General features: G+C 37.2%; 2 protein-coding genes across 13 annotated transcripts; both read left to right on the top strand.

The window, feature by feature from the left end:
• Positions 1 to 25,846: 25,846 nt before the first annotated feature.
• On the top strand, positions 25,847 to 54,460 carry LOC126824051 (tektin-3). Its single transcript, XM_050553211.2, has 10 exons — positions 25,847 to 25,897; positions 42,756 to 42,929; positions 43,672 to 43,850; positions 44,628 to 44,713; positions 47,670 to 47,807; positions 49,725 to 49,795; positions 50,471 to 50,614; positions 51,099 to 51,321; positions 51,795 to 51,949; positions 53,090 to 54,460. The coding sequence occupies exons 1-10, from the start codon at positions 25,890 to 25,892 to the stop codon at positions 53,319 to 53,321; spliced, it is 1,410 nt and encodes a 469-aa protein (XP_050409168.1). The 5' UTR covers positions 25,847 to 25,889; the 3' UTR covers positions 53,322 to 54,460.
• A 5,806-nt stretch (positions 54,461 to 60,266) lies between these two features.
• Positions 60,267 to 142,657, top strand: LOC126824069 (troponin I). Of its 12 annotated transcripts, none has more exons than XM_050553240.1 (17): positions 60,270 to 60,353; positions 76,887 to 76,955; positions 87,934 to 88,044; positions 88,754 to 88,783; positions 104,202 to 104,282; positions 113,744 to 113,822; positions 114,578 to 114,622; positions 115,936 to 115,995; positions 119,308 to 119,469; positions 130,583 to 130,642; positions 134,111 to 134,200; positions 135,374 to 135,494; positions 136,540 to 136,640; positions 138,561 to 138,604; positions 139,319 to 139,360; positions 139,854 to 139,947; positions 140,601 to 142,657. In XM_050553240.1, exons 3-17 carry the CDS (start codon positions 87,983 to 87,985, stop codon positions 140,673 to 140,675), a joined length of 1,146 nt encoding a protein of 381 aa, XP_050409197.1. In that variant the 5' UTR covers positions 60,270 to 60,353; positions 76,887 to 76,955; positions 87,934 to 87,982; the 3' UTR covers positions 140,676 to 142,657. The 12 variants fall into 12 exon arrangements, 7 of the variants coding, with proteins under 7 accessions (XP_050409197.1, XP_050409199.1, XP_050409201.1 ...); XM_050553241.2 differs by lacking the exon at positions 60,270 to 60,353 and adding an exon at positions 69,951 to 70,029; XR_008788458.1 differs by lacking the exon at positions 104,202 to 104,282 and having other exon boundaries at positions 60,267 to 60,353.
• The last annotated feature ends 1,522 nt before the right edge of the window (positions 142,658 to 144,179 follow it).

The raw sequence follows: 144,179 nt of genomic DNA, 5'->3' as shown, positions 1-144,179 counted from the left end.
GCAGATAAAGTTCATCTGGATTTTCCGGCGTGGTGCCTCAGGTGTCATTGATGTAGGGCGAAGTGCATGGCAACGGTCAATATACAATTCTTCGGATGGGACGCAAAACCGAGCCTCCCGTACCATTCTGAACACGAAGTTAGTGTACTATTTTGTTTTCGTTTTAAACAAACAAGTGGCAGACCATCACCACCAGACTTGTTTTTCTCCCCGGTCCTCGGGACAATCCTAGTGTAGCCGCCAACCCCAAACAGACAAACGACAGTCACAAATATCTCTATTGATAAAGTCCGCACTTCACCATGCTTTCAGTTTTGTATGAATCTTCCAAAGTCGCTGTTCATTAATTGAAGGATTTTGGACCCCTGGCAAGCTATAATATTGTAGAAGTCGAATCCCCTAAAAGGAATATCAGTTCAAAAGTGGTCTTATTCCATTCAGATTTACAAAGATAATAATGATGAATTATAAATTCCCCATCTGGTAGAGACGATAAATAAACCAGTCCCATTTATAATTTGTTTGACATAAAGAGCATGGTTATTGTCCATTTCCCTTCTAAAATGGGTAGGCCTAAAAATAGTCTTATTTATCACGTCATATTCTGATAGTATTTCATGAAATTATCTGAACATAGATAAACTATTTACATCTGTGAATTTATAAAACTGAGATTTTGTAGTAATGTTTACATGGGGTGAGCATGTCGTGTACATGTTTATATTAATTACGCTGCCTAGAGCTATATGAATAAATTATATAGGTTGACATAAACACGGTGATACACCTTGACTCTATGTTACATGGGTAACAGAAAGGGAGAGAGAAATGGGGTTTAACGTCCACTCGACACAAACTAGGTCATTTCGGGATTAACATATGGTTTTAATTTTATTTCAATAATTTGCTTGTGCGTAGGGGTCTTTAGCAGTGGGAGGAAACCGGAGGACCCGGAGAAAACCCACGAGGTTGGGCAGGCGACCCCACTCCTTGTCACGTACAACTGGGGATAAACATGGTGATACACCTTGACTCCATATAACATAGGTAACATGATGCAGATTATATCTGGAGCCACGATGGCCAAGCGAAGATGATGCTAGCTCATGAACCAGTAAGTCCGATTCTGGTGTTGGTTGAGAAAGTTCGCCTTGTCAGTAATGCAGGACGAAGGGTCTGTCAAGGAAAAGGGTATAGGGTGAAAACCGGGATCCCGTGTACGCATTGACGTGCACGTAAAAGAACCCTTGACAGTTGGGATTCTTAACAAGAGTAAGCCATTGAACTCCACTTCATTTCATTTCATTTCTTTTCTGTATTGAAAGCCACGGTGGCTCAGTGGGGAAGGCGCAAGCCCACTTACCGGATTTCCCCATGTCAACGATGCAGGACGAGGGCCTGGCAAGGAAAACTGTCTAGTCGTTCGGATGGTACGAAAACCGGGGTCCCATGTACACATTGGCGTGCTCGTGAAATAACCCAATTAAAATTCAATTGCTGTTCGGGCAAAATTTCCCTCATAGAACGCTATATGGCGTATGATCCTGTTCATTATCCCAGTCGATGCTGAAAGTTTAAATGATTTGAATCCAAGTTCCATTAACCGAAAATTGTTGTGAATGTCCCTTTAAAGTAGAATCGCAGTATACCATTCAGACACAATAAACTAGATAATGATTATTCTAACTCTAATTACATACATGTTACACTATAGCCCCTGATCATTTTACCTGGAGGCGGAACCCAGCTTATACAAGCAAGTAATTAATACTTACATAATAGTCTATCTTGAGGATTAAATCACTTCAACTGGTTACAAGTAATCATTTAATTATATAATATTTCATGTTAAACTTAATTACGTTGCACCTTTACAATAAAATCCTACTCGATATATCTAATTATTGATTACATAATATCAGGTAATTGACATTGATATTGTACAGGTCTAGTGTGAAAGTTATATCAAATTTTGTCTATGTTGTGTTACACTGTAGCGTATAATAAGCTGACGAATAATTAAACATTAGATTAGACGGGTTGAGGGAGAGAGAGAGAGAGAAATGGGGTTTAACGTCCACTCGACACAACTAGGTCATTTCGGGACTAAGACATGTTGCCGACAGCCCCGCGTGCTTCTGCGGTCATATATTTGAAGATCCCGGCCATTACCTTCTGCGATGTTCCTTACATTCAAATGCACGAACAGAAACCATAGACAAATTACAACATGATTTTAAAAATATAAACTGTCTTTTATTCGGTCCCACAAACTACAGTCTTGACGTTAACACTAATATTTTTAACCAGGTCCATAAGTTTATAGATATGTCAAACAGATTTTAAACTCGATCAATTAATATTTTATCGTCTATTTTATGTATAATATTAGCTAGTCTCTCTAATGTTGCCTATTATTAATAAATTCTTACTATGGTTGTATATGTATAATTATTAATTACTATATATACTGTACATTTTCACCCATTATATTTTATTTTGCTTATATAATAGGTATGTGTTTGCCATTATAACTATGTATATACACACATTTTTGTATTAATGATATATATATATATATATATATATATACAAATTATTTAGGGAGCGGGGTTTTACATAGGCTAAGCCTGTTCCCCAATCCCATTCAGACATCCTGAATAAAAATATTGTTTAAAAAAAAAAAACACATGGTTTAATTTTATTTCCATAATTCGCCTGCGCATAGGGGTCTTTAACTGTGGGAGGAAACCGGAGGACCCGGAGAAAACCCACGAGGTTGGAAAGGCGACCCTACTCCTTGTCACGTACAACCGGGGATTCGAAACCACGCCAGTCGACTCAATGACAGACTTTATGATACAGCGCGCGCACACTAACCATTCAGCCATCCACCCCCACCCCCCTAGACGCCCCCCCCCCCCCCAGACGGGTTGAGAGACAGAGAGAGAGAGTGGGGGGGGGGGTCATTTTTAAACCGAATTATATTGTCGTTCTTGGACGGAAACACCATTGTTAAGGTATCTGTCTCTGAAATCGGCAATCGATGTATTTGAGAAATAGTGTGGGTTTGTAAGATTCGAGAGAGAGAGACAGAGAGAGAGAGAGAGAGAGAGATGGGGTTTAAAGGCCACTTGACACAAACTAGGTCATTTCAGGACTAATATATGGTTCAATTTTATTTCAATAAATCGTAGGGGCCTTTAGCAGTGGGAGGAAACCAGAGAAAAAAAACCACCAGGTTGGAAAGGCGACCCCATTACTTGTCATGTACAAGCGTGGAATCGAAACCACGCCAATTGACTCAATGACAGACTTTAAACCATCTGATAACCTGGAGGTCTCGTATTCCATCCTGGTGTAGGTCGAGAAGGCCCTCCTCGGGTTTGTCCAACGTGGTTTCTCCTAGTCAGTGGTACACGTCACGCAAACAAACGCTTGGCAGGTGGAATTCGATATACGAGTAGGCCATTGCGCAGCTGTCCGGGCATAATTTCCCTCATGGCACACTGAATGGCGTCACTCGGCAAACCTCGGCAGATTCCGGTACCCTACATCTAACCTCGGCTGTATGATAGTAATTGATATGTACCTACGCCCATACATTTGCGTTGCGGCTACCGGTTTACTTTAACAGGAAAACGTGCCGCTTTTACAAAAAAAGTCCCAAAAAGGCGTCTTTTGTCGAGTGTATATAACTAAACAAGCAGAGATATTGTCTCAAGGCTGCTGGTTTAATATAATTCCCTGGTAATTCCCCAAACCCAATGCCAAACTTGACGTTTGTTGATATAATACACTCTCCACAGAAATCTCCATGGGCGCAGCCATTTTCATCCGGGACCTTTAAAAAAGTTTCAATATGGATGGCGGAATTCGTCATACAGCCGAGATTGGATGCGTAGAATCTGTCGAGGTTTGCCGAATGTGTATGGCTTATGTCCGTCTTCATTAGCCCAGTCGGAGCACACAGTAGGACGCTAAACCCCATTTCATTTCATTTTCCAGTCGGACGTTATACCCCATTTCATTTCATTTAATATATGAGCTTTAATACAATAAATATTGAATACTATATGTTAAAGGGACTATCCCGATTTGAACAGAGTCTTAAAAATAAAAGTCCGCTTACGTATGAAATTTAAGTACCAAAATATAGAGGAGTGGTGTATCTACCTTGTCTCAAAATTTCAGCTCAAAATATTGAGTCGTTTGGACGTGAATGTCAAAACTGCTTATCCGGACACGTAACCCTTTTAAGATTTCGGGACAATTTTTTCGTTGGGTGATCTGATAATCGATCCCCGTTCCTTTAGCGGTCTGTACAGTGAATGGCACATGTGCTGTACTTGATAACGAAAGGTAAATTCCACCTACACATTATTCTTATAAAGTAAAAGTCTGGTTTTATCCAGACACCGTATAATACAGCTTGGGACACCGGTCTCCATTTCCAGATGAAGACCGGATTTAAGTTGTTTGAAAACATATCACATATATTGAGTTAGTTGCTCGGCCCTAAGGTAGATGATTTTAAGACAAATTTATCTCCAAAATATTATCGGGATTGGCCCTTTAATATATGAGCTTTAATACAATGAAACTAAACACTATAATACGAGCTTTAATACAGTGATACAATAAAGTATCGGATATCTATAAAATAACAAAATATCTATATGAATATATTAAACAGGGGCTTTGATCTACTATGGTATATTAACACGTGCAACGACTTGAATATATATAATATGATATATTAACACGTGTGATGACATGAATATATATAAGTTAAAGGATATATCATATATAGAAAATATTGATAGAGCTCCTATGATGTTAGTATACTTGCTATTAAAGTTAGTTATAGTAACACATGTAAGGGATTGAATATATATACTATTCAAAAAAAGTAGGGGATATTTGATTTTGGGGGCATAATACTAAAATATGCAAATGACTACGAAAAAAGTCACTATAGAACCTAACAGAAGAAACATTTCCAGTTACATGTGACGCCCAAACGCACCAATAGCTACCGCATGGAATGCAGGTGATGCTTGGGATCATCATGGGGGGCCAACCCAAGATTTGCACGACTCTGACTTTGAATGTTACAGTCATTGTGGCATTGAATTCCAGGGTGGAAACATCAGTTTAATTGTTTTAGTGACCAGAAAACAAATTTTGATATGCGTCGGCTTACCCAAAATGAAAGGTTACGTGCCCTTGGCATGCTACAGATCGGCACAACACAGGCGGTTGTGGCGCGGACGATGAATGTTTCTCAGTCTGTCATAAGCAGGCTATGGTCCAGATACCGTGATACACAATCTGTACAGGACAGACCACGCTCAGGTCGACCAAGGGCGACAACTCAAGCCCAGGATCGATGTATCCGTACCTTGGCCTTGAGAAATCGTGTCATCACAGCAAATCAGATCAGCGCTCGTCTTCAAACAGACACTGGTGTGAGAGTGAGTGGCCAGACGATTGGGAATCGACTGCATAGGGGTCACCTTCGCGCCCGACGTCCTCGCGTGATCCCTTGTTTGAGAGATCATCACATTCAGGCAAGACGTCGTTGGTGTAGGGATCGTCAACACTGGGATAATCGACGCTGGAGCAATGTGATGTTTTCAGATGAGTCAAGGTTCACTGTTGATTTTTTGGACAGACGTAGGAGGGTGTGGCGTCGTCGAAACGAGCGCTTCCAAGACGTTAACGTCATCAGACATGATCGATTAGGGGGTGGTTCTGTTATGGTGTGGGGAGGCATCACAGTTGCTGGAAGAACGGCTTTACATGTTGTTGCAGGGCGTGTTACAGGCCAGTACTACCGGGACAACATCTTGGCAGTCCATGTTGTGCCGTTCGCACGACGTCATGGCCGCCGTTTCATCTTCCAGGATGACAACGCAAGATGTCACAGGGCCAAGATCGTTACAGGTTACCTCCAACAACAGAACATCACCACATTACCTTGGCCAGCACTGAGTCCCGACCTCTCCCCCATCGAGCATGTCTGGGACATGCTTGGACAGAGGTTACGTCAACGTCAACAACGTCCTGCCAATGTCCAAGAACTTGCTGCTGCGTTGCAACAGGAATGGGACAATCTGGACCAAAATGACCTTAGACGTCTCATTAGGAGTATGCCACGTCGGATCAATGCTTGTTTGGCAAACAGAGGAGGATTTACCCGTTACTGACTTGGTTGTGATGCTGTGGTAACTTTGCTGTTTGACCCCCGGGTATCATTTTACCCTTATAATGGTCAGTCTGTGCCTTACTTAGTCTAACGATCATTTGGAATAAATCGATGAATGTGAACTTCATTTCATTTTGTCATTTGTTTCTTCGTCAGTTTCATTAGGTGACTTTAATAACACTTAAAAATCAAATATCCCCTACTTTTTTTGAATAGTATATAATATGTATACCCAATAGAATATATTAATACAGTTACTAGACTTTGGTTTGCTATTAAAGTTAGTTGTGTTACAGTAACACATATGTGTAAATCTTAATATATATATATATATATATATATATATAGAAAGAGAAATGGGTTTAACGTCCACTCGACACAAACTAGGTCATTTCAGGACTAACATATGGTTTAATTTTATTTCAATAATTCGCTGGTGCGTAGGGGTCTTTAGCAGTAGGGTGAAACCGGGGGACCTGGAGAAAACCCACGAGGTTGGACAGGTGACCCTACTGTTTGTCACCTACAACCGGGGAATGGAAACCACGCCAGTTGACTCAATGACAGACCTTATGATACAGCGTGTACGTGCTAAGCATTCGGTCATCCAACCCCCCATATTTTAATATAAATGAAATGACGTTTAATGTCCTACTGTTCTGCTCCGAACCGGGCTAATGAAGACGGGCATATGCCATATAGTGTGCCATGAGGGAAATTGTTCCCGGTCAGCGGCACTACGGCCTACGGCCCACTGTATATCGAATTCCAACTGTCAAGGTTCATTTACGTGGACGCTAATGTGTACAGGGGAGCTCGGCTTTTGGTCCCATCCGAACGACTAGACAGCTGTCCTTGCCAGGCCCTCAGTACATGCATCACTGCCAAGGGGGGGGGGGGGGGGCACGCCGGAAAATCTGGATGAACTTGCTCGGCCAATGCAGGGATCGAACACCCGACCTCCAGGCTAGCCAGCCAGCGTCTTACCCACTTAGCCACCATGACCCACCATATTTTAGTTTATAAACAAAGATGAAGATGGTGAGACAATATTTTTACACTCGCCCAATCCCCGATAAACAAACAAACGATGTTTATTATGGAACTGAAATGACACAAGGGGGTTTTACTCACAATAAATGTATGGGACATTATTTCATTAGATAGAGTAGCCGGGCAGAAAGTTTTATTGGAGATCGAGAGATGAAACGACTTGATTCAGCTTTCATAAAAAATATATAATATAATATGTCTATATAAATTTGAATGACGACTATTCATGTCTGACGGGCGTACATGTTTTCATAAACAAGCTAGGTGTTGTCTGTTAGTTTTAATTGAAGTTCAGACATAATAGTCAGAAAATTCGTTGTGGCTTGGTCGAAGAAAGAAATCAGAGCAGCTTGATATACAAGTGCATATATTATAATTATCAGTGTGGTGTCAATCCTATAGTGCCCTCGGTGTACCCGCTCATACCAGGGGCGGATCCAGAGGGGGGGGGGCACAAGCTCAGCTACATAAAAAAATTGTAAAACAACACTTTTATAAGAAAAGTGTCACTGTCGTGTGCTTTATCATTTATCGTCAGATGGTGCGATAGGGTGGACATTTAAAGCGAGATGATGATATACACATAGGTGATATTACAATTAATGCTTTGCATCAATGAAATTGAATCAAAATGTGATCGTATTATTTTATAACAAAAGTTGACGTCAAACGGGGTGTTGGATTTCTCTCTTTAAACAACTGTTGTTATTGCGTATCAGTAAAACTAAAACGTAGCGTATGACGTAGTAGGTATATTTATTTAGTATGTTTCTATGTAAAATCCTAGTTACTGTGTTTTGTCAAAGCGACCTCTGGTTGCCCCAGATATACTCCAAAATGACGATAGAGACCATGTATTTCTCGAAAATCGACATGGTCGCGGGGATAGCACCTACTTCCCCCCTCCACCGACCCCCCCCCCCCCAAAAAAAAAGATACATTGTCTCGGGAACCTGGCAAACCCCCTCAAGCAAAAATTAGTATATCCGCCCCTTCATACAGTCATTCTGTCCTTGATCAAGGTTGTCTTATAATAGCTCATTTCCCGGCCATAAAACATTTTAATTTCATTGTCAATACAGCCCAACCAACCAGTCAATATTATATAAATATATTATAAGAATTACTCATGTTTAGTAAACGCTCCAAACCAACATCTTACTAACCGGGTACACGAAGACGGATTCACGACATGTTTACAGCCTGATCTTAGGGAAATTATTTCGATAATTCGCTTGAGCGTAGGGGTCTTTAACAGAGGAAGGAAACCGGAGGACCCGGAGAAAGCCCACGAGGTTGGACAGGCGACCCCACTCCTTGTCGCGTACAACCGGGAAATCGAAACCACGCCAGTTGACTCTGTGACAGACCTTATGATAAAGTGCGCACGCGCTAACCATTCGCCCCCCCCCCCTGTTTTTCGACCTAGCTGAACGACTAAATGATGACTAGACGGTCTTCGTTGCTAGGGCCACCATCTTGCGCCAATGACAGGGAAACCAAGCTGGAGGATAGAAAATACATATGCCATACAGTGTGCTATGGAAGAACTTTTGCCGGAACAGTGGCGCTACGGTCTACTCTTATATCGAATCCCATCTGCCAAGGGTTCTTTTGCGCGCATGCCAATATGTCCACGGGACCTCGATTTTTCGATCCATCCGGACCACTATACGTTCTCCCTTGAACCTTGAAAGGCCCACCTGGAAATCCCGATGAACGTTCTCGGTCAAGACAGTGATCGCCCCACAGACCTCCAGATTAGCAAGCCAAGATCTTACTCACTGATTCAACGTGGCTCTCATAGGAAATCTTGGTTATCGAGAAATCCCCAAGCCACGGAAGCTTCGTTCTGAAAGAAGAAGTGACATCACGTGTTTTACTACAAGTTAGCACACTCTGTCTTATGCACGACAGACATGACATATATAATTCCTACAATCTGATTAAAACACAGATCCTATTTCGTTTTGTATTTTTATAGTTCAAAATTTCGTTTTACTTGTCTTTAATACACTAGGATTTGGAAGAGTTGTTATATAACCCGCGTTCTGGATGATGTGAGGGATTAGCCAATAAAACGGTCAGTTACGGCGAGTTTTTGGCGTGAGGTACACGGAACTGTGGGTAACCCACTTCAAACATCAACGATGATTGGTTAATTAAATATCTGACGTCATAGGGTCAAAAACTGCTCGTATGACCTCTGACGCTACCTTCAACTACAACCGGTCAGATCTTCATGTAGTAAAGGCCACCGAAAGTATAAAAAGAACGAAACGAAATATACGTAGATTTGTATTATAATCAGATTGATAATTCTTACAAATATATTACTTCCGAAATCTCTACAGTTATGGAATGACAGAGAGCATGATAACATATCTTTTAGCAAACTTCAGCTTTCTTTTTGAAGACTCGTGTGTTGTACGTCCGGATAATGCAGGACGTTTAAAGCTGCATTTCCTTTAGTACAGATCCGGTCCGGGAGCAGACATGGCACACGACAGGTTGTGTATCCTTATATGCGGTTATTCAAGCGGAAGGGCTCTCTTTTCAACATGGCACCGGTATTGTCAAGGTTCGCAGAAGAAGAAAAAACATTGATAATATTGGCTACAGCATATACATACTGATAAAGAAAAGGAAAAACAAAAGGAAACACCGATGGTGGGTGCACCCTATTTACAGCAATGAAATATGTGCGATACAGTTGATTGATGTGATGATAGAATACAATCTGCTTATCAGTCACTATACATCGATAGTTTGATCACTCTCCTTTGATTGAATCATATCCCATAGCCTGGGAAATCGATTCCCAGACATTGTGCACCAGTTGTGCGTCCTTATATTCTGCACAGCTTGCATCATACAGGCATCGATGGCCACGTACAAGTTCAATCAGTTTATCTGTGTCCTTTCTTTCTATTTTCTTTTTCTGATTCCATGAACACCTCTCCAAGAAAACGCGAAAATTGGAATTTCCCTACCTATTTTTAGCTTTTTTCCGTGCGGGCTACCCAAACTGTGTTTCCTTATGTGCATTTACATACACGGTTCCGCATGCGTTTCCGTACCGATCGCGACATGGTCCGTTTCTAAAAACCGTACCGGACGACGCATAGAGAACCGTATCCGCACCCGCACATAAGGAAACACTCTTACTAAATTTCTATGAAAGTGATTTTTTCCGTATCCGCAAAGGACCGGAGCCGGAGCGGATCCGTACTAAAAGAAATGCGGCTTTAGTGGGGACGTCATTTTGGTGAAGGTTGACCCAAACAGCTTTTTTCTAGGAATATTTTGAGGGATCACGTAGCTAAGTGGGTAAGACGCTGGCTCCCTAGCCTGGAGGTCGGGTATTCGATCCCTGCATTGGCCGAGAAAGTTCATCCAGATTTTCCGGTGTGGTTTCCTCTTGTCAGTGATGCAGGATGGAGGGCCTGACACGGAAAGCTGTCTAGTCGTTCGGACGGGACGAAAAACCGAGGTCCCGTGTACATATTGGCATGCACGTAAAAGATCCCTTGGCAGTTGGAATTCGATAAAAGAGTAGGCCGTAGCGCCGCTGCCCGGGCAAAATTTCCCTCATAGCACACTGTATGGCGTATTCCCGTCTTCATTAGCCCAGTGTAGGAGCAGAACAGTAGGACGTTAAACCCCATTTCATTTCATTTGGTTGTATTTGATTTTAAAATGCTTGAAGACACGTGTTTAGTATGTGGTAAGAATGTCATCAGTTCACATAATGAACAGGTAAGTTAGCAGGTAGATAAACGAGTTAACATCAACCTGGTTTTAATATTGACATAGTGTGGTTAAATAAACACACATGTATTTCACTCTCTAACATGACATTCTGTTTCTTTACTCAAATTCAAGAAGAAATTAATGATGAGCCAATAATATTTTAACTTTCGATCCCTGCATTGACCGAGAAAGTTCATCCAGATTTTCCGGCGTGGTTCCCCCTTGTCAGTGATGCAGGACGGATGGTCTGACAGGGACAGCTGTCTAGTCCTTCGGATGAGACGAAAAACCGAGGTCCCGTGTATACATTGGAATGCACGTAAAAGTTGGAATTCGATATAAGAGTAGGCGATAGTGTCGCTGCCCGGGCAAAATTCAAGAAGAAATTAAAGATGAGCCATTAATATTTTAACTTTCGATCCCTGCATTGGCCGAGAAAGTTCATCGGGATTTTCCGACGTGGTTTCCCCTTATCAGTGATGCAGGATGGAGGGGCTATCTAGTCGTTCGGATGGGATGAAAAACCGAGGTACCTGTACACATTGGCGTGTACGTAAAAGATCCCTTGTCAGTTGGAATTCGATATAAGAGTAGGCCATGGTGCCGCTCCCCGGGCAAAATTTCCAACATAGCACACTGTATGGCGTATGCCCGGTTGGAGCAGAACAGTAGGACGTTAAACTCCATTTCATTTCATTTCATTTCACTTAACTTCATACAGGATGCAATACGAGCTAGATTATTTATCTACCATATTAAAACACACCCTGAGCACAGACATCGTAACATTGTATATGGCTATAGAAAATGAAATGGATTATACCCCCGTCAAACCGGGGTGGGTCGCAGAGCGCGTCAAGATCGCCATAAGCGTGGTAAAAGCCTGGTGGAAACGGCAGATATCGTGCTGTGGTCTGCATCCCTGCCCCTTGTCATTACCTCGGTCCTAAACCGCCGGAAAGTCCCGATAGCTGCAGTCCGCTACGCGCAAGCGAATTATTGAACTAAAATTAAACCATGTGTTAGTGCCGATATGACCTAGTTTGTGTCGAGTGGACGTTAAACCCCACCTCTCTCTCTTCGTGGGTTTTCTCCGGGTCCTCCGGTTTCCTCCCACTGCTAAAGACCCCTACGCGCAAGCGAATTATTGAAATAAAATTGAACCATATGTTAGTCCCGAAATCACTCTCCCTCTCCCTCTCTGTCAACATCATTTAAAGATTAACATGTGGGTTTTTTCTTTTGTTTCTTCTATAGTTACGTGTGCAGTGTGACGGGCAAAATTTTGCCCGGACAGCGGTGTTTCGGCCTACTTTTTTCCAAATTCCATCTACCACTGTAAACACTACAATTGCCTCCTAGCACACTGCATGGCGCATGCCCGTCTTTATTAGCCCAGTTGTAGGACGTTAAACCCCATTGCATTTCATAGACTATTCATTGTTAAAAGACATTTTTTAAACGTATAAATATTTTGCAACCATCCCATATATTTAAGTAAGCTTTAGGCGACCTGTAGGGCGTGAGCATGTCACGTGAATATATGTGCACTGAATAACAGCATGTACAGAGATATACAAATATGCACTCCTCTGTTTAAAGAGACAACGTTTTGTGAAATTATTCTTTCTTGAATAGCGGAGTTGGATGGCCGAATGGTTAGCACGTGCGCGCTGTATAATAAAGACTGTCATCGAGTCAAATGGCGGGGTTTTGATTCCCCGGTTGTACGTGGCTAGGAGTAGGGTCGCCTGTCCAACCTTGTGGGTTTTCTCCGGGTCCTCCGGCTGCTAAAGACCCCTACGCACAAGTGGATTATGTAAATAAAATTAAACCATATGTTAGTCCCGAAATGACCTAATTTGTGTCGAGTGGACGTTAAACCCTATCTCTCTCTCTCTTTCTTTAATAGGTCGGTTCGCATAATGACAGGCTCCATGGGTAGCGAGTAAAGCACTGGCTAACACACCAATAGGTCTCAGCTTGGATCCCGTTGTTGGGCAAGAAAGCCCTTCAGGATGTTGAGGTCTGGGTTCCAATTGTCAGATTGGCAGGACGAAGTATTTGACAAGAAAAGGTGTTTAGTTTTTACGAATGGTACAAAAAAACTGTAGTTTAAATTGTTAGAATTTCTAAATGAATATACAACCATTAGTAGGATTAAAAGTAGATTAGTGATGACAAATTATTCTGACTTGCTAATTAATACACCATTGAATAAAGGTCATTAATTACAATACTGCTGTATGTACACAATAAGACGCGTGTCGTTAAATTAGATTATTATGTAAGAGCTAAATCTGACTTTTGCGGGATTTTTTTCTGGCTTAAAATGTTATATGAATTATTACTTAGTCATTTATTCATATGCTAGGCCTATAATCAACTCTCTAGATCATCAGATGGCTGAGATTTAAATGGATTAAAACACCCGCGAGATTTAACAATATAACGATAAAATGGAATATCGAGACTCAGTCTCGGTTGTCAAGCACCGTTGCTAAGACACTACACTACATCTTCAAACTCTCATAACCTCGCCCCGAATAAAGTAAATTGAATGAAATTTTCAATATATTCATTTTGTATTATCTATTTTCAAACTATTATAGCAAGAATGGACAGCTCTTTACCTAAATCTTACATAATGTATCTTTAATATAACTATCATAGCAAGAAAGTCCAGCTCTTTATCTAAATCTTACATAATGTATCTTTAAATAATATCATGACATAAGAATAATTTTGTTTAAATAGCAACAGATAAATTTAGATCTATTATAAATATTAGCATACATAATATCTATAGAATATCCAAATATTATTTTTAGTACAGGGTTAGATTTAGTATATCAAAATGTTTAGTCTACAATAGAAAAAAAGTTTTACGTTATTAATATTGTGTTGATATATCCACCTCACCCACCCTTCCGCAAAGTAAACAAACAAAACAAAATAAAACAAAAAACAAAACGCTCGGATCTTTTATGCCCGGAGTTGGAGTCAATGGTCTAAGAAAGATGAACCAAGTTTGTAAATTAGTGTTCAGGGATACCACCCTTAGAATTTCTCAACATGTTAATGATTTAGCGGAATTCATAGAAATACAAAGATAATGGTTCTACCAAATCCCTCTCTATCCATTTGCAGTCAAATTCTTAGCCACCACTTCTGAAAAAAAAGCGATTTTGCTAACCATTCTTGTCTTTTTTTTCTTTTACAAAGTGTCAGAACATTTTTTGTTCTATTATCTTTTTGTGTTCTGCCCATACCGACCTATACCGTTTTGTTTTTAAAAACGCGTACAAAGAAAACGGCTTGAGTCTTTGCAAAGTAATATAAGGGAGACTACTCTGATTAGTTGTCTGGGTGTAGACCACAACTATTTTTCAGTTGACGTCATGTCCACCAATTTCAGGTAATATTATCTGATAATGATATAATTTGAAAATAGAGATCTTTGCTACGGTTAATCCGTTACAAAGGTTTGGAGAAAGATTTAATCACGTAATGTAATTAGAAGATGTGCTTAAACATGCATTATGCAAGAGCTAAATCTGATTATTGCAAGTCTTAATTTAGGCTTCAGATGTTATAGAAATTATAAATTAGATCTTTATTTAAACAACAAGACCAAAATCAACTCTGTAGACCCACGGATGGCTCGGCTTCAGCTCGGATTTAAATAGGATTTCACTAATTGATTAAATCAGATAAGGGGTAACCTGATGAAAATACGTCAGTTAGATCGAGGCTAAATGATAGGGTGTACTTAGCGAGGCCATTGAAAACTTTACTTGATAATTGAGATAAGTAGGTGGAGTTAACGCCTGTCAATCAAACGTTCGGCGAAGGTGAATACACATTTCGCTACCATTTCTAGGCAAATATTACAACGATGATAACTATGTTCAGAATAAAGTAATTTGACTGAATTTTTCAATATATTCTTCTTTCATCATCTACTTTTGAACTGTTGTAGCAAGAATGGCCAACTCTCTATAAAAATATCCCATAATGTATCTTTAAAATTTAGTTCTGTTGCAATCTGATTAAAATACAGATCTATATTTCGTTTCGTTTTTTTATACTTTCGATGATCTGACTGGTTTACCCACAGTTCCGTGCATCGCACGCAAAGAACTCGCCGTAACAGGCCGTTTCATTGGCTAATCCCTCACTTCAACCAGAACGCCGGTAATATAACAACCGTTCCAGATGCTGGTGTAGTAAAGACGAGTAAAACGAAATTTTGAACTATAAAAAAACGAAACGAAATAGGATCTGTGTTTCAATCAGATTGGTTCAGTTGCTGTATCATAAAAATATTTGAAATATCAGCGTTTCGGCCAATCAAACACAAAACCACAGAGAGATTTTAAATTATGACCTTATATATTCTAATCAGACCTTATATATTCAAAAATAAACTGTCTGCTACAAAAGATTAAAGATATGAGACCAATTTGAAAATTGGTTTGATGGGTTATTATCATTTAGAGCTACATTTATATTAATATTCTAAACTAAACTCTTCAATTCCAAGTCCTTAGCTCATTTAGGGGTCAAATGATGACTTTTTATTCAGTTCCAAATGTAAAAGGAGGCAAAACTTGTACTTGAAAATGTTTCTTGTTATGTTTCCATTCAATCTGGGAACCACGGTGGTTAAGTGGGTAAGACGCTGGCTCGCTAGCCTGGGAGGTGGGTGTTCGCTCCCTGCACTGACCGAGAAAGTTCATCGGACTTTTCCGACGTGGTTTCCCCTTACCAGTGGTACAGTACCAGGGAGGAGGGCCTGACAAGGACAGCCGTCTAGTCGTTCAGTGGAGACGAAAAACGAGGTTCCGTGTATACATTAGCGTACACGTAAAATATCCCTTGGCAGTTGGAATTCGACGGAGATAACGAAGACGGGAATACGTCATACAGTGTGCTATGAGGAATAGTTTGCCTGGACAGCGGCGCTACGGCCTACTCTTATATCGAAGTCCAACCTGCACCACTGATAAGGGGAAACCGCTCACTAAGATTCTCTCTTTAATGAGACATGTAGCTTCTTACTGACGTATAGTAAAATAGATATTTACAAGTGTAAAAATTCTAATTTATATGACATATTTCTTATATTGCATTTGCAGGTTGAATGTGTATTTTGTTCTATTTCCAATTCTACTTTCAATTTATGTTCTGAATTCCGCTCCATACTATTTATAGAGGGGGGGGGGGGGGGTAACGTCCACTCAACACAAACTAGGTCATTTCGGGACTAACATATGGTTCAATTTTATATCAATAATTCGCTTGTGCGTTATGGGTCTTTAGCAGTAGGAGGAAACCGGAGGACCCGGAGAAAACCCACGAGGTTGGACAGGCGACCCTACTCCTTGTCACGTACAACCAGGGATTTCGAAACCACACCAGTCGACTCAATGACAGACCTTATGATACAACTCGCACGCGCTAACCATTCGGCCACCCCCCACCCCCAACCCCATACTATTTATATCTGTTGTACTTTGTCGTACGGAGATTAGATAAAAATATAATCGTCTCTTGACAACGAATTTATTTAAAGATAGAATAAAGATGTTGTCAATCTTATCATTTCAAATTATTTAACAAAATATATTTGTTGAGGAGAACGGACTTGCTTAATATAGATATCCCACAATAATCTGCCATGAGTGTTAAAAAGTAAACTTTAGAACGGTTTAGTATAACGGTGATCTGTGGAGTATATTCCAGTAGGAAACCACAGTGTATTCTATATATGGATCTATTTATTATTGAATAAACAACATGGTCTATTTACAGAACTGTTGTCTGTTGCTGAATCTCGTATATTTGAGTCTTATAACAGGTAACTCTATGGAGTATTCTTCAATTTATTTTGTATTTTCACAATTTCATCTCATAACAGAGAGAGAGAGAGAGAGAGAGAGAGAGAGAGAGTTAGAGAGTTTAACGTCCACTCGACACAAACTAGGTCATTTCGGGACTAACACATGGTTCAGTTTTACTTCAATAATTCGCTTACGTCGTTAGCAGTGGGAGGAAACCGCAGCACCCGGAGAAAACCTACGAGAATGGACAGGCGACCCTACTCCTTGTCACGGACAACCGGGGAATCGAAACCACGCCAGTTGACTCAACAGACCTTAAGATACAGCGCGCACGTGCTAACTACGTACCAAATGCTGGCTCATGTACCAACAGATTGATAACCGAAAACGTCTTTCGGGTTTTCCAACCTGGTTTTCCCCATGTATGTAGTGCTTGACCCGGGATCTGATATCCAAAAAGTGTCTATTTGTGCAGTTGGTGCCCAATAGTGGGACTTTAAACAGCTCCCATAAAATATGAGTCGAAGATTGGGATTTTGAAAGTCCAGGGCCCTGTTTCTCGAAATCGTAACTAAAGATAAAATCCAAATTTTAGTATATACTTTAATTTTGATTGGTTAAGCGCTAAAATCAATCTAATATTATCCAATCAAATTACTAAACTTTGGATTTATCTTAGTTAAATTTTCGTGAAACAGGCCCCTGGAAATTAGCATGTCAACTGCTTAATGAAATGAATGCGAATTCACAGGCATTGAACCACCTATTAAAACGATCTTTAATATTTCAGGTGAACAGTTTGGTGATAATAACACCTTTACTTGTCATTGTAATGGCGGTGATTGTAATCAGCTAACAGGTGCTTGTTCTAATGGTTGTTTACCTGGATGGTCTGGACAATCTTGTCAAAAAGGTTTGTTTTATAGAATTATTATACGCGTACATTGGATAATAAATTTAAACTACCGTCCGATCGACAAATGTAAAGCGTGGAATTAGCAGACCTTTAAGAGACTTGGCGATCCTGACACTAACCTTAGAACTTTATTACGATTATCAAGTCATTAGTGCAGAAAGATTTCAACCAATTCTATCGATTAATACAGTTTGGTTTTTCTTCTTTGAGCGGCATTGGTTTGTTCAGCAGAAAATGTAGTTTTCAATAAACGTATTGTTGGACAGCGTGTTCTTGAAACGGATTAAGGCCTTAAGAGATCGCTAGGTTAATAAGAGACATGACAATCCTGACCATAACCCTTGATCTTCATTGGACAATCGCAATGACTTACAATTATCAAGTCATTTATGTAGCAGGTTTCGAACAACCCAGTCGAATATCATGTTTGGTTTGTCTTACAGGGAATGTATCTTAGTTCGTATGTTCTGGCCAGCGTGGAATAGATTTTACTTGAAACATAAAAACTTGGAATAAGCATACTGAATCGCCGGAGCCAGATTGAAACCTTTCGAGGCCTATGACTGTGTCAATTAGAGACTTGACGATCATGAGAATAGGCCCGGGAACTACTTCACGATTCTACTCACATTACCTCTATTATCAGGACTGTCAGAACTGTGATGGAATTGAATTCAGCGTCACCCGATTGGAATTCTGTCAATTCGGAAAGTTCCGGTCCAACAATCGAGCCATCTGATTAAAACACAGATCCTATTTCGTTTCGTTTTTATAGTTCAAAATTTCGTTTTACTTGTCTTTACTACACTAGGATCTGGAAAAGTTGTTATCATTGACGTGTTCTGGATGGTGTGAATGATTAGCCAATGAAACGGTCTGTTACGGCGAGTTCTTGGCCTTTTTACGCACGGAACTGTAGGTAAACCACTAGAAACGTCAACGCTGAATGATTAATCAACGTCTGACGCCATAGACTCAAAAACTGTTCATATGACCTCTGACGCGACATCCCACTACAACTGGTCAGATCTTCATGTAGTGTAAGCCATCGAAAATATATAAAAAACGAAACGAAATATAGATCTGTATTTTAATCTGATTGACAATCGAGTAAATATATCGATTACTTGTAGAGTGCCCTGATGGAAGTTATGGCTACAACTGTTCTGGTATTTGTGATAATAGACATTGTGTAGCCTCTTCATCTTGTGATAAAATAACTGGTGCTTGTGATAATGGCTGTCAACCTGGGTGGAGATTACACAACTGTTCTCAAGGTAGGGTTTATTTTTAACCAGCCCTTATAACGAAGGGACTGGTTGTTCGAGTGATCTAACACGTGTGATTTAGATCGTGAGGTCTGAAGTTGGGTTAAGGCGCCTGCTCAACCTCGTAGTTTTTCTCTGCACCCCTCCCCCCACACTTCAAAAGACCTCAATGCACAAGCGAATTATTGAAATAAGAGTAGGCCATAGTGCCGCTATCCGGGCAAAAATGCCCTCATAGCGCACTGTATGGCGTTTACCCGTCTTCCCTAGCCTAGTAGCAGCAGAACAGTAGGACGTTAAACCCACCTCATGTTTGACACCGCGGTGGCTCGACGGGTATGCCGATGGCTCACTAATCAGAAGATCCGGTTTCAATCCCGATGAAGGCCAAGTCGGGATTTTTCAGCTTGGTTTCCGGTCTTGCCAGTCGTGTAGGACACGGCAAAGAGTGTATAGTCGTTCATAAGGGACGAAAACGAGACCCATCCATGTACTTGTCGAAGTGCACGTAAAGGAACCCTTGACAGCTGGAATTCGATAAAGAGTTGGCGGAAACGACACTATCCGGGCAAAATGTCCCTCATAGAACACTGTCTGGCGTATGTTTATCTTCATTAGCCTGGTTTGTGCACAAAAATAGGAAATGAAATGAAATGGGGTTTAACGTCCTACTGTTCTGCCTCGACTGGGCTAATGAAGACGGGCATACACACTACGGCCTACTCTTATATCGAATTCCAACTGCTAAGGGGTTTTTTTTATGCGCGCCACCCTGACCTCCTACAGTCTTTGAAATGGAATGAAATCGGGTTCCCGCACGACAATAGTACGTAAAACCCCATTTTGTATATTTTATAGAGTGTATTAGTGGGTTTTATGGAGAGAGGTGTAGTTTAAGATGTGACGATAGAAACTGTAGAAATTATCGTAAATGTGAAGTTATTCATGGTTCTTGTAATGGGTCTTGTTTACCGGGATATATTGGTATAGACTGTAAACACAGGCAGTATTATAACGGTGAGTATCAGGGCTACTAATACCAGTCGGTGTAGAACAGCAGGATGTTAAACCTTGATTAACCCAGTCGGTGTAGAGCAGTAGGGTGTTAAACCTTGATTAACCCAGTCGCTGTAGGATGTTAAACCTTGATTAACCCAGTCGTTGTACAACAGTAGGAAGTTAAACCTTGATTAACCCAGTCGGTATAGAACAGAAGGAAGTTAAACCTTGATTAACCCAGTCGGTGTATAACAGTAGGATGTTAAACCTTGATAAACCCAGTCGGTGTAGAGCAGTAGGACGTTAAACATTGATTAACCCAGTCGGTGTACAACAGTAGGAAGTTAAACCGTGTAGAACAGTAGGATGTTAAACCCCGTTTCATTTCATTTCAACTTTTATATTAATTAATACAGAAGACGATGATGGTGGTGAAGGTACTACAACACCTCGACCAACATGGTGGATGACTTCAACTGATGCTACCAAGATTGGTATATTCTGTGGTGTTATGTTAATAGTTGTTATTTGTGGACTTGCGCTAGAAATACACGCTAAAGGTAATAAAATTTACTTCATTGAGCAGGTAAATTGGCTAGAAAACTCGCCGATACAATCTGATTAAAACACAGGGGCTTGTTTCACGAAATTTTAACTAAGATAAAATCCAAATTTTAGTAATTTGATTGGATAATATTAGATTGATTTTAGTGCTAAGCCAATCAAAATTTAACTATCTACTAAAATTTGGATCTTATCTTTAGTTAAGATTTCGAGAAACAGGGTCCAGATCCTATTTCGTTTCGTTTTCATAGTTCAAAATTTCGTTTTACTTATCTTTACTACACTAGGATCTGGAAGAGTTGTTATCATTGACGTGTTCTGAAGGATGTGAGGGGGAATAGCTGTAGGCGTGTTTTGCACGGAATTGTGGGTAATGCACTAGTAACATCAATGCTGATTGGTTAATCAAATGTTTGACGTTATAGGGTCAAAAGCTGCTCGTATGACCTCTGACGCGACCTATTGCTACAACCGGTCAGATCTTCATGTAGTGTAGATCATCGAAAGTATAAAAGAACGAAACGAAATATAGATCTGTATTTTAATCAGATTGATCACACCGGGTCTGCTTGGTTCGGATCATAAGGTCAAATGTGTTTCTGTATTGCCAGTTTAAGCCTCGCGAAATTGAAGCACCAGACCTGCTTGTTCGGACCATAAGTGCAAACTATTTATTAGGTGTTTTAATTGTGTTTATGTTGTCCTACTTGCAATAAAAAACAACAAACGATCAAGTAATAAACAGGTGTACTTAATAAACCATTAATGAATTCGTTTCATGTTTGTTTCAGGTATATGGTGTATTCAACCTTCAGAAAATAAAGCATAACGGACAAAACATTTAGATATAACTGACAAATCAACCAGACATAGAAACAATCTGTTCCCTAGAAAAAACAACCAGATTGAACGACGGCATGTTCCTTCAACAAATCATCCATATTTAACGACCAGACTATACGACGGTGTGGTCAATCAACAAATCAAGCAGGGTATATCTGAGGCACCTGTTCGGCCCTCTTGTGATCGGATGGTATATTTGGAATGATCAGGAAACATCAAATCATATACTTTCTAATACATTATAAACAAGTTAAGTTTCACAGAGCGTCGGTCACTGAGTAATTGTTAACTACAGAACCAGGGTTTAAGGTCATACTCTTCTGCAGCAACGTCATACTTTTATGCACCAACGTCATACTTTTCTGCGCCAACGTCATACATTTTGAATTTTCTATTTTTGAACCATTATAGCTAGAATGGCCAGTTCTTTATCTAAATGTATCTTTATATAATGTATCTTTAATTAGTGGTACATGTCCCTGATTGGTCGTAGTTACGTTGTTATTTTTGTTATTTGTATGTATATAAATGTATTATAGTTTGTTAAAAGGGTAGATAACCCTAGTAGACACATACCTCAGTAATAAACAGTAGTTTTATTCTATATAGAATATTTGTGTCGTGTATTAACATTGAATCCCGGACCAGGAACTGACTATGACGTCATCGCATCCTTATTGGCGCTGTGACGTCATATCAAAATCGGAATCAATGCCCAATGGCCACAGGACCAAGCATACGAAATTTCATGTCGATGGCAATTGATTTGCCGGAGCCTTAGGCTTTCTTCGAAGAGCGTCGCCCCGAACAACAAGAACAAATGATATGTTATATATATATTGCTTTTTTTACAAGCTCCTAATCCAAAAATTACAAGAGACGAACAACATGAAATCATAAGAAACAAGTCTGAATCCAGATAGCACAATACTGCTATCACTGTGAGCCGGTTAATTGGGGACAGAACACCAGTAATTCTAGCCTCTGCGCGGCCCCAACTTTTTACCAAAGTTTCGTTGGGCTAAACGTTTTTCACTACAGACAGAGCAACAACTTGTTATGTCTTTGCTCCTATGAATGTGGTTGACCTCTAAAAATTTAAGAGAGGCAGGGGGAGAAAATTGGATTTAACGTCCACTGCCACAAACTAGCTCATTTCGGATTGACAAATGGTTCAATTTTATTTCAATAATGCGCCTACGCTTAGGGGTCTTCAGCAGTAGGAGAAAACCGGGGGATCCAGAAAAAACCCACGATGTTGGACAGCCGACTGAAAATTTAAGATACACTAACTTGAAGTAGCATATTATTACTATAAACGTTATCTTCTGTTCTCCTGTCGCCTCTAAATCATGAATATTCACCAAAAGCTGTCAGAAAATAAATGTAAATCCAAAGAGAGGGAGGGCACGGGGGGTGGGGGGGCATTTCGGGACTAACATATGGTTCAATTATATTTCAATAAATCGCTTGCGCATAACGGGGCTTTAGCAGTGGGGGGACCCGGGGAGAGGAGAGAGAGAGACTACAAATTGGGGAGGAGGAGGGGGTACCTAGACGGTAAAAAATAATGGTATGCTACCAATTTGTGCTTGTCACCGGAATTTAACGTTGTTAAAGGAGCTAAATCGCTAATATTTGGGATCTAGAAATTGACAAAAATGGGTCGCAACGCATATAATAATGTAATATGAATGTATATAAACTGATTTACATTCAATCGTTTCTGTATTTTCTGTAATTTCTAATCAGTTATGTTCGGCGAAATACGTCAGAAGTCTCATGTGAATGGCAATCTTTAGCGTCCGGTTTTTCCAGTCTACACCGATGGTATTTATTGCGCATGCTCTCCAGATAAGAATATAGCGTCACCATTTGACATGACTTGTGGAATATGTCTAGCCCTGTTCTTTGAGTCCCTTGTTCCAAATGGCGCTGAAACGCATTGTGGTACTTGATTCGTGTACCAATGGTAAAATGTTTATTTTATCTTGAATATTGGATATCAGAAGCCCATATTTTCCCTGTAAGATCACAAGACCAATGTTGATTTGAATTGACAAATAATTCGTGTTTTCAATGTCAAAGATTTTTGATGATATTGAGTTAGAGACTTAGCTACTTTAACATCATGTTGATGGAGCTCGCTGGAAACCACATGGTTGTTCCAGGCAGAGCCTAACTTGTTCTTGTCTCATCCATATATCTATAACTGACTACCATTATACCTCCGGGAGGTGGAGGGCGAATGGTTAGCGCGTGCGCGTTGAATCATAAGGTCTGTCATGGAGTCAACTGGCGTGGTTTCGATTCCCCGGTTCTACGCGACAAGGGGTAGGATCGCCTGTCCAATCTCATGGGTTTTCTCGGGGCCCTTCGCGGTTTCCTCCCACTGCTAAAGACCCATAAGCTAGTATGTTAGTCCCGGAATTACCTAGTTTGTGTCGAGTGGACTTTAAACTCCACCCTCTCTCTCTCTCTCTCTCTCTCTCTCTCTCCTTTATACCTGTATAAGTCAGCCACTTTATTCGGTCTAATAAATATATATGATTTTTAAAAGGATTGATCTATGACGGTGGTGTGGGATATCACAATAACACTTTATGTCTACTCACAGTCGTCGTTCAGACGTCATTCATTAAGTCAGCCATTTTATTCGGTGTAAAAAATATGTGTGACGTTTAAATGGATTGATCTATGTGACGGTCTCACTGGAAGCAGCAGTCCAAGATATATATATGTTAGTGAATCAAAATATTTTTAAAGCAGCTTTCCCAGATATATATTTTAGTGAATCAAAATGATACAGTCTTGGAAATGAAATGAAATGGAGTTTAACGTCCTACTGTTCTGCTCCGAACTGGGATAATGAAGATGGACATACGCCATACAGTGTGCTAAGAGGTAAATTTTTCCCGGACAGCGGCACTACGGCCTACTCTTATATCAAATTCCAACTGTCAAGGGATTTTTTACGTGCACGCCAATGTGTACACGGGACCTCGGGTTTTTGTCCCATCCGAACGACTAGACAGCTGTCCTTGACAGGCCCTCCGTCCTGCATCACTGACAAGGGGGAACCACACTGGAAAATCTGGATGAACATGCTCGGCCTATGCTGAGATCGAACACCCAACCTCCAGACTGGCGAGCCAGCGTCTTACCCACTTAGCCTTTCATTTGAGAGATGGGGTTTAACGTCCACTCGACACAAACTAGGTCATTTCGGGAATAACCGATGGTTCAATTTTATTTCAATAATTCGCTTGCGCCGGAGAAAACAGACGAAGTTGGACAGGCGATCCTACTCCTTGCCACGTACAACCGGGGAATCGAGACCACGTCGGATGACTCAATGACAGACCTTACGATACAACGCGCACGCGCTAACCATTCGCCCCCCCCCTCCCTTGACTCAATAGGTGCGATGGGTTGTTTATTTCAGTTGCAGAGGATATCAATACTGAACTATATATATTAATGTTTAAAAGAAAGTATACACTGTCACTGTGCATTTTGACAGATTTCCTATTAGAGATTCAATGTGTAGTTTGCTCCTTTAAATTGTCTACGGCTGTTTAAAGATACATTCCCACAAAAGTATTTATCAGGTAGTTATTTCCAATAAAAGTATGGCATATTGGTATATATAGAACGTATAGACACCCAATCTTACTGGGAAAATTTGTTTGATTCGGTATTTATGGTAAGTGTGGTGGGATTAACTGCAAATATGGGCTAAAAATGACCCCCTCATTCAAGTCACGTGACAAACAAGGCCACTTCAAATAGTCTTCTTACGGCTTTGGGTAGTTACTGAAGATTAAAAGATAAAAAGTTTTGACGGAGATTTGATGTCAACTTTTGATAGAAAAATTAGTTTGGATATGATTTAAGTGGAAATTTGTCATTAAATCACCCAGTTTGTACGGACTAAATCTATTTGTTAAGGCCAGCTCAATTTTTGTCATGGTCGCTGAGATGTAAATAAGGTTAGAGAACGTGATTATTGGCGAGATTCTGGGTTAAGGTTAGGGTAAGCATTGGGGGCTAGGTCCAGGGTTAGGGTTAGGGTTGGGATTAGCGCTGTCCCTGTTTACATCTCGTGACCTATGACGAAAAATTGAGCTGGCCTTATCATTTAGCACTAACCAGTTTGCACGTGGGAAGCCATCTTTAAGTTATTTAATAATTGATAGGTTCACAACACGTCAAAAAGCCTAATCTTGTCAGTCATCGTGTCAGACGTGGCCTACTCTTATCATTCACGTATCCATAGATCACATCGATACAACCAGTTGGCATAGAGAGTATAAAGCCTCTAATCTAAAACTCGTTCGACGAGTAATACGAACTAACATTATATAGCTTTTTAAACCGGAGGTAACCACGAATACACACATACACACGTACATTACGCGTTGCAAAACTTCAAGATGTCCAGGTAAGAAGCTTATCATTTCCTACAATTAATTCAATAAGTTTTTTGTCGCACAAGACATTAACTGTTTTAATTTCGTTTAGTGTTTTTTTGTGTGGTTTCGTATGAATTTTATTCGTTAGCAACGGGACGCTATGTGGTTAGTTACTATCAGTCGACGTGTGTTTGCTTGGGCATTAAATCAAATTATGAGCACTATTTACGCTATATAATATATTGAAATAGAATAGGGAACCAATAGACTATTATATGTGTAAATTTATGGGGCGTGTATATGTTGATTTAGTAAGTCGATAATATGATAATATGATAATACTAATAGTTTATGATTTAAATAACCATCACTTCTCACTCGTAAAGGTTTTTAAATACGACTTAGCAAACATTGTCTTGTTTTATGGCGAACAATTAGGGTCAAAACAGTTAAAAAGCAAATATACCGACAAGACGCTTTTTGTTGAGTAGACAAATTTCATAATATCCCTTTGTTAGAATATAGCCTATACCTTTATCTCTATAAATCGTCATTATTATTATTATTATTTCGTCTCGGAGGGTTGGGTGGCGCGTTGGACCATAAGATCTGTTATTGGGTAAAGTGGTGTGGTTTCGATTCCCCGGTTGTACGTGACAAGGAGTAGGGTCACCTGTCTAACCTCGTGGGTTTTGTCCGGGACTGTAATATAAGGTCTGTCATTGAGTCAACTGGGGTGGTTTTGATTCCCCTGTTGTACGTGACAAGGGGTAGGGTCACCTGTCCAACCTCGTGGGTTTTCTCAGAGTCCTCCGGTTTCCTCCCACTGCTAAAGACCCCTACGCACAAGCGAATTAGTGAAATAAAATTGAATCAAATGTCCCGAAATGACCCAATTTGTGTCAAGTGGACGTCAGCCCCCCCCCCTCTCTCTCTCTCTCTCAGTCCAGTATATCAATTAGTCGACTGTTTCGCCTGAGCGCAATAAATGGACTACGTGATATATGGTTAGAGACTATTATAAAGCGATATACCTTTTTACATGTATAACAGAGTATATTGTTATACACGTATATACTAGTCTACAGGTAGGATAATAGGTTATTGTATTCTATAGTCCCCACATACTTACTTATAGGTGTATTAAAAACACATAACCCGACAAATGGCATGGCCTTCTAGGCTAAAAATAGAGAGAGAGAAATGGGGTTTAACCTCCACTCGACACAGACTAGGCAATTTCGGGACTAACATATGGTTTAATTTTATTTAAATAATTCTCTTGCGCGGAGGGGTTTTTAGCAGTGGAAGGAAACCGGAAGACCCGGAGAAAACCCACGAGGCTGGACAGGCAACCTTACTCCTTGTAACGTACAACCGGGATTCGAAACCACGACAGTTGATTCAATGACAACAGGCCTTATGATACAGCGAGCACGTGCTAACTATTCGGCCATCCACACCCCGGCTAAAAATAGGTGAGATAGTACTTGTATACAAAATGGACGATCCCGGTGTTGACCGAGAAAGATCCTCGAGGAATGAATTTAAATGAAATGGGGTTTAACGTCCTTCTTTTCTGCACCGACTGGGCTAATGAAGACAGGCTATCCTCGGGATTTATCAGTGTGGTTCCCCTTGTCAGTGGACTAGTCGTTCGGATAGGACGAAAACTCGAGGCCCCCTTTGCCTTTACTCGTTGGCTTGCACGTAAAAGAACGTTTGATCGTTGGAATTCGGTGAGGAGAAGGCAGAATCGCCACTGTCCGGACAAAATGTCCCTCGTCGCACAATGCATGGCATTGGTCCGTCTTCACGGTTCCGTTGGTCCTTAAGCCCAATTGTTTCCACTTGTCGTGTGTTTATTCCCAAATTTGCTGGGATTGAGAGAGACTTTTCCTGAGAGAATCGTGCATTTATTGTTATGAATATTTTAATTACATAGTAACTACAGTATATTGTGAGATATTTCTCCTTATTAGCCAGCTTTTTTCCATTTTAGTTTGTCGTGTGTTTATTCCCAAATTTGCTGGAATTTTTATGAGAGAATCGTGCCCTTATGAATATTTTAATTGCATAGTAACTACAGTATTTCTCGGAACTCCTTATTAGCCTGCTATACATTGAAGATAAACGTACGTGGGCCTTTTGAAGTATACGCCGACATGACTGTGTTTTTTGTGTATTCATAGGGATTAAATCTAAACTGGATATAGATTACAGGTGAATGCTAATAACGTCATTGTACCTGTTCAAATTATTTCTATGCACAGGTAGATTACCTTGAACGTACATTGTTAAAATATATACATTGTACTCATGTCATTGTGAAATATTGTAAAGTCATTTATAACTCACAGGTCCTCCTCTGGTGAACGTTGCGTAACGAAGAGGAACTCATAAAGACATAAAAACCGATGACATCAACTTTGTGGGAAGAAAAAAATGGCGGGACCGTCAGACGATAAGTTGTTCGTTTCGTCAACAACGTCTCTTATGCCGAAGATCACTAAGTATATCGTCAAAATTTGACGAAACGAACAACTTATCGTCTGACGATCCCGCCATTTTTTTCTTCCCACAAAGTTGATTATGTCATCGGTTTTTGTGGTCACGTGCTCTTGAAGGGTCACGTGCTCGTGATATATGATTTTTTTTTCTTTTTTCGTCTTGACATGTGAATTTTTCTATCTTGACATGTGCATTTTTTAGTGTTGACATATGAATTTTTTCGCCTTGACATGTGTATTTTTTTTGTCTTGACATGTGAAAAATAATTTTGTTGAATTGTTTATAAAAACCGAATATAGTGATAAAATATTTCTGTGAACAGTATAATTGACTTGACTATAACAAAATACAAAAGCAGCAGTGGAAAAAAATAATCTTTATTGATATACGTCGTTTTGTACAGAAAAAAATGCTTGGAAGGTGATGAAAAAATTGTTATATACTCGATTTTTTCTCTTTCCATACAGAAAAACGGTATTGCAATTAATTCCGCTTTGGTTTGCCATAGACTGGGTTAATGAAGACGGGCATACGTCATACAGTGTTCTATGAGGAAAATGTCCTGACAGCGGAGCTACGTCTACTCTTATATCGAATTCCACCTGCCAAGAGATCTTGTACGTGCACGCCAATGTGTACACGGGACCTCCGATTTCCGTCCCTTCTCGATGACTGTACACTGTCCCTTGCCAGGCCATCTGTCCTGTACCCCCAGGACTAACACAGGCATCAAACACGTAGGTAAGCGAGCCAACGTCTTACTTACTGAGCCACCGTGACTCATCGTTTTTTGGTTTTGTTGAAGTGAGAGAGAAATAGGGTTTAACGTCCACTCGACACAAACTAGGTCATTTCGCGACTAATATATGATTCAATTTTATTTCAATAAATCAGTTGCGCGTAGAGGTCTTTAGCAGTGGGAGGAAACCGGAGGACCCGGAAAAAACCCACAAGCTTGGACAGGCGACCCAACTTCTTGTCACGTACAACCGGGGAATCAAAACCACGCCAGTTGACTCAATGACAGACCTTATGATACAGCACACACGTGCTAACCATTCGGCCACCCCCCCCCCCCTTATAAACATATAGTGTGTCACTGTATTATAATGTATTATAGTGTGTCATTGTAGCTTTAATCTAGTTATTATAGTATTATAATAAATATATATTTGATACAGTCTATATATCACGACAGTTTTAAGGAGGCTATCACAGTTATTTATTACCATCATAATACTCTATTATACAACTCATTATAAAGCGCATTCAACTCTGGACAACTCATTGCAAGATGTTTAACACGCACTCGTTCAAAATCAGTTTTTAAAATACTTTAAAGTAGCTAAGTCTCCAGCTCAATATCATTCAAACTCTTCGACATTGAACACACGAATTATTTATCAATTTAAATCAACATTGATGTTGTTATCTTACCGGGAAAAGATGGGCTTCTGATATCCAATATTTAAGACAAAATAAACATTTTATTATACCATTGGTACACGAATCGTGTACCATAATGCGCTTCACGAGGCTAGACATATTCCACGAGTTCTTTCAAACGGTAACGCCATATTCTTATCTGGAGAGCATGCGCGATAAATACTATCAGAGTAGACTGGAATAACCAGACGCTAGAGACTGCCAGTCCACTGAATATAACTGATTTGAAATTATAGTAAAATCGGAAACGATTGAATGTAAATCAGTTTATATACATTCATATTACATTACATAATTGTCAATTTCTAGGTCCCAAATATTAGCGATTTAGCTCCTTTAAATATGACTGAACAAATTACATTGAATTTAGACTGGACAATCAGGTATCTTTTACAGAAACACGCGCAAAATATTGGTTTCGTACAAATTTCGCACTTAAAAATAATGCGAATGAAATACGAATTTGTGTCTTACAAGATGGGATAGACTATAATAACGGTCATTTATACCAACCATATTATTAAATAATTCATTCATAACAGAAATGCTAGCGAGGAGAATTTCACCTTGACAGCGGCGTTTTCTCTTACGCTTCATTGAATTTCAACTGTCAAGATTCTTATACGTGCGTGCAATTAATAATTTTCGCCGAAGTCTTTTGATGGGCCTCTTTTTAATCCGATTAAATCAACGTCTGTAGATTATTTATTTATTTATCTTTCTATTCATTTAAAAACAAAAACAGAATTTGCGGTTCACAAAATAAATATGAATTGCTTTTAGTAAACTGAACGCTATGACGTCACAGTAGAAACGACGTCATTAGACTTATTTCTAAGCAGGAGGCATCGCCCCGTTTTTCAGTGCATAGAATAAGTCTAAATACGTTAATATTTTTTTTATATAATTTGAAGAATTAGTTTTTAAATGCCCAACCAAAGATATGCCTTGTGTTGTGGAAATGATGACGACATTGGTGCAAGGGCTGAAATTGGTTGTCCTATGTGGTTCCATATACTCTTAAAAGGCAAATGTATTCTGTGTAACAAAAAGTACGTCTTTTTCTTTCTTTTCATTCATTCATTTATTCTTTCTTTCATTCGTTCAGTCATGCTTTCGTCCTTACGGGCCGTGGGTTACTGTGTGATATACGAGCGGTCAGGACCCTGTTCTCTCGGGTAGAATGTCCCGGGTTCGATCCCCGGCGTGGACAGAGAATAAATTTTCCTAGCTCACCCATAACTAGCCAGGGGTGGCGCCCGTGGGGCTGGCAAATAAAGTGTGCCAGTGCCAAGTCGTTGGGATGGAATGACAAATCGAGGTGATTATGGTCTTAGAAAACACCCACCACACTCTGCCTACTCACACTAGGCCCACCCTTTGTCCATGCGTAAGTCCATAATCGTTAGCAAAAGACAATGATTAGTCGGAAACGCCGCTTCTATCGGATCGATTATCTGGATTTGATAGTACTGATGGCTAAATCTATTTGTTAAGGCCAGTTCAATTACGTGCTTATTAGCGAGATTGTGAGGTCAGGGTTAGGGTAAGCATTGGGGCTAGGTCCAGGGTTAGGTTTAGGGTTGGGATTAGCGCTAGCCCTGTTTACATCTCGTGACCTATGACGAAAAATTGAGCTGGCCTTATCATTTAGCACTAACATTTAGCATTGTGTATAGGCCCTATTACTTGCAATGTCCATGTATGACGCGTCTTGTGGATTTTTGTTGGTTTAGGAAGCGGTTCTCCTGCTCATGCTTACTTGTTACATGGCCTAACAAAATGACCACCCACCCCTTGCTCCGTCACACCCGAAACCAAATCTCTGTCCTTACGGGGAGGGTGGGGTAGAGGGTGGATGGCCGAATAGTTAGCGCGTGCGCGTTGTATCATAAGGTCTGTCATTGAGTCAACTGGCGTGGTTTCGATTCCCCGGTTGTACGTGACAAGGAGTAGGTTCGCCTGTCCAACCTCGTAGGTTTTCTCCGCGTCCTCCGGTTTCCTCCCACTGCTAAAGACCCCTACGCGCAAGCGAATTATTGAAGTCAAATTGAACCATATGTTAGTCCCGAAATGACCTAGTTTGTGTCGAGTGGAAGTTGAACTCTCTCTCTCTCTCTCTCTCTCTCTCTCTCTCCTTATGTCATAGATTAACGGTTAAAAAAGCGAACACCAGGCCCACCCGTTGGCCTTACGTCATAGATTAACCCCTAAGGAAAACAAAATCCTAATCCCTGAATTGATAGTGATATTTATGGTTGATCGTTATAGATATTGTTTAGAAAGGTTTTGAGTAGATCGTTATAGATATTTAGGTAGATAAATATATAGGTATTACATACAATATATATACCCCCCTTTACTGATTACACGTAGGTATGTGTATCGATCTTCAGGTTTAAAGAGACATGCATGAGAGAAATGAAATGGAGTTTAACGTCCTACTGTTTTGCTCCGAACTGGGCTAATGAAGACGGGCATACGCCATACAGTGTGCTATGAGGAAAATTTTGCCCGGACAGCGGCACTACGGCCTACTTATATCGAATTCCAACTGTCAAGGGATCTTTTACGTGTACACGGGACCTCGGTTTATCGTCCCATCCGAACGACTAGACAGCTGTCCTTTTCAATTTGCCATAGCTTTGTAAATACAGGGGAGCTGCGGTGGCTCATTGGGTAAGACGTTGGCTCGCTAACCTGAAGGTACCGTGTTCGGTCCCTACGTTGGCAAAGAAAGTTCATCAGGATTTTCTGCGTGCATGACAGAGGGTCTGGCAAGGGACAACTTATAGTCGTTCGGATGGGACGAAAAAACGTTAAAGATTCATTGGATGTTGGAATTTGATATAAGAATAGGCAGTAGCGCCGCTGTCCGGGCAACATTTCCCTCATAGCACATACTAAACTGTATTAAACCATTTTTGGAGATTCAACTTTTACGATATTATAGTTCGTAATGCATTACGATAGGATTGTCCCTGTTGAGTCCACGATCTGGTACGTGCAGATACGTTTGGATACATTTCGATACGGTCAAAGCGATTGCGATGACTACAATATGATAAGATCTGATATTGATCACCACGATTACTCTACGATTAAAACCACAATTCAGTCGTACAGCGAATCGTGATGATGGGAACCTAGCGTAAGAGATTAACAATTCCTTAATGATGATCAAACACGTGAAATATTTAATGTAGCTAAGTCTCTAACTCAGTATCATCCAAATTCTTCCACATTAAAAACACGAATTATTTTTCAATTTAAATCAACATTGATGTTGTGATCTTACCGGGAAAAGGTGGGCTTCTGATATCCAATATCTAAGACAAAATAAACATTTTTACCATTGGTACAGGAATCGTGTACCATAATGTGTTTCGGCGCCATTTGTAACACGGGATTCGAAGAACAAGGACATATTCCACGAGTCATTTCAAACGGCGACGTCATATTCTTATCTGGAGAGCATGCGCAATAAATACACTGGGTGTAGACTGGAATAACCAGACGCTAGAGGTTGCCATTCGATTGAGATTTCTGACGTATTTCGTCGAACATAACTGATTTATATTAGAGTAAAAAAGGAAACGACTAAATGTAAATTAGTTTATATGCATTCATATTACATTATAATTATATGCGCTGCGACCCATTTGTGTCAATGTCTAGGTCTCAAATTTTGAATATGGATACTCTTTATGATCGATGCTAACCTACTTTTGTTAACAGGGGAAAATAAGGTGTTAGTATGCTTTTAAAGGCTGGAACATATCTAATTATATGGGGGAGGGGGGGCTGTTTTAGTTTAATTATGAATGGGATAAAAATGGCAAAGTTGAACATACCGAAAATATTTTTGCTTAGCATGGCGAAAAGCAAAAACAGCACTGAAATTTTCAGCAAATTGCCTTAACATTATCTAGCTTTTAACTATTAAAGTGAGTACGGCCAGCTCTTTATCTAATCTCTCATAATGTATCTTTAATCGATTTACGAAAAATATGATTACTATTTGGGACTTGTAAAAAGCTGAATGTCTCTTTAATGAAACTCCCCCGTGAAATATTGCTATATATCACAGTATATAATAACGGCCGGTAATTGGGCGATATAACAGTTGTTTTTACGTAACAATTATTGTCCACTTCAGCCCGATTTTTGGCACATGGGAAGATCATTCAATAGATCGGAATAAACACACGAATATTTGACGTTTGATAGTCTAGTAACGAGACATGCACGTGACTGGTTGCTAAGCATGTTAATATGCAAACAAACGAATCTAGTAGCCCTGTGTGTGTGTAATTGGGGTATATATTATTGTATCGATGACTATTCAATAGTCATTTTATTGTTTCATTTGAATAACAAACCAGACGACCGGTCAGAGTAGCAGACGACATTTTAGTAGAATCAGTGATTTGTGGGAAGGTTTTATAACAAAATGCTTAGTTCAAGGTAGGTAATAATGGATGTCTTGTGGGTTTTTTTAGATTTCACTAGGGTGTTTTAATACACGATGCCTAGCTCACTGACTTATACTTTATTTAACCCGTTCACAGAATGTGTTCACATGTATATGGAAAGTTCTCATAGTTGACAAAATGTGCTGTATTTGTGTTTTTAGATTTCACTAGGGTGTTTCAATACAAGACCCTAGCTCATTGACTTATACTTTATCTAACCCGTTCACAGGGTGTGTTTGCGCCTTCGTTAACATCTAATACCACTTCTCATGTATATGGGAAGTCCTCATAGTTGACAATATGTGCTGTATTTGTGTTTTAGAGATTTCACTAGGGTGTTTTAATACAAGATCCTAGCTCACTGACTTCTACTTTATCTAATCCGTTCACAGGGTGTGTTTGCGCCTCCTTTAACACCTCGTACCACTTCTCACGTTAAGTCATTTATATTGGAAGTTCTTGTGCTTCACAAGTTTTTATGATCTTACCGGGAAACGATGGGCTTCTGATATCCAACATTAAGACAAAATAAACTTTTTACCATTGGTACACGAATCGTGTACCATAATGCGTTTCAGCGCCATTTGTAACAAGGGGCTAGATATATTCTAAAAGTAACGTCAAACGGTGACGCCATATTCTTATCTGGAGAGCATGCGCAATAAATACTATCGGTGTAGACTGGAATAACCAGACGCTAGAGATTGCTATTCCATTGAGACTTCTGGTGTATTTCGCCGCACATAACTGATTAGAAATTACAGTAAAAATAGAAACGATTGAATGTAAATCAGTTTATATAAATTTCAAATTACATTATTATATGCGTTGCTACCCATTTATGTAAATTTCTAGGTCCCCAATATTAGCGATTTAGCTCCTAAATATTTACAGTCTGGTTTCTCCCTGTCTGGCGGAAATGAAATGAAATGGGATTTTACTGTTCTGCTCCGACTGGGCTAATGAAGACGGGCATGCGCCATACAGTGTGCTGTGGGGGACATTTTGCCCTGACAGTGGCGCAACGGCCGACTCTTATATCGAATTCCAACTGCCAATGGATCTTTTACGTGCTCCTAAATGTGTACACGGGACCATCGAAGCGACTATACGTTGTTCATTGCCAGGCCCTCAAGCGTCTAGTCGTTCAGATGGGATGAAAAACCGGGGCCCAATCGTGAACTCGTTTCTGTGTATGTAAGTACCATCGAGAAGTAGGACGTTAAACCCCATTCCATTACATTTCTTGTATTTAAACAAGCTGGTTAGCCAATTGGCTGATGGCCATTCTCGAGAGGCTATTTTCTGTCCAGTGGCTTCAGATTCTATAACAAAAAAATACCCCCCCCCCCCCCCCGTTGATATTAATAGGAGTTGTAGCATTTATACTTGATGAGGTCCTAAGTTAAACAAGGCTTGTAGGCCCCGTGTAAACCCGTCTTCATTATCCCGGTTGGTGCAGAAAAGTAGGACGTTAAACTCCTTTTCATTTCATTTTATTCCCTCGTAAACCTGTTTTCATTAGGATGTTAAGGCCCATTTCATTTGCCCTGTAAACCTAAAAATTCAGAAAATTCCAGCTTAAAATACTACTTCTTTAATTAAAAAGCCATTTTAAAACTTCACATACAAATGTGTTACACAGGGCATTTTAAAAACAAAACTATAGTAGGCATCCACATCCACGTTACATGTTAAAGACAAACACAAAACTTTAAAAGCAAGAATAAAATCTGAAATCTTTGTAAGACTCCAGCTGATTGTGGGGCCTTACCTAATCTCCAACCGTCTTCATTAGCCCAGACGGTGCAGAAAAGTAGGACGTTATTATACTTCATTTCATTTCATTTTCCTAAGCTGTAACGTGTTTAGTTTACTAAATCCGAAGCTAGGATAATCAACGAACTTCCTTGGGTTAAAGATTTTGTCAGGTAAAATGTTAAAACAATTTGGCACAGGCTCTGGTGTGATTAAGCTGATTCTGGTGTCTGTTGTGGGCTAAATCTATTTGTTACGGCCAGCTCACGTTTTGTCAAGGTCGCTGAGATGTAAATAAGGTTAGGGCACGTGGTTATTGGCGAGATTGTAGGTTAGTTAAGAATTTGGGGGAGAATTAAGTCTCCACATAAGCACTTGCCTAGGATGATGAAAATTTGGTCTAGATTGGGGCTAGGTCCAGGGTTAAGGTTAGGGTTGAGATTAGCGCTAGCTCTGTTTACATCTCGTGACCTATGACGAAAATTTGAGCTGGCCTTATCATTTAGCACTAACCGTCTATTATATTCATATTCAGGGGCAAATAACTCGTCGGAATAAGTCGCTTCAATGAAACGTAGGAACCGGTTGGGTGGGGGGAGGGGGGTATTTTTGGACAGTCCGTCGCCTTGCTCAGCTACATAAGAAAAATTGTAAAACAACGCATTTTGAATGAGAAAAGTGTAACGGTCGTGTGCTTTATCCTTTATCATCAGATGGTGGAGTGGGTCGGGCACACTATAATGATATAGATATATTTGATATCAAAATTAATGCTTTGTATCAATGAAATTGAATTACAATGTGATCCTATTAATTCATAGTAAAAATTGAGGTCAAACGGGATATTGGATTTTTCTCATTAAAAATCTCAATGTATATGTATGCCTACGTAATTTGGAGACGATGATGGCATCATGCATTGTCAGCAGTCACTGGCAAACCCCCTCCTGCAAAAATTCCTGGATCCGCCCGTGAAAATCTAGACGTGTAACTTGTATAATTCACGGGATTACCCACCTGGTTTATTAATTACAGGTGAATTCTCATGTGTAAGATTTACAAACACGTGTGAAAATGAAGCAAAATAATATTGTTGTGTTGAAAATTGGTTGCTTCGATATAATCCACCAATGGCTATCCATGTGGAACACTAAATTTTGATTGTTAGCAACTAGAAGTTGTGGACAGAATATTTATGTCATTTGTTCATGATTTTGTATTGAAATATCAAATTAATGAAGAATCGCAGTTTTTATTATACCAAGACTGTACACAGTTCTTACTTCATTAATTCTTCGTTTCGTTATGGGGGGGGGGGGGGCTGAATGGTTAGCTGGTTAGCGTGCGCGCTGTATCATAAAGTCTGTCATTGAGTCGACTAGCGTGGTTTCGAATCCCCGGTTGTACGTGGCAAGGAGTAGGGTCGCCTGTCCAACCTCGTGGGTTTTCTCCGGGTCCTCTGGTTTCCTCCCACTGCTAAAGACCCCTACGCGCAAGCGAATTATGTAAATAAAATTAAACCATATGTTAGTCCCGAAATGACCTAGTTTGAGTCGAGTGGACGTTAAACCCCATTTCTCCCCCCCTCTCTCTCTCTCTCTCTCTCTCTCTCTCTCTCTCTCGATGATCTTAATATATACAACCACAAAGAGCTGAAAAAAATATGAAAGAGAGTTGAACGTCTCGAATTTGTTACGCCTCGTCTCTCTCTCTCTCTCGTTTCGTTATATTTTGTGCTGTTAGGTTTTCTCGCCTTACAGTACGAGGGTAAGGGCGGTACCTCTTGCGCAGTGTCGGGTTCTACCGCCTTATTATGTGTAGGATAAAGCACGAGACTGAGGTTATGCTGGGGAAGGAAAGACTGAAGAAAATAACCCGAGAAAAAGAAAAACCGAGGCCGGCAGTCCGAGGTTTTTCTTTCGTGTTTTTTTTTCTGAAGTCCTTCTTCCCCAGCATAACCGAAATCACGGACTTTATCTAGCTTATAAACCGTCTAGCTGGGGAAAGAAAGACTAAAAAAAATAATCCGGTTTTTTTCCTGAAGCCTTTCTTCCCCAGCATAACCGAAGTTGAAGACTTTATCTAGCTTATAAATCGTCTATGTTTACATGTACGCAAAATGAGAATATCCCAGAATTTCAGTAAGAAAAACCTTATATCATGTTTTCTTATGGAAAAAAACAACCTACCCTGGAAGAATAACCCGTTACAGGTTTAAAGAAAAACTTTTAGAAGAATAACCCCAAATTCCCCTGTAATTAATCAAAGCCACCCCGACTTTCAGACCGCACGTTATTCCGGGCATAGAATATACCCCAAAGATCAAAGAGATTTACCGTTATAGGTTTATAAACGATGGTAAAGACTACCTTTTAGCGCCGTGTTGGGTTTTCTCGCCTTATTGTCCGAGTATAAAGACTGTACCTTTTCCGTAGTGTTGGGTTTTCTCGCCTTATTATACGAGTATAAAGACTGTACCTTTTCCGTAGTATTGAGTTTTACCGACGAGTTCTGGTAGATATTACCGATATGTTCCTTATATATTGTTGTGGGTTCGAACAGCAGAAATTTATACTGATTGCGCATGTCGGTCTCGAACAGGAAGCGATGGTGTTTACTATCTTGTGGAGGCATAATTTGAACGTATTAACCACACTACTAAAACGATACAGCATCTTCAAAGCTCCACCCGGGTAAAAAGCCCCTCCCCCGTCCGCTCCCTTCCCCCTCACAGCCGGCAAGTCCACTTTTCCCTCGCGGTCCCGACTTTACACTCGTTGTTTGACAAAAACCTTAAGTCCCCCACTGACTTGAACGTTCATTTGTTTGTCCTGGAGAGAGAGAGAGGACGTAATTGGTGGTCTGATACCCCAGGATTGGCTCAGCTGTGTTATGCTAGGTTCACACTAACACGATTCGTGCTACGATTGAAATCGTGGTTTTAATCGTGGAGTAATCGTGGTGATCCTGTCAGGTCTTATCATATATTGAGGTCAGTCCGAACAATCGTGTTGACCGTAGTGAAACGTAACCGAACGTATCTGCACGTAGCAGATCATGGACCCAATAGGGACAATCCTATGACGTAACGCATCCTATCAACAGTGGGAACCTGGCCTTAGTGTCTATACTGTCGTATTGGGTAGCTTGTTATATCGTGAAGTAAGTTGATATATGCAGAAGTATCTACTGGTGTTTGATCAATATAAATATTTAATTATTTGCATGTAGAATCAATGTCATTATATAAGCCAATAAATTATTACTTACAGAATAAACTGTTAGGTGTCTAATTTAATTAAACAAACAATAATTCTAACTTGTATACACAGAGGAATCCCCGGTTGTACGTGACAAGGAGTAGGTTCGCCTGTCCAACCTCGTGGTTTTTCTCCGGGTCCTCCGGTTTCCTCCCACTGCTAAAGACCCCTATGCGCAAGCGAATTATTGAAATAAAATTAAACCATATGTTAGTTCCGAAATGACCTAGTTTGTGTCGGGTGGACGTTAAACCCCATTTCTCTCTCTCTCTCTCTCTCTCTCTCTCTCTCTCTCTCTCTCTCTCTCTCTGTATACACAGATAGTTTGTTTACACCCTGCCCTGCCCTGCCCTACCCTACCCTACCCTTACTATCCTTACATACACTATATGTATACTATCCTTACATACACTTATGTTACTATGCTATGCTAGCATACAATTGAGTTACTGTGCTATCATTCACCATATATCGAGGTCCCATCGTGCACATATAAGAACCCTTGTTTGTGTTGTTCTTTGGTTTAGTTGGGAAGTTAATAATTCACTGTCTAGTAGAATATCTTGATACGAGATGTCTTTAAAAGAGCAGTATGACCCATAATGTCGACCGTGTAACGTGGGTTACTGTGACCGTGTAGTTAATATGAGATCATTGCTCGGTGTTCGAACATAAAATCACTGTATTGTCAATAGCAATAACTGTTATCAAGATTAAAATAAACAGTAATATGTGATTATGACACACGGTTATTAATTATTGGGCTGTTAGTAAAAACTGCAAGACACGCATTGCTAATAATCCTCCTATTATAAACTCGTTTAAATATTAGCCACCCGAACATACCAGTAGCTCAGTGGGGTATTCAACTTCCACTCGGCAAACCTCGGCAGATTCCGTTACTCTACATCTAGCCTCGGCTGTATGACGGTAAGTGATATGTACCTACGCCTATACAATTGCGATGCGGCACCGGTTTACATATTAGGAAAACTTGCCGCTTTTAAAAAGAAGTTACCGAAATTGCATCGTTCGAAGCGTGTGTAGACATTTTAGTGCAAAGATGTCCTTGTTTGAAAAAAATCGAATAAACTTGAAAAAAAAAACAGCGTCAGACTTTGAAATATTTGTATGATAAAATATTCTTCAAAGGCGTTGTCATGGGCAACGCCGTTGGTAATCCGGGAACTTGAAAGTGGTTCCATTGGCGGACTTCGTCATACAGCCTAGGCTAGAAGTAGGGCACTGCTGAGGTTTGCCGAGTGATTCAACCTCAAATGGGGTTTAATCTTATCACTTTGTTTATGTACCAATGAAATGGGGTTTAACGTCCTACTGTTCTGCTCCTATACTGGGCTAATGAAGACGGGCATACGCCATACAGTGTGCTATGAGGGAAATTTTGCCCGGGCAGCGGCACTATTGCCTACTCTTATATCGAATTCCAACTGTCAAGGGATCTTTTACGTGCATTCCAATGTATACACGGGACCTCGGTTTTTCGTCTCATCCGAATGACTAGACAGCTGTCCTTGTCAGGCCCTCGGTTCTGCACCACTGACAAGGGGAAACCCCGTCATGTACCAATGAAGACAGACATACGCCACACTGTGTGATATTGGGGTAGTTTTGGCCGGGCAGTTTCAAATTGTCAATGGATATTTAACGTCATGTTAATGAGGTGGCCTTGGTTTTTTTATATCTCATCTGAACGACTGCACCAGTGCCAATGGGACACCACCCTGGAAAATCTCAACGAACCATTGTTCGTGATAATCTGTGTATTCGTATTTGTGTTGGATTGTGATTGTTTGTGTTGCTCTTGTTGTCATGTCTTGTATTGTGCTGCTCTGTGTTGTTCTGTGAATGTTTGTGTTGTTCCGTGCTACTCTGTGTTAGTTTGTAAATGTGTGTGTTGTTCTGTGATTGTTTGTGTTGTTCTGTGCTGCTCGGCGTTGTTCTGTGATTGTTTGTGTTCTGTGCTACTCTGTGTTAATCTGTGCTTGTTTGTGTTGTTCTGTGTTACTCTGTGTCGGTTTGTGATTATCTGTGTTTTTATGATTGTGTTGTTTTGTGATTGTGTTACCCAGTAAAGGAATAAAATAATCCACCCGTCTATATAATATTAACATTAAGACCATGTTGTGATTGTATGTGACCGTGTGTGTTCTATCAATATTATGACAATGTTTTGTACAGACCCAAGTACCTGTCAGTGTGTTATTGATATCAAAATCATAGATACGAGAATGGCTGTTGACTAGATGATTTAAACTTAACAAACAATATCACAAATAGTTTCGTACTCGGTTACCAGCTCGGTTTTATACAGTAATGGGGGCGGTAATATTGAGCCGTGTGGAATATTCTAGAGTCGATTTGTAGCATATCTGACCCACGGTATATGTTTGACACTGGTTGAGTATTATGATTATGATTATAATGTTGAAAACCACATTGTAACTGCGCGATTTTTTGCCATTTGCGAGGAGACACAAAAACTCAAGGGGGCACAAAAACTTAAAACCATGACGCAAATTTCGTCATTGCGTCCCTGTCACTTAGCCCCTGTTATTGACTCACTAACCAGGTGGTTCTGGATTCTTTACTTGTGGGGGGGTGGGATGGCTGAATGGTTAGCGTCCGCGCGCTGTATCATAAAGCCTGTCATTGAGTTAACTGGTGTGGTTTCGAATCCCCGGTTGTACGTGGCAAGGAGTAGGGTCGTCTGTCCAACCTCGTGGGTTTTCTCCGGGTCCTCCGGTTTCCTCCCACTGCTAAAGACGAATTATTGAAATAAAATTAAACCATATGTTAGTCCCGAAATGACCTAGTTTGTGTCGAGTGGACGTTAAACCCCATTTCTCTCTCTCTCTCTTTACTTGTGATTGTCCTGTCTCTGTCAGTAGTGGGAGCACACAGTCTTGCACGGAAAAGTGTCTTGTCGTTCGGATGGGACAAAAAACCAGAAAATTTTAAAGATGAGGGCAAGATTTCTTTCATAGCACATTCATGAGATTGTTGGGGCATGTCTGTGACAATCTGATTAAAATACAGATCTATATTTCGTTTCGTTTTTTATACTTTCGATGACCTACACTGCATGAAGATCTGTCCGGTTGTAGCTATAGATCGCGTCAGAGGTCATACCAGCGTCTTTTGACCCTATAACGTCAGACATTTGATTAACCAATCAGCATTGATTACCCACAGTTCCGTGCCAAACACGCATAAAGCTCGCCGTAACAGACCGTTTCATTGGCTAATCCCTCACACCATCCAGAACACGTCAATGATAACAACTCTTCCAGATCCTAGTGTAGTAAAGACAAGTAAAGCGAAATTTTGAACTATAAAACGAAACGAAATAGGATCTGTGTTTTAATCAGATTGTGTCCGAGAATAATATTATTATTTCTATGACGTGTGTTTTTCAGGATGGCGTATTACGACTCACCTGTTGTAACCAGAACCAGAAGTGTTACACCTCTAACACCGGAAATGTCCAAAATTCTTCCTTATGTCTCCAATAGAACAGTGTCCAGACATTTTAGCAGTAATGGCCGCTCTATAGATGTGGGACATGCCAAAAACTATTTTAACCCAGCCAGGTAGGTCAGATCGAATAAGTTTGGTATTTTTTTTTTTGTTTTTTTTTTACAATTTACCACTTTGCCAACTGATATTTAGAGTCGACTTTAGGTCAGCCAGGTAGGTCAGTTGGAATAAGGTGGGTTTTTGGGGAGGGGTCCAATTTAGCACACTTTGCCCACTGATATTTTAGGATCGACTTTAGAATCTGTTCATTTCTACGACTTGCTTACACTATAAGCTAACCTGATCTATCATTCATTCATTCATTCATTCATTCTACTCTTATTTATTGGGAAATAAATGAAATGTAATAGGGTTTAACATCCTACTGTTCTGCTCCGAACTGGGCTAATGGAGACGGGCATATGACGTACAGTGTGCTAAGAGGGAGGTTTTGCCCGGACAGCGGCACTACGGCCTACTCTTATATCGAATTCCAACTGTCAAGGGATCTTTTACGTGCACGCCAATGTGTACACTGGACCTCGGTTTTTCGTCCCATCCGAACGACTAGACAGCTGTCCTTGTCAGGCCCTCCGTCCTGCATCACTGACAAGGGGGAACCACGCCGGAAAATCTGGATTAACTTCTCTGTGATCGAAACCTCTGTGGCTTTAACCTCTGTAGTGCTGAACATATGTCCTATTCTCAATAATTAGGTGAGACAGAGATACGAAAATATGAATTTTAAATAGGACAATTTAGGGTGAAGATGTATCTAGTTATAATATAAGCATCAAGTATTTTGATTTATTTCAGTAAAACGGTGTATAGTCGATATTCTACTAATGACTGGGGAGTCTCCAATAATATGAATTTTGGTTTGTCGGATCGTGAACGATCTCACGCGGAACGTCTGAGAGCAGATGCCTGGAGAGCCGTGAAGGAGACGGATGCCAGGACCAGAAATCGTCAAAATGAAGTCACAAGAAGACTGGGTAAATAAAAAAACGTTTCTGTATATTTACAGCATTACTTCTGGCCCTCTATTTGATGATAAACTTGCAAAATAAACATTTAATCCCCACATGTTCTACAAGTTAGATTTACAGGCGCTTGTACGATAACTGATTACTTATATCGCGGCCATTTTGCCCAATTGAACGAACTGAGTACTGTTTTTTTTTTAAAGCGAGCCTACCTGTTTAAATAAATTATATAATCGCAATCCTGACTCACACAGTAGGGTTTGAATTTCTTGCTTCTGTACGTTTCGCCAAATTCACCATCTTCAGATTTACATATTTAGTTAACAATCTGATTAAAATACAGATCTATATTTCGTTTCGTTTTTTTTTTTATACTTTCGATGGCATACACTGCATGAAGATCCGACCGGTTGTAGTGGAAGGTCGCGTCAGGGGTCATACGCGGCTTTTGATCCTATGACGTCAGACATTTGATTAACCAATCAGCGTTGATGTTTCTAGTGGGTTACCCACAGTTCCGTGCACCTCACGCCAAAAACTCGCCGTAACAGACCGTTTCATTGGCTAAACCCTCACTTCATCCAGAAATTTTGAAGTATAAAAAACCGAAATAGAATCTGTCTTTTAATTAGATTGTACAGTAGCAGATACAGGATACTTAGTTAGGATTGGGGGAAGGGGGGGGGGCAGTGTTGGGAAGCTTCGCACCTCCCACCCAACCCCCAACCATCTATGTGTTAATCAGATTGTTTAGTTAACAAATTTTGATATTTTATTTTTCCACAGGTGAACGAGTTTGTGATATAGCACACTGGAAGAGTGAAATAAATAACGAAATAAACGCCATGCAGCACGAGACCGAAAATCTTAAGGTGCCCGGCTGTAACACCCTCGCTTTCAATATGGCTAACCTCACTCTCGTATTAACTTGTCTCCATATCGTATAATCTTTACGTCTTGCTTTGTTTTAATATTTTTTACTCACAGCTTTTGTTTGTTTTATATTTATTTTCATTTTGCTTGTAGATAGCTGAATAATCAACGCCATGTGTGTCTTTGCTTTAGAAACGTCTTTAAAGTGGAATGAATTATGTATTTTTATCCGTGATAGACGTTATACATGAAGCGTGGTTTGGAGGGGGGGGGGGGGGTATTAAAAGCCCCAAAAAAGTAAAAACATTTCGAATCCTAATACAATTCTGTTGTATTTTTTTGTATGCGTCGGCCAATGAGATGGCTCTTGAAATTCTTGAAATGAGATAATTGCGTCATTCCACATTAATGACGTCATCATTTATTTTTTCTCTTTCTAATAGACTCAACCAGGACTTTCTTTCACGTCAATATTTTGTCAGTCGGCTAATGTTTGATGTACTTCGCTTATCTTGAATTTTTTCTAAAATATATTGCAATTGTTAATAACTATAAATGGAACTATTGTAAAGTTAAATTCTTATTTGTAGTGTCATATATTGACCGACGTGTAAGTTATTTTACGGGTCAGTCGACCAAGGCGGGCAAATGTGACTGAAACCAAAGTCCTCGATTCATCCTTACCCCAAACCTAATACCAGTTAAAGGACAATATTGGTGTCAACCCGTACATTCCATTGTTTTTATTCATTTTATACTTAATAAAAACATGGTAATGCACGGACTTTTTCTATTTTTTCTCTTTCTCTTATTTAGTGACAGTCAATTCTTTTATAAATTGTCAGATCACAGTTTCATATAACAACTTTTGGACTTCGAAGGAATTATTAGTTAGCAGAAATTCGCCCGTGTATCTGTTATCACTCGTCATTTCGGTCAGTTATATAGAAGGATAACTCGTGTTTTCCTTTTGTGTTCATCACTTCCTTTTGTTGAAACCTTGATTCCGCATCTATCGTAGCAATGATCTCTGTGTTTAAATTATATCTGGAACGTGTTTAACCAATTCTATCACATATTATGTAATAATGGCTGACACCAATATTGTCCTTTAAGGCTTTTCTCTTTAGCCTGTTTTAGTTGTTTAATCTGTTTTGTGTGTGTGTGTTATGCTCATGTACGTGTTCACGCTATTTTATTCTCATCACATAGAACAAAGAGTTGAGGATCTTAATTCCATGAAAACGGAAGTGAACAATGAACTTCGCGCCATGTGTACAGAAACCTCAAATGTAAAGGTAGTCATTTTAAAATACTCTCAAACCATGCCACACCCAAGGAAGACATTGCACACAAATAAGTTAAAAAAAACCCATATATATTAAACATTTTTCACTCCCTCTTGGTACTAAATATGCAAATGGCACGCTGGCACTGTTATACGCTAACAGTTATTGTGTAGACCTACTTATATTGTCGTCATCGTCTTCCGTCGGTCCGTCGTCGATTCAATATTTCTTGTGACCATTGTACAAGATATTATTTGCAGCTTCGCTGTGATTACTTTGGCTGCACATTTCCCAATTTACTTATAAATTTATGTAAACGCGATAAAATGGCACCGGACAAATATGCAAAGGTCTCAGTGGAATGTTTCAAAACGTCTTGAATTTCGAAATTTTAGGATTGTAAATGTTGAACGCATTTCTTTTGCGTTTTTACAGTCCGTTTGATCTGCTGGCACTTATTCTTGATGGACGTGTTTGCGGTTGCACAGAGGGTCAGAGATTATTATGTACGGTATACGTTTTGGAAATTAGATCCAGAAGTCTTAATAGGATATTAACAATAAACGTGCTTGTGTCTTTCAACTGTATCTATTTGACTCATTGTCACAGTCACTTCTAATCTCCATTCCTCCAACCGACTAAATCTATTTGTTAAGGCCAACTCAATTTTTGTCAAGGTCGTTAAGATGTAAATAAGGTTAGGGCACGTGATTTTTGGCGAGATTGCATGTTAGGGTTAAGGTAAACATTTGGGACTAGGTTCAGGGTGATTAGCGCTAGCCCTGTTTACATCTCATGACCGATGACGAAAAAATTGAGCTGGCCTTATCATTAAATAGCACTAACCATTCACAAACCACCGTTCCATTAATAAAAGGGACGTAACACCCTATTGAAATAATTATTTTCGTTTAACCCTTAACCCATTTATTAAGCGTGTGCTATATATGACGAAATATTTTCTTTCATTTTCTATCTCTGTTTTAACAAATTTCATCTAATTTCCCAACAGACGTATGTAACAGAATTTTGTAGTGCTTCTTAAAGGGAAATAACTCTATCTAATGTACAAAGTTTCCGAAATATTTTCCTTTGGATTTGCATACTAAAACATATCTAACTTTGAAAATATAAGATATATTGATATGGTATAATTAAAAACAGGTCTGTGTATGTATTTATGCAATATACTGTAATGTAGGCATATAGTTAGATTCTGTCACATTATTAGCAACGTTTTCGGCGATTTGGCCTATAGATATTAAATTTGATATATATTATCATTCTTAAACTAATTGATTAAAGAATTGTAACAAAGTTTGATACTTTTAACCACATATTGTCATGGGATCCACCGAAATCAAACAAGTACGCTAAATATTTGGTAACTAACTTAGATTTCCGTGTCAACCAAGCGCGGTTAATATTTGGAGTAAGTTCCCCTTAAGCGTTAAATGAAATAGTGTTTGGCGTCCTACTGTTCTGCTCCGACTGGGCTAATGAGAACGGGCTTACGCCATACAGTGTGCTGTGACGGAAATTTTGCCCAGGCAGCGGCACTGACAAGGGGAAACCACGTCGGTAAAAAAAATAATAAATAAAACAAATAATAACTACCCGCAAGTTAATAGGTTGCTAACATGAACTGTTGTGTGTATTATGGTAGGAGTATCGTCGAATGTTAGAGAAGGCTTACAATGATACAACAAGTCCTCTACATATAGCAGAAGAATGTTTATTACACAGAGAGAAGAGAAATGGTATCGACCTGGTTAACGATGATGTGGAAAAATCACTTAGTAAGGTAAGAAATGAAATGAAATGGGGTTTAACATCCTATTGTGCTTTGAGGGAAATTTTTCCCGGGCGAATTCCAACTGCCAAGGGATGTTTTATGTGCACGCCAATGTATACACGAACAACTAGACAGCTGTCTTTTTCAGGCAATCTGTCCTGTATAACTGACTAGGGAAAACCAGGACGGAAAAACCCGATAAACTTTCACGGCCAATGCCGGGATCGAACTGCAAAGGGATCTTTTACCTACACGCCAATGTGTACTCGGTATCTCGGTTTTCGTCCCATCCGAACAACTAGACAGCTGTCATTGTCCTGAACCACTGACTAGGGAAAACCAAGACGGAAAATCCCGATAAACTTTCTCGGCCAATGCCGGGATCGAACACGCGACCTCCAGACTAGCGAGCCAGCGTCTTGCTCACTTAGCCAACGTGGCTCCCAGTAAGGTAAGAGGACGACTCTCATCGTTAAATAAAGGTAATCTCTAGTTTTAACGTCAAGTGTTACAGGCCGTAACAACAGGGCCCTGTTAACCAAGGGTGTCCTTAGAAGCCGGCAGTCGGCAAATTTCGCCGTTTTAATTAGGCCCATTTCCGGCTAATTTTCAGTTAAAAAAATCAGTATTTTAATTTTGATAAAATAATTTTGCGTGTTAACCCATGTCCGGATCCCCTACGACACTACAGTCATGTCTTGTCGGAATACTGTTGTGGAGGTTTGAACTGGTACCCTGATTATCTTGGTACATTATACTTTTTGAACCAGGATAATAAGCCTGGTAATATTGTTGTTGATGATTTTATTCTCTTGGGGCGATGCTCTTAAAAAAATTGCCCGCCAATTCGAAAACTTGGCCTGCTTAGTCATTGGACAATTGCGCATAGTTATGACGTTACAAATTCGGGATGGTTGAGGTGGCGTCATGATCGGTTCCTGGTTGATATAGTACGCCTATACTATGCGACCTTAGCCGTAATAATTGTGCAAGTATCACGGTAGATACACACTGCAAGTGTTACATTAGAAGTGAAATTCCCGAGAGCATAACATAGTGATTCTCAACCATATCTTCCTGAGTGTGCCGCGAAATTTTGAACTGTGTATTTCTTTATTTAGTTTGAGTCATTCTATGTGTCTATGACTGAAATAAAATGGGGTTTAACGTCCTACTGTTCTGCTCCTATACTGGGCTAATGAAGACGGGCATACGCCATACAGTGTACTATGAGGGAAATTTTGCCCGGGCAGCGGCACTATCGCCTACTCTTATATCGAATTCCAACTGCCAAGGGATCTTTTACGTGCATTCCAATATATACACGGGACCTCGGTTTTTCGTCTCATCCGAAGGACTAGACAGCTGTCCTTGTCAGGCCCTCTATCCTGCATCACTGACAAGGGGAAACCACGTCGGAAAATCAAGATGAACTTTCTCGGCCAATGCAGGGATCGAACAGCCAGCGCCTCACCCACCTTGCCATTTTTTTTTTTTTTTTTTTTTTTTTGCAAGATTCAAATATTTTTCATATATATTTAGCCAGGTGTGCCGCTATTTTTTCATGTGTTAGAAGGTGTGCCGTTAACAAAAAAAGGTTGAGAACCACTGCCGTAACGGCTCACTAATCGGAACCAATGAGCACACAATCGTTGAAAGATGTTTAGGAGACAGCATGTCGGCACTCATAAAAACTGCTATGCATTTTTCAAAATAACTAACGAGTGGGTTTTAAGTCCTTCCCGATCTTCGTTCTGTGGAAACTAACCTAGTGACGTAAAACAAAAGTCATGGAAGTTGAAAATGTTGAACTTTGTCGGCGACAGCTGTGGGCTTTTGTCGTGAGCTGCGATGTAAGCTGTGGGCGTGGCTAGAGTTCGGGTCTTGGGTGTGCCGATTGGTCGACTTATACATAATATTTTTCAGGAAGTAACCATTATTAAACGATGCCAAGGTCGTATGAAGAAAATGTTGGAAAAGGCTTATGTACAACTGAAGTAAGTTGATTTAATTAGTGTCTGGAATTTTATTTCTGCACACTGGAACTTGGGATGCCAGCCAATCTGATTAAAACACAGATCCTATTTCGTTTCGGTTTTTTAATAGTTCAAAATTTAGTTTCACTTTTCTATACTACACTAGGATCTGGAAGAGTTGTTATACCTGCATTTTGGTTATGCGAAGGTTACTTAGGTTAGCCAATAAAACGGTCTGTTACGGCAAATTTTGGGGGGAATCCAATGTCTGACGTCATAGAATCAAAAGCCGCCCGTATGAACTCTGACGCGACCTTACACTACAACTGGCCAGATCTTGATGTAATAGACCCCATCGAAAGTATATAAAAAACCGAAACGAATTATAAATCTGTATTTTAATCAGATTGAATGCCAGCAGGGCTCTTGTTTGGACAAGGACTGTCGTTTCAGTCATATTTAAAACTTGTCACATTATTTTTAAAAATATACCTTGCTTATTCCAAGCTAAACAGAATACGTCACAAAGTTTAAATTGATAGCAGTAAAAGTTTATAATTTGGAGACGACTTGCATTCAAAACTGGATCTCGAACACGACTAATGAATAGAACCACATTTTACGTCTTGAATAAAGTAAGAAAATATTGTGGATTATTATATTAAATGATATTAATTCATCAACATTTATTTTCAGGATGAATCGCGCGGCCCAACATAATCTAGAAATAGATTCCAAAGATAAACACCACGCCCAGGGTCTAGATGATAGAATGCAGCAGTTAAGGAATTCGTCAGCTGGTATTGGTTATTATCCTGGTATAGAGAATGTTGATAATACGTAAGCTCATTTATTGATGACGTATATTGTTGATAATAACAAAGTTCATTTATTGATGACGTATATTGTTGATAATACCATAGTTCGTTTATTGATGACGTATATTATTGATAATACCAACGTTCGTTTATTGATGACGTATATTGTTGATAATACCAAAGTTCGTTTATTGATGACGTATATTGTTGATAATACCAAAGTTCATTTATTGATGATGAATATTGTTGATTATACGAAAGCATTCAGTAGAAAGCGGGGGGGGGGGCGTGAATGCTTCATCTGTTTTGACATATTTAAAATGGTTTCCTATCACATATTTTGGAGTAATAGGCCTTGTACTTGAGTCTTGGGGCATCCAATCAAGGATTTGTTGTCGGACACTGTCAAACCCCTGCACGCCCTGTGATGAAATAGTCTTATTAAAATAAGTACTTCTTTTCTCTTTATTTTAAAACAGTTTAAAAGCATGTATCTTTGTTAACAGGATCACAATTCCCTATTCGTGGGCCAGATACTCTGAAGAGAACATCATGAGGTCTCAGAAAGAGAGAGCGGCGTCTGAAAGACTTAGAGGTGAAATAGACGGCTGTTTACGAGCATGCGCAAGCGAGATGTGGAATATATTTAATGGTGTAAATAATGCTTTTAACACGAGAGTGCGCGAGACTACAGATGCCAGAAATAAACTACAGGCGCATCTGCAAAGAGTAAGTATAGTAAATTGCTAGTGGGGTTCCATTTTGATGGGCCATCATCAAAATGAAGTGGGCTAATGAAGGCGGGCATACACCATTCAGTGTGCTATGAGGGAAATTTTACCCGGGCAGCGGCGCTATGGCCTACTCTTATATCGAATTCCAACTGCCAAGGGATCTTTTAGGTTTTTTGCCCCATCCGAACGACTAGACAGCTGTCCTTGTCAGGCCCTCCGTCCTGCATCACTGACAAGGGGAAACCACGCCGGAAAATCTGGATGAACTTTCTCGGCCAATGCAGGGATCGAACACCCGACCTCCAGGCTAGCGAGCCAGCGTCTTACCCACTAATCCACCGTGATCCCCGCAGAGAGAAGAGAATTAACGTTAAACATTAAGGGTCAATGGGAGATGGGGAAGGGGGTCTATTGAGATTTTGGACCAAACTAGTACCACTAGTTGCAATCGTTATTTTATTATTTCAGACAATGCAAGAAATATTTGACATGGAAAGAAACATTAACCTACTACGTAAAGCTATACAAGACAAAGAGAACCCAATGAAAGTCGCCCAAACTCGTCTTGATGAAAGAACCAGAAGAATTAATGTTGAAATTTGTCACGATCCTGTCATGAAATCGTAAGTTTGTTGCCTCAACTGTGTATGTATGATATAGCTTTATTTAACGTCCCCTTTCACCGAAGTGATATCGCAGACAATTTCCACTTTGGACTGGACATTTAATACGGGGGTCATAACAATTTAACGTAGGCACAAGGGGTAAAAAATCAAGAAATATTAACGGCGTTCTGTTAGAAATGGTCCAGCGTTCAGTTGTTAGACACGCAGCCAGGGGCGCCGGAACGGAGCAAGGGCCAGGGTACCAAAAGAGGGGGGAGGGGTCTCCCCCCCCCCCCGGTCAATTCCGAGAACGCTGTTTAGAGCGCCTCTAGCATTCCAAATTCCAAAATAAAGCCCTTAAAATACATGATAATGAAAGAGACAAAATCATGCACTGATAGCTGATAATGAGAGTTCGAGAGCCGATTCGCGACCGACCAGAGAACAATTACATATCTATCATTTAAAAATGAATAGACTAGTAAAAAGGTTGAAAACTTTCATCATTAGGGCATGGGTATACATGTATACCCCAGAAAGTTGGTCTTTTCTGTTGGCGTGACAATGAGATCAGAAATGTGATGACGAAAAATTGAGCTGGTCTTATCATTTAGCACTAACCATGCAGGAGTCCTCGGGTTTCCAACAATCATTAGGTGGGTGAATTTGAAATCGCGGCATTATGGCAAATATTTAGGGTCGGCTTTCAGTATACTGTCTGTATAATTATATTTCAAACTGACTTTTACTATAGTTCAAACTGATTAAAACACAGATCTATATTTCGTTTCGTTTTTTTATACTTTCGATGGCCTACACTACATGAAGATCTGACCCGTTGTTTTGGGAGGTCGCGTTAGGGGTTATACGAGCGGGTATTGAACCTATGATGTCAGACATTTGATTAACCAACCAGCATTGATGTTTTTAGTGGATTACCCACAGTTCCGTGCACCTCACGCCAAAAGCTCGCCGTAACAGACCGTTTCATTGGCTAATCCCTCACACCATCCAGAACACGTCAATGATAACAACTCTTCCAGATCCTAGTGTAGTAAAGACAAGTAAAACGAAATTTTGAACTATAAAAAACGAAACGAAATATGATCTGTGTTTTATTCAGATTGACTATAGTTTTACTGGTATTTTATATTTCAGTTTGACACGTGAGGTGAATGAAATCCGGGAATCGGTGAGAATATTGAAAGAGAAACTCAAGTCGTGTGAACTGAGTTTAGCCAGGCTTGTAAAAACTAAAGCCACTTTAGATCACGATATTGGCGTCAAGGAAAATTCCATTCGTATCGATAGCCAATACTGTTTAGGCATGCGTAAAGGATTCCCAATGGACCCTAAAGTCGGTCCAATATTCCAAATGCCTACATGTTAACTTGTTTAATTTATTTTTTATTTTCTTTGATTTTATGAAATATTCTTTGTTTTATTTTTCTTAGCTTTCTTTTATATTTAAAAAAGCTTTTTTCTGTGATACATTTCCATGTTTGGTTAACACCCTAAATCCAGTGTGAAAGAAGGGGGCGCAACTATTTTTTAAACGATTATATTCCTATGTAAAATTGTGTATTTATTTATTAATAATGACGTCATTGTATTAATCATATTAAACATACATTATGCAAGAGCAAAATCTGCTTATTACAAGTCGTTCTCTAGGCCTGAAATGTTATCTAAATTATCAATTAGACATTAATTAACTTTTCCAGACCATAATAAACTCTCGATGTCAAGGCTAGCCTTCGATGTTGGCTGGATTAGATTCCTATATGCCGCTTAACGGCCATTGATAATTAAATAAAAACAGTGGATAATCGAGACTATGCTGTTTATATTAATGATTTTAGTAATGATGACCGAGACTATGCGAAAATTTCACCCGCTTCGTTCTCGGCTCACAGTGGATCAATTAGACTGACATTTTCAGCAAATTACCTTTACACTATCTAGTTTTTAACTATTATAACGAGAACTGGCATCTCTTTATCTTATCTCCCATAATGTATCTTTAATGTGAATAATTACTGTAAATAATTTGCTTGGATCGCGATAATTTTGTTAATTGGCTTTCTTTTGAAAATCCGAAATTTCCCGATTTGTTAATAAAAGGGGGAGGTAACTCATTATGTAGTTTGAAAGCTTTTCATTTCTAATCTGGACTGCACTATGTCAGCTTGATTCGAATGTAGTTTGAAAGTTTTTCATCTATAAACTGGACCGCAATATATCAGCATGAAGAAATAGGACAATTTCCCTTTCTGTTACATAATTTCGAATATTTGAAATTGTCATGGTTTGTCATGCATTTAAGATACTACAGAGTTATCTGTGATAACAATCCAGTTTTAATGTGCTCTGTGTAGTTGCGTGTGCCGCAATTTTATATTATATAATTATATGTGTTTTTGTGTCATTTTAAAACACCAATAATTATGTGCATGTTTTTTTTTGTAATTTTCGATTTGTGTTTTTTGTGTAATTTTAAAACACCGATAATTCAGTGTGTTTTTGTCTACTTTTAAAGCACCGATAAGTATGTGTGTTTTTTGTGTAATTTTAAGACACTTATAATTATGTGTATGTATTTTGTGTCAAGTTAAAAAACCCAATAATTACATGTGTATGATCTGTAATTTTAAAACATCCATAGTTTTGTGGGTGTTTTTTTGTGTAATTGTAAGACACCAATAATTATGTGTGTTTTTTGCGTAGTTTAAAAACACCGATAGCTTTGTGTGTTTTGTTGTGTAATTGTAAGACACCAATAATTATGTGTGGCTTTTTGCGTAGTTTTAAGACACCGATAGCTTTGTGTGCCTTTTTGTGTAATTTTAAAACACATATAGTTTATTGTGTTTTTGTGTAATTTTAAAACACCAATAATTATGTCTGTTTTTGTGTAATTTTAAGACACGGATAATTATGTGTTTGGGTTTTTTTGTGTAATTTTAAAACACCAATAATTATGTGTTTTTGTGTAATTTTAAAACACAGATAATTATGTGTGTTTTTGTGTAATTTTAAAACACCAATAAAAATAATGTGTGTCCTTTTTTTATAATTTGATTACAATACACTCCAGTTTGATTAAGCTTACTCGTCTAAAATAAAGTTTTCTTTTCTTTTATTAATCTTTGAAACTAATTTTAATTTATGTATCCCTTTTGTGTCAGATTTAACTAATTTAATTCTTTGATGTTAAACTTTTTGTGGTCCTACAATTTAATCTAATAAACTAACGCCTAAAACTCTTATTACTTCTGCCTAATTTTCAACATATTCATTTTGCATTAATCTATTTTAAACTATTATAGCAAGAACGACCTGGGCCCTGTTTCAGGAAATTTTAACTAACGATAAAATCCAAATTTTAGTAGATACTTCTATTTTGATTGGCTAAGCACTAAAATCAATCTAATATTATCCAATCAAATTACTAAAATCTGGATTTTATCTTAGTTAAAATTTCGTGAAACAGGCCCCAGGTCTTTATCTAAATCTTACATAATGTATCTTTAATACTTTCACTGTTTTGTCTTTGAGTCGAAGTGCTGTTAAAATAGTTAAAACTGTACTGTACAAGTGTCCAAAACAGGCTAACAGTCACAATAACGAGATAGGTATCGCTAGGGCGAGCCGATCACCAGACTAAAGTTACAGTAGAATATAGAATATATATACAAGCTTAGGATTAAAATAAATATATAATAATATTTGAAAAGATGTTAAATTGTACATAGGAACCGGATGTTTAGATGCAGAAGATGATATGGACATAGCAAGAACGCGTGTTAACTATAATTAAGTAATAATATAAAGATTAGTGAAATATCAATATACAAAGATACACCATAACAACACCCTTCGACTTCGACAAGCTTTTGACCCTAAAAGCAAATAAATGAATTAATATGGATTTTAAAAAATCGTCAAAAAATGGAAGCATAGTGTGGACATAGAAATGCAAGAAAAATATTTAACACATTATAAAAGATAAGATTTATACAAATTGTCTATTAAATTACGGATAAGTCCGATCATTATGCCACACCAACAGTCATATTCGTGCCTGGTGATGTTGCAGATATGCAACATGCTGGTCATATTGAGCGATAGACGGGTCACGTAACTTAGGTCCATCTATTGTTGTCGCATGGTCCTTTATGTATACTTTAGCAAAGTGATCCAAGTCATCCTCGGACGCCCACGAATTCGTCGTTGTTGAGAGACGCCGCCAACAAATTAAATATGCCTGTTTGGTTGCTGTGTCCCGTTTCCTGCTCCATAAACCTTAAGTATTGCATGTAATTTTTGTGTACATGTTCCTACTCCATAAACCTTATGTCATATTGCACCCTTTAAACCTAATGCCTCGAATACAACCAAAACCCTTATCAGTATTATAGGGGATATTAACTGCTGTAACAATCAATCGCTGCATTCGACATTACTCGAATATTCAGGCTGGACTTTTTTTTTCTCCTTGTCACCAAAATGCGACTTTCATGGGTTTTTTTTAGAAGATATGGATATTGAGATGGTTCTTTAAGCTATAGATTAGAATATCTGTCTTGGAGACACTGGTTTGAGTTTTCACTGGAATAAATATAGAAATGCTATGGCTGCCCAAATATATGTGACCGCCTTGCCCGAATATTCAGACCGAATAGGATTCGGTTCCAAGTTCAGTCAAGAGAAATTGAAATTATTTCAAAATTATTTAGGTTTTTTATTATAACTTTCTGAAAGCAGGTGCTTCTTTTAAATCGAATTTAGTTCTCTTTTCTACCGCTGTAATCCGATGGTAGAAAATGTTCATTCTTTATTATGAAGTACATTACGGGCGATTTTTTGTCCGATTTCATTCTGCATTTCTCCGTGGTTGGTTGTTTGGCAGTTAAACCCCATTTTATGTTTTTGTATTTAAATAGGTTAGTCTCGTACAAACCAGACATCTTTAAATGTTACAGTATTGATTGAGAATATATAAATATGTAAATTACTGGATAACCAAGTGTATGATTATATATATTTAAAATTATTGACGCGTGAATTAGCTTTATTTGTGTTATTTTTTTTATTTTTTTTTTTATTGTTATTTTTCTTTTTATCATCTTGGTTCATTAAAGTCATACGTATGTGTCTTTGCTTATTATTTTGTTATTCAAATTCTTATGTAATCGAAATTAAATGAATTGGAATGGGGTTTAACGTCCTACTGATCTGCTCTGACTGGGCGAATGAAGATTAACATACGCCATACAGTGTGCTATGAGAGCAATTTTGCCCGGGCAGCGGCACTACGGTCTACTATTATATCGAATTCCAACTGCCAAGGATTATTTTACGTTTTGCACTGGACCTCGGATTTACGCTCTATCCAAACGACTATACGTTGTCCCTTACCGGGGGGGGGGGGCAAATGGTTAGCGCGTGCGCGTTGTATCATAAGATCTTTCATTGAGTCAGCTGGCGTGGTTTCGATTCCCCGGTTGTACGTGACAAGGAGTAGGGTCGCCTGTTCAACCTCGTGGGTTTTCTCAGGGTCCTCCGGTTTCCTCCAACTGCTAAAGACCCCTACGCGCAAGTGAATTATTGAAATAAAATTGAACCATATGCTAGTCCCGAAATGACCTAGTTTGTGTCGAGTAGATGTTAAACCCCACTTCCCTCTCTCTTTCGCCCTTTCCCTTGCCAGACCCTCTATCCTTCAACACTGACAAGGGTGAACCACGCTGGAAAATGAAATGAAATGAAATAAAATGGGGTTTAACGTCCTACTGTTCTGCTCCTATACTGGGCTAATGAAGACGGGCATACGCCATACAGTGTGCTATGAGGGAAATTTTGCCCGGACAGCGGCACTACGGTCTACTATTATATCGAATTCCAACTGTCAAGGGATCTTTTACGTGCATTCCAATGTATACAGAGGACCTCAGTTTTTCTGTAACTATGAGAGAATTTTTTTCCTTATGTAATAAAAAATGAATGACGTGCATTTGTAACTATGAGGGACGTTTTATCTTTTGCTATTAAAAATGCAGAACTCTAAGAGATGAGAATTATAAATAAATGTACGGTAGATTTCCACCCTCAAAAATAAATATAAATTAAGATCCTTTAAAACTGCCAAGGATTATTTTACGTTTTGCACTGGACCTCGGATTTACGCTCTATCCAAACGATTATACGTTGTCCCTTACCGGGGGGGGGGGGGGTTGGCCGAATGGTTAGCGCGTGCGCGTTGTATCATAAGATCTTTCATTGAGTCAGCTGGCGTGGTTTCGATTCCCCGGTTGTACGTGACAAGGAGTAGGGTCGCCTGTTCAACCTCGTGGGTTTTCTCAGGGTCCTCCGGTTTCCTCCCACTGCTAAAGACCCCTACGCGCAAGTGAATTATTGAAATAAAATTGAACCATATGCTAGTCCCGAAATGACCTAGTTTGTGTCGAGTAGACGTTAAACCCCACTTCCCTCTCTCTTTCGCCCCTTTCACTTGCCAGACCCTCTATCCTGCAACACCGACAAGGGTGAACCACGCTGGAAAATGAAATGAAATGAAATAAAATGGGGTTTAACGTCCTACTATTCTGCTCCGAACTGGGCTAAAGAATAGGCTATTGTTTACAGCATAATAACGCAGTTGGCCATCATTAGACCTGGCGTTCGATCCCTGCATTAGCCGAGAAAGTTCACCAGATTTTCCGGCGTGGTTCCCCCTTGTCAGTGATGCAGGACTGATGGCCTGACAAGGACAGTTGTTTAGTCATTCGGATAAGACGAAAAACCGAGGTCCCGTGTATACATTGGGATGCACGTAAAAGATCCCTTGGCAGTTGGAAATCGATATAAGAGTAGGCGATATTGCCGCTACCCGGGCAAAATTTCCCTCATGGCACACTGTATGCCCGTCTTCATTAGCCCAGCATAGGAGCAGAACAGTAGGACGTTAAACCCCATTTCATTTCATTTCATTAGACCTGGCGAGCTACAGGCGCTCAGTATGGGTGAGGTGCTGGCTCACTTTTCAGTGCGGGAGTGGTGGGGGGGAGTGGCATAGGAAGTGTCTAGTTCTTCGGAAGGTATAAAAAAGTTGACGGTTAGAAACCGAAGAGTACCGTATGAGAAAATGCAGCTGTTCGAGCAAAATTCTCCGAGTAAGACGTTTGCTCGCTAACCAAGAGGTCCCGAGTTCGATCCCTGTGCTGACCGAGAAAGTTCATCGGGATTTTTCGGCTTGGTTCCCCCTTTTCAGTGGTGCAGGAAGGGGTGCTACAGCCGTTCAGATGGAACGAAAAATTACGTAAAAGACCCTTGGCAGTTGGAATTCGAAATAAGAGCAGTCCGTGGCGCCGCTGTACGGGCAGAATTACCGTCATATAGCACACTGCCCATTCGATGCAGAAGAGTTGGCCATTAAACCCCATTTCATTTCACTTCATTTTATTCTATGGGTGGGTCGAAGCCTAGAAGCTGGTAGGTTATCTAGAGTGTCGATTTCCGCCATCATAAATATAACTCAACATCTGTTACATCTAAACCAGTTGGTAAAATATCTTAGAGCAGTTGTAATTCAAGATGTCGACTGTATCGGCTGCTTCCGTAATTTACAACATGGGATTGTTCCACTTGTCGCGTGCTTCTTACGTATTTTATTTATATACTGACTTGAACGAGCTGGCCACGTGCTTGTGCAGACTTAGGAATAATGGCTTCCAGATGTCAGTTTAATAGATCAAACAATTTATCGCATTCTTTAATGAATCGGGATAAAATTTATCGATGTTACTTAATAGTTCGTTTAAAATGATACGTAATTTGTTATTGAATAGTAGGCCTAACGCTATCACTCGACATTCTGCCTTAATGAATACATGATTTATGTCTGGTTGGCTGAGAATCGTGTTAACTCTAAACAGGTTACCTATTACGCGCGTGCGTTGCTAGGCGCTTCTCAGATATCCACCATTACCTCTTTACCATATAAGAGCATCGGTGGCGCGCGCTATGACCAAAACACTCCGACACGTGGCCCACTTATGGTCACACTCACCGGCCGTAAAACCAAATATCAAAAATAATTCTGTGATATTTGAAGGCCGGCATTATCACTAAACATACAGTTTTCAACTTTGCCCATCATTTAGAAACTTCTCACCCAGATTTCCAAAATGTATCCCCGCTCAACATAAAGCCAGGAACTGTTCTTATGAATGAATAACGGTAAAACTATTCTAAAGTATATTCCTTGATTGGCACGCTTAATCAACCAATGTAATCGATCCTTTTGGCCACGTGAGAACTTTAACCCCTCCTCTAGCGCGTGAAAGAGGGTGAGATTGAAAAGACTGTCAGAATTTAGTGTCTTTTATAAACTTTTAACCGTGTGGAACAAGCCTCCTTGGTAAGTCGAATTATATCTACCTCTTTAAGTCTATTTTTAGAACCCGTCATCACCCTTGCACTATTCTTCTAGGGTACCTAATGAAAGTTATCTTCACGCTCTGCCAACATTTCGGGAGACTTTTTTTTTCGATCGGTGCCAAAATAAACTAATACCATAGATCTACCGGTAAATATCGTCGAGTCAGCTTCACAATTCGGTCGCCATTTTGTTCTGTCAATGTCAAACTTTTGCCCCGTAAATATGTTCCTGATAATGCACGTGCCGTAATTAATTTACAAGAAATCTAAATTACCCGCACAATAGCGTGCCATTTTCAGGAATGTCTTAAATTCTTTCAAACAATAGAACCCCTACTGATATTCAGAAACAATTTTGTAATCCCAAAATATTATTTTGACAGACTTTTTACCGGTGAGCTTGACATTGGTAACCTTCGACATTTTAACTCGAGTGGGTTTTTTTTAATCTTTACAACAGAAAACACTCGTCTTTGTGGAACCATATGTGTCGATATTTTTATAACAGGGCAAATATAAATGTTGAATTTGTTAGAATATAATGCCCAGATGAACTTTGTTTTGATCTTTTATTGACATGGGCGTTGTGTGTCGTGTTCGTAGTTTCGGGTGACCGAATTTCTCAATTATTGTCCGAATATCCCCCGACTCAGATATCTAAAAGCATTTTTTTTCCAGAGCACATTAATACATTATGCACACAAAGAAATGAAAGGGTTTAACGTCCTACTGTTCTGCTCCGAACTGGGCTAAAGAGGATGGACATAGCCATACATTGTGCTATGAGAGAAATTTTGCCCGGACAGCGGCACTTCGGCCTACTCTTATATCGAATTCCAACTGTCAAGGGATCTTTTACGTACACGGGACCTCGTTTTTTGCACACAGAGAACTATCTACTACCAGAATAGAACTCTGTCTTGAATGGCCACCATATCAAAACATTAATACATACTATGTATACATAATGTATACTATTTTTTTAATGCAGTTAGTTGACATCTGTCATACACACAAAGACTACATAAACCTCTTCTATTTTATTAAATGGAAACCCAATAAATATTTACCAAAATTCACAAAGTATACTTTGTGGGTTTGAATAAAATTGTTGATTTAGGAATTAAAATGTCCGTCAACTACATGTAGCTTTGTCTACTCTTAAGCAGACCTATTATAGACAGACAGCATAAGTTTTGTATGGAGGTGAATTCTGATAGTATTAGTTAGATTCATGGTATTATAGATTGAAATATTAATCTTGAAGATTCTTGTTGGAATTTAACCCTTTTTAAACAGTTCACAAAGTGTTCATTGGAGTTCCAATGTATCACCTGAATAAAGTTGAGGGTGGAGGGGTCACTTTACCCAATCGGAGGGATTAAATATAACTGGTGAGGATGTGTATGCATATGCCCCTTTTTTTTCTAGAAGCGATAAATATGTTATAAAGGTGTAGTTTATTACAATAAAATTCTCCCATGAACTATGATATATATTGAATATATATTGGCAAGGATTTGGTTCTGATGTGAGATGTGGGAACTTATATCTGGTATGAATGCTCTGGTTTCACCTTTAGGAAAGGAAAGGTTATTTTTGAAACCAGACAAGACTGCCAATATATATAGAGATATATCTCTTGATATTATAGATCTATTAATATTTGAAGAGCCCAGAGGAAGAATGATCTAAGTCACTTTTTCAACTAACCCCAGTTAATGGCGCCATCTGGTAGCAAATTGTATAAGCTTTCTGTGGAACAATCAATTTCAGGTAAAAACGATCAGAGTCACATCGAACCAAGGCCCTTCTGAAATGGCCTCCCGGACAAATACGTCCATCATACCCTTTATTTAACCTTAATTTGCCTGAAAAGTTGAAGTCAGTTGTACTGGTAATTATGATTCGTATTAAACATCATTTTGAAGTTGTAATTAAACCCAGTCGTTGTTCTGTTCGCGTCAAGCATTCTCGTCCAAAGTCTGTTTTGCCTTTTATGCGAAAAGACAAAAATGTGATTAGATCGTTCTTCCCCTGGACTCGTCATTTATTATCCAGTTGCTGATCTATTTGTGGGCCCTAGTGCATATCGACCCTCTTCCCCTTCCCCCTCCCCACCCTTCTCTTAATATTATAGATCTATTAATATTTATTATCCAGTGACGGATCTTTGTGTGGGTCCTAGTTCGACCCCCCCCCCCCCCATTATAGATCCATTGATATTTATTATCCAGTGACGGATCTTTGTGTGGGTCCTAGTTCGACCCCCCCCCCCCCATTATAGATCCATTAATATTTATTATCCAGTGGCTGATCTATGTGTGGGCCCTTGTGCATATCGACCCTCTCCCACCCCCAAACACCCCCTCCCCACCCACACCCTTATAAATAACAGTATTAAAATTTCACTTAACATTCTGTTTCTATGAAACATGTAAATTTGAGATTTTTGATTGTGGAGGGTCAGGTGGAAGGTGGGAAGCCTTCCACCACGGGCCTCCCTCTTCCCCCTGATCCTAACTAAGTAACCTGTGTAAGTAAGTGGATTATTATCTGTGTAGATGGTAAAGGTGTATCCATAGAGATAGTCTTTGAACTTGTCAGCCACTGCCCACTTCAACACTAAAAATTCCAACTTGTGTGCAGGATAATTAAAATTACAATCTGGTTAAAACACAGATCCTATTTCGTTTCTTTTTCAAAATTTCCTTTTACTTGTCTTTACTACACAAGGATCTCGAAGAGTTGTTATATAACAGGCATTCTGGATGATGCGAGGGATTAGCCAATAAAACGGTTTGTTGCGGCAAGTTCTTTGAACTGTCGATATTCCACTGGAAACATCAACGCTGATTGGTTAATCAAATGTCTGACATCATAGCTTCAAAAGTCGCTCGTATGATCCCTGACGCTACATTTCACTACATCTTCATGTAGTAGAGGCCATCGAAAGTATAAAAAAAAACGAAACGAAATATAGATTTGTATTTTAATCAGATTGGCTACTGTACCACCTTTCATATACATGTATTCAGTGTAGAATTATTTCTATTTATAAACCTATAACTGTAAATCTCTTTGATCTTTGGGTTATATTCTATGCCCGGAATAACTTGAGGTCTGAAAGTCGGGGGGCAGCTTTGGGTATATACAGGGGAATTTGGGGATATTCTTCTGAAAATTTTTCTTTAAACCTGTAAAAGATTATTCTTCCAGGGTAGGTTTTTTTCCATAAGAAAACATGATCTAAGGTTTTTCTTATAGGAATTTTGGGATATTCTCATTTTACATACATGTAAACATAGACAGTTTATAAGCAAGATAAAATCCTCGATTTCGGTTATGCTGGGGAAGAAAGACTGAAGAAAAAGCCCTCAGGTTATTTTCTTCAGTCTTTCTTTCCCCAACATAACCTCCGTATCTTGCTTTATCCTACACAGATATGCCTCTTAGTGTCATATTATTTGGAATGGCAAGGTATAAATCCTATATGTACCATACATAAGGCACAGAATAACGTGAATGTTATACTGAAATAACTTTTCACCCTGCAGAGTCAAAATATTGTATCTTAGTTTTGTGAAATTGTTTAAGAGAGCAGTTAAAAATCATGATATCGTATTAACAACATGATGTACAAAATATATGTCTAGCCATTTAGACAAAATTCCTTTAGGCTTAGTTGATGTTGATGTTTTTGTATTCTCAGTTTTAGCAATTACATGCTAAAATCTCTAATATGGTAATAAATGGTCAATTTCTTTATGATTTTTGGCAATTACTAGCTTATGGTTTTAAAAAATCGCCATTTTTCTAACACATGTATTAAACATACATTATGCAAGAGGTAAATCTGCCTATTGCAGGTCGTTCTTTAGGCCTGAAATATTATCTAAACTATTAATTAGACATTAATTAACTTGAAAAGACCATAATCAATTCTCGACCATTATCTGTCCAATTTTCAATGGATTTGAATCCGATCTGCTGTTCAACGTCTGTTGATGATTAAACGCAAAAATGGATAATAGAAACTTTGTTTCTTATATCGTGACAGTGCTAACAATGACAATTGAGGCTACAGAGATTTTAAAAGAAGGTTGAAATTTTCAACATATTCCATTTACATTATCTAGTTTTTTAGTGAGAACTGCCAGCTCTTTATCTAAACTTCCATAATGTATCTTTAACTAAATTTCGTCAATAAATGCTGCACCAAATACTTAATAAATACATGTTGTACCATTATATTACTTGTAATAAATATGTGTTGTACCATTAAAGATACATTATGGGAGATTTGATAACGAGTTGGCAGTTCTCACTATAATAGTTAAAAACTAGATAATGTATAAAGGCAATTTGCTGACAATTTCATTCAAATTGATCCACTATGAACCGAGAACTAAGCGGTTGAAATTTCCAACTAGCCTTGATCATCATTACTAAAGTCAGTACGATAAACGGCATAGTCTCGATTATTCATTTAATCATTAAATTGTGAAGGAAAGTTATGCAGTAAATCGGCTCATAATCCACTAAATATCGCAGGCTAGTGATGCCATCTAGAGTTGATAATGGTCTGGATAGGTTAATTAATGTCTAATTAATAATTTAGATAACATTTCAGGCCTAAAGAAAGACCTGCAATAGACAGATTTAGCTCTTGCATAATGCATGTTTAAATAACTTGTAATAAATATAATTTAAAAGTTTCTGCAGTGAACAAACCCACAAAATTTATCTTTTATATACCGTACATGTATACTTGTGGTTGTTTTTTTGTTAAAAATTCTTTACCCTTTTGATAATTTTTGTTACTGTTTTTTAATCTATGTAAATGGTTTCACTATGAATTTCATATTGACCTCAAGTTTGCTACTACATGGTTTTCTGCGATATCACCTCGGTGGAAGCGGACTAAAATACAACTAACTCACACACACACTACATGTATATGTCATTGTGCATGATAACGATAGGAGGATACTTGTCGAAAGGTTGTGTTTTTAGAATAAAACTAGTGATTGTATCCCATAAAAACTGTGTTCTATTAATGTATATATACTGCTATATATCGTACATGTGTATATATGCTGCTATAGATTCTGTGCATGTACAATAAGATCTGGTTAGTTTCAAATTTTTTTGAAAGAAATATTTGTGCTTTGAAGATATTCTGGTAAAGAATGTTGGCGAGTTTTATTACGGGAAGTTCAGTTTATTTTAGAAGAGTGATGAAAGATCATTTCCTATTAGCTTCATTACAAAAAAAATAACAATTAAATTAATGTGTTTTAACGTCCTACTGTTCTAATCTGTCTGGGCTAATAAAAACGGGAATATGCCATGCAGTGTGCTATGAGGGAAATATTGCCAACTTTTATTTCATTTCCTATTAGCTTCATTACAAAAAAATCCCGAACAATTAAATTAATGAGTTTAACGTCCTACTGTTCTGCTCCGGGGCTAATCAAATGAAATGAAATGTGATTTAACGTCCTGCTTTTCTGCTCCGACTGGGTTAATGAAAACGGGCATACGCCATGCATTGTGGTATGAGGGAAATTTTGCCCGGACAGCGAAACTATGGCCTACTTTTGTTATGAATTCCAACTGTCAAGGTGTACATTAGACCCCTAGTTTTCCCTTCCAAATGACTATATGTTGTCCCTTGCCAGGCCGTCTGTCCTGCACACCAACATCTTACTCACTGAGCCACCGCAATTCATTAAACATACATTATGCAAGAGCTAAATCTGCCTATTGCAGGTCTTTCTTTTCTTCTGGTCCTCCGGTTTCCCATGCCAAGGAGTAGGGTCGCCTGTCCAACCTCGTGGGTTTTCTCCGGTTCCTCCAGTTTCCTCCCACTGCTAAAGACCCCTACACGCAAGCGAATTATTGAAATAAAATTAAACCATATATTAGTCCCGAAATGACCTAGTTTGTGTCGAGTGGATGTTAAACCCCATTTCTCTCTCTCTCCCTCCGGTTTCCTCCCACTGCTAAAGACCCCTGCGCCCAAGCGAATTATTGAAATAAAATTGAACCATATATTAGTCCCGAAATGACCTAGTTTGTGTCAAGTGGACTGTAAACCCTATTTCTCTCTCTGTCCCTTGACTATATGAAAATGATGGTATCTAATGATTATAATAAACAATTAATAAATTATGATAAACACAGGTAAACAACTTACCTGTAATTAAATTAATTAAACAATTCAAACAAAACAAAATTATTTATTATGCTTTTAGACAAAACTACTGGACATATTTATTAAAACTATTAAAGTCTAATCAGATTAATTAATGAGACAGGTGTGCTATTATTACCTGTGATTACCTGTGATAACAATAGATCCATAGGTAGTAATATTTAACAATGCGTTGGTATAATGAGTAGTATTAAATCTCTGGCTATTGTTTGGTTAAAATGATTTTTTATTATGTGAGGAAACAGGACTAAAAACCACCTCTACACCGTAAAAAAAATTGTTATTTAAATAGAAAACAAAGATACATGAGTTGAAATACTAAAGTTAAAATACAAAGTGGTCTGATCCCTACAAATTTATAATGTCCTGTCCTTCCGACCATTGTTATTTAAATAGAAAACAAAAATATGAGTTGAAATATTGACGGCATAATAGGCCTACAAATAAGAATTATATAGTCATATTGGGATTAGTATCCACTAGGTCATTTTTGAACTAACATATGGTATGTATATCCATTTTTGAATAATGGGGGCTATATGGCTGAATGGTTTAACAACATGCATTATATTATAATGACAAGGAGTAGGGTCCCCCACCAACCTCGTGGTTTTTTCTCCTGGTCCTCCAGTTTCCTCCCACAACTCAATACCCCTGGATTATTATCCCTTTTAATACTATGATCTTGTTAGGTGTGGGCACAGACTTGAAATAATCCCCATGGATTAAGTTTTTGATTTGGAGATTAAGTGAGATTATCCCTTAGTTCATTGGTTAACTGTGATATTAGGGTGAGAGTGACATTATTTGAGTGTTGGTTGTGTAAGTGATAAGACTAGGGCTGTTTAAAGAGATGTGTAACCTGGATATAACTCAACAGTTTTTATGAAATTGGATTTTATTTTGTGATTATGTAGACAGAAACGTAAGTTTATATTTTTTGTCAGATTTAAATTCCCAGTACATGTATCTCTTAGGTATTAAATAATGGATATATAACTCTATTCTAGATATGTTGCTTATTATACAGTGCAACCCCAGTAGCTACAGCACATTGAATAATGGATATATAACTCTATTCTAGATATGTTTCACACAATCTCAGTACATGTATCTCTAGTGCGTAAGTTTATATATTTGACAGATTTAAATTCCCAGTACATGTAGCTCTAAGGTATTGAATAATGGATATATAACTCTATTCTAGATATGTTGCTTATCATACAGTGCAACCCCAGTAGCTACAGCACATTGAATAATGGATATATAACTCTATTCTAGATATGTTTCTTATCACACAATCTCAGTACATGTATCTCTAGTGCGTAAGTTTATATATTTGACAGATTTAAATTCCCAGTACATGTAGCTCTAAGGTATTTAATAATATAACTCTATTCTAGATATGTTGCTTATCATACAGTGCAACCCCCCAGTAGCTACAGCACATTGAATAATGGATATATAACTCTATTCTAGATATGTTGCTTATCACACAATCTCAGTTCATGTGGTAGGGCCTACCATATAGCTCCCAATGTACTGGGGCGATTTGATGTCCCAATGGTTAGCACCTGCACTCTGTAGCATAAGATCTGTCATTGAGTCAACTGGGGTGGTTTTGATTCCCCTGTTGTACATGACAAGGAGTTGGGTCACTTGTCCAACTTCGTGGGTTTTCTCAGAGTCCTCCAGTTTCCTCCCACTACTAAAGACCCCTATGTTAGTCCCGAAATGACCAAGTTTGTGTCGAGTGGACGTTAGTGGCCCCCCTGCTCATGCAGAAAATCAACAGGAGAGACCTAGGAAAGAGCCTTTACGTTTAAAAGAGTGAATTTCTTTCAGGTGCAAATAAAGTAATTTGGATGGAATTTTCAATATATTTATTTTGCATTATCTACAATAGTTAGAACTATTATAGCTAGCTCTTTATCTAAATCTTACATAATGTATCTTTAATAATTATTCAACAATTACTATAATTAAAGACTGGTTTATGACGACAAAATTATTCTGGTTTGCATCTAGACTTATTGTCGCTTTAAAGATACCTTCCCTCGTACAAACTGACAATACCGATTTCTTCCGATAGGCCACTTATCGCCCAATTACCGATTTTTTAAGTTATTATGAGACCATCACTAGTAACATTTATTAGAAGCACAAAATCCTGTTACATTGGCTACCAAAATAAAGTTGGTTTGCGATAAGTGACGTTACAGATCAGAGAGATAAACGATGGACATTATTCACAAATATATTGAAAGTATCTGAGCTTAAACTGTTAGAATTTATACATTAAAGATACATTATGGGAGTTCTCACTATAATAGTTAAAAACTAGATACAGTAAAGGGAATTTGCTGAAAATTTCAGTCAAATTGATCCACTATGAACCAAGATTTTAGCGATTGAATTTTCCGCCTAGCCTCGATCATTATTACTAAGGTCGGTAGGATATAAAACATAGTCTTGATTATCCATTTAATAATAATTAAATTATGAATGGAAGTCGAACAGCAAATCGGAACCTAATCCAATAAACATACCAATGCCATCGAGAGTTGATTATGGTCTGGATAAGTTATAATTAATGTCTAATTAATAATTTAGATAACATTTCAGGCCTAAAGAAAGACCTGCAATAGGCAGATTTAGATCTTGCATAATGTATGTTTAATAAACATATCCATTAATTAGTAGGATTAATGAGGACACATATTTCTAGTTTGCATTTAGAGTTATTGTTGCTTTAAAGGGACAATAACACTCTTGCTGGCTTGACAGCTCCAGAAAATAAATAATAGCCTTATTCTAAGTACTAGATGTGTTAGTGTCCTACCTGTTGTGTAAATTATCCATTAAATCCTATTTTACTTGTCCAGAGGGTTCAAAAATATTTTTAAATCCAAGTCACATTTGTAAAGCTTTACGTCAGGCTTTTCAAATCATTTAGTTGCATTTTTACAATTTTTTAAATTAGGTGTGTTAAGATGAAATTTGTATCATCAATTAATTGGAATATTGTAAAATAGTACAATTTGTTGACCAGAATAAAGATTGGGACATATTATTCAGTTACAACAAGAGTGGTATTGAGCCTTTAATTGTTTGCGATGGTGTGGGTGCTACATGTATGTACATGTACATGTACGTATGTAATTGTTAGACTTGGTTTAGTTTGAAAGATAATTCTAGAAATAACTTTAGCTTCAACTAAAAATATCCTCAACTCTCTAACACTCTAGCTATAGTCTACCAAACAATCTTTTCTTGTGACTAATCATTCTGGTCTACAGGTGGTCGCAACCTTTATTCTTCAGTTTAGACATTTCTTCAGTGATTGAGTGTTCAGTTTCAGTTGGATTTCATTTCGGTTATCCCTTTCTCTAAATTTGATTATTAATTTTGTGATTTATTTTTTTATAAAAAAAAGGTAAGAATTATGATTTCTTAGGGTTTTTTTCTTTTATTTTTTTTTAAATATTTTCAAAATAAGGGTGATTTTCATAAGGTGTTCAGTTTGAGTGAATTTCGTTCCGTTCATTTCATTGCCCTAACTTTGATTATTTAATTTGGTGATTTATCTTTTTTATAAAAACGATAAGAATTATGATTTCTTTGTGTTTTTTGGGTTTGCCTTTTTTTAAAAATATTTTCTTCAGTCTAACAAAAGGAGTTATATTTATAAGGTTAAATTTGATAGTAAGAGTTATATTTTGTTTGTTTTATTTTTTTTTAATTCGTTAAAATCTGGATGCATCAGTCATTCGGATGGGATGAAAAACCGAGGTGTCGTGTTCACATTGGCATGCACGTTAAAGATCCCTTGGCAGTTGGAATTCGATATAAGAGTAGGCCGTAGTGTCGCTGTCCGGGCAAAATTTCCCTCATAGCACACTGTATGGTGTATGCCCGTCTTCATTAGCCCAGGTTAGGAGCAGAACAGTAAGACGTTAAACCCCATTTCATTTCATTTCAGATGCAGGGAAATCGACTTCAAACTTTCAAAATTTTCTGGGGTACAACCCGCGCCATACCCCCCTCGATTTTCCACAGAAAGTCACACTGAAATAGGGACCCAACTGATCATTTCTTGCCCCTGGTTGGGTACACACCTTACTGTGTGCTATGAGGGAAATTTGTCCTGGACAGCAACTGAATTCCAACTGTCTAGAGTTCTTTTATGTGGACATCAACATGTACACGAGAACTTGGTTTTTCATACCAGGGGGGTTGGATAGCCGAATGGTTAGCGTGTGTGTGTTGTATCATAAGGTCTGCCATTGAGTCAGCTGGCGTGGTTTCATTTCCCCGGTTATATGTGGCAAGGAGTAGGAGGGTCGCCTGTCCAACCTCGTGGGTTTTCTCTGCGTCCTCCGGTTTCCTCCTACTGCTGGTCCCACTGCTAAAGATCCTGACATGCAAGCTAATTATTGAAATAAAATTGAACCATGTGTTAGTCCTGAAATGACCTAGTTTGTGTCGAGTGGATGTTTTAACTCTCTCTCTCTCTCTGCCATGCAGTGTGCTATGAAGGAAACTTTGTCCTGAGTTTCTGCTTAGTGTGATTCCAACTACAGTCTACCAAGGGTTCTTTAATGCACATAACACTGTTCCCTCTGTTGTGCAGTACTGGCACTCTCTCTCTCTCATACGAATGAAGATGGTAGTTTAACAGGAATTTTGAGAGTGAATACTGGAACACTGTTTGTTGGCATTGAAGCAAAATAAATTGTAATTTAATCGCAGGTGTAGAACGACCTTTCTACTGTTTGAAGGATTCATTTCAATTGTCTGATTTTTTTACTCCAACTTTCGTCTAGTTTGTCTCTTTGAAGTGCCATCGATTACTGTTGAACTGTATAAACTATTGTGATAGAGAGAAATGGGGATTAACATCCACTCGACACGATCTAGGTCATTTCGGGACTGACGTATGGTTCAATATTATTTCAATAATTCACTTGCGCGTAGGGGTCTTTAGCAGTGGGAGGAACACAGGGAACCTGGAGAAAACCCACGAGGTTGGACAGGCGACCCCCACGTACAACCGGGGAATCGAAACCATGACAGTTGACTCAATGACAGACCTTCTGATCCAACGTGCACACACTAACCATCCAAGCCCTATGGACTATTGTAGATTGATGTTAAACTGTAAGTGGGGTTGGGTGGACGCATTGTTTAATGTTGGGTTGGGTGGACGCATTGTTTAATGTGGGGTTGGGTGGATGCATTGTTTAATGTGGGGTTGGGTGGACGCATGGTTTAATGTGGGGTTAGGTGGCCGAATGGGTAAATGCGGGGTTGGGTGGCGGAATTTTTTAATATGGGGTTGGGTGACTTGAATGGTTTCATGTGGTGTTGGTTGACTGAATTGTTTCATGTGGTGTTGGTTGGCCGAATGGTTCAATGTGGGGTTGGGTGGTCGAATGGTTTAATGTGGGATTGAGTGGCCGAATGGTTTAATGTGGGGTTGGGTGGCTGAATGGTTTAATGTGGGGTAGGGTGGCCGAATGATAAAATGTGGGGTTGGGTGGCCGAATTGTTCAATGTGGGGTAGGGTGGCGGAATGGTTTAATGTGGGGTAGGGTGGCCGAATGATAAAATGTGGGGTTGGGTGGCCGAATTGTTCAATGTGGGGTAGGGTGGCCGAATGGTTTAATGTGGGGTTGAGTGGCCGAATGGTTTAATGTGGGGTAGGGTGGCTGAATGGTTTAATGTGGGGTAGGGTGGCCGAATGATAAAATGTGGGGTTGGGTGGCCGAATGGTTTAATTGGGAGTTCAGCGGTAGAATGATTTAATGTGGGGTTGGGCGCCTATTAGTTTAAGGTGTGTCATTGAGTCAAGTGGCATGGTTTCGATTCCCCGCTTGTACGTGGCAAGAAGTAGGATTGCCTGTCCAACTGAATAATATGTTAGTCCCGAAATGACCTAGTTAGTGTCAAGTGGATGTTAAACCCCATTTCTCTCTCTCTCTCTCTGTAAATCATTTTACCGCTAGAATTGTAACATCATTCAATGTTGGATGTCGCTAGACTGGTCTGCAATTCCCGAACTTATAACTACAGTTATCTACCTTAAACGCAGACATGTGAACAGTTGCATCCAATCAGAGGTTGTGTCACAAACAGTTGCATCCAATCAGAGGTTGTGTCACAAACACACTCAAATCAAATATGGCAGCTTGTATGGAAATCTTGCCATTGAACAAACCTTGAACGTTGAAACTTGATTATCACAGGTAGACATTTTAGTTGCAAAGCGCAAGACTTGGTATTCGCGATGATCGAGGAATCTTACATAAGGGCGTGACAACCTGGAAGGAGTTAAAGCGAGATCAAGCATTTTATTGAAAATGGGTATAGGAGGCACCTATGGTATAATGGGGTATCTAGGTCATAAAAGGTTTCGCATATGTATGGTATAGGAAGGGACCTAGGGTGTAGGAGGGCACCTAGGGTGTTTGAGTACACCCAGGGTGTTTGAGGGAACCTAGGGTACTAGGGTATAGGAGGACACCTAGGGTCTTTGAGGACATCTAGGGGGTAGGGGAGTATCTAGGTCATAAAAGGGGTTCATATATGTATGGTATAGGAAGGGACCTAGGGTATAGGAGGACACCTAGGGTGTAGGGGGGTATCTAGGTCATAAAAGGGGTTCATATATGTATGGTATAGGAAGGGACCTAGGGTGTAGGAGAACATCTAGGGTGTTTGAGGACACCTAGGGTATAGGAGGGAACCTAGGGTGTTTGAAGGCAAGATTATCTGAAGATTACCACAAGATTCCACTAGTTTCCATTAATTTCTCATTGTTTAAGACAAATGTTTAACAATATTAAGGTATACAAAAACAAATTACTTTGCACCAAAGAAATTCTACGAAAATGTAAAAAAACAAAAAACAAGAGAGAGTTAGTTTCCATAGCAACATCTGTCTTCATGGTATTTTTTCTACAATTTTTACATTCTGCACCAAAAATCCAAAAATACATGTTGATGAGAAGAGCAAAAAATAGAAAGTAAGTAGATAGGTTTACCATTGTCTGGTGTAATAATGGGGTTCACTATGAACAGTTGGTTTTACCATGAACTGGTCTAACAGTTGGTTTTACTATGAACTGGTTCAACAGTTGGTTATAACATGGACTGATCTAACAGATGGTTTTACTATGAACTGGGCTAACAGATGGTTTTACTATGGACTGGTCTAATAGTTGGTTATAACATGGACTGGTCTAACACTTGGTTTTACTATGGACTGGTCTAACAGATGGTTTTACTATGGACTGATCTAACAGTTGGTTTTACTATGGACTGGTCTAACACTTGGTTTTACTATGAACTGGTCTAACAGTTGGTTATAACATGGACTGGTCTAACAGTTGGTTATACCATGGTATGGTCCAACAGTTGGTTTTACTATGAACTGGGCTAACAGATGGTTTTACTATGGACTGGTCTAACAGTTGGTTTTACTATGGACTGGTCTAACAGATGGTTTTACTATGAACTGGTCTAACAGTTGGTTATAACATGGACTGGTCTAACAGTTGGTTATAACATGGACTGGTCTAACAGTTGGTTATAACATGGACTGGTCTAACAGTTGGTTTTAACATGGACTGATCTAACAGTTGTATGTGACAACTTCGTGGATTTTCTCTGGGTCCTCTGTTTTCCTCCCACTGCTAAAGACCCCTACACTCAAGTGAATTATTGAAATAATATTGAACCATATGTTAATCTTGAAATGACCTGGTTTGTATCAAGTGTAGGTTAAACCATTTGTTTTTTTAACAGGATATTTGTCGGTTTTAGATATCTAGCTGTGGGCAAACAGATCTCATAACAGGATATTTGTGCGTTTAAAAGAAATTCCAGAATGGAATCTGGTTTCAGTGATCAGATATCCGTTTAGATAATTAATTTATTTGGCTTGTACCCATCAGTCCAATAAACATGGTAAATAGGAGATAAATGGAGAGAAAGAATTTGGTAGAAAGTTTATAAATAGACCTGCAGGCTAATTATCAACTTCTATTTTTAGAATTCTGGCTATAAATAAACCAGCTTTTAAATATGGACAGTTCCAAAATAAATATTTTGGTCCATGATAGATTTTACAGATAGACAGAGATGGCTGCTGGGTTATTTCATGGTACTGTTTTTATACGCTCACGTTGAGAGAGAGAGAGAGAGAGAAATGGGGTTTAACGTCCACTCGACACAAACCAGGTCATTTCGGGACTAACATATGGTTCAATTTTTATTTCAATAATTCGCTTGCGCATAGGTGTCTTTAGCAGTGGGAGGGAACCGGAGGACCCGGAGAAAACCCATGAGGTTGGACAGGCGACCCTATTCCTTGTCACGTACAACCAGGGATTCGAAACCACGCCAGTTGACTCAATGACAGACTTAATGATACAGCGCGCACATGCTAACCACAAAGCCATCCAACCCCCCACGCTCACATTGAACTTTGGTCGTATATTCCCGTCACCCCTGTTGGTCTGTCCATCGTCTACAGGCTAAAGTTAGCATCTGATTGACTTGAGATTTATACGCAGTGTTAAACGTCATGTGATGCAGAATCCTATTGAATTTCCGATAATTACTGCCAGAGTTATGGCCCTTGATCACTTAAAAAATCTTGTGGATGCGTTAGAGGCTAAAGTTAGTATAAATTTATAGATAATAATTAATAAATTCTAACGAGACCAAAGTTATCTGCCAAGGTATCTATTACGTGCACGCCAATGTATACACGGGATCTTGGTTTTTCATCTTATCCAAATGACTACACAACTGTCCTTGTCAGGTCCTCCTTCCTGCACCACTGACAAGGGGGGAACCACGTCGGAAATTAACGATGAACTTTCTTGGCCAATGCAGGGATCAAACACGCGACTTCCGGGTTAGCGAGCCAGTGTCTTACCCACTTAGGCACCATGGCTCCCTCTATTTAATATGTAAATACACTTCATTAGTTAAATAGTAGTTTAATATTGGTAGATCTAACCGGATATTTAAATGTCGATTTCCTGTGTATAGAGTTTGACTGTAGTATAGAGATTAAAGCTATCAAATGATAAATTGAGAGGCTTGAGATTCCTGTCTATCAGTTGATGTAGACCGGGTTATCACTCAAAGATAAAATTAAGTAGATTTTTCTCAAGGTTTGTGTAGTGTGTTTCTGATACATCAAGGTAAATGAAATAAGATGGAGTTTAAAATCCTACTGTTCTGCTTTGACTGATCTATTGAAGATGACTGAGGTAATGAAGACGATATTTTAAATGAAATGGGGTTTAACGTCCTACTGTTCTGCTCCGACTGGGTGAATGAAGGCGGGCATATGCCATGCTGTGTGCTATGAGGGAAATTTTGCCCGGACAGCGGCACTAATGCCAAGGGGTCTTTAATTTAATGTGCACATGTACATGGGACCTCTTTTTTGTCCCATCCAAACGACTCTATGTTGTACCCTTGCCAGACCCTCTATCCTGCTCCATTGAACTTTCTCGGCCAACGTGAATGGAGTTACATGCTGGTGATAAAATGACTACACAATTGTTCCTTTGAAGATAGATTAATTATATCTTTGGCTACTACAGCCAAAGTAAAAAAAAAAAATCTGAATATGGCCAACTGTCTTCCTAATTAAGTGGTTTCCTTAATGTTCAGATTGTACATAGTATACATATAATCAGTATAGTGCTTGATAACGGCAAGAGAATCATTGTTGAAACTTGCTTTAATAGAAATACAGTATTTGTTATCCATAGAACTGTTGTGTTTATTTTAATGTGTTCAATTACGAAATGCCATTCAGACTTCCAAATCTGATGAGTATTTATTTATGATGACCCTAAAGCACGAGTTGAAAAACTTGTGTTAGGAAAATTAACTTGTAATTACTATGGAAACACAAAAAGAGAGAGAGAGAAATGGGGTTTAACATCCTCTCGGCACAAACTAGTTCATTTCGGGACTAACATATGGTTCAATTTTATTTCTATAATTCGCTTGCGCGTATGGATCTTTAGCAGTGGGAGGAAACTGGAGGACCTGGAGAAAACCCACAAGGTTGGACAGGTGACCCTACTCCCTGTCACATACAACCAGGGAATCGAAACCACGCCAGTTGACTCAATGACAGACTTTATGATACAGCGCGCACGTGCTAACCATTCAGCCATCCAACCTCCACTGGAAACACAAAAGATGAACTTCTGTTGGCACTATCGGTATATTTTATGCACAATTTTTTTTTCTTTTCAGGGGACAGTGAGAGTAAGAAAGAAAAGACCGTGCCCCTGTCTACCATTCCAGAAATTTTCACATTTTTAGGTAAGTTTGTTTAATTAGTTATTGTAGAGAATCTCGGATTATGAACCACATGGCCGATTCTCACTATGGTATGACAGTTGATTGACTTTTTAATTAACAAGTAATAATTAACATGTTTAAATTTAGCCGAAAGTAGATTGATTTATGATACCATAGTGGCCAGTTCATTGTTTTACCAATCGGCAAGATTAAACATCAATCGGCAAGATTAGACATCAATCGGCAAGATTAAACATCAATAGGCAAGATTAAACATCAATCGGCAAGATTAAACATCAAGATTAAACATCAATCGGCAAGATTAAACATCAAGATTAAACATCAATCGGCAAGATTAAACATCAATCGGCAAGATTAAACATCAATCGGCAAGATTAAACATCGATTGGCTATTATTAGAGATTCTATGTGACCAAAAACTATTTATGTTTTTAGACATGATAGAATTGAACCTGGAACAAATCGGCGACAATTCCCACACGTAGTTGTTGACTCTAAATAGAGGGGGGTTCGGTGGCCGAATGTGTGCATGATATAGCATAAGATCTTTCATTGAGTCAAGTGGCATGGTTTCGATTCCCCACTTGTACATTCAGTAGAGGTCCAACCTCAAGTGTTTCTTGGGGATCTTCTGTGCTTTCCTCCCACTGCTAAAGACCGCTATGTGCAAGTGAATTATTGAAATAAGATTGAACCACACTGTATGGCGTATGCCTGTCTTTATTAGCCCAGTCAGAGCAGAACAGTAGGACGTTAAACCTCATTTCATTTCATTTTATTTCTTAATAAAAATCAACCTGCGACAATCAAATCAGGCAAAAAATATCCTCTCCCCTCCACCTCTTTCTCCCGGCTTGTTTCCCATTGTAATAGTAAGTCCACAGGTGCACAATACATACAAAACGAAACCGACCAGACAAACTTATAGACAAGACAAACTACACAGCCATTGTAAGAAATAAAAACAAATATCAAATCGAGTGAATGGTAGTGCAGGATAGAGATTCTGGCAAGAAATACCTCTAGTTCATCAGATGAGACCAAAACAAGATATGATTGACAGCATTAGCATAATTTGTTCACAAAGATCTTGATCACCATGGTGTATGCCCATCTTCATTAGCTCGATTTGTTTACAAAGACGTTAATCCCCATTTTCAGGGCAGAACTTCCCTTGAAGCTGACTGCATGGTGTATGCCCATCTTCATTAGCTTGATTTGTTTACAAAGGCATTACTGCCGTTAACCCCCATTTTCAGGACAGCACTTACCTTGAAGCTCACTGCATGATGTATGCCCATCTTCATTAGCTCAGATTTGTGCAGAAAGACATTAAATCTCATTTCATTTGATTTTATTTCAACTGTAGAAGATATTGAAGTACTTTAATATCATTTCCAGATAACAACATGTGCTTTATCTGTTTTCGACATTTCCAGCCATCCTATGTTTTTACTACAACATGAATTTAAAATAAATAAAATTGGGATTTTTTATTCCTGGCAACCGTTTCTATGATAAATCATCTTTCCTCTGTTTTAGATACAACTAGTTTTAAATAAAATAAATAAATAAAATAATGATTATATCCCCGGCAACTGTTTCCATAATAAATCATCCTTCCTCTGTTTTTAGCTACAACTGGTTTTGAATAAATAGATTAATAAATAAATAAAATAGTGATTATATCCCCGGCAACCGTTTCCATGATAAATCATTCTTCTTCTGTTTTAGCTAGTTTTGAATAAATGCATGAAATATGAATTATATCCCCGGCAACCGTATCTACAATAAATCAACATATAGTATATACTACATATGTTTTGTGAATCACGAAATCAAGGTAAATGCACATACTGAGCGTTTTTGTTTTTGTGTCAGTGTGCGCCCTCTGACCCTAACAGCTGCTCCTGGTTTACAGCCTGCATTTCTATTTACCTCGATTTATACACAATTTTGATAAAATCTACCCTGTGTTTATTTTATTGGTTTATATTTCCCTAACTTTCATATCACATTTTAAAAAAAGAGAAATATTTGAAATTTTTCATAAAAGCTGGATAGTTTTAGTGATATCAGTTTTTTTGAAAAAAAAAATGTTTGAATTTTAAAGGAGCTAAATCGCTAATATTTTGGACCTAGAAATTGGTGCAAATGGGTCGCAACACATATAATAATGGAATATGAATTTATATAAACTGTTTTACATTCAATCGTCTCCGTTTTACTGTGAATTGTCATCAGTTATGTTCGGCGAAATAGGCCAGAAGTCTCAACCGCAAGTCAGTTTCTAGCGTCCGGTTATTCCAGTCAACACCAATATTATTTATTGCGCATGCTCTCCAAATAAGAATATGATATCACCGTTTGACATGACTTGTGGAATATGTCTAGCCTCATTCTTTGAGCACCTTGTTACAAATGGCGCTGAAACGCATTATGGTACAATGGTAAAATGTTTATTTTGTCTTAAATATTGGATATCAGAAGCCCATTTTTTCCAGGTAAGATCACAACACCAATGCTGATTTAAAATTGCAAAACAAATTGTGTTTTCAATGTCGAAGATTTTGGATGATATTGAGTTACGGACTTAGCTACTTTAAAGGAAATTTATAGCAGTCTTGTGTTCTTGAAGACATCATGGGGTGGAATTGTAACATGTTTTATGGAATTTTTGACTGGTAGAACCACTGTAGGGTTTATTTGCATACACCTGCATGTGTTTGGTAGGTAGTATATAATATATAGGTAGTACTGATGGTTGCTATGGTTACTGTGGTCTATCAGCCAGTATGTTTTACTATGGTTGAATGTCAATAGTTGATTGTTATAGAGATTAAGGAAAGGATTGGCAGGGAAGAAAGACATTTTGGTACACTTTAGAGTCTACCAAGTCTCGATTGGGGGTTAATTCGAACATCTTAGCAAAATGTTACTTTCATTCAAGCCAAGCAGCATTGTCACTTGTTGCTAGTTGTATGGATGGTATGAAAATTTGATAAAATCAGAAACTTTGAGACAGTATTTCTACTCATTTAGGTACATGTGTAGGATTACAGCAGAGTGAGCATTCCAAAGTACAATCTACAAACTTTCGGTTCTAGAACATTCCAGTACAGTGCACCCTTTTTGTGGAATTCCTTACCCCATCATCTTAAAAAGCTCCATCACTTGAATCTTTTAAAACAAAATTAAAAACTCATCTATTTACCACTGCGTTTTAGTTGGAGTGGATCAGGATTTGTGTGTAAATAGTGACCATAAAGTACATAGTACGCGCCTAGAGCATGCATTTGTGTATGGATTGGCCCTGCACCAGCAGTGAGAGGTCCCCCCCCCCCCCCGCTAGACCCCCCACCCCCCTCTGGACACAGGCCTGATCGAGCTAAACTGCAGTTAATTTAGTTCTTATTTAAAGGTGGCCATGCTGTATCTAATCCTAGGCTATGGAATCGACCCACTAACTACATTGTCATTTGTGCCTAGTTGTATAGATGGGGCAAAAAAAAACAAGGTCCACCATTTACACATTAGTGTGTACTTGAACTCCCTGGACCTCCACCCCCTGTGGACACACTCCTGATAATTTTGTTATGATTTAAAGGTGGCCATGTTGTATCTAAGCTTAGGATATGGAATCGATCCACTAACTACATTATAAGAGTATTATATATTGGGGATCACGGTGGCTAAGTGGGTAAGACGCTGGCTCGCTAGCCTGGAGGTCGAGTGTTCGAACCCAGATTTTCTGGCGTGGTTCCCCCTTGTCAGTGATGCAGGACGGAGGGCCTGACAAGAACAGCTGTCTAGTCATTCAGATGATACGAAAAACCAAGGTTACATTGGCATCCATGTAAAAGATCCCTTGACAGTTGGAATTCGATATAAGAGTAGGCCGTAGTGCTGCTGTCAGGGCAAAATATCCCTCATAGCACACTGTAGGTTGTATGCCCGTCTTCATTAATCCAGTTCGGAGCAAAACAGTAGGATGTTAAACCACATTTCATTTCATTTCGTACTATATATATTAACATATGTCATAATGTAGAGATGAGCCTAGTCATGTTATACTGGTATTATATAGGATATGGAATCGACCCACTAACTACATTATGAGAGTATTATATTATAACATTAGAGTATTAGAGATGAGCCTAGTCATCTTGTACTGGTATATTAGCCTATACTGGTATATATAGTATATTATTTAGGATATGGAATCGACCCACTAACTACATTATAAGAGTATTATATTAACATATGTTATAATGTAGAGATGAGCCTATACTGGTATATTATATAGAATACACGTGTATACTCTTTACTCTAGCCGGCCGGTTTCTTCTTACTCATATCTGGCTAGAATCCAGGTTTGACATTTAGCATTGAGAAAGTCATTGAAATCAACCAACAGGTAACCATACACTAGAGAGATGGTTTAACGTTTAACGCAAACACAAACAAGGTTTCACGTTAACCCAAACACAAACAAGGTTAATTTGGGACTAACATATGGTCTATCTGTATTGAAACTAACCAACAGAACGTGAACTCAAAGACAAGCTAGGTTAATCTGGGACTAACATATGGTCTATCTGTATTGAAACCAACCAACAGAAATGGTTTAATGTTAACTCAAACACAAACTAGGTTAATCTGGGACTAACATATGGTCCATTTGTATTGAAACCAACCAACAGAGAGAATTAAATGTCCACTCAAACACAAACTAGGTTAATCTGGGACTAACATATGGTCCATTTGTATTGAAACCAACCAACAGAGAGAACTAAATGTCCACTCAACACAAACTAGGTTATTTCGGGACTAACATATGGTTTAATTTTATTTCAATAATTGGCTTGCATTCTCTCTCTCTCTCTCTCTCTCTCTCTCTCTCTCTCTCTCTCTCTCTCTCTGTTTAACTACCATACTTGTCTAGACTACCTGGTAGTTACCTTCAGCAGAACTCTTTATTTTCTGGCAAATTCCTAAACTATAATAAAAGCCATTGACCTGCTAAATGCAGTACAACTAATCTAGTTTATTGTGAACAAGAATTCTGACTCCCCTTTCATGATTATAAATTGTAAAGTCAAAATAACTCTCCATGAAATGAAATGGGGTTCAACAGGGTTAATGAAAATGGGCAGATAAAAATGGAATGTTCTAGACATTTTGTGTAACCTGGAGATCCCAGTAAACCAGATATTTCCTAAAGGCCTGTATGGCCATTCCACCCATGTGGGCAGATGTTATGAAATGAGGAACATTTGCCCAGTGGTGTCGCCTTCTCTTATGCATTCAAATTTTCAGGAGATCTTTAACGTGTGGCAGGTTGTAAATACAGGTTCTCAGGGTTTTTTGTTCTATCCGAATCACTATGCATGAAAATATATCTTGATGAACTTTCTCAGTCAAAAACATCAGATTTCAGTTAAGAATTTACTGAAAATTGTTCGCTTTGTTTTAACTAAAATAATATACCCCTTGCGACCCTACTCCTTGTCAGGTACAACCGGGGAATCAAAACCACGCCAGTTGACTCAATGACAGACCCCATGATACAATGCACACATGCAACACCCACATGCTAACCATTCAGCCGAAATGACCTAGTTTGTGTCAAGTGAACATCGACCTCGTGAGTTTTCTCCGCGTCCTCCGGTTTCCTCCTACTGCTAGTCCCACTGCTAAAGATCCCGAGGCGTAAGCGAATTATTGAAATAAAATTGAACCATGTGTTAGTCCTGAAATAACCTAGTTTGTGTCAAGTGGAATTTAATCTCCTTCTCTCTCTCTCTCTCTCTCTCTCTCTCTCTCTCTCTCTCTCTCTCTAGCTCTCTTTGTTTTGTGTGTAGTGCGGTCCTCCTGCACTTACTATATAGCAGACACGGTATAGTGGAAACAGAAACATGGAGTGTATAATAGGTTATTTGTATAATATTAAAACTCCCGGGGTAATTACAAACATATGGTCCATTAATAACTCCACCACGATATCCGATACTTTACTTACTGATTATTATAAAATAAAGAGATTTTATTGGTTGATTTTGGTAGTAACCCAGGGGTCGTATTATAATATGATAAGACATATGGCGTGTAAAACTCCAAGCCGTCTGCTTGTGGAATTTGAGTAAATTTTTTCATCTGTAGATTGATTAATGTAAGAAGCAGTTAAATCTCTCAGTTTGTGTAAATCTTGTAGAAGTAACTGTTATAGAGGTTATTGTACGTTGGTAGTAGGGAATATACTTCCGTATACCACACCCGTATCTGTGTATTATAGTTCATATACCATACCTGTATATATATGGATTATTAGTATTAGAAAGTATTGAATTCTTTGAAATTTTGGAATTTTCTTTGACAGGTAGGTCATAAAGGTTATTGTACTGTCCGCAGTAGGGAATATACTTCCATATACCACACCTGTGTCTGTGTATTATAGTTCGTATACCATAGTTCATATACCATACCTGTTTATATATGGATTATTAGTATTAGAAAGTATTGAATTCTTGAAAATTTGGGAATTTTCTTTGTTTCTTTGACAGGTAGGTCGTAAAGGTTATCGTTATGTCTGTAGTAAGGAATATACTTCCATATACCACACCTGTCAATGTGCATTGTAGTTTGTATACTATAGTTCATATATCATACCTGTAATAGGATCTATCTATATGGATTATTAATGTTAGAAAGCATTGAGTTTTTGAAACTTTTGATAGGTCATTAAGGTTATTGTAGCCTACTGTAAGGAGCAGGGAATATACTTCTATATACCACACCTGTTTCTGTGCATTAATAGTCTGTATAGTATTAAATTCTCTGAACTTTTGGAATTATTCTTTGACAGGTAGGGGATATGTTCTAGGTATATTTTAGTTTATTTCTGAATGTTTACATACTAGTTCCATAGTTATATGTCATAGCTAAATAGCAGGCCGATCTCCATGTACAGGTCTTTAATCTGAATTAAAAAGCGAAACGTTTTCGACAATCGCAATCTGATTAAAAAACACAGATCCTATTTCGTTTCATTTTTATAGTTCAAAATTTCGTTTTACTTGTCTTTACGGTGTGAGGGCTTAGCCAATAAAACGGTCCATTACGGCGAGCTTTAGGCATGTTTTTCACGGAACTGTGGGTAATCTACTAGTAACATCAATGCTGATTGGGTAATCAAATGTCTGATGTCTTAGGGTCAAAAGTCGCTTGTATGACCTCTGACGCGACCTATCGTTACAACTGGTCGGATCTTCATGTAGTGTAGGCCATTAAAAGTATAAAAAAATGAAACGAAATATTAATCTGTATTTTAATCAGACTACGACAGTTGTGTTGTTATTGATGACTTTATTGTGACATTGTAATTTGCGTCAATGTGAAAGTTGTACATGACAAGGAGAATGATCACCTGTCCAGCCTCGTGGGTTTTCTCCTTGTCTTCTTTCTGTTGCTTCCCACTGCTAAAGACCCCTACGCTCAAGGTAATTATTGAAATAAGATTACCATATGTTAGTCTCGAAATAACCTAGTTTGTGTTGAATGGATGTTAAACTCTCTCTCTCTCTCTCTCTCTCTCTCTCTCCTGAGAATTCAAGCAGCTTAAGTTATCATCTGAATACTGACACATTTTGTTTATGTTATCATGAAGAAGAACAAGAAGCCTATCAAATTTCTTATAATTACTTCATGGTTTGTCTAGTACATGCCTCTAATACTACAAAAGAATAGAAATGTTAAAAGCTTCATGGACAGCTGTCAGAGCAACTTAACTGATGTGGGAGTATGTTTTGTTGCCTGGCAAACCATCTTTTAACTTGAATATACAGAAGTGTTACCTAGGTTACGTGTAGCATATTTTATATTCTGTTACCTACATGTAGATTACAAATATTTAAGGTGTGCTGTCTCACAAACCGGAAGATTCTAGTTTTATCCAGGTGTCCCAAACCATTCTCAGACTTAAAGATACATTATGTAAGATTTAGAGGGGATCACGTGGCTAAGTGGGTAAGACGCTGGCTCGCTAGCCTGGAGGTCGGGTGTTCGATCCCTGCATTGGCCGAGAAAGTATATCCAGTTTTTCCGGCGTGGTTTCCCCTTGTCAGTGATGCAGGACGGAGGGCCTGACAAGGACAGCTGTCTAGTCCTTCGGATGAGACAAAAAAACGAGGTCCTGTGTATGTATTGGAATGCACGTAAAAGATCCCCCGGCAGTTGGAATCCGATATAAGAGTAGGCGATAGTGCTGCTGCCCGGGCAAAATTTCCCTCATAGCACACTGTATGGTGTATGCCCGTCTTCATTAGCCCAGTATAGGAGCAGAACAGTAGGACGTTAAACGCCATTTCATTTCATTTTGTAAGATTTAGAGAAAGAGAGAGCCATTCTTGCTACAATAGTTCAAAAATAGAACTAGTTTTATCCAGTAGTCACAAACCATTCTCAGACTTAAAGATACATTATGGGAGATTAGATAAAGAGCTGGCAGTTCTCACTATAATAGTTAAAAACTAGACAATGTTAAGGGAATTTGCTGAAAATTTCAGTCAAATTGATCCACTATGAACCGAGATTTTAGCGATTGAATTTTCAGCCTAGCCTCGATCATCATTACTGAAGCCAGTACGATAAAAATAAACATAGTCTTGATTATCCATTTCATGATCAAATTGTGAATGGAAGTCTAACAGCAAATCGGAACTTAATCCAATAAACATATCAGCCTAGTGATGCCATCGAGGGTTGATTATGGTCTGGATAAGTTAATTAATGTCTAATTAATAATTTAGATAACATTTCAGGCCTAAAGAAAGACCTGCAATAGACAAATTTAGCTCTTGCATAATGTATGCTTAACAAATACTTGATGTAAAAGAGAGTAGTGGGAATAACTTGTAATTTTATTTTAATAGAATTTAAATTAGTTTGAAATTATATTTTAATTGGTGATTAAGGTAGAAGGTATGACTAACGAGGAAATAGTGCCAGGTAACTTGTCTGGCAGGTAGAAAGTTTTAATGACATTGAAATATATGTGTATTTGTAAAAGGTTTATGTATATAATTAGAACAGTGTGTAGGAGTGGTAATTCGCATGACTAATGAAATAAAATGAAATGATTTGAAAGTGGTTAAACATCCAACTGTTCTGCTCTGACTGGGCTAATGAAGACGGACATGTACCATACAGTGTGCTATGAGGCAAATTTTGCCCAGGCAGCGGCACTATGGCCTACTCTTATATCGAATTCAAACTGCCAAGGGATCTTTTATATGCACAGACTAATACTTTAAACGAAATGATTTGAAAATGGTTTAACGTGCTACAGTTCTGCTCCTACTGGGCTAATGAAGACGAGCATATGTCATACAGTGTGGTATGAGGGTAATATTGCCTGGACAGTGGTGCTACAGCACACTCTTAAAGTAAATTCTAACTGTTAATAGTTCATTTACATGCACACCAATGTATAAACGAGACCTAGGTTTTTCATCCCTTCTGAATGACTAGACAGACAATACCTTGCCAGGTCCTCCACGCTGGAAAATTCTGGGGAACTTTTTCAAACAACATCGCCATCAAGCTCTGGAAATCCTTACTCACCGAATCGACACTAAACATATGATGTGGATTGTTAATCATAAAAGTTTAATTGTAAATTGTTTAACAGCTACCCTATCCCACTTGTTGGGTTTGTACCTGAAACGGTGGGTTGAGTGGCCGAATGCGTTAACATGTGTGCTATAGATCATAAGGTCTGTCATTGAGTCAAGTGGCGTAGCTTTGATACTCTGTCCGTGACAAGGAGTAGGATCACCTGTCCAACTTTGGTTTTCTCTGAAGACCCCTACATGCAAGCCATTTATTGAAGTAAAATTGAACCCTGCTTTTGTGTGGAGTGGAGTTAAACTCTCTCTCTCTCTTTCTCTCTCTGTCTCTCTCTCTGAGTCTCTCTCTGAGTCTCTCTCTGTCATAGCATAAAGCTCAGACCTTTCAAAGGACCATATGCTCATTAGAACTACAAAATAGGACAACCAAATTATAACACCAACAAAATTAAGGCCAAAGTTTGATCAGATTTAGGAAGACCCTCATTTATTTCTGTCGCTTTAAGTTTCTGAAGTTAAGATTTGCCACATTATATCAAATTTTGAAACTTTTCCCATGGCTGAACAGTTAGTTCTTTGTTTAAGTTTGTGAATGAAATACATTCTTCAAAAAATTATCATGATCTTATAAAAAAAAAAGAAGATATACAGGCAGACTTCATGTCTAAAATTAACTCACACCACACCAGACATCTGTAGAATAAACAATAAATTGTGATATTAACAGAGATGTTTAAAAAAAAAAGCAAAGTGTCTTCTCCAAATTTGGGGAGAGTGATCTCCCTTGATGCACCAGGGGAGATAATTATTTCTTTAATATGGATTCAGACCACAGTTCTCTTATTCATTTACTTCAACTTTAGATGGATATTAAATCAGCTGCAACATGCAAGGATTTTTTTTACATTGCCTGATGCATCAAGGGAGATAATTATTTTGGTTTTCTCATTCCATTACTTCAACCTTTAATTGATGTTATCTGAGCTACAGACAGTTATATTTCTCTAACTTTCTCTAGATTTTAATCTTTTCACACACAAATAACCAGATATGTCATGGTTATCTGAGAGAGAGAGAGAGAGAGAGAGAGAGTGAGTTTAACATTCACCTGGCACAAAGCTAGGTTATTTTTGGACTAACATATAGTTCCGTTATATTTCATTAATTACCTTAAGGTGGGAGGAATCCGCAGCACCTGGATATAATCCACAAGGTAGGACAGATGACCGTACTCCTTGCCACGTTCAAGCGCAGAATCAAAACCATGTCACCCAACCCCACAAATTATTTAAGAATCAGAGACATGGATTATTAAGTTTTAATATAAACATTCACTATTTATTCAATTTCAGATTTTTTTCGTAGAAAGTGAGAAACTGACCAATAAATTGACCAATCAGAATGGCAAGTCTTGAAGAACGCAGAGAAGCCAGACGTCGACGTCGAGCAGGAGGAGACGACGAGTAAGTTAGCAATATTTATATCTTACAATAATCTTTGACCTTTGACCTTGATTCAATTACCTCCCTTTCTAGTAAACGAAAGCACAACAATCAGTTAGGTGACATGAATTATGTGAGAAAACCTGTTTATTCTTGTTCTTTGAATATCAATCAATTTGATTGGTTTAATGAGCCAATGGATCTTCTAGGAAGATTTATCGCTTTACTTGATTGCAATTTTGACGCTTGCAGCTTCATTGATTATTGTGCTGAATTTATGGTGATTATTTCTTCTCCCTGTTCATTGGTTGGTGCTTCCCCCCTGTTGCTATTTTTATTTTATCATCCAATTGTTGCCATGGTATTGTGGCATTGTTACATAGTATTTTGTCAGTGTTGCCACGGTAGTGTGAAAGTGTTACCATGGTATTGTGTCAGTGTTGCCATGGTAATATGTCAATATTACCATAGTATTGTGTCAGTGTTGCCATGGTATTGTATCAGTTTTGCCATGATATTGTGTCCATGCTACCATGGTACTTCATCAGTGTTTCAACAGTACTGTATCAGTGTTGCCATAGTATTGTGCAAGTGTTGCTACGGTAATGTGTCAGTGTTACCATGGTAATACCAATTTTTATACACCCAAATCCGTATTGCATGAGAGTGTGTTTTCTGTCAATTATTACTGATTTTGTAAATTAAACCTTTTTTTTCACGCTATAATTAGATCTTCGTCATATAGCAGTCGTTCAGGACGGTAAGTCAGGTCACTGTTAAACTGAAACAAATATATATACCTAATACAGACTAACTTAAAAATTATACACTTATAATTGAAATAAATATAAATATATAGTCCAAATATAGAATAGCTTGCATATTATACACTTATAACTGAAATAAATATATATTCCTAATATAAATATATATTCCTAATATAAATATATATTCCTAATATAAATATATATTCCTAATATGAATATATATTCCTTATATAAATATATATTCCTAATATGAATATATATTCCTAATATAAATATATATTCCTAATATAAATATATATTCCTAATATAAATATATATTCCTAATATAAATATATATTCCTAATATGAATATATATTCCTAATATAAATATATATTCCTTATATGGAATAACATATATTATACACCTGTAACATAAACAAATATATATTACTTATATATAATAACTTATATATTTATACACTGGTTTCCTCCCACAGCTAAAGAACCTTCGAATTATTGAAAAAATAAAATTGAACCATATGGTACATGTAGTGCCGAAATGACTTAGTACTCTCTCTCTCTCTCTCTCTCTCTCTCTCCCCTGTTCTTAAAGTAGGAATCCATTTGAATTCATTTGAATTCAACACATGATTCTTTCCATGTAAGAAGAGTGACACAAAATCTCAAGGGGGTGAAATGAAAAAACTCTAAACCCATGACACAAAGCAACTCCTGTCATTATGTATTTAGAAATGGTGGGGGAAATATTTTGGTTTGAGTTTATTTCATCATTTCAGTTTGTAAATAATGAACTTTGTAAAGAACTTTGCATTAGAAAAGCAACAGAAATTTCACTACAGGAACAAATTGAATCCAGATTGATGAGAGTTTGTTTTATAAATATGAAAATTTAAAATAAGATTTTTAATGAAAACTGGAGGTTGAAGAGATTATGTTTATATCTGTTATATTGTAATACAACACCTGAATAATCTGTTTGCAAGTTTGTAATTAAATTGAAAATAAGATTTTTAATGAAAACTGGATGTTGAAGAGATTATGTTTTATACCTGTTGTGTAAGACGACACCTGAATAATCTTTTTGTAATTAAATATTTTGTTATAAATTTTAAACAGTCTTGATAAGTTTGTGATGTTGTTGTATGGGTTCATTTCGAATTGTTTAAAACATTTTACACCTTATTTATTTGGCTAATGTGTTTTATATTTGTATTGGATTCCTATATATTATTAGTTTCCGCATGTTAAATATGAGGGTGCCATGGTGGCTAAGTGGGTAAGATGCTGGCTTGCTAGCCTGGAGGTCGCGTGTTCAATCCCTGCATTGACCAGGAAAGTTCATCAGGATTTTCCGATGTGGTTTTCCCATGGTGCAGGACTGAGTTTAGTGTAGTGTATACATTGGCGTGAACATAAAAGATCCCCTGGCAGTTGGAATTCAGTATAAGAGTAAGCCATAGTGCCGCTACCCAGGCAAAATTTCCCTCATAGCACACTGTATGACGTATGCCCGTCTTCATTAGCCCTGTCGGAGCAGAACAGTAGGACGTTAAACTCCATTTCATATGAGAGAGAGTTTAATGTCAACTAAACACAGACTAGGTCATTTCGGGACTAACATATGGTTCAATTTTTATTTCTGCATGTGCCAAATTATAGTGAATGGATGATGTAGCTGTTCAGGGATGTGTCCAGGGAGGGAGGGGAGCTCTGGAATACCCTACCAGGAAGTGTAAAACAATGTCAGACTTTTAAAAAAAAAAACCAAAACATACTTTTTCCATAAAGCATTCCTTTAACGTTTGTGATAGACTTTGTGAAGTGCCATTGAATGCATCACTGTAAAGTGCCCTATATAAAATGTAAAGTACAAATATTATCTCTGAGCTTTTGATTGGATAAAATTCTTGGGTATTCCCCCAGGCCTTCTAAAGCTAAATATCCCTATGTGTAATTGAATTATTGAAATAAAGTTGAACCATTTGTTAGTCCAGAAGTGACCTGGTTTGATTGGATGTTAAAACCTCTCTCTCTCTCGGTCAAATTTTAAGACATGTGGACAAGGCTAGCAGATACAGCTGAGTTTCATACAATGAATAACCTTAAAACATGAAACACAAATGTATGGTTCTCTTATTCTGGCAACATTTCAAAGATTTCAACATGGGTTCTCTCTTCATTCTCATGCAAAGAATGAATAAAGTTGTTCAATCTTTTTATATAAGCACCACATGATATTTTACCATGGTATGTAGAGAAATTAGATGCGGTTTTTTTGCTAACGGGGGGGAAATCAGACCAATACATCTCTTCATAACCTTGACATGATCGTAATATTAGAACATCCCAAATGTCAGATTCAATACTGGTATAAACTAACTCAGGTAAATCTCGTCTGAAATCTTCCTAGTATCTCTGTAAAAGTCAGGGAAAAATGCACAGTTTGCAAAACACAAAATTATTTATCTGTCTTAGGTTTACAGATATTATGTTAAAAAAATATCGAAATTGTCAAGAAAATAATCGAAAGTGTTTTTTTTTTGTTTTTTTGTTTTTAAGAAATATTCAGAATATTGATATGTAACAGTAAAATATCTGTCATTCTGTTATCAGGAAAAAATTCCAGAAAATAAATAGGAACAGCTTTGTGAAACATAACATACAAAACATAATATGCTAAAAACAGAACAACACATTAACAACAACAAAAATTGTATAAAAACATAAAATAGTACATATACAAAACATGCCCCTGCCCCCCCCCCCCCACAAGAAAATTAATGTTCATACAAAATATAACATAAACAAAACATAACATACACAGAACATAACATACAAAACATCATAACATATAAAACAGAACATACAAAATATCATAACATACAAAAGAGAACATATACAAAACATACCATACAAAACTGAACATATACAAAACATAACATACAAAACATAACATACAAAATATCATAACATACAAAACATAACATACAAAATATCATAACATACAAAACATAACATAACATACAAATTATCACTTTAAATGGGTTCACATACTACCCCCCCAACACCATCTCTAAGTTGTAAGTCTTGTTTATTATTCTGTTGTCAAGGTTACTTGATATCAAACACGGGTGAATTCCTCTTAGCCTGGGTCAGGTCAATATTTACTATATGTTAGGTTAGGAATTCCAAGAACTAGAGAGGAAACCAGCAATCTTGTTTACTATAACAACAGTTGCTATGGTTATATAGTGGTATCTATGTTGTTTACTATGGTTGCTATGGTTATATATAGTGGTATCTATGTTGAATGTTTTATACTATAGATACAAAGTTTGATACAACATGTGTAAGGTGTAAGGTATATTCCAGGTGGAAATACTGTTACCTCTTTATACCTGTTTATACCTGTACATTTACAAAAGAGAAACAAATGGGATTTAACATCCACTCGACACAAACTAGGTCATTTCGGGACTAACATATGATTCAATTCTATTTCAATAATTAGCTTGAGCATAGGGGTCTTTAGCAGATCATTTGGTTACACTCTGTTTTAGAGGGGGAGTTGGATGGCCGAATGTATCATAAGGTCTGTCATTGAGTCAACTGGCGTGGTTTTTCTCCGGGTCCTCGGGTTTCCTTCAACTGCTGAAAACCCCTACGCACAAGCAAATTATTGAAATAAGATTGAAACCATAGGTTAGTCCCGAAATGATCTAGTTTGTGTTGAGTGGAAGTTCAACTCTCTCTCTCTCTCTCTCTCTCTCTCTCTCTCTGACTCTCTCTCTCTCTCCCTCTCTGCTGTAGAGCTCTGGCTTTGATCATGACATAATAGGCTAAACCCTATTTCTTCTGGTCTTGACATTATTAATTAACAATAAACTGATAAACCTGATGTTTACCACATCAGACAATCCAGGACAAGTTGGCACTGTATCAAATATTCCAATACTATATTCTGTGAGGTTTTTGTTAAAGATTTTTGTCATGTTTGTGATGGTAAATGGATAAGAAGTAAGTTACGTATAAAAACTAGATATGATAAATAAACGTAAGATATCGATATGCATAATAAATAGGTATACTACGTAAATTACACCAAGGCCCCAAGTAGAAGTTACTAGAACACTGTATGTATAATATGTCCATATGTCAAGGCCCCAAGTAGAAGTTACTAGAAAACTATAGGTAAAAAAAATAGGTATACTACGTAAATCACACCAGTAGAAGTTACTAGAACTTTGTGATTTTATAAACACTATATTGTGTAAGGATTACAGTCTACTCCGTCTTTAACTTCCATATTATGTCAAGGCCCCAATGTTTTCTTTTCATTCAATTTGTTTTGATTCCTCGGTTGTACGTGACAAGGAGTAGGGTCGCCTGTCCAACCTTGTGGATTTTCTCCGGGTCCTCCGGTTTCCTCCCACTGCTACCGACCCCTACGCGCAAGCAAATTATTGAAATAATATTGAACCATGTGCTAGTCCCGAAATGACCTAGTTTGTGTCGAGTGGACGTCAAACCCCATTTCTCTCTCTCTCTTTTATTCAATTTAAAGAATGTTAGGTAGTCTGACATGTGCATTTCAGATCATAAGATCTCTCAAATGGCTTGGTTTTGACCCTAAGCTTTTATTTGGTTTAAATTGTACCATGTGACCCCTGAAATGACCTAGTTTATGTTGAGTAGACGTTAAACACCAATTCTCATTCTCCCCCTTGTCGGTCGTGCAGGACAGAGGGTCTGACAAGGACAGCTGTCTAGTTGTCTGCTGCCCGGACAAAATTTCCCTCATAGACACTGTATGGCGTATGCCCGTCTTCATTAGCCCAGTCGGAGCAGAACAGTAGGACGTTAAACCCGATTTTATTTCATTTCCAATTCTCTTTCATACTCTTCAGCACAATCCCTTGTTCTATTTGAGACTATCATATGATAGTTTTAATTGCTATGGTTACGTGTGCAGTTCGAGGAGGAGAATTTCCATATTATACATTCACATTAATCTGTGAACCTATTTTTTTGTCCTTTCCAAATGACTAAGCATGCTTTCCTTGTTAGTACAGCTGACAAGGCTTGTAAGAAAGTTTATTAACATTTTGTCCCTTCCAAATGACTAAGAACGCATTCCTTGTTAGTACAGCAGACACCACCCCCGTGATTTGAAGACCGCAAGGGGCTTATAAGAAAGTTTATTAAAATGGTTAAGATAATTTTGTCCAATCCAAACGACTTAGCACGCTTAGCACTGCGGACACCATGAAGATAAGTTTACACAAGTCTGATTGCCACTGCCAGGGGCGCCGAAAAGGTGCGAGGGCCAGGGTACCAAAATATAGTGGTTCCGAGGGTGGGGGGTCTCTCCCCCAGGCCTTTAGAAAATTTTGAAATTTGTCAATTCTGAGAAAGCTGTTTAAAGCGCCTCTAGCATTACAAATTCCAACATAAAACCCTTTAAAATACATGATAATGAAAGAGACAAAAGCCAGATTATTCACAATTTTCGTATCATGAACAATTCATCCCATAAAAGATTTAAAAATGAATAGGTTGAAAACTTTCATCATTAGGGCAGGGTACCATTTGTATACCCTGGTACCCGGTTTCCGGCGCCCCTGGCTACTGCTGTGGTAAGGATGTTGAACCCTGTTCATTCATGTTGTAACAGAATACAGCGTCAAAAACATTGATCATTCAACTTAAACTCAGGTGAATTCATACAACAGAGTTCTCAGGTTGTCTTGATGACAGATAGAAAGGTTATCCAGTCTGTTGACAGATAGAAAGGTTATCCAGTCTGTGTCTTTATATATATCTGGTCTTAAACCTTTTGAATTTTGGCAATGATGCGAATACAGGAAATGAATGGAGCCTACCCAATACCCAAGGCTAAAATAGTTTACCAAGTAGTAACAAATGATGTACTGTATAATAGATTCAAATCTATAATACTTAACATTCCTGAGGTTTATGTGAAGTCCCATATTCATTAGCCCAGTCGGAGCAGAACAGTAGGACGTTGTTGTTAGTTAGTTGTATTTTACATCCGCTTCCACCGAGACATAATTAGACGTTAAAACTCATTTCATTTTATGTGACAATTTTTTTAATCTCTCTTTCATTTTGTTCATAAGCTATGGAAGTATCAGTGGAAAGTAAATTTGGGGTAGAAACCTTCTGCAAAAAATTACATTAAGAATTCTCTCTTATTCTCATTATAGGGGGTTGGATAGTCGAAGGGTTAGCACATGCGCGTTGTATCATAAGGTGACAAGGAGTAGGGTCGCCTGTCCAACCTCATGGGTTTACTCCATGTCCTCCGGTTTCCTCCCACTGATACAGACCCCTATGCACAATCGAATTATTGAAATAAAATTGAACCACATGTTAGACCCGAAATGACCTAGTTTGTGTCGAGTGGACGTTATACCCCCCTCTCTCTCTTTCTCTCTCACTTTGAAGGATGTTAAGAGTACATTGATATTACATTCAAACGAAACATAAAACACCTGACACCTGTTAGTCCCAAAATGACCTAGTTTGTGTCGAGCAGATGTTAAACCCCATCTTTCTCTCTCTCTCTTTCTCTCTCTCTCTCTCTCTCCTGTTCTCATTCACAAATGAGGGGTCAATGTCCTACTTTGAAGATGGGCGTAGACCAAGCAGTGGGCTATGAGGGAAACATTGTCCTGAGTTTCTGCTTAGTGTGATTCTAACTACCAAGGGTTCTTTAACGTGCATAATGCTGTTCCCTCTGTTGTGCACTGTGGTGGAAAATGCCAAGGAACTTTATCCGGCAACAACAGGATCGAACCTAGGGAATATTTGTTAGTGACAGTCCTTCACTTTTATAAAATTGTGTGGGAGGCATTAAAAGCTCCTGTCATAAAAAAATCTTCTTAATTATATTGCAAGAGTAGGTATATAATTATGTAATTCTACATTTTCTTGTATTAAGAAGAGCCTTATGCTTTAGTCTTGTTTAATATTTGGTGAATATGTTTGGTGAATATGGTAGCATCAGAATTATCATCATGGAAACTGATGGCTAGAATGTATGCAGTTTAAAAAATAAACAAAAACTGAAAGTAGTTTATTAATCTCAATATTTAGGAAAGCGATTTAGCTAATTTGCAAGAGTCTTTAATTACTTCCGCGAAGAAAAGTCGAGGTGTGTCAAGAGGAGCAGGAGCGAAAGCGCACCATAAACATTACGGACTGTAGCGAGCCAGCACCTTTAACTTCCTCAGCAACGCAGGTCCAAAATGGTTGCTCTGCTGGAGGTCCAAAGTGGTAATGGTGGATATACTAAGTGTTAACAGATATAGAATATTAGCATCATAAACTGTAGTTCTGCCAGGAGTCAAGTCATGTACACGAATACCAAGTGCAAGGTCGTAATCGAACCATCATCAAAGTCTAATTATCTCCTATCTAGCAACCGTGTTTACATACATCCCATAATAATTATAGTCCTTAGCAACATATGGTGATTGTTGTTCTAATGTTAAGCGTCTGTTTATTCTTCCTCTTGTCTGTAATAGTCGTAACCTTGACAATAAAGTAGCGCATATCATCATATATATATATCATGGATTGTTATCTCTCACATACTTCACAGATCAAAAGTTATTTGCGTTGTGTTTCTGTTGCAAAGTCATTTAGTCCCCCCTCCTCCATCATTTTCTATCACATTGACAATTAAGCATAACATGCAGTTATTTTCAGCTATGCTATGGTAATGTGATAGTAGCTCATGCCCACCAATCAAGGACAATGATACATATAATACAACCAATCAAATGTCACGTTATGGGAATTTAGGAGTGCAACTCTCAATATGGATAGAGGTGGGAGGGGTTGGTTACAGCTGGACATTGGGTTGTCTTCCCTTGGCTATCTGGTATTTCAGTTGTCTAGTGGTAGTGATAGGACCTATATTCTGTGGTTCCTCCATATAGATCTCGTTTAAATCAGGTAAATCAATTTTACCTTTATTTTCACCTGGAATTATCCTTGTAGCTGGGGATTATGGATTACTATTAAGGATTAGTAGTGATATATTTGTGTTGATTTGGAAAATCCTATTTTGTGACAATTCCTGTGAAATTTTGTTTCAAAATTTCACATATCTCCAGGAATTTTTGGTAACATTCTAAGTGCTGCATTTTTATTACGTTGAAATTCTACTGTCTATAATAATTAATTATTAAATGGTTTGGACTCGTTTTCTGTTTTTATTTTTTTACTTGTGTTGGTGTAGCCTACGCATATAATCGCGAAAATAAATCAAAATATTTAGGATAAGTGCCAAATGGTTTTAAACAGCTTTTGTTATCAATTTTTTTCTTCGTAAAAAGTTTGGATTTTGTTCAAGAAATGCATCGTGTGTTTGGAATAAAATCTATATTTTCTTATGTAGAACTTGAAGCCTCTGGATTATTTAATTCTTGATAGTGCTACGTCGGCCATGGTAAATTGAACAGTGAATGGTTTTAAAGGATCTTAATTTATATTTATTTTTGAGGGTGGAAATCTACCGTACATTTATTTATAATTCTCATCTCTTAGAGTTCTGCATTTTTAATAGCAAAAGATAAAACGTCCCTCATAGTTACAAATGCACGTCATTCATTTTTTATTACATAAGGAAAAAAATTCTCTCATAGTTACAGAAAAACTGAGGTCCTCTGTATACATTGGAATGCACGTAAAAGATCCCTTGGCAGTTGGAATTCGATATAAGAGTAGGCGATAGTGCCGCTGCCCGGGCAAAATTTCCCTCATAGCACACTGTATGGCGTATGCCCGTCTTCATTAGCCCAGTATAGGAGCAGAACAGTAGGACGTTAAAACCCATTTCATTTCATTTCTCTCATAGTTACAAATCATCAGTTTCTCGTGAACCTACGAATCTGATATATTTAAAGTATGGAGAAGTATGCGTTTGAAACTTGCGTTCTGTTGTTATCTCTCTTGCCATCAAATAATTACATTTATATAAATGGTGTTCTGTGTCCTGATGTGTATGTATGAACTATTAAATCAGAAATGAATGTTATTAATTCATGGCTACAAAGATAACAACAGAGGGCAAATTTCAAATGCATAATTCTCAGATTCATGGATTCACGAGAAACGTGACGAATTGCACGTACCATACAATCTATTATTAAGTTTAAAATATTCCCTAGTTCAGTCTATTATCCATATTGCAATACATGTATATTAAAACAAATATTTTTACATAACATGAAAATAGATTTAATGTAATAGTTTGTGTTTGATAAATAAGAATTAACTTTGCACTTTAAGGAATTGAATAAGAGATGTAACTGGATAATGATTTATTCTAAGTTGAATATTCAATCCAATTCGAATTTGTTTTTAGATGAGAGAGAGAGAAATGGGGTTTAACATCCGCTCGACACAAACTAGGTCATTTCAGGACTAACATATGGTTCAATTTTATTTCAATAATTTGCTTGTGCGTAGAGAGCTTTAGCAGTGTGAGGAAACCGGAGTACCCAGAGAAAACCCACGAGGTTAGACAGGCAACCCTATTCCTTGTCAGGTTCAAGTGGAGAATCGGAACCATACACAATCAAATTACTGAAATAAAATTAAACCATATGTTAGTCCCGAAATGACCTAGTTTGTGTCAAGTGGACCTCTTTCTCCCTCTCTCTCTCTCTCTCTCTCTCTCTCTCTCGCACTTTGAAGGATATTACATTCAAACGAAACATAAAACACCTGACACCATTTATCATGATCCGCAAACAACTCAAAATTAAAGGAGCTAAATCGCTAATATTTGGGACCTTGAAATTGACACAAATGGATCGCAAGGCATATAATAATGTAATATGAATGTATACAAACTGATTTACATTCAATCGTTTCCATTTTTACTCTAATTTCTAATCGAATGGCAATCTCTAGCGCCTGGTTATTCCAGTCTACACCGATAGTATTTATTGTGCATGCTCTACAGATAAGAATATGGCGTCACCGTTTGACATGACGTGTGGAAAATGTCTAGCCTCATTCTTCGAGTCCCTTAGAACAAATGACGTGGAAATGCATTATTCATGTACAAATGGTAAAATGTTTATTTTGTCTTAAATATTGGATATCAGAAGCCCATCTTTTCCCGGTAAGATAACAACATCAATGTTGATTTAAATTGATAAATAATTTGTGCTTTCATTGTCAAAGACTGTGGATGATATTGAGACTTAGCTCCTTTAATTTGGCCTACTTATTAATCACATGCCTACAATAATATCTTGTTTTACAATAGACAGAGAAGATATTATACCAAACATACCAAACTAATAATAGATGAAGGGTATAGGAAAGGGCACAGAGAACATTTAACACATAGCGTTCATCCTATAGGTCTGATTACATGATAACCTATCCATGGTTCCAATAAAACCTGGCAATACAGATGCCAATACTGTCTACCTGACATTTACCTGTAAATATCTCGCTATTTGCATGTTCGGTACTACTAACCTTTCTTTTTCTTTGCATTTTATTTGCATGTTTTTGCATGTGCATGTAGCTTGAACATTGGTGTGATCCCTGATCGAAGTGACGTAATAGATGCTGTAAATGAAAGGTTAGCACGAAGAAGACGAGAAAGAGAGGGTAGAAGAATTATAGAACTGTAAGTGTATGATGGTAGATTATGTTACAGGTATAAGGAAGAGCACCTGTTGGGTTTAACATACCTGTATCAGGTAGATTGGATTAAACAGGTACAAAGTAGGTGATATCAGGAGAACAGGAAGAATAACAGGAGGGTATTGGATAGAAAGATATGTATCCCCTCCCCTCCCCCAATCCGTAAATATGACAATATGAAATATGGTGGCATAACAGGAGGGTATTGGATAGAGATATATTTCCCCTCCCCTCCCCCAATCCATAAATATAGCAGTATGAAATATGGCGGCAAGTTTTATAAGTATTGTTGAAAAGGGATCAAGTTTCTTTACATTATCGAACGGCAGCTGTATTCGATAGAGAGATATGTCCATTCATTACTAGTCGTGCTTATATGGGTTCTAGTTGGTGTGCACTTAAAAGAATCTTTGACATTTGATTGTCAGGGCAAAATATCCCCATGCTCATTTTCGATCATATCATATCATATCAATTTAATGATTTTGTAGGCCTAGAGGCCTTTCTCCTGATCGAAGCACTGTTCAGCTTAAGCCGATTTCTTCGACTACACTTATCAAAGTGACTTTGCATCTTCGGTTAGCCTAAAAGAGCAATCTGATTAAAATACAGATCTATATTTCGTTTCATTTTTTTTATACTTTCAATGGCCTACACTATATGAAGATATGAGCAGTTGTAGTGGGGGGTCATGTCAGAGGTCATACAAGCGTTTTTTGACCTAATGTCATCAGTCATTTGATTAACCAATCAGCATTGATGTTTCTAGTGGGTTACCCACATTTTCGTGCAACTCACATCAAAAACTCGCCATAACAGACAGTTTCATTCGCTAATCCCTCACATCATCCAGAACGCGGGTTATATAACAACTCTTTCAGATCCTAGTGTAGTAAAGACAAGTAAAACGAAATTTTGAACTATAAAAAACGAAACGAAATAGGATCTGTGTTTTTATCAGATTGCATGCTTGTCTTCATTCGCCCAGTGGGTGTAGAAAAATAGGACATAAAACATCATTTCATTTAATTTTGAAGGATGGTATGTTTGAAATTTGGCACCAAGTTTTATACATGTATTGTAGAAAAAGGAACAAGTTTTTTCCTGTTATCTACCAGAATTTTTATCTGCCAAACTTGTTACATGAATGCCGGTCTTCATTAACCCAGTCGGAGAAGAACTGTAGGATGTTAAACCCCATTTCATTTCATTTCTGTTACATGAATGAGTGTTTGACCGAGAACATGTAAGAATGTTATCAGGAATAGTCTCAGCACTTTTCAAATGGAAATTAACGGCCTGCTGTTCTGCTCCTACTGGGCTAATGAAGACGGACATACGTCATGCAGTGTGCTATGAGGTAATGTAATGAAATGAAATGAGGTTTAACGTCCTACTGTTCTGCTCCTACTGGGCTAATGAAAACGGGCATACGCCATACGATGTGCTATTAGGTGCTATTGCGCTAATGAAGACGAGCGTGCTATACAGTGTGCTACAATACTCTTCTGATCCTACGGGGCTAATGAAGACAGGCCAAAGACATGCAGTGTGTTACAAGGTCACTTTTGCCTGGACATCAATGTTTCCGCCTGCTCTTCATTGAATACCATCTACCCAGGGGTCTTTTACGTGCACCCTGTTCACACTAGATCTCCGGTTTATTTTTGTTCCATCTCCAATGACCCGATGCTGTTCTTTGTGAACTCCTCTGTCCTGCTCCAGTGAAAAATCCTGAAGTACTTTTACAGCCCACACCAGCATCAAATTCAGGAACTACTGGTCAGGGACCCAGGGTTGGGCTCCTAAAGCCATTGGGTCTCCAAACTCTGTTTCTATTCACAGGGGGACCTCCTGGACAGGGACCTAGTGTCGTACTCCTCAAGCCATCATGGCTCCAATCTCTGTTTAAAATCATGGGGGGGAGGAGACAGGGACCCAGTGCCGTACTCAAGCCATCATGGCTTCAATATCTGTTTATAATCATGGCCAATTAATATACTGTAATCCCCGATCTAGTGTAGAAAATGGTGCATTACTCCTTTTACCTGTGAGTAGTGACTGGGGTTGTTCTCAAGGCAGGGTATGCTTACTCTTTACCTGTTTTACTTGTTCACCTGTATCACTTATTTACCTGTATCACCTATTTACCTGTTCACCTCGATCACCTATTTACCTGTATCAAATGATTTGGATGTGCGTAAAACAAGGATTAGGCTTTAAGTATGTCTGTTGAAAAAAATCGGGGACATCACTCCAAACACATATTTATTGAACTTGTGTACCTGAAAGGGCACCTGCTGATATAGTCAGGTAAAATGTGGTTACACAAGGTATATATGGTATATATAATAATATACAATGTATCAGGTATTATATATAGAGACACCAATTATTATAACACCTGTTAACAATATATACCTCTAACAAACATCCTACTATACTATAAAGTGCATGCCTTCTTGTAATGCTGCATGATAATCTTGTAGAAATCCGGGGTACCTGCCAAACTCTACTATAAATACCCTAGTAGAAGCAGTATACTATATTGTTATCTGTTTAAGTTGACATTGATAGCTTTTACAATATATACAATATCCAAAACATTCATAATTACGGATTTTAGCTAGAAGATGTATGGTATTGTGTTTTAGATAATAGCTAAACAGGCATTTTGAAAATTATCTTCTATTAGTATTTAACAGTAGGAGAGTTGCCACAGTGGCTAAGTGGGTAAGATGCTGGCTCACTAGCCTGTAGGTCGCGTGTTCGATCCCTTCATTGGCCAAGAAAGTTCATCGGGATTTTCCGACGGCTGTCTAGTCATTCGGATGGGACAGAAAACGAGGCCGCACGTATACATTGACATGCACATAAAAGATCCCTTCGCAGTTGGATTTCGATGTAAGAGTAGGCCACTGTGCCGCTGCCCGGGCAAAATTTCCCTCATAGCACACTGTATGGCGTATGCCCGTCTTCATTAGCCCAGTCGGAGCAGAACAGTAGGACGTTAAACCCCATTTCATTTCATGCAGGAGAATTGCACACAAAACAAAACTGATAAAAAACAAATATCAGTTCAAGCGAATGGACCTGGGGGCAGCATGGCTAGGTCGGGTGACGGGAGGGGGGGGGGAAATGAAAAAAGTTGTTGTTTTTTATCTAAATGTATCTTGTAACTGTTGATATGTATTCTTCCTTTTTTAAGATGCACACCACATTTTTAATTTCTTCTGGATCGGCACTTGTAATATCAACAGAAATGTACAAAAATGTTTTTTTCCTGAATGTTTGTTTTAAGCATGATAATTTATCTGATGATTTTAAAAACCTTTCCTGCATCATTTTATTGCAGTGGCACACAGGAGAAATTGTTTTGAGGGGATGGAGGGGTGCAGACAGGTGGGGGTGGGTAACATCCACTTAACACAAACTAGATCATTTCGTACCTGAGATATTGGATGTCTTTATTGGAATAAATATGCTTTATCAATGAGAGGAAGCCAGAGAATCTTGGGAAGCCCATCAAGGCAGGAGGGCAACCACTCTTCATGATACCAGATTAAGATTATAATATATTTTTGAGTGGTTGTTTTTTGGAAGGTGATATCAGGAGGGTACATACACATAATCTGAGATTTATTAGTGTGACTGTAAAGCTGTGTTTTAGAACGTGATGTCAGGAGAGTAATTGGATTTTTTGAGTAAAGATGTGATGTGACTGTTTTGAGTGAAGATGTGATGTGACTGTTTTGAGTGAAGATGTGATATGACTGTTTTGAGTGATGATGTACTCTGGCTGTTTTGAGTGCTGATGTGCTGTGGATGTTTTACGTGATGCTGTGCTGTGGATGTTTTGAGTGAAGATGTGATGTGAGTGTTTTGAGTGATGATGTGCTGTGGATGTTTTGAGTTATGATGTGCTGTGGATGTTTTGAGTGATGATGTGCTGTGAGTGTTTTGAGTGATGATGTGCTGTGGATGTTTTGACTGAAGATGTGATGTGGATGTTTTGAGTGATGATGTGATGTGGATGTTTTGAGTGATGATGTGCTGTGAGTGTTTTGAGTGATGATGTGCTGTGGATGTTTTGAGTGATGATGTGCTGTGAGTGTTTTGAGTGATGATGTGCTGTTGATGTTTTGACTGAAGATGTGATGTGACAGTGCTGTGGATGATTTGAGTGAAGATGTGATGTGACTGTTTTGAGTGATGATGTGCATTTGAGTGAAGATGTGGTCTGGATGTTTTGAGTGAAGATGTGGTGTGGATGTTTTGAGTGAAGAAGTGGTGTGGATGTTTTGAGTGAAGATGTGGTGTGGATGTTTTAAGTGATGATGTGCTGTGGATGTTTTGAGTGAAGATGTGATGTGGATGTTTTGAGTGATAATTATTGCATACACAGTACCCTAAGATAGTACCCTAAGCTTGTTAAGCAATACTGCGTTTGGGCCAATAAGAAAGAGAAGTTATGTGTATGTATCTGTTTAATCCTGGAAGGGGTTGTTAAATTATCAACTTGCAAGGGTCTTTAGAAACAGGAAGCATCTAGAGACCCCAAAAAGGTTAATCAAAGTTATCTTATGTGTGCCACTGCTCTAATGTTTTTCAATGATTTTGATCTATTTTGAGATTTTCAGGTGTGATTTTATCTTTTTTACCTGCTTGTTTTTCACCTTCCTTTGTTTGGTTTTTGTTTTTCCCTAATCTAGATCGACGGAAAACGCGGAAAATGGCGAAGGCGAAAGTGATCTTGAACGGAGGCGAAGAGAGCGAAGGGAAGCGAGATTGAGGCAAGGCTAAATGTTGTCAACACACGCATATATATATATATATCAATATATCTATACAAATATTTACAAAAAGAGATAAATAACAGACACAAAAAAACAGATTTCAAAAATAGATTGTTCATTTGTTAAGAGAGAAATGAGACCCAATCTGATTAAAATACAGATTTATATTTCGTTTCCTTTTTTTTTTTTTGCACGTTATACTTTGGATATAACATGAAGATCTGACCAGTTGTAGTGGGAGGTCACGTCAGAGGTCATACGAACGGCTTTTGACTTTATGACGTCAGACATTTAATCAAACAATCAGCGTTGATGTTTCTAGTGGGTTACCCACAGTTCCGTGCACCTGACATCAAAAACTTGCCACAACAGACCGTTTCATTGGCTAATCCCTCATATCATCCAGAACGTCGGTTATATAACAACTCCTCCAGATCCTAGTGCAGTAAAGACACGTAAAATGAAATTTTGAACTATAAAAAACGAAACGAAATATAATCTATCTTTTAATCAGAATTAATCAGACCAAGATTAAAATTCTATGGATAGCAATCACTCTGTATTATTATATTATTGTGGTATTGGGGTGTATAGGCCACAAGATGGCCTGGATTGTTTATGACAATCAGAAGAGCTAATTAAAAACAGCCATCTTCCATTTCACTCCATCCCAGAATTCCATCTAGGATCAAAGCCTTTTATTAATCAAGGGAAGTAACTCTATTAACACAAAGAACTCAAGAAGGCTTCAGACCACTATTCCTTAATAATATGAATAAGTTGGTTTAGTAAAGGGAGTATATGACATCCCCCGGTCTCAAACAAAAACTCCGGTAAGGAATTAAAATTTAGAAATGAAACGTTAACTTATACCATGAAGCAAAATTATAGCATACACACACTATCATACTTCACTACAAGCAAATAAAATGCTTAAAAACATGAAAGTTGAACATTTAAAATATCAAATTGTCAGTGGAATTTTACAATTTACATGTCTCTTAAAATTCTTAAATTGTTGAGTACTGCTCAAACCTTTATGCAGAGGTATCTTATAAACAAACATGCGTTAATTATTCCTAAATTCAAATACAATATCAACTATAGTTTTGAACATCACAATGAATGTGAATTAGGATTGAAAATACATACATTACAAGGTATACTAACAACAAGAGAATTGTATTAATAACAATTTTGTATAAACATGCAATGAGAACATTATTAAATCACATTTTAATATTTACTCAATTTTCCTGTAATCCTAAGATTATTATTACTAAGTAATTTCTCAGTTATGTCAATTAAATCTGGAGATTGGTCTATATTGACCCATTCACATTCATGAGGTTTATCGTCATTAAAATTTAATAACAATTGTAGATTTCCACACTTAATTCTACCTTTCTTGATATGAAAAACATTATCATTATTATTGACATCAACTAGGTAATTTAATTGTTCTTCCATCTGTGTATAACATAATTTAGATATTGAAGCTAAATTCTTATTATCATTTAGATAACTCACACATTGAGATATAGTGTAAGGTGTAGTAACTCTATTAAATACAACATTTTGATCAGCAAAGTTTGGCAAAACAAAACCATTTTCATCGGTGTATTGATAAGTCAAATCATTAGCTACATGAACATTACCATTTACAGTTTTACCAAGATGTTTTCGTAATTGATCAATATGAGTTAGACGTTTATTTGGCTCATTAGAACGAACAAAGCATGGTTTAAGTCTATTTATAGAATAAACATCTTGTAATATCTTTCCGTCCAAAGTGGAAAGTATATAATGCGTTCTGTCCAAGATTTGGTGAACCACTAAGGGACCACACCATTCAGCCTTCATCTTCCTAGAGTTACAAGTAAGAGATGAAGAAGATGGTTTTAATACATAGACAAATTGTCCAAGTCCATAAATAGGGTTTTTACTTATACTATGAGAAATGCTTATATTTTGATGTTCTTGTTGTCTACGTTGAAGATCAAGCATAGAAGATGATATAGCATTGAATTTTTGCTTTAAATGACTTAAATACTCCTCATAGGATTTACTAACTCCATCGAAATTCCAAGCTAAAGAAGTAAGATTCTTTGGTGGCTTACCAAAGGCAAGTTCGTATGGACTAAAATTTCCTAATTGTGGGGAGACAAAGGAATTGTATGCATATGTGCAAGTTGACACATATCGAACCCAGTCGGTACCATATTGGTTCAAATTGAACTTGAGTAAGTCTGATATTGACTTAATATGTCTCTCCACCATGAGACTACCATGATTAGATACACTGATAAGTTTGTGATCAATCTGTAATGCAGAACAAAGAATAGAGACAAGTTTTCCTGTAAGCGATGAAGCGGCATCAGTTATTAATACTGATGGCGGACCAAATATACATACAATCTTCTGTATAATAGCTTCGCAAATAGTCTCAGCATCTAATGTTTTGAGGGGAATACAGATAAGAAAACGAGTTATTTCATCACAGACTACCATAATATGTTTAAATCCTGTTGGTGATGCAGGCATAGATTTGAAATCTAAACATATTTTATCAAAAGTACAATACTCTGTTGGTATACGTGGATGATACATCCGAACATTGTCTGTTTTCCCTTTAAATTGTTGACATTTATGACAACTAGTGATATATGATGAGATGGTAGAAAACATACTAGGGAAATAAAATAACTTTCGCATTGTGAGATATGTCCTTACAATACCTTGATGACTAGATAATAAACTATCATGATATATAGCAATAATATTATGACATAATGATTCTGGAATTGCAAGCTGAAGAGAAAATGCATTATCATTATGTATGAGAAGACGAAACAAAATATAATCACATATAATATATTCTTCACTTTTGTGTTTGACTGATTTTGCTGCTTTACGGTGTGAAGGCAGAATACCATGACTGAGAAAATCATATACAGGTTTGAAGAATGGAGAAGTTTCTTGTTCTAACCGTAGTTGATTTTTATCTACTGGTAAATTATAATCACGGATTATCTTTTTCTTGATAACTTTTAATAGTTTATCTAGCTGAGCTTGTTTAGGAAAATGTGTGCGAATAACATTATCCGCATTATGAACTACAGGTGTAGGTGGGATACATAGTTCAATTGGTATCTCGATTTCTTCAGGTGATTCAGGTTGAAAAGCATTATCCACAATCCTTGGGTCTTGTGTGGTAGATGATGCTTTAATAGAACTATCATTTGATATCCTGATATGAGATCGTTTGGGAGATTGGAAAATTGTCGGGATTTTCTGAACATCAGAAGGCTGATTATTAACTGTATCAACCGAATTATGTGATACTGTCTGATGTTGGGCAGAAGGGAAAACTGCAGGTACAGAAATGTTATGTGTCTTGGCCCATTGACGAGTTACAGGTCTATCAGTTACTGGATTCAGAATAGCGAATGCTGTAGGGACAATACTGTCTATCTCCGAATCACTTTCGAGTGGGCTTCGGGAGAGAAAATCAGCTAGGACTAATTCTGTGCCCTTTTTGTAACCAATCTTAAAGGCATAATGACTAAGTTTGACTAACAGTTTCTGTAATCTGTTGGTACAAGGTGGACGTTTAGAGTTACAAAGGTGGACAATGGCAGCGTGATCAACATAAGCATCAAATTCAACTCCTCTAAGTAGATATTGGAAATTAGAGATATTGATCAGAAGACCAAATAATTCTAATTCTGTGACTGAATAGCGCTCGCATGCCTTAGGAAGTCGTTTTGAATAATATCCAAGAATTCTCTCTTCACCATCAATAATTTGGGTAAGATATGATCCTGTAGCTGTTCTTGAGGTGTCACTATAAAGGGTAATCCTACCACTATCATTAGGCATGTACAGAATAGGTGGTTGTACAAGTAGTGACTTAACCTTAACAAATGCTTCTTCATGTGCTGCAGACCATTTAAATGATGATTTCTTGCTGGAAATTTTATGCAAGGGTTGTAGAACTGACTGTAAGTATGGGAGAAAATTGGAAACATAGTTAACAGCACCTATGAATTTTCTTACATCTTTACTTGACGTAGGTCTTGGGATATTTTGGATTGAGCGGCATCTATCAGACAAAGGCTGCAGTGTGACTAAACCTTGTTTATCAATCGCAATCTTATGACCCATATAGACCACTTCATGACAGAAAAATGAACATTTTCTTGGTGTAACTTTGAGTCCATTTTGAATTAAGGCACTGAAAATTAACTGTAAATGCTTCTTGTGAGCTTCGTTGTCTTTACTGAATAAGATAATATCGTCATGATGGGCTATACAAAATGAATAACTACCAGGAACTGTTGATAATATTTCATCAATTTTAGATTGAAAAACTGCTGGTGAGACACTCAAGCCTTGTGTTAACCGTTTAAAGTAAAAGTGTTTGCCTCCAGAATATGATGAAATACCCGTATATTGTTGGGCTCTAGGTGATAATGGAAGTGAAAAGAATGCTGACTTCAGATCTAAGCAACTTATAACATTAGGTTTAGCATGACCAATCCTCTTTAAGGTGTCAGATAATAGGGGAAATGGATGGTTAAGACGTTTGATTTTAGAATTAAGATACCTGAAATCAACAACAACACGTTTTTCTTTAGTACCTTTCTTAGGTAGAATGAGAACTGGTGATGTATACGACTGGTGACCAACAGCTAAAATTCCTAGTTTGACAAGCTTTTCTAATTCCTGATCCACAATCTTTTTCTCAACTTCTGTTTTTGGATAAGGGCGAATGTAGAAAGGGCGATTGTCGTTTACTTCTATATCAACTTGTATGTCAGGGCATTTTCCAATTTCACCATGAAGACTGAAAGCTTCCCGATTTTGACACAACATATCATAGAATTTGTCTTTTTGAGAAAGATCAAGCACACTTTTGGACAAATCAATTTGTGACTTGAAAACAGACTTAATATTACTTGATGATGTAACATTATTTTGATCATACTCAGAAGTGAAGTTAATATTATCATAACTTACAATATCTTGAAGGGATATAAATGAAATTGGTCGAGTAGGTCTGATATGCAAAGTTTTAGCACTTGTGTTATGAATTGGTATAATGGCTTTATTTCTTTCCAGCTTAACCAAAATTGTTGAAGGACACATATCAGAAATATGACTGCCACAATACATGACAACTTCACGATTCCTAAACAAAGGAGGAACTTTACCATGAACAGTGATGTAACGACAATGTTTAGGTCTGACATATACACTATGAGCGGTTATAAATGGAATGGTTGTAGCTTTACAATGAAATACATTGTCACGAAAACTAAGACTTCCATTCAAATCAGCTAAAGTTTCTTGACCAATGATGATATCAATTCCGATTAAATCGGCAGCAATAAAAGCTTGAATGGTAAACTTTACATTTTGAATAAGCACATCAAACTTAATAGAATATTTACACAATAGTAGATTGCCATTACCAAGTCTAAAGCTAAGCGGATTTGACAACAAATGAACAGGCAAACCACTTAAATAGGGTGAAGATTGAATAAGTAAAGACGAAATGATCGACCTTGATGCACCACTATCAATTAATAATAAAGCTGAATGACCATCTAAAAATTCTCCTTTGCAATAATTTCGTTTTGAAAGTTGAATAGAAACAGAACTAGAATGATTCTGTTTACCTGAAGTAGAATGAATAGGTTTGGTTTGATTAGATTTAGGGAATTCATTCTGAGCAGTAGAATAAATTCCCTCTATTGAAAATCCTGTTGTTGTCTTTTAGCAGAAAATTGTTTCTGACGCAGAAAACATGATCTCCATGTATGATTTGGTTTCAAGCAGTAGTCACAAAATATAGGTCTATCAGCTGACTGGCTAGAATTATTGTCGTATTTAGAATGCTTATTTGTGTACGAGGAATATCGCTGTTGACTAGGTGAACGAGAATAATCACGTCTTGATCTATACTGACTAGGTGAACGAGAATAATCATGTCTTGATCGAACTCCAGGGTTGTTTGTATGCGATTTGGGACTAGGTGAATAAGGGCGTCGTCTGGGTGATAGTGATTGCTCACGAGCATAAGACGAATGACTATAATTTGGATGTTTGGATCGGTGTCTGACATGATCATCTGATGCTACATGCAACTTAAGTTCATCTAATTCTTTTCGTAATGAAGAAAGATCATCTGTGTCAGATGTATAGAAGGATACCTCCTTACTAGGATTTACGGTTCCAGAAGTTTTGTCAGGGTTATTAATATCAAAGAAACACTGAACTTTTGTTGTGATGTCATTCAAAGTAGTTGTGTCATTTGTTGACATGGCAACGACTTGTTGACAGTTTGTAGGGAGGATTGAAACAAATTTATGTTTGAGTTGGGTGCGACCTACTCCAAGTTGAGTAGCTAATTTCTCCAAGCCTTCTACATTTTCCGCAGGAGTGATAGAAGCGTTGTAAGTGAATGAGGAATAGGCTTGGTGTAAACCAAATAAAGACTTATTTTCGGAGAATCTATTAATAAACTGCGTGCGTAAATCTTCACGACTTCGAAATATTTTCTCCTCTATCCACAATCTCGCGGTTCCTTTTAAAGACTGTTTGAAAAGATTTATCATCTTATTGATAGCAAGAACTGTCTGAGGATTCATCTCCTCATCAGAGTACTCAAGGTAATCTTCGAAAGATAAAAAATGGGCAGTGGCCAGATCCCTATTTAATACGGACCCATCAAATCTATCAAATGACAGAGGTCTCTTGCGTTCAACAACCTCGTTCCGACGGTTAGCCATAATTGTAATTGTATACAAAATAATCAAAATAGTTAAAAGATGTTTACAATTTTGTCCAAACATTGAATATGATTGACCTTGATTAATTCGTTCACTATATGAGCAACTATTATCAAAATAATTGTGTAAGGCAAATCAGGATGACTACAAGTTTAACCAATAAAGAAAGAAATAATGCATCTTGTAAACATGGAAAACATCAATTAGCAAAACAAATTATCTAAATATTTAAGATCATGAAACAATAATAACATATTCACACAACCATTCAGCATAATTCACACAAATATAGTATCAGAAAACGTTTATATTATAAATTGACTGGAATATTGCCAAATTAATTTGAAAGTTGTAAATTTGAATTTACTTATAAGCCAAAATTAAAATTTCTAAAGCCTTCTTTCACAATTCTGTTTTAAGAAAAAAAATATTGTCTCTTTTACAAATTTTACTAGGGATAAAAGTCATTGATTTATACATCAGGCTTCAGTAAAGGTTCACAAGACAGCAAACTTGAGTTGAAATAATGTCACTTGTAGGCTACACAACACAGTCACAAGACAGCAAACTTGATTCCAAGATTGTCACTGTACAACACTGTAGTCTATACTTCATTAATTATGTCACTATAAATGAATTAGATCTAGGCTAGTAGTAGTTAAGAGTTCTAGGCATCCACACTTTAACATGGGAAAATTGGCACTCATGTCAAAACAGATTTTCCATTAGGCCTTTATAACACAGTGTAGGCCTACATGTTTATGGATTTATTCATTTGGATTATTTGAAATGTCTCTGGATCTGTACATAAGCAATTTAGGCTAGATTTTAATTTCACACAAATTAATAATAGAGTTTATAATTAGGCCTCACTATAGTATTTCAAGTCTGGTGAATTTGTAGTCCTCAGAAAATAAAGGTTCCCAAATATCTGCTGAACGACTAATTTCACACAAATGGAGTTTAATCAGGCCTCACTAGGTCTACTTCTGATGAAAGTTTACTCCTCAGAATAAAGTAGATTCCCAAAATCTGTTGAATAATGGGAGAATGTGCTCCACAATTATGAGTCCAAATCTCAAAACATGTGCTCCTCACATCACAAGTCAATTCTTGGTAACAATTCAAAAATATCACTTGAAAACTAGTTCTTCATATTCTACATACTAGAAATGGGAGTTTGGCATCTCCACCATGTGGTATTGGGGTGTATAGGCCACAAGATGGCCTGGATTGTTTATGACAATCAGAAGAGCTAATTAAAAACAGCCATCTTCCATTTCACTCCATCCCAGAATTCCATCTAGGATCAAAGCCTTTTATTAATCAAGGGAAGTAACTCTATTAACACAAAGAACTCAAGAAGGCTTCAGACCACTATTCCTTAATAATATGAATAAGTTGGTTTAGTAAAGGGAGTATATGACATTATTTCAAAAGCGAATTATTGGCTTGATGAATTCTGTTTGATGAATCTGATGTTTTGATTGTCGAAACCCAGACTTATGCTACGTTTCATTGATGTTTCTATTTGACAAATAAATCTGATGAAACGACATACTAAAGCTAAGTTTCAACTATCATTCTATTAGATAAATAAATTGGTTGTTACATTTCTTGAAAACCCAGATTAAAGCCAAGTTTCAACTATGTTACCATTTCATAAATAAATCAGATATTACAATGGTCGAAACCTTGACAAAATCTACGTTTCAACCGTGATTCCATTTGAGGAATCTAATATTATGATTATGGAAAATCTGACTAAAGCTGTGTTTCTGTTTGATGAATAAATCTGATGTTTTATGTGCATAGTTAATATCCATAGAATTGTATCTTGTAATAGGTTTATCATCGACTAAGATACCACACAAAGATTATGAATTTATTATTTTGCACATGTATGTGTTTCTGGTGAAGTATTGGTTTGATAATAATTGCACATTTACATGGACTGTGTTTTCATTAATTTGATGTGATCGTTAATTTCTGTACCCTACCAACCAAGATGTGTCTATTTATTATTACCTTCTCCCCCCCCCCCATCAAGATAAACCCCTTTATTGTATTAAAATAATGTTTCATGACATCATTACCCTCTTTAATATGTCTGTTCATCACCAACATTGTCATGACCCTTGACCTCTCTGTCATCATCAAATATCATGAATACATGTTTTATTGTCCCCCACTTTTTGGACTGCTGCCTTGTATTTTATTAAGTTAAATTTAGTCTTGAACAACCAGACATTGTATTCTATTAGTTTAAATTGTTTCTTGTTTAACCAGACATCATTGGTCATTCTTCAGATTATACATAAACTGACCATCACAAATTGAAATATTAAATGGAGATTCTGAGTATAAATTAAGTTTAATATTTCTTCTGTGAACTGTGTTATTTGAGTTTATATAGAGATCTGGTTGATCAGGACTAATATTTACTCTAATGCCTTTGCCTCTGTCCTGGAAATAAGGAATTTAACTGTACCATATGAAATTTCAACCATTCTTGAACTTTGGTCCCAATGTGTATTAAAAAATTTACTAAAAACAGAAATCGGTCTGTCACAGAGACTTTATTCCTAGACTTGGCTTTTGTTTCAGATTAAGCAATAGTTAATTATATTTAGTAATTCTGATTTTTATGTGAATTTGTAGAGAGTCAGCAGAAACTCCAGCTGACGAGGAAACGACCAGTCGTCGAAGTCGTCGAAGAGAATCGAACGAACCATCAGAGGTAAGAATCATCATTTTGTCATTTTTATATACGTCCATGATTGTATATAGTCTGTGCCAGCTCTATCAGACAGATGTGAATTATTTAATGGGTCATGGCAGGTTGGATGGCTGAATGGTTAGCGTGCGCTGTATCATAAAGTCTGTCATTGAGTGAACTTCCCTGGTTTTGAATCCCCTGTTGTATGTGACAAAGAGTAGAGTCGCCTGGCCAGCCACGTGGGTTTTCTCCGAGTCCTCTGGTTTCCTCCCACTGCTAAAGACCCCTACGCGCAAGCGAATTATTGAAATAGAATTAAACCATATGTTAGTCCCGAAATGACCTAGTTTGTGTCGAGTGGACAAGGTATAGGGTTGTCTGTCAAACTTTGTGGTTTTGATTCCCCGGTTGTACATGACAAGGAGCAGGGTCGCCTGTCCAACCTCATGAGTTCTCTCCGGGTCCCCCCGGTTTCCTCCCACTGCTAAAGACCCCTACGCACAAGCGAATTATTGAAATAAAATTGAACCATATGTTAGTCCCGAAATGACCTAGTTTGTGTCAAGTGGATGTTAAACCCCATTTCTCTCTCTCTGTCTCTAATAATAGTCTAGGTTAACCATAAGTGTTATTAGAAAAAACTACCCAAGGCTTTATTTTATAAAAATGATTTACTGGAGAAACAGGTAAAACCTGTATAGTCTCTCTCCCCTGTACAGGTGGCCATCTTCATCCTCTTTCATGCAAACTGTTATTTTTATGACCATAATTTACAGGAAGAATCAGCAAGCTCGCGGCGCCGTCGCGCTAAGGAACAGGAGGTAATCATATCATAGTCTATAAGCATATCATAGTCTATCAGCATATCATAGTTACCTATAATCCTATCATAGTCTACTGATGTCATGTTATAGTCTAGTATAATCCTATCATAGTCTACAGATAATCCTATTATAGTCTACAGATAATCCTATCATAGTCTTAAGTAAATTATAATCAAGCAAAGGCAATCCTAACTGGTAGTCAGAATACAAAGTCTAATGGAGGAATTGAAAAATCCTATCATAGTCTGCCAATAATCCTATCCTAGTCTACTGTTAATCCTATTCTAGCCCAAATATTATCCTATCATAGTCTCATTGAATAATCCATGCCATACTTCAGCATAAAATCTAACTTGAATTAGACATAACATAATATGCTCTAATATATTAAAGTACATTAAATTTAAAGGACAATATTAGTGTCAGCCATTATTACATTTGTCACTTCAGTCAGTTATACAGAAGGATAACTCGTGTTTCCTTTTGCTTTTATCGCTTCCGTTTATTGAAATCTTCATTACGCATCTATGGTAGCAATGATCTCTGTGTTAAAATTATATTTGGAACGTGTTTAACCAGTTCTATCACATATGTAATAATGACTGACACCAACATTGTCCTTTAAATACCCATGGATTATAATCCATCTGTTATATATGCAATTTGATATATTAACATTTGGTTCTGATCTACTATTAATAGAACTATAGATAGATGCATGCAAATATATAATACTACAGCTAATGAACAATAACCCCTTAATTATGTCAACATATCCTTTCCATAAGTATAAAACGAACCCGAATGTCAATGTTACCTGCCACAGGTAAATTTCAATGTTAGTAATTTCTGCCGTTGTCCTTGAGTAGTCGTAACTTTCCGTCAATGAACAATCAGTGACATCATTTCAGTCCTTCCGCTCATATTCTACTATATACTTCTATGAGCAGAAGGATTAAAATGACATCACAGATTGTTTATTGACAGAAAGTTATGACTACTCACGGACAACGTTGGAAATTACTAACGTTTTGACATTGGGACATTCTCCCACCCACCAAAATAAAGCCAGCAATGATCTTGTTCTGATGCAAATTTCATTAATGAGCTATATTAACTAAAAGTAAATCTTTACTGCATTTATTTCGGAAACGAATGTATATGTTTCAAGCGTTCTGGATTTTAGCATTTTTAACAGTTCAGGTTTACCTTCATCTGACAACGCAATTAATCTCTAACTGTTTTAACTGTTTTAACATTGAATTCGCTTTTGCTGTAACATTATCTTTGCTTTATTTAATGTAACTCAGGAAGAAGCTGAGGCAGAATCTGCACCTGCTGAAGAAGAAGAACAACCTGCTGAAGAGGAGGTTTGTTAGAGTGACTTCCCCTTCTAAATTAGATTTTTTGAGAGTTGTTCCCCTTTGGAATTTAGTTTATACTGTTTAGGCCTCCACTGTGATTAGACTATAAATAGGTTTTACTATTTGTTGTATAGTATATGGTGTAGATATAGGCTGCCATAGTACGATATTGACTTGCTCTTTATAGTTAGTTGTTATGTTCGATCTTGTAATCTTCCCCTTTCGAAAGAGTTATATGTTATTCTCAACTTAAAACATCATAAATTCCCTGTTGTGAAATAGTTACAGTATTAGTTATTATGTATAGTCTTGTAATTTTCGACAGATGTGATATAGGCTCATTATCAAGTACACAACCGAGATAGATGTTACTGGCCATCATAATTGATACTGGATAATCATACATTCCAATAAACAACATGAGATAATTGATACTGGATAATCATACATTCCTATAAACAACATGATGAGATAATGATACTGGATAATCATACTTTCCTTTAAACAACATGATGAGATAATGATACTGGATAATCATACATTCCTATAAACAACATAAGATAATTGATACTGGATAATCATACATTCCTATAAACAACATGATGAGATAAATGATACTGGATAATCATACATACCTATAAACAACATGATGAGATAAATGTAGTGCCTTGAAATGTGATGTTTATGAGAAGTCATTTATGTTTAGTTCTCAGTGTTGTACGATGCGTTACGATAGGATTGTTCCTATTGAGTCCACGATCTGGTACTAGCAGATATGGTTCGATACAGTGATGAAACTGTGTTGTATAATGCTAGGTGCGATGCGTTACGATAGGATTGTCCCTATTGAGTCCACGATCTGGTACTTACAGATACGTTTCGATACGGTTAACACGATTGCTACAACTGACCTCAATATATGATAAGACCTGATAGGATCACCACAAATAATCCAAGATTAAAGCCACGATTTCAATCGTAGCATGAATCATGATATTGGCAACCTAGCATTAGCCAAGTAGTGATCCTTTGACAAAATAAAAACATAAAAATAAAACCCTCCCTCCCATACCAGAATATTTTGTTGTATGTATGGCCTTAAAGTAAAGTTATATTTGTGAAAAATAAATGTACCAAGTTATCTTCCCTTAGTAAAATCCTAAAATATGGAAGGACCTTTCAATTTATTTTGAATGAAATATTTGTCTTGCCTTTACGTAGCACTACAGATCCAAACCAAGGACCTTAATTTATTTCAGTTTTAAAATATCTGCATGTAATATTTTTTAAGCATGGTGTATGTATTTAAAATTTAAAATATTCTTAAAATTTATTCACGTAGAAACAGGGTTGGATTTAAACCTTAGGGAGCCTGGGGTACTTTAGGTTCAGGGACCCCTCAACCTAGAAATTTAATAACATGACAAATACAAAAAGTGAACTAAATGATAAAACACATTTAGATAAACACAAGAGCTCTATGGATAAACACATAAGGCCTGTCATTGAGTCAACGTGTGTGGTTTCAATTCCCCAGTTGTAGGTGACAAGGAGTAAGGTCACCTGTCTAACCCGGTGGGTTTTCTTCGCATCCTCTGGTTTCCTCCCACTCCTAAAGACCCCTACACGCAAGCGAATTATTGAAATGAAATTGAACTATATGTTAGTCCCAAAATGACCTAGTTTGTGTCGAGCGGATGTTAAACCCCATTTCTCATTTCTCCCTCCCTCTCGCTCTCTCTCTCTGGATAAACAATTACTGTATTTTAATCGGATCTAGGTTTCAACAATGATCCTATTTTCATTTTCAAGCACAATATTGATACAGAAAGAAAGAAAGGATTAGTATTGTGCTTGATAACGACAAGAGAATCATTGTTGAAACGTAGCTTTAATAGACATACATTAATTGTTATCCATAGAACTGTTGTGTTTATTTTAATGTGTTCAATTACTAAATGCCATTCAAACAGTATAAATCACATTTATTCGAAAAACAAATTAGGCTCTTAAACATGCATTATGCAAGAGCTAAATCTGCCTATTGTAGGTCTTTCTTTAGACCTGAAATGTTTTCAAAAGTATTAATTAGACATTAATTAACTGATCCAGGCCTTAATCAACTCTCGATGGCATCAGATTTCTCCGATATTAAATAGATTAGAATGGTTCAGCGATACTTTGATTTAATCAAATATGGAGGACCGAGACTTAGCTTCGATCAACCAGTACGGTGGTTGAAATTATTGCACACGTCTGTCAAACCTTCAAAGGCTAATATCTTCGCTTGCAATAGAGTAATTTGAATGAAATTTTCAAATTATTCATTTTACATCATCTACTTTCGAACTTTTATAGCAAGAATGGCTAGTTCTTTATCTAAATCTTACATAATGTATCTTTAATAAAACAGTTTTATTGACTGTATGGATTAGCGTGACTACTTTTTTGGTGCACCCTACCTTTTAATGATAAAACTAATTTTATAATTATCACAATATTTTTTATAAAGGAGTGCTCAGGGCCTTGACGGTACTGCTCAGGGCTTTGGCAGAGTTCTCGGGGCATTTCCCTGCATTTGTCTCTTTGTAAATTCGGCCCTGTTTCGAAATATCCATCATAATATCAATAATTGTTATTCCTCTGCTTTATATATAATACATCTGTCAGACATTGTCATATTTTTGTAGCTTTTAATAATTCTTGTCAACTTTTCTTTTTTAATCAGTCGCTTCATTAAGATTAATTTTTCAAATGTCCAAACTGTATTTCATTTCTTGCATAATTCATAGAATTTAGTCATTCTTTCGACTGTACAAGTCACCAAAATGTCTACTAATGAATCCATTTTAGGACAAGACTCCAAGCAGTGTCATCAACTCCTGAAAGATGAAACTTTATCAGCATCCTGGTTTTTGATGGATGAATCATTCACCAAAGTTGTGGATTAGCTCTGGGGGTGTAATAAGGGTGTCTTAATTGATAGAAATTTAAGCTAAAATATTGTAAAGGATGCTGTTTTTGTTTGTTGCTATTTGTTGAGCTATCTACGAGAGAAAGGAAAGGAACCTTGACAAAATAATACTTTGGCCATTTTGAGATCATTTTTTTTTTATAAACAATATTTTATTCTCAGAAAAGGATTGAGGAACAGGTTAGGCCTATATTACCTCACTCTCAGTTTCTTTTATTATTTTCAGCCAATGAAAAAAACAGTATCCTTTCCATTCTTTAGTTTAAAGTTTTTATTAATAGGGTCCCTGACCTCCAATTTTTACCAAAAAAACACAGCTAAATTGAATTGTTTGGTTATTTCAGGACAATACAGCAGCTCAAGAAGCAGCTGAACGTCGACGTCGACAAGAGGAAGAAGAAGAAGAACGTAATCGACAAGAAGCCGCAGAACGTAAACGACAGGAAGCAGAACGTATACGTCAAAAACAAGAAAAACAAGAAGAAGAGGAAGAAAGACGCAGACAGGTTTGTTTCTGCTTTTTTATTTTTAAAGACAAAAACATACCGTCCATACACATTCTGCATGATCTGGGCAGTGATGAATTTCACCCCAACAAAAACATACAGTACGTCCGCATTTTGCCCCAGTATTTCTTACAGTGTGCTATGAGGGAAATTGTGTCGGTACAGCGGCGCTACGAATTACTCATATCATATTTCAACTGCTAAGAAATCTTTTACATGCAGGCCAATGTGTACCCGGTAGTAAGCGTTGTCCATTGCCAGGCCCTCTGTCCTGCACTACTGACTTGGGTAACACCTGAAATTCTGATGAACTTTCCCGACCAACACCGGGATAGAACATGGACTTCCAAGTTAGCGAGCCAACGTCTTACCTACTGAGCCATAGTGGCTCCCCCAATCACTCAGCAGGGATAACTCCATCATGCATTCAGAATGTAAGGACACACTAAACTAAGATTAAAATGTGGTCAAATTTTAAGATATATGTGCATGCTGGACACTTGATTTGTCAGGATCAAAAAGGTAGGTGTTTTATGCATGTAAATTAGGGTTTGAGGATATGTTTGCAGAGAGTGTTTATGGAGAGCCATGACGGCTCAATGAGTAGAAATTAAATGAAATGAAATGGGGTTTAACGTCCTACTGTTATGCCCCTATACTGGGCTAATGAAGATGGGCATACGCCATACAGTGTGCATTCCAATGTATACACAGGACCTTGGTTTTTTCGTCTCATCCAAAGAACTAGACATCTGTCCTTGTCAGACCCTCCGTCCGGCATCACTGACAAGGGGGAACAGGCTGAATGAGTAAGGCGCTGGTTGACTAACCAGGCGATCCAGGGTTTGTTCTTCAGGATTTTTCTGCGTTACACCCTGCTCTTATTTCGAATTCAACCTATCAAGTGTTCTGTATGTGCATACCAACAAGTACAAAGGGACCTCCATTTTTTTTTTTGTCCCTTCCAAAAGGTTGACACTATTCCTTTCAAGGCCCTAATCCTCCACCACTGACAAGGGAAAATTACGCTGCAAAATCTCAGTAGAGCTTTCATGGCCAAATCTCCTTCTTAGTGTTCCAGCAGCTTACTCATTGAGACACTGTGGTTCCCATTTTATTTTGGGCATAACCATAAATGAATAAGCGTAGAACACGCCTAGCCGCCCGTGGGCTTTTAATTTGTTTTATTGAAATAGTGCATGTTATTTCTTTGAATATGTTTTGCATGTGCATGATGGCATGTTTGTGTGTTTTTTTACAGGAGGAGGAGTGTGCTTTCTTTGATATGATCTATGGATGTGATGATGATAAAACCGATGCGCTAAGTGAACTAGATTCGAAAATCATCGAAAGTTACGAATATGTCACAAAGAACATGAAAGAGAAAACAATGTCGCGTCTCGTGCAGAATGGTTCCGATGTAAATTCCAATATGTCCGACAGTAGTCTGTGTTATCAAGCCGATTCTGAAAGTCATTGTCAAGATACGGACACGACTGATGCAGCAGAGAGCGAAATATTCGAATATCCTAAAGAATCAAGATCGTTATCACATGTACAAGAAACTTATGGCTCAACTTGCACATCAGATTGCGAGAGTTACGAGGAAAATCGACGAGAGAAACGATATACGCGTAAAGTGAAAAGTCCAGGCGTGGATCCCCGAGCTACGCCAATAAATTATTATTCTGATTCCGATATGACAGACACAATGGAGGAAGATGATGACCTAACTCAAACTTACACAAACACAAAATTTTCAGAACAGATTCAATATAGTGGTGATAAGGCAATTAACAACGAGAGGCCACGTAACGGTGATGGATACGAATCTGAAAGTGTTTTTTGTCCTCCATCAAAGGAAAATCCTACACAAAATGTGATATCCTATGTCGATAAACCACAAAGGAAAACATCCAATGATATCAAGGAAAACCATAAATCACATGTTGGTCAATTGAAAAACCAAAACAATGGGAAAATTCCATTAAAAGAAGAACAGACAACATCTTTCTCTGTTCCACGACTTGATTTCGGAGGCGACGGATCATCAAAAACGTCCTCTTCTGACAGCGAAGGTAAGAATCATCATCCAATCGCCCTTGGTGACGGAATCGGAAGCCGATTGAAGTCTGTTTCAAATCTTCTGGAACTGGATTTCGGGGATGAAAATGGAGTCAACGAATCACCACGTCTGACAGATTCATCTCCATCGGATGCCGAACCACCATCTAGAAAAACTAGCAGCTCATCCATAGGTTCGAAACTGAATTCAAAAATGGCTGCCTTGTATGCCAGTTTTTCAGCTGATGACAAAGCCGAACTGTCACCGAGGCGACAAACGGACAATAAGCCGAGTGTGAAGCCGAGGAAGAAGTCTCTAGCTGTGTCGAGTGATAGTCCCTGTTCTAGTCCACGTAATGGTTCAGGAAATCTCACGCCAAGAAAGAATGGTGGATATATCCCTGCCGTGATAACAGACGAATCCATCGAAGCTGCAAAATCTTGTAAATATTCTCCGCGAAAACAGATGGACAAATGGAAGTTGCCGATACCAATTCCTGGAATGATCAAGTCTACAGCGCATTCCGTTAGTTCTGGTCAAGTGACAAAAGTTTCAGATAATTTGATCAAAGATGAGGTTAAGGTTCTTCCAAAGCCAAGACCCCTTTCTGCTGACCGGGGACGAACTTTTATTGAAATGAAAGAGAGAGAAGAAAAACGGAAACGACTGGAAGAGCTAGAGAAAAAAAATAAAATGAACAAATCTGTTCTTGATTTGATTGCGCAAAGACAGAGTTTCCACAGTAGACGTAACGATATTGAATTACCTTCGCCAAGGGACATCCCCGACTCATCAAAAGTTTCTGTTCGTGAAACTTTAATGTCAAGTGGCTGTGAGTTATCCTCTCCTAGAACATCTTCTCCTCGAATCTCGGGGCTTCGATCAACGAAAACTGAAAGCATTGTTTCGCCACGTGGTACTCCTCTGAAAGTTCATCACGCAAGCCGTTTCGACGAAATATTAAAGGATGTGGTATCACCAAGGAGGTCATCTTTAAAGGATGAATCGAGTAGAAATGTCGGTGAGATCAAAGGTTGGAGGGAGTTTCAACAGGAATACAATACTAAACGCAGGGTGTCTAAAATTGATTTTAGTTCCGATACTGATTGTGACCGATCCGAAAAGTCAAATTTGAGAAAGTCAGATATGGAGTTTCTGTCCCCCAGAAATCGTGATCTAAGACTAAATTTATCTCCAGTCACAGGGGAAAACGCCCTGTTGCGAAAAATTAATTCGTTTCAAGATAGAATCCATTCTATTGAAACGGCAAATAGTAAAGACTCAGCCCCCAATACTACAACCAGTGTTTTAGGTCCCAGAGTAAGATCTAGCTCTCATGATGGGCGTGTTTCATTTATAAAGGCAAAATTATTAAAGTCGGAAACCGAAAATCTGAGTAATTCGTTAAAATTTAGTCCAAGAGGTGTGGGCGTTTCCAGTATTTCCAATGTCAAGGGCAATATCTCTAATAATAATATTACCAGTGGTTCATCGAATCAGTCGAATTTACGACCAAATAAATTAATGAGAGACAATTCTGCATCACGTAAAAGTCGTGTTTTTATGTCACATGATGTATCATCAACCAATCATCTGGATGGAGTAGATTCTGCATCAAGTAAGAGGATTGATTTAAAGAATATCGGCCGTAAACTAAGTCAAGTGAATGTAAGTTGTTTTTTGGGGGTTTTTTTTCATTCTCTAATTTTTTATTTTTTTTTCATTTGACTTATTAAGCACAATGAAGAAAAAGACAAAATATTTCAACAAATCTTGTTTACAAACATTAAGACCAGAAATTAATTTTACACAAAAACATTTCACTATATAGACCCTGTTGGGGGCACAATGTACAGGTTTGTTTTATTCATCGACGTATTGAGATCCCAAAAGGAGGTGTAGGATTCCAGAGATGGGAACAAATCACTGGACCTTTGAGTTCGCATCGAGTCCCGAGTTGCTGCACCTCGAGTCAAGTCCCAAGTCGCTGACTTTGGTACTGAGTTGAGTCAACACAAAGTCCAATTCTTGTTCAAGTGCCAGTTCATCAAGGCCATGGTGAATATAGCAAGTTAGAGTTGTTTCCGCGACTCAAGTCCTTGTCTCTTTCAAGTCGCTAGTTGTCATGACTGCCGAGTCTCGAATCGTGATAAATATTTAAACCCCAGTCGCAAGTTATGTGTTTGATGTGACTTAGGTTGGACAGCGTTGATGTTTCTAGTAGGATACCCACAGTTCCATGCACCTCAAGCCAAAAACTCGCCATAACAGACTGTTTCATTGGCTAATCCCTCACACCAACCAAAATTCCAGTTATATAACAACTCTTCCAGATTCTAGTGTAGTAAAGACAAGTAAAACCAAATTTTGAACTATAAAAAAATCGAAACGAAATAGGATATGTGTTTTAATCAGATTTGACCTTTGTAGGATTTACCAGAAATCTTAAGATGACTGTATATAATTTCGGGTCTTGAGCTCCTTTTTCAAATGATGCATTTAGGGGAAGAACGATCTAAGTCACATTTTTGTCTTTTTGCATAAAACATTTGGACGAGAAAGCTTGACGCAAACAGAACCAAGAGTGATTTAATTACAACTTCAAAATGATGTTTAACACGAAACATTATTACCAGCAAATTAAGGTTAAATAAAGGGTACGATGGACTTGTATTTGTCCGGGAGGCCATTTAAGAAAGGTACCCTTGGTTGATGTGACTCTGATGGTTTTTACCTGAAATTGATTGTTCCACAGAAAGCTTATACAATTTGCTACCAGATGGCATCATTAACTGGGGTTCGTTGAAAAAGTGACTTAGATCATTCTTCCCCTGGGCTCTTCATATAATTTCGTTTCTTGAGCTCCTTTTTCAAATGATGCATTTAGAAATCTTAAGATGACTTTTCAAACAGATCATGGACTTTATATCGTGTACAAAAATATTTTATTTTGACAGACAATGCTTTGTTTTGCTCCAAGCTCCTATTTCTAGACACTTTCTGATATAAAATTTCTCTTGATTTTTCAGCTGGACCGTGTTACCCTACAGTTAATGAGTACTGTTAAAAATCGCTTAAATAAATTTGAATCAAAAATAAACTCACCAAGGGTAGGTAATCATCTTATTGAGAAACATAAGAAATGAAATTAAATTAAATGAGGTTTAACGTCCTAATATTCTGCTCCGACTGGGCTAATGAAGATGGGCATAGCCCATACAGTGTGCTATGGGGGAAATTTTCCCCGGGCAGCGGCACTATAGCCTACTCTTGCATCGAATTCCAACTGCCAAGGGATCTTTTACATTTTATTTCATTACACAAACTAAAACTCTAAAGAATTTTTGTTTCCATGACCTTGAGTAATAAGGAGTACTGTTCGAGTAAGGCCTTGTGCATTTTCTAGGGGTTTCTTCAACTTCTCCAGCAATTAGTCTGACCATTTCCAATCGTTTGAATAGATCTTATTTTTATTTCAGTCACCCAGAGTAGAATCTCCAAGAGAATCAAGAGCTTTCAGAGTTTGTCGAGAATCTATGGAAGAAAGTGAAAAAAATAGAAATCAACAATTTGATAAAGAAAATAACAAAAGTACTCGTCAAAGATTTACTCAGATAACTGGAATCAGTGATAGACCTTTAAATGGGATTGTGGGTAACGACAATAAGCCATCTCCACGCAGAATCCTACCCGCTACTCCGAATCAATACCGCGAACAATCGGTCACTAATGGCTCTGATCGGTGTTTGCATTCGTCAACTGGTGTGAGAAAAAGTCCAGTTCCTCTGCCTTATAATAGGGAAAGTCCAGCTAGTGTCAGAAACAGCTTACATAATGGCCGAGATAGTCCTATTCTGGTGATAAATGGAAGAGGGAGTCCAGTTGATTCCAGGAACACGTCACAAAATGGACGAGACAGTCCAGCTAATATCAGAAACGGCTTACAGAATGGCAGAGAAAGTCCAATTCTGGTGATAAATGGCAGGAAGAGTCCTGTGAATCCAAGGAACACGTTACAAAACAGCCGAGAAAGACCAGTTTCAGTCATAAATGGAAGAGAAAGTCCAGCTAATTCCTGGAATACTTTGCAGAACGGAAGAGATAGTCCAATTCCAGTGAGAAATGGAAGAGATAGTCCAGTTGATTTTGTGAGCAGAATACGTAGCTGCCAAGAGAGTCCACTTCCGATACGAAGAAGTCGTTACGATCGATGCCAGGATGAAAAGTTACAGAGACAATTTTCTACCATCAACGAGAACCGAAAGTTGAGTATCGTCAGCAGCTCTGGGTTTGAGAGTTCAGAAGAAGATGATGATTGTGGACAGTTACAATCGTTTAGAAAGCTACTAGACAACGATGACAACTCCAGAAGATCGTCTGGTCCTCAGCTGAAATACAGTTCCTTGAGAGACAGCTGTGAATCTTTAATCGAAAGTCCCAGGTCGACGGCCAGATCCCAGTCCAGAAGTTCTAGCAACAGTCGCATGAATGAAATTTTACAAAAATTTGAGAATCTAACTTCTGAAATTTCTCGACCAAGTGAAAGACAAACATCTATCGGTCGATTTGATGGCATTGGACGACGTTTGTCACGCGGGTTGAGTATGGAGGATTTACTGATGAGATTTTCCTGTGAGGATTTGAGTCCGCAATCTGAAATTTATTCCTCAGACTGTATGTCACCAAGATGGTCATCCACCAGAAATACTAGCATGCTAGGTATTAAGTCTGCTAGAACGTAATACCTGAACAAAAGCTCATTTTAAACAATTTGGTTGTATTAGACGATTGATGCATGTGTGAATCCTGCTTAAATTCTTCATTTTAAATGGATATTGCCATGTAATTTACTGTGGAGACAAAATGTCTGAAATGCACATACAGTGGCGGATTAAGCTCCGCCAAGGCCTGAGGCGGCAGTTGCTGGAGGGCCTATCTAGTTTTTAAAGTTAGAGCCAAGGTAGTTGCTAACATTAAAAACAGGATTCGTTACTGAGGTTATAATATTATTAAAATATTAGTTATAACTATTGAAATTTGTCGTACAAAATGCTTTGACAGCAGAAACGTCACCTGAAACCAACTGTACATACACCTATTTTCAAGGATAATATTTCCTCATGATGGGGTGTTTACATCGATACTAGCGCAAGATCTTTTGCTAGATATTTTTTCTTAAGCCAAAGTCGTTTGATACTGGTAATGTAACTTTATATGCCCATAAATGACGTCACGTGGATATAATATATTAAGCAAGACATAACCGAAAACTTACAAGGATTTAACGTACATTGTAGGCCTACGTTTAAAAAATAAGATCAGATCTCCAAACAATAGGGCCTATTTAAAATTGCGTGGGTCTAATTAATTTCGGGTGAGGGCCTTTGTTGATTCCCGTTGGGCCTAAACCCCACCCCCTAACATTCATTGTCTATGCGTTTTTAATCGTATCAAACAAGTCTAAAAAATTTTTTTTTACAAAATCTTTGGGCCTGAGGCTGCAGCCTCATCAGCCTCACTGATAATCCGCTACTGTGCACATAGCCCAAGTTGTTAGTTGTTTAAAGTTGGGCATGTAAAAAGTGTTTTAGTTAATCAATATGGTATTGATCACATAATTTTACCCAATATAATTCGCTTGTGCGTAGGGGTCTTTAGCAGTGGGAGGAAACCGTAGGGCCCGAAGAAAACCCACGAGGTTGGACAGGTGCCCCCTACTCCCAACCACGCTAGTTGACTCAATGACAGACCTTATGATACAGCGTGCACGCGCTAACCATTCGGCCATCCCCCTCCTCCCCCTAACCATTATATACTTTGATGTGTATGAATAATGATTTTAAGGATATACTTGAGATTACCTTTGATTGAATGACTGAATGAAAACCAAAAGGGGCCACTTATAAAACGCACTGCTGATTTGACTCGGGAAGTACTGAAAACGATTTTTATCATGATTGTAGACTGGAACTTACTGACTGACAACAACATCCCACGGAGACCACAACAGTTTTACTCAACAGTGAACATAGGCACAAAGGCTAAAAATTAAAATTCATAAGCTTTTAACTAAATGCTTGTGATATTTCTCCATATACATTGCAATAGCCCAGGCCCCAAGTTCACAAAGCATTCTCAGACTTCAGTTAAGACTTTACTCAAAATTGTTCACCTTATTTTAACTAAAATAATATAGCCCTTTATGAAACTTTTGTTGTTTTAATGTATCAAATACATCAATAAGAAACTTTGTGCAAAGTTTTGTGTTTCCAGATCAAAGATATTCCTTTATGAACAGTGATTGGAAGTTGAGTAAATTCTTAACTTAAGTCTGATAATGCTTTGTGAACTGGGGCCTTGTACTCATGCCCTCTTGTATTAATGCAATGATGCGTTCTTGGTGTTCAAATGTCAACCTCGGCATGTTGTTGCATCTTCCACAGAACTATACGAGCTGCACTGACCATAGACTTTCAAAGGCCACATTTTATCCACATGTTGTCATCTTAAAATAGTGATTTTTAACATTCCCATTTTGTCAACTTACGTTATCGTGATGCGTTCACCTGATCAAAAAAACATCATTCTCGTTGTGATCTGATGATGTTGAATTCAGAATTTGAAGATTTACAATCGACCAGTTATAAAATTGATGCGTTTTCATTGCATCAAAATACCGATAAATATTTATACAATTTTTATATTTATTTTCTTGTTATTGTTATGAATTTTAGTCTGTGATAATTCTATTTTTCTAAATTTTTTTTTTTTAAATTTTATTCTGTCAAAATTGTATTACAAATTAAAACTAAGGATATTCCATCCCCCCCTCCCCCCATTGAATTCCAACTGTTAAGGGTTCATTTACTCACATGGCAATTTGTACATAGGTGAACTGGATTCAAGGTTTTTTTTGTCACATCTAAGCAACTATGCAACTCTGTGCATATATTAAGCTCTTGTGCTCTTGTGCGGGAACCAAGTTAGAAAAATCCTAGGGATTTTCTCAGCTGGGATTCAGACTCGGCACAGTCTGGTCGACCTGTGATTTTACAATTAAAGTTCATTCTGTGATAAATTGAAACTTCATTCTGTGAAAAATTGAATTAATGAATTGAATTAAAGTTCATTCTGTTGAATTAAAATTGAATTAAAAGTTCAATCTGTGATAAATTGACTAAAAGTTCATTCTGTGATAAATTGAATTAATGTTGTAGATTTATTTTTGTAATATATGACTATTTATTTAAATACTATTTTTAATACAATAAATTTTAATTGTTGTTTATTTATTTATGTAAAGAAATTTATTTTTGAATTATAGTTCATACAGTTATATCTATAAATTATATTTTTATCAAAATCAGTTCGACTTCATCATTTATCAATATTTCTTTTGACATATGTTTTACCAAGAAATAAAATATTATCATTATAATAATGCACTGTCTTTATGACCTGTCTGAATAATGACCAGTAAATTTGCCTGAATAATGACCAGTTTGGGGTCTTTACAACTGTTAACATCACTAGGGACTTGGATCGTTTACAAAATCTGTAACATGCATGTTTAGGTGGTGTTGTTAGGGAAATGTTTTAAGAAATCTGAACACTGGGGCATAAGTGGTCCAGGAAGGTTGTCTCCCCTTTAGATGCGGGAAATTATTTGAATTTTGGTAAATCTGAGTCTTGTAAAGGAATCGAAAACTTAAAACTTTAGAAATATTTACAAGAGAGAGAGAGAGAGTGTCCACTCGACAAAAACAGGTCATTTTGGGACTAACATACGGTTCAATTTTATTTCATTGATTCGCATGCAAGTAAATGTCTTTAAATAGCTGTGGGAACAAACTGGAGGACCCGGAGAACACCCACAAGCTTGGACAGGTGACCCTATTTCTTGTCTCGTGCAAGTGGGGAGGTGAAACCACACCACTTGACACTTTAAAAGCATTCTCAGACTTCAGTTAAGAATTTACTCAAAATTGTTCACCTTATTTTAACTAAAACATGGCCCTTGATAATACTTTGTTGTTTTAATGTATCAAATACATTGAAAGTTGAGTAACTTAAGTCTGAGAATGCTTTGTGAAACCGGGTCTGGCCCTAAAATGGCTTCATTGGTGATAGCAATATTTATACTTTGATACTTGCATGACCTTTACAGTAGCATGATACTTGTTTTGATGACTGCATGATCTAAGAGTTTTGTTACAACACGACAAAATATTAAGGAATATTAAGGAAGCATGCAAATTGTTTATCAGTGGTCAGTGTTCCCCTTTAAATTTGAGGTAAGTAAACTTAATTTAAGTCACATATAGGGAAGAATGATATTGTAAACCTCGACATTGCAATCAATATTGCAATGGAATCATTGAAGACAATGTCATGGTTTTCTCCAACACAGTGGCATAGCATTGGTGGAGCCACCATGACTGTTACCCAGGATGCATGATTCTTAAGTACCATAGCAAGATTTAAAAAAAAAAGAAATAAAATAAAAAAATGTGTCCCCTGTCGGACAGAAATTCTCCAAGTCTGAACGTTTACAGTTTTACATGATGGAGCAAATAAATGTTGCCATGTAACTTTGTTGCTGTAATAATGGTCCACAGCATCCTTAGTATCCATAGTGGTCTCAATCCATTCTACTCCACTAACCTCTGGGGGAGGCACATATTCAAATTATCTGCCCTTGATGACTGTGCTATTTTTATAGACCACTGGGGATACTGAGGATGGGTATTTGCCTTGACTCTAGCACTGGACATCCAAGCTACGTCATTGTTGTGGCCTTTGATTACTCCACGTTTCGTTAAGTTAATGTTAACATTTTCTCACAACGTACAATTTTATGGATACACAATTACTGAGTTTAATACTAAGTGACGTTTCGACGAGGATACTCTCGTCTTTTTCAAGTAAACTCAGCAAGCTTAGTATTAAACTCAGTAATTGTGTATCAATAAAATTGTACCTTGTGTTAATATGTTCTATTACTAAATGCCAAGCAAAGAAGATTAACATTTTCTATTTGTAAATTAGGAAGAAGAAGCGAGAATGGAGGAAGATAGACTTGAAGAAGAAAGACAAGAGAAGGAAGAGGTAGGAAGAATATATATTTATCTATCCAATTTATTTGTCTGTTTTATGTTCCATATTATGTTAGTTGTTTATGTCTATATCTGTTTGTTTGTTTGTTTGTTGTCAATTATCCAGTATGGTTAATAAAAGTATATTCATTAAATCAGTGGTTAAATTTGACAAAATGCACCTGTTTAATAAAAGAAAAATAGATAAATTTTTACAAGTTACAGTTAAATTTGCTTTAAAACCTATTAGCCTCCTTCCCTCCCTCCCCCCCCCCCTCCAAAAAAGAAAAAAACCAATAAAAAATAACTACACAAAAGAAACAACAAAATTCAAACTTTCTACAAATAAACGTTAACTTTGCGCTGTGGGTCATTTATTAGACCCCCCCCCCCCATCCTGCTCTCAAAAAAATAAATAAATAAATAAATTAAAAAAAAATGTGTAAGTGAAATAAGATAAAATCGTAGTAATATTTTACAGATAACTATAGGATTTATTCACTTATTTGGTTTAGTATTTGCTCCAATTCAGAGTCTTCCCAAAATATTTTCTTTGATTTAGTACAGTTTTGTAATTTTAGTTTATTGTATTGATATGGCTCAGGCACAAAACAAAACCTGGTCACAAATACAGCATAATGAAACAGCGAAACAGCAAATAGCAAAATAAGATATCGCTTGTTGCATACATAAATTTAGTAATAAAATAGTGTAATTTAGCAAACATTTAAAGATGAGCTAAATACTGGGTACTCCTATTGCAGGCCTTTTATCTCACTTCAAATGTTATATAAATTATTATTTAGACATTTATTCACGTGATAGGCTGATAATAAATTAGACCATCAGAGCCATATAATAGTTTGACGTTAAAATGGAAAATCAAGACTCAGTTTATTGCCATAGCAATGGTACTATTTAAATTATTCCTTGTCAAAACTTCAAACATTCATAACTGCGCTCAGGATAAAGTAATTTTGCTGAAATTTTCATTATACCGGTACTGATTTTTCATGATCTATTTTTTGACTATTATAGCAAGAACAACCAGCTTTTTATTTAAATCTTACAGAATGCATCTTTTATAAATAAAGCATGGTTATGTTGAAGACCATATTTCCTTTTAAAAAGATTTATATTGTAATATTTCTTGAGTTACTATGTTGAACCACCAAACACTCAAGTAGACAAGCTGTAGTAGCGATGTGTTGATAGTTTGGTAGCTGTATAATAAGTGACTGTTTAACATCAGTTACATCACACTAATCATATGACCTTTATAAAAACCCTCATTTATAACAATATATTAAAGATCAAAATTCACTATATTATAAAAAGATATTTTTTTCATAGTGGCTTTCTAATTGGCAGTATATGCTGAAATTAAATGTCTTCTGAAACAGCCGCCGAAGAACGATCTGATAATCTATTAATATTTTGTTATATTTTTTATTCCTAAAAAAAAATTGTCCAATGATTAAAAAAATTGTTATCATTGATAAATATTATTTGAAAAATATATATTTATGTTTATGTTAAATTTCGTTATTTTTATTTGTAAATTGTGGTAAAAAAGTTTTTTGTTTTGTCTTAATTTTTGTGTCATTATTTCTTCAAAATTTGCTGTCTCTTGAAAGAAAGTGAATATAATAACTAATTTACTTAACAAAGATTAACGAACTAAATTTTAATTAATAGCATGTCACTAATGGCACATATTCATTTTTCATTTTCAAAAGTCATATCAAATTTTAATTCATCAATATTGATTTTTCGTTAAAATTTTAAATTATTTGTTTAAAGTAGTGAATTTGATGTTGTAATGAAGAAAAAGTCTCATTATGACAAACTTTTTATGATTAATACAGCTATTCTTTTATTGTTTAAAATTATAAATAATACAATTTTTTGAATAAAATATTAACACGATGTTTTATCATAAAAAAAATATTTAAATTCTTTTTTTGACTTATTTTTGTTCAAACTAATCGTATTCAGTGAAAATTAAATTGTCTGAATATATATTTTATTTCTGTATCTATGTTGTATTTGTTCATTTCTATATATGTTTTGACTTCTGTGAAATGATATGACACCACTTTCTGTCATGAATAGTTCCGTTTTGGGCATAATTAGATTTAGAAAATCAATTCATCCCTTGTAGAGCTATTTGTTCATCATTTTCTTATTTAGAAATCAGAAGTTATGAACAAAGAAATAATAATTTGTGTTCAAATCACTGATTTCATATATTTCTCATAAATCATTCAAATGATACTTTTTTCACAAAATTAATTTTTAGGTTAAATGTATCTATATTTTCATATGTAATTTAAACTATACCATTTTTACATTATTTTTATATCTGATTATAATTTGTTCACATATTGTTTTATTATGCTTCATTTTCATATTCATTCATCATTTTTACATGGAACGTTTGAGACCCCCTAGTCTAGCCTGTCAGTACTGGCATGTCAGTGATGTGTCAGTGACATGTTGTGATATATAGTTGATTATATAGTGTGTGGCAATCACAAGGCTTGTTGTAGCGTCACCCCCCTATTTTATTGTCACATTAGATTTATTTTAACTTCACTGAAATTATTTATTATATATCAAAAAAAAATTAAAAAATAATTACAAAAATGATGAAACAAAACATTTTGTGATACCATAATATCTGTACAAGAGTGGAGATATTTAATTGATTATTTTTGGTAATAATATCGGTGAAGTTGAAATTAGATATTTGTGAGTAGACATTTATTGACACAAAATTGTACATTTTACACACTTTCAGATATATACAGATATGTTTTGATTGGGCCTGAAAATAGACTAGTATCCGGTGCCTGATAAATCTTTTTCTGGGCATTGGACATGTATTAATCAAATCAATAAAATCAGTGCTGTACAAAATGACAGGCATCAGATATTTTGTGCCTGACAAAGCCCGAATTTGTGGCTGACAATATCTGTGTTAGGTGCCTTATTTCTGGGCTTTGTAATCATTATGTTTGACAAGATATCGACTTGGCCAACATCGGTTAGAAATGAAATGGCTCTGAAATGATCACTCAAATTTGCACTTATTTTAATTGATTAAATATTTGATAAACAATTTCATCTGAACCATGAAAGGAAATATGGGAATATAAACAAATGAAAGGAAAAGGGGTTTGCCAGTGCCTTACTCCGAAAGTCATCACAGCCATCATCAAACGTTGGACCTGCAGATTAGCAAGTTAGCTCCTTACTCACTGACCCAGCACGGTCCCCAGTATCCTAATCAATTGTTGTTTATTCAAGTTTTGGGATCTTTCTAAGATATCTTTTCTCTTCGAAGATACTGGACAATACATATCATTTTACCACTGAAAGTTGTGTTATGTACAATGTGTGTTGATGTTGTTTAAATAGAAGCGATTGCCTTTTTAAATGTATGTGCCTTAATTATTTGAACCATCCATCGTACCAGGCGAGACGTAGAAAAGAAGAAGACATGAAGAAAAAAGGAAAGAGAAAGGGATTGGGAGGTTTGTCCCCAGAGAAGAAGAAGATGCTAAAGGTATGACCTCTTACTAACCTTTCACCTTTGAACTCTCACCTTTCACCTTTAGACCTCCAGCTAACTAACCTATGTAATACCACTGTCTTTTTTGATTCCATATTTGAAATGGAGTCAGATAAGATATACTAAAACTAACTGAATGGAAGGTATATAGCCAATATCAATATGGGATGACTTTTATTCAATTCATTTTTTTTTCAATGCAGTGATTCTTTTTTTTAAATGATCAAACAGACTATCTAAGTCTTAATTAAGGTAAGAAAACAATCAAAAGTTTGGGAACAAAAACGTATAATTTGAAATCAATAGATTTTAAAAGAACAATTTCAAACTGTTGCTAAATACTCTTTGGGGAAAGTTCACGAATTTGAGGTAAGATAGTTTGCTGTAGTTCCCTTGCCCATACCTCTTCTGTCCTCAGAGCTCAGTATTACCCATTGTGGTGAAGTGTAAGTATATTTTACTTTCTCTATGTTCTAAGTCTAGCATATATTAAATATATCTATACATCTATTAATGAGGCAAATGCTTTACTTCTTTCGAAGAAAATAATTACTTATCGATTAATCTAATTCTAGAAACTAAATGTAAATAACAGCTTCTAACAGATGTTGCTATTTATGTACCGTAACTAACAAAACATTAATTTTGTACATTAATTTCATAGGCATTGCTTTATTTATTTTCACTACCTCTGTTAGAAAACAACTAAATCAATTTACTGACAAATTTATTTTTTCAGCGCTTTTATTACTTTTATAACTTTTCACAAAATTTACACTTTGCTGTTCTAACTTGACTTTTAATATTTTTCTTTCAAATCTAGTAGACCAATAATATTATTGAGTTTTATCAAATTCTTTCATATTGATATTCACAAAATTTACACTTTGCTGTTCTAACTTGACTTTTAATTGAGTTTCATCAAATTCTTCCATACTGATATCTGAGGTTTTTAACTTTTAGATAATAAGTCTGACATTTCCCTCAATTCCTAACCAAGATTGATCCGAAATTTTCGCATAAAATTGCATTGATTGTAAAATTCTATTACATGATTTGAAACGGTCCAGAGAAATTCCTCACAGCTAAATTTGATGTTTACTACCAAGTACAGACAATTAGGAAAACTTTAAATATTTTAATATTTTATGAATGTATTCTTTGCAGAAACTCATCATGCAAAAGGCAGCAGAGGATCTTCGTAATGAAGCCAAGAAAAGGGCAGAAGAGAAGGATACTTATATTAATGAACGTGTTGAACCCCTTAGTATCGATGGTCTTAGTCAAAGTAAGAGACTTTATTTTATTTGAACATTCAAATCATGCAATAAAAGGAAATAGCATTTCCCATAAAACCATAGAAAAGATTTTAGAGCGTTTTTGAAAAATCTGTCTTCAGTAGGACGTTAAATCCCATTTCATTTTGTTGGGAAGTTAAACCTATTCCCATATGTTTGAAATCTAGATATCATAATTAGTTAATATGTGTGACATCCAAGGTATGCATTGTGCCAAAAGTAAATTAAAATTGTTCAAAGGTTTGGTCAACAATGTTCAGATCGGGCAAAGGTGACCTCTAGAGTTCTTCAAATGTCACAAGGGATCGGTTGTTGAGACATTTTGGATGTAAGCATAGCCATATTATCAGTGATTTTAATTTGCATATCATGAACTTTATTCTTAGGTAGCATATATGAAGCTTATATATGGGGAACTCAAAATTCTAATTTTTTACAAAAAAGAAACCTGCAAACTTTGCCTTTTTTGATAATTTCAAAATTAGTCAAAACATATCTCAATAGAGCTTTTCTTGTTGCAGTCTGGTGGCAGCACCGTTCAGCCCTGTAAGTTTCAAAATAGAGACAAAACTTTATATGACATTGCTGTCTAGTCATTCGGATGGGACGAAAAAACAAGGTCCTGTGTACAAGATCCCTTGGCCGTTGGAATTCGATAGTGCCACTGTCCTGGCAAAATTTCCAGCAGAGCACATTGTATGGCGTATCCCCATCTTCATTAGCCTTGTCGGAGCAGAACAGTTGAATGTTAAACTCTATTTCATTTTCATTTGCTTCCCAATCCATTCGTTCCTTGATTGCTTCATCCATCTATTCGTTATTTCTGTGAAATAAAATATGATTTGCCTGTTTAAAAGGTAATCTTAAGGATTATGTTGAGAAACTTTACGGAAAGCTGTGCAAGCTGGAAGAGGATATATACGACTGGGAACTTCGTCTTAAAAAGCAGGAATTTGAGGTAAGGGAAAAAAGAGTCGATTGTGAGTTATTCAGGTTGATATATTTCTCTAATTTGATGTTATTTTTCGTCATTAGGAGATTTGAGATTATTAGTACAGAAGCTACAGAAACATTATGAAAAACTAGAGGAAGAAGTATACGATTGGGAAATCAAAATACGAGAAAAAGAAACTGAGGTTTAAAAAGATATTCAAGCATTTTATCTTAATTAATACCTTAACTCTTTATTTTCTCTATTAATAAATCTATTTTAAATTATTAACTCATAACTTTTTAATCAAAACGGGACAAAATAATAAATTTCATTATTAACCATTTTTCTAAAATTAATATCTTTATTTATTAACTTTCTATATTCTTTTTTGAAAAATGAAACATGTTTTAATAATATATAAACACAAGAAATTATTTTCTTATTATTAACAACTTATTATTAATATCTCAACTTTTTATCTAAATCATCTCTTTGTCTTTATTAACAGTATAACATCCTTTTCTTAATGAACCATGTTATTTTCTAATTGAATAACTAATTATATTATTTTTTAATTAAATAACTAATTATATATTATTTTTTGATTCTTACAAATGGCATGTAGAAGAAGGTTTGAACATTCACAAAAAAAAAAAAAAAAAAATACACACATGGTATACGGTTCATGGATATAACTACTTCTCTTTTATTTAATATCAGGTTATACTTTCTGTTAAATTCACTTGAAAACTTGAGGTATATGTGTTACAATGCGTTATTAAAAAAACAGACAAGTAATTATATCCATGATATCTACATTTTTTTGTAGTGAATATATAATTTCTTTTAATTATCTGTGTTAAAAGAAATAAACCTTTTGGCTTCACTATTGTGCATTACAAAATGAATACAAATGCATAATTTGTATTATATTTGCAGTGCTAACTGCAGTTGATATTAACTTCTTTGAGCTTTATTATTGTAATAAACTATAGCACATACTTATGGAAAAACAGCTACTTCTAAGTTTATTATTGTACTTGATTATTTTCTGACTGGGGTAGTCTTAATGATCATCAGCAAAAACATTTCAAATAACTTAGAGCTATGTTTAATATTTATTCCAGAACCACAAAAAGCTCAAGGAAGTTTGAGTCAATAACATATAAAAAGCGAAAAAATATACTTATAATTTTTTTAAAACTTTATATGATTTATGTAAGTGGTTGCTTTTAAAAGAAATTTTTGAATACTGGTAATACCTAAATTGTTTAAGCAGCTTTTAGTAAATGACTGAGAATAAAACAGGACACAATAATATATAATACAAGTTACTTGTACCTTGTCGAAACATTGCCAGAATTAAACATCCAAGTTACTTTTATTCCATATAAATGTTTCATATGATTTAACAGATATCTAGCCATTAAAACAATATATTACAGGCCTCTTCTTGGACGGGGGATAAGCCAGTACTGATCAAACCAATCTTATTAAAATACAGATCTATATCTCGTTTCGTCTTTTTTATACTTTCGATGTCCTACACTACATGAAGATCTGAGCGGTTGTAGTGGAAGGTCGCGTCAGAGGTGATACAAGCGGCTTTTGACCCTATGACGTCAGACATTTGATTAACAAATCTGCGTTGATGTTTTTAGTGGTTTACCGACAGTTCTGTGCACCTCACGCCAAAAACTTGCCATAGCAGACCACATCATTCAGAAGGCGGGTTATACAACAACTCTTCCAGATGAAAGTGTAGTAAAACGAAATTTTGAACTATAAAAAACGAAATGAAATAGGATCTGTGTTTTAATCAGATTGTGATCAAACTATTTATCATTTTTTCTTTTAGGGGATAAATTGTTTTAGTTCATTTTGTTTGATTTTGTTTTCGTAATTAAATGAGTTTATTTCAGTTTAAATCAAGCCATGGAAAATTTGATATTTTCTGGAAAATTGCAAATGACGCAGAGAGCTTTCAATACTAAAGAATTCATTTCAATAATTATGCAATTAATTCTGAGTGATGATGTAATTATAGTTGAATATAATTTGATTAATGACCGCTGATGTTTTCTTTTTTAAAATCTTTTTTTTTCCAACCATTTATTTTCAGATAAATGACTTAACAGTAAAAGTTAATGATACTAAAGGCAAATTGTAAGTAGACCTACATACATATTTTAGAATTGACTTTGGTAATGATAGGCAAGTTGGATACTGAGGTATAGGAACCAAATGTCAACGACAGTCAAAAGCCAATTGTTATATCTACAGTACACAGTGCAATATTAACCCATGACAGGGCCCCTAGGCATCAAGTTTTTTGGGGCCCCCAGATAACCTCCCCCGCCCTCCACCCACGACTTTCACACACTCCTTGTCACATACAACCGGGGATACAAAACCATGCCAGTTGACTCAATGACAGGCCTTATGATACAGCGAGCGTGCTAACCATTTGAATCCCCGGTTGTACGTGACAAGGAGTAGGGTCCCCTGTCCAACCTTCTGGGTTTTCTCCGGGTCCTTCGGTTTCCTCCCACTGCTAAAGACACCTACGCGCAAGCAAATTATTGAAATAAAATTAAACCACATGTTAGTCCCGAAATGACCTCGTTTGTGTCGAGTGGACATTAAACCCCATCTCTCTCTCTCTCTTGGCATCTCTTGTAACAAAAAGATTCCAATAAATTAATTTCAGTGACGTGCAGGGAGCATTTGCTGTATCGATAGTGTTAGGAAAAAAACGTTGCATGGGCCCCTGCTTTTGATGCGGCCGGGTTAACGTCCACTCAACACAAACTAGCCAATTTCGGGACTAACTAAACCATAATTGAAATTAAGAATAAACCATTTTTTTATGTTTTACAGTATGAAACCAGTTCTACGAAAGGTCAATAAAACCGAGAGCAAGTAAGTAAAATTCTTAAAGATACAGTATGTAAGGGCTAAATCTGCCTGTAATCAACTCTCTAGAGCATCGGATGGCTGAGATTTAAATGGATTTAAACACCTACGAGATTGAAAAATTTAACGATAAAATGGATAATCAAGACTTAAGTCTCGATTGACAAATACTGTTGCTATTGATAATAAACGATGCTACATCTACACTATATCTTTAAACAGTGATAACTTCACTCAGAATAAAGAAATTTGAATGAAATTTTCAATATAGCAAGAACAGACATTGTGTTTAGCTATGGACAAATGCTGTACAATTAAAGTTTCGAACACCAAATGTGATTATAAACATTTTTTGCCTTGGCACAGTAGAAATATGCAATTTGATTGGATAAGACTATGGAACACATTCAGTTTGTTTGTGATTGATAGAGGTGTTTGTCATAACATTTGTGACACTCTTTCTTTATTTAAAATTTTATTTATTATTTATTTATTTCAGATTCGCCAAATTGGAAAGGAAAGAACATCGTGACTTCCGTGGTAACCTTAAATCTACTGGTCAGAATAAATATAAATTAGAAGAGGAAGAAACGGTAATTAACATTTTTTATATAGGCACACCCACATTCCTCTATTATTATCACTCCATTCTTTCCATTGGTCTATTTCAATAAATGTTCATGTTGTTATCTAGCCGTGAAAATATGTGATCCTACTATCCAATATTTAAGATATAGTGAGCTTTTTAAAATCAGTCACAAGTCATATACTCAATGGTTTCAGATGCAGTTTGTAATAAACAAAGAAAAACATCTTATAGTGGCGGATTCACAAACGTCGAAATAATAATACAAAAAAGTGCTGAATGGACTAAGCAGGCATAAACAACTGTCATTCAATTTGGACAATTCACATATTTCACCGAACATAATTGATTAGAAATAACGATCAATTTTTGCAAAACTGATAATAAATCACTTTATATTCATTCATATCATATTGATTGATATATGCTTTTAGACACATTTTCTCTATTATCAGGTTCCAAAAAATATAGAGCCATACACCCTTTAAATGAAGATCAGTGGCTTAGATATTCGGGTGTGTCATATTTCTGTGCTTACTTCCCTTGCATTTCTTGTAGTCATGGCAACCTGATCTATTTGACAATAAGAATGCAGTTAATGGTACACAATTTATCTGTCTTATGGTACAATGTACAATTATTATCATTCTTTAATTTCAGAGCAAAACTCCCGACTGGCGTCAAACCCTTAAAGGTAAAGAAGAAGGGGAAGAATCTGTGCCGGCTGAGAGTTGAAGAATGAATAGTTCCGATCCTTTGTAAAACCCTTTAATATATCAACAAAAAAGACTTGCCATATTTTTTAATCATTCTCTTAACCTTGGGGTTACCGGTAAACTAGCTAACAGAATAAGATATTATGAATGTGTATAGAATCGAGATACAAATCCTTAATATTATATAACATTTGTCTCGTGTAATCATGGCCCCTAAAACTAGCATCTTAAAATACATTCTGATCTTTAAATGTGACATTAATTTAGTAACCATAGTGACAAGAATAATCATAACAATAGTAGCCATAGCAACGATAACGTCTCGCCTGATTTCGATCCGATTCTTTCTTCAAATTATGGTAGTAGAGATTGCCCAGTAATTTCGTTTCTATTGTCAATTTAAAGTTTGTCATGAACATTAAATATGCGCATAATTAAAATAAATGTAAATTGTTCCATGAACATTCAATATGTGCATAATTAAACAAATTTCAGTTATGCCATAAACATTAAATATACACATAATTGAAATTTTGCAATGAACATAACATATGCACATAATTCAAATAAATTTAAATTTAGCCATATGCGCAAAATTAAGAGAAATATTTTAAGGTGCTACGGTAATTTGTATTTATGTCATGTCGTGAAATAGTTATATGGGGGTACTGAAGAACTATGTGGATAGCTAGATAACAGAAAACTTTTGTTTTTATAAGCAGAGCTAATTAAAAATAATTCTTTTCTTCAAATAAATTTAATCTGATTAATATATTTCTTATTTATTTTATTTAATTTAATTAATTTATTATTTTTAGACTTTTTTGTCAAGTCCAAAAAAAAAAGAAAATAACTTATTTGAATTGCATTTCTGTACTCGATGGTTATTTGACTAGGTTATAAAATTGTCTTAAATAAAAATTATTATGTAAGTTTGTGTAATTTTTGTTAATTATTTTATCAGAATTATTATAATTTGATTAACATTACATTTTGTAAAAGCTGTTTGGGTAATTTCACCCAAATATTTCTGGATAATTGTTTTTGTTGAAAATAATTAGGAAATTTTATAACAAGTTTTCGTAATGTTTTGTCTATTTCTTTAATATTTCAGATTTAGTCTTTTATTAGATTTGACTTGAGGTTGCTTGATGTGTCGTTGTAAAAATATTTAATCAAAAAAATTACTGTAATTAAAAATAATTAATATTTTTTAAACTTAGTGTTACAAAGATATTCAGTATGAAAGAAAATTTAATCGTCCAATATTTGTGTGTACGTGTGGATATAGTATTATCTGGTCGTTTCACGTTGAAAATCCACGTTAGAGACATCGTTTTCGTGTCTTTGCCGTTATGTTTTCAATGTAAGAATAAAGTCGGCTCCTCTTCATAGAAAAGTTGTGATTAATGTATATAAAAAGGCATCAAATTGTAATGATGCAATAATGTTGTCTTATATATTTCAATTATCTCCCTTTATTTAGTATAGGCTGCTTGAAGATTGATGTCGAAGTCAACTTTGCTTTTTAATTTAATTGGGTGCATAAAAAGAATTAAGCCATGGTGCTGCAATGATATTAGCCATTGCAGAGAGGCAAATGATGATTAACCACAAAGTTCTTCAATTATCTTGCAGTTGGCACTCAAACAACTTTTGGTCTCTTTTAAGGGAAGGTGTCTTCTGCTCAAAACTCAATTAAATCACTAACCAAAGTTGATTTGCCATGTATATATGAATTATCTGCCCTTGGCGTATTTATTTTTAGATGGTTTGAATCAGGTTTTAAAAATATGACACATGAAGTTGTTTAACATGACGTAGAGACTTATTTTAACCAGTCCCATCGGCATGTCACCCTGGTGTCACTGACTGACATGTCATGTCATCCTGATGTCACTATTGTAATATTTTGTCACTTCAATCCCTTAGGGTACTAGCAATAAAGCTCTTGTGATTAGAAAGGATAAAATAAAATTTTAGAAAAAAATACAAAAAAAATGGAGTTCTGTTATTTTTTGTTTTTGTGCATGATATAATGTGTGTGTGAGGGGCAGAAAAATGGGGTTTAACATCCACTTGACAAAATAAAGGTCATTTCGGGATTAACACAGGGTACTATTTTGCTTCAATAATTCAGCAATGAGAGGAAACCGAAGAATCCAGAAAGAGAAAGAAATGGGGTTTAATGTCCACTTGACACAAACTACAGGTCATTTCGGGACTAACATATTTTATTTCAATAATTCGCTTGCGTGTAGCGGTCTATAGCAGTGGGAGGAAACCGGAGAAAACCTACGAGGTTGGACAAGCGACCCTACTCCTTGTCATGTCCAAGCTAGGAATTGAAACCACGCCAGTTGACTCAATGACAGACTTTATGAATCAGCACGCACATGCTAACCATTTGCCCATCCAACCCCCTCAAAGAATCCGGAGAAAACCCACAAGGTTGGATAGGCTACCCTACTCCTCATCACATACATGTTGGGAAATAATGACAGACCTTATGATCTATAGTGACTCAATAGAACCCTTAGCCCACTTAACCCTCCAGTGAGTGAGAGAGTGAGTTTCATATCCACTCTGAAAAAACTGTTACAAACCAGTTAATTGTTGGACTGAAATTTTTATTGATATATTTCACCTGGGTTTTTAACCAAGTTTTTGAACGTTCTTCCATAAATTGTGAATCCCCCTGCAATTTTTTATTGAGAATTGCTAAATTTTATGCTGTTTCTGCACAAATCATGGCTTTGAATTTTAAAGTTTTGAAAAGACAGAGAGAGACAGAGAGAGTTTATCATCCACTTGACACAAATTATGTCATTTCGGGACTAATATCGTTAAATTTTATTCCAATAATTTGTTTGCGCATAGGGGTCTTCAGCAGTGGACCCGGAGAAAATCAATGAGGTTGGATAGGCGACCCTACTCCTTGTCACATCCAAGCTAGGAATTGAAACCACACCACTGACTCAACGAAAAATTCTGAATAAACTTGCACACATTAACCATTCGACCACCCCACCCTTCTTTACCATTAGAAGTGGAAAGAAACCAAGTGATCATTGTCACATAAAAGTGCTGGATCGTACTTGCTACTTGTGATGGTTAGACCACCTCCTTTACCATGTGGATATTGGCTAGTCGCATAAAACTCAGAGCTTCCCCCATCCCTAATTGTACAGTGGGTATCATCAAGAATCGTACATGTCAACAATAAAACATTGCCACCAAAATCCCTACACACTGATGTGGAAGATCCCTAAACACTGGCTCTGGATGTGGAAGATCTCTACACACTGGATGTGGAAGATCCCTACACACTGGTGGTAGATGTGGAAGATCCCTACACATTGGTGGTGGATGTGGAAGATCCCTACACATTGGCAGTGCACTACACATTGGCAGTGGATGTGCCCACTGCACAGTGTATTTAAACTCAAAACAAAGTAAAAGTTCAAAGTTTATTAAAATAATAACCGCTGAACTCAATCCCATATTTGAAACACAGTGAAAT

The sequence above is a fragment of the Patella vulgata genome, chromosome 6 (assembly GCF_932274485.2).
Source record: "Patella vulgata chromosome 6, xgPatVulg1.2, whole genome shotgun sequence".
In the NCBI taxonomy this organism is placed as follows: Eukaryota; Metazoa; Mollusca; class Gastropoda; family Patellidae; genus Patella; species Patella vulgata.
Note: the sequence above shows the minus strand (reverse complement) of the source record. Positions and strands in the feature narration are given on the sequence as shown.

Coding starts and splice junctions, on each gene's coding strand:
- LOC126824069 (XM_050553240.1), top strand. CDS start 87,983: ATGGCAAGTCTTGAAGAACGCAGAGAAGCCAGACGTCGACGTCGAGCA. Junction 114,623..115,935: donor GTCGCGCTAAGGAACAGGAG/GTAATCATATCA, acceptor AATGTAACTCAG/GAAGAAGCTGAGGCAGAATC. Junction 119,470..130,582: donor AGGAAGAAAGACGCAGACAG/GTTTGTTTCTGC, acceptor TTTGTAAATTAG/GAAGAAGAAGCGAGAATGGA.
- LOC126824051 (XM_050553211.2), top strand. Junction 49,796..50,470: donor AAGGCTTATGTACAACTGAA/GTAAGTTGATTT, acceptor ATTTATTTTCAG/GATGAATCGCGCGGCCCAAC. Junction 51,322..51,794: donor TACAGGCGCATCTGCAAAGA/GTAAGTATAGTA, acceptor TTATTATTTCAG/ACAATGCAAGAAATATTTGA.